General features: G+C 43.1%; 3 protein-coding genes across 9 annotated transcripts in view; all 3 read left to right on the top strand.

Annotated features, from left to right (window-relative positions):
• Positions 1-19,216, top strand: part of plppr3b (phospholipid phosphatase related 3b) — a 19,777-nt gene extending 561 nt beyond the window's left edge. The window contains exons 1-8 of the mRNA XM_029706599.1: positions 1-224; positions 4,894-5,000; positions 5,483-5,668; positions 6,050-6,179; positions 6,454-6,649; positions 7,481-7,538; positions 14,032-14,205; positions 16,686-19,216. The exon at positions 1-224 is cut by the window's left edge and continues 561 nt beyond it. Coding sequence (XP_029562459.1) covers positions 4,917-5,000; positions 5,483-5,668; positions 6,050-6,179; positions 6,454-6,649; positions 7,481-7,538; positions 14,032-14,205; positions 16,686-18,107 — 2,250 coding nt within the window. The 5' untranslated portion in view covers positions 1-224; positions 4,894-4,916 and the 3' untranslated portion in view covers positions 18,108-19,216. The remainder of the gene's footprint in view (positions 225-4,893; positions 5,001-5,482; positions 5,669-6,049; positions 6,180-6,453; positions 6,650-7,480; positions 7,539-14,031; positions 14,206-16,685) is intronic.
• A 29,980-nt stretch (positions 19,217-49,196) lies between these two features.
• Positions 49,197-114,190, top strand: palm1a (paralemmin 1a). 5 transcript variants are annotated; one of them, XM_029706593.1, is made up of 10 exons: positions 49,197-49,653; positions 79,820-79,865; positions 82,806-82,886; positions 93,892-94,013; positions 97,973-98,081; positions 100,275-100,296; positions 100,430-100,525; positions 102,791-102,868; positions 105,321-105,452; positions 108,767-114,190. In XM_029706593.1, exons 1-10 carry the CDS (start codon positions 49,649-49,651, stop codon positions 109,369-109,371), a joined length of 1,296 nt encoding a protein of 431 aa, XP_029562453.1. In that variant the 5' UTR covers positions 49,197-49,648; the 3' UTR covers positions 109,372-114,190. The 5 variants fall into 5 exon arrangements, with proteins under 5 accessions (XP_029562453.1, XP_029562454.1, XP_029562455.1 ...); XM_029706594.1 differs by lacking the exon at positions 102,791-102,868; XM_029706595.1 differs by lacking the exon at positions 105,321-105,452 and having other exon boundaries at positions 49,198-49,653.
• Positions 114,191-114,926: 736 nt separating this feature from the next.
• On the top strand, positions 114,927-129,260 carry misp (mitotic spindle positioning). 3 transcript variants are annotated; one of them, XM_029706591.1, is made up of 6 exons: positions 114,927-114,971; positions 115,299-115,508; positions 120,678-123,114; positions 127,741-127,994; positions 128,228-128,266; positions 128,373-129,260. In XM_029706591.1, exons 2-6 carry the CDS (start codon positions 115,449-115,451, stop codon positions 128,460-128,462), a joined length of 2,880 nt encoding a protein of 959 aa, XP_029562451.1. In that variant the 5' UTR covers positions 114,927-114,971; positions 115,299-115,448; the 3' UTR covers positions 128,463-129,260. The 3 variants fall into 3 exon arrangements, with proteins under 3 accessions (XP_029562451.1, XP_029562450.1, XP_029562452.1); XM_029706590.1 differs by having other exon boundaries at positions 114,929-114,971; positions 127,738-127,994; XM_029706592.1 differs by lacking the exons at positions 114,927-114,971; positions 115,299-115,508 and adding an exon at positions 116,766-116,924 and having other exon boundaries at positions 127,738-127,994.
• The last annotated feature ends 14,919 nt before the right edge of the window (positions 129,261-144,179 follow it).

Raw genomic sequence — 144,179 nt, 5'->3', positions numbered from 1 at the left:
CTTCGGGATCGCTCCGTGTGAAACGTGAGCAGAAAAAAGAAAGTGAAATGGACTGAGTTGCTGTGAGAAACGTTGACAGTATTTCCTCTTGCGGCGCGTAAAGGGGGGACAGCAGCAGTAGTAGCCTAGTCTTACCGTCACATCTATTCCTCGTGCTGTATCTAATCAGTTAACTTTAGCTGATTTTCAATTTATTATTTGTATTTAGGCTACGTAGAGCCTAGGTGAGTTTTGGTCTTTATTATTATCTTACATGGATTGTATGCTTTAAATGTCTGGTTTTTTTTTTACTTGATGTCTGATATGCATAGCCTAGGCTAATTGATCGAATTAATTATAGCACTTTCACTGTGTGCATGTAAAGCAACCATCATAAATGATCATGTTATTTTCAGCCATGTGCTGTTAATAGTCATATAGGTAGCCTGTCCTAGTGATTGGTATAAAATGTGATTCCCATATGGATTTGAGGTATAGGCTATTGCCTCACTCACCAGACAGCACGTTTTGTCGTTGTGACATGTAACCGCCGTTCATTTTTGGTGCCCTGACGCTTAGCATACATTAAAAGATAAAAATCAATGCAGCAGTTTTATCTCTGGATTTTTCTCAATTGATAAGCACCGCACGTTGTATGGCAGCTGTACACCTAGGAGCTAATGCTTGGAATGTGTTTTATTGTTGCACCAACTATGCTCATGTCTGCCTGTGTGTGTGTGTGTGTTTGTGTCTGTCTGTCTGTCTGTCTGTATCTACCTACTTACATTACATACCTACCATAGTTGTATAGCTAAGTTAATTACGTTGTATTACTGTAGTAGCATTATTCGTTTGTTTTGGAATATTGAACTTGCTTAATCCTCTTTATCAGTCTGATCCTGCCTTAGTTATACACTGTCACTCTTATCCCTGCAATCAATAATAAGTTGTTAGGAGGTCCTAGGGATGTCACGAAATGGTCACCTAAAGTCGTCAGGTCTTGTGTCATGGTCCCCTGTTTTTTTTTGTCTAGTTCCCAGTTTGTCCCGGGACGTTTTTTTAGGACATTCTTGTGACATTGTGTTATGGTCCCCTGGAGGTTTAATCTAGTTCCTGGTTTGTCCCGAGGATGTTCTTGGGACGTTGTGTCATAGTCTTCTGGAGGTTTTGTCTTGTTCCCGGGGTGTCCTGAGGACATTGTGTCTTGGTCCTCTGGAGGTTTTTGTTTAGTTACAGGGTTTGTCCTGGGGATGTCACCTGATGGTCTCATAAACAGCAGCATTGTGTATTTTTATTCATACAGTAATTACGATTTAACATGTCCTCAGCTGGGATTTGAACTCAAAATCTCTTGGTTCGTAGCATTATGGATCTTCCTGCTACTCCACCATGTCTGTATCAGTGACTGATTTAGACAAAACCTCCAGGGGACCATGACACAACGTCCCAAGAACATCCTGAAAACGTCTTCAGGGAAATCCCCGGGACAAACTGGAAACTAGAAAAAAATCCCCCTTGGGACCATCACGCAACGTCCTAAAGACTAGTAAAATGAACGTCCTAAAAAGGTCCTGACATGAAGGTCCTGACATGGTCCTCAGTGACGTCCTGGGAGCTTACAGGGAACTAGACAAAGGTCCCCCAGAGGACATTCCCTTGGGACCATCACGTGATGTCCTAAGGAATAGTAAAATGAACATCCTAAGAACATCCTAAAACGATCCTGACATGGTCCTCAGTGATGTCCTAGGAACTTAAAGTGAACTAGACAAAGGTCCCCCGGAGAACGTTCCCTTGGGATCGTCATGCGATGTTCTTAGAATGTTCTCAGAACGTCAGAGGGATAACGTTGCACCGAAACCCTTAAGGGACCAGATGGAAACGTGGTTGAATGTCCTCCGAATGTCCCTCGTTTGTTGGGATTAAAATTGGTGAGTTACAGGGTACCTCAACCAACTGTTATGTTGTAGGTGGTGGAACTGTCTCCAAAACCTATTTTTTAGCAATACTTAAACAGCGAACATCATTCACATTTTTTCCTGCTTGCTTAATAATGATGTTGGAACCCCTGATTTCGGCCTCCTCCAAAAGGAGTCCCCAACTTTGTATAGAATAGTGTTGTTTTGCTCTGGAGCAAGTACAGCATTGCCCACAACACTCCACACAAACAATGTGAAGGAATTGTGTTAAAAAGCAATATATATATATATATATATATCTTTTTTTTTGTCTTAGACTGAGGGACCATTTTGACTCCCACTTGAGAGCAACAATAGCCCCAGTGAGGACAGCTGTGATCTGCCATTTTCTAATCCGTCTTGTTTAATTGAAAGACTCCCCATTCAAACCCTCTCGCTGGCTGTCAAGCAGGTTTTCTGACCACAGGCATACACAGACCTCAGTTTGTTTGAGGCACTGTCTACACCCCCTTTCTCTCCTCTCCACACTCCCCACCCCTTCAACACACACACACCCCTCTCTCTCTATCTCCCTCTCCCTCTCTCTCTCTCTCTCTCTCTCTCTCTCTCCCTCTTTCCCTCTCTCCCTCTCTCCCTCCTCTCTCTCTCTCTCTCTCCCTCTCTCCCTCTCTCCCTCCCTCTCTCTCACTCTCTCCCTCTTTCTCTCTCCCTCTCTCTCCCTCTCTCCCTCTCTCCCTCCCTCTTTTAAGGAAAATCTGGCTCCTCTAGATAAACATGTCTTTTCCCCAATGAAAGACGAGCACTCTGTTGGCATTTTACCTCCCTCACTCTAGGGTTGTCTTGTCAAGTATCTTGGCACTTGTATTTTCCCTACACAAACAGCAAGCATCTATATACTCAGGGAAGCACTTTCTTTTTGAGGGATTACATAACACATTTATACACCGTACATAACAGCTGCATTAATGCTACACTATGTCAATTGCAAGTTGGTATCACCGCATACCCTATTTCAACCTGTAGATGTTGATATAAGCTGACATAAGCAGTTGTAAATGTTTGTACAGTGCATGGTGTTATAAATCAGTCATTAATGTCTTATATATATCGAGAGAGAGCCTTAATTATTTTGTCTTTTGTTTTCCTCCATATTGTACATATTCTGATTCCTAAATATCAAAATCAGTCAGACCTCAACAGGGGTCTAATGTCAAGATGAGATGCAGCTATATATATCATATGTATCAATCTACACAACAGATGGTGTGGCACACGTACTCATCCCCACATTGCACTGCTGTTGAGGTATGAAAACCTCCAACACATTTCGATATTGGTGCCAATTATCACTTAACTGGAATGTATGGCACATTTTTTGGGAACATTCTCTTGGCAAAACAAAATAAGAAAATGAGAACCTATCACAATTTTGTTATTCTTCAGTACCTACATTAAGACGGCTAGCAGTACCTTTCCAAAAACAGACAACAGTCAGCACTAGTTAGTTACTTTGGCATCATCCTCTCTGTACGTATGGGTTTTCAGCACTAGTTAGTTACTTTGGCATCATCCTCTCTGTAGGTATGGGTTTTCAGCACTAGTTAGTTACTTTGGCATCAACCTCTCTGTAGGTATGGGTTTTCAGCACTAGTTAGTTACTTTGGCATCATCCTCTCTGTAGGTATGGGTTTTCAGCACTAGTTAGTTACTTTGGCATCATCCTCTCTGTAGGTATGGGTTTTCAGCACTAGTTAGTTACTTTGGCATCATCCTCTCTGTAGGTATGGGTTTTCAGCACTAGTTAGTTACTTTGGCATCATCCTCTCTGTAGGTATGGGTTTTCAGCACTAGTTAGTTACTTTGGCATCATCCTCTCTGTAGGTATGGGTTTTCAGCACTAGTTAGTTACTTTGGCATCATCCTCTCTGTAGGTATGGGTTTTCAGCACTAGTTAGTTACTTTGGCATCATCCTCTCTGTACGTATGGGTTTTCAGCACTAGTTAGTTACTTTGGCATCATCCTCTCTGTACGTATGGGTTTTCAGCACTAGTTAGTTACTTTGGCATCATCCTCTCTGTACGTATGGGTTTTCAGCACTAGTTAGTTACTTTGGCATCATCCTCTCTGTACGTATGGGTTTTCAGCACTAGTTAGTTACTTTGGCATCATCCTCTCTGTACGTATGGGTTTTCAGCACTAGTTGGGCTCCCGAGTGGCGCAGCGGTCTAAGGCATTGCATCTCAGTGCAAGAGGTGTCACTATAGTACCTGGGTCGAATCCAGGCTGTATCACACACAATTGGCCCAGCGTCATCCGGGTTTGGCCAGAGTAGGCCATCATTGTAAATAAGAATTTGTTCATAACTGACTTGCCTAGTTAAATAAAGGTTAAAAAAACATAATAAAAAAAGAACAATTCTGTGCCAGAATAGGCCTATCAACTATAATAATGAAGGATCCGCTTTCAATGTGTGTCCACTCACTGGCAAACTAGGCTTATACAAGTTGGCCTACCGTGCCTGTGAACCATATGCTCAAGCAATGGAATCAGGGAAATAGATTAGTGTCTAGGTTAGGGGGTGCAGTTCGGGTCCTCGAAGGCTGCTGGTTGTCCTGCTGGTTTTTGGCTTTTAACCTGTGACTGATTTCTACCTGGAACAAGGTGTGTGTGCTCTCTCCAGGAAACCAGTAACATTCATTTATCAATTAAACGCAGAGGAGAAACGAAAACCAGCAATACTGCGGAACATGAGGGCCTGAGTTGTGCTCCCCAGGAGTTTTAAAATCTCATTCATTATCATGGACAGCGATGTGTTTTACCATTGAATTTGACTACATGGCATTCAGAGCTCTTATCAATTTTAATGGGATAAATAAATTCATTATATAAATTGAATCCATTTTAATTGAATCTATTAAAATAACTAAGAAATGGCCCTGAGCTCATTCAGTACTATATCTTTTTTTGTTAACCTTCAACTATGTGTTCTTTCAGGTTTGTCCACATCAGACGTCACAATGATGACTCCAAGAGACCCAAAGCCCAAGAAGAAACCGCCGAAAGATAGCTTGACTCTGTTGCCATGCTTCTATTTTGTAGAGGTGGGTAGAAATGTCAGCGTTATGATATCAAAGAAAAGGGGAAATTCGACATGTTATAATGCTAATCTGTGGTTGTATCTGATTGATTGACTGAACGAATGAACGAACAGACAAATGAATGAACCAACTAACAAACACATATTGATGAACTCCATCAGAATGTATTTGTCTGGCGCTCTGCATTTCTCTCTCTCTGTGTCTTCTGGTTTGTCATTATCATGGGTGGATACATTTGGGTCAATACGCTGAAGCTGAGGATGACCTGCTTTCCTATCTTTTCCGGCCACATGTCATTATTTTAAACGATCTGAACCTCATCTATTCAAGTATCTAGATTGTCTATTTAAGGGACCTCTTCTGGTTCAATACGCAAAACTTCTATATAGTTATCTTTAAGGTTAGAGTTAGTGGTAGTAAGTATAGTGACAGGTCAGACAGCAACCTTTCACCTACACTTGCACTTCCTGTTTCTTGTTTCCCAGCTGCCCATTGTGGCTTCTTCTATGGTGTCGCTCTACTTCCTGGAGCTGACGGACCTGCTTCAGCCTGCCCAGGTAGGCTTCCGTTGCCATGACCGCATGCTGAGCATGCCCTACGTTGACGGTGGAGATGAGCTCATCCCTCTACTCATGCTGCTCAGCCTGGCCTTCGCTGGTCCGGCCGCTTCGGTGAGTACACCCCTCTGAACACAATTGCGCTCGTGCAGGCACCCACCCACACACACAAACACACACGATGCTGCTCTGCCTGCAAAAGTACCCATCTAAACACTCCCACACATGGCCTATGTGAAACACTATGTATAATTAAGCCATTACACACTCAAACTATATGAACTCATGGTAAAAACATTCAGACAAAGTATAGTTGTCAAATATATAGGCTTACATTCAAATCGGACCATATAACATGGGACCAAGTTCACACATACAACAATCTAATACTCAAATAGCCCAGTCTCTGAGATGGTGTTCAACACAATGAGCAAGTCCAAATGTATTGATTAGTGCTGCCGTATCTCTGATTGTGTGATCTTGTCGTCTGGTCAGATCATGATGGGGGAGGGCCTGGTCTACTTCATGCAGTCACGCCTTAAGATCCGCCCCGGGGTGGAGGGCAGCATCAACGCCGGCGGGTGCAACTTCAACTCCTTCCTTCGGCGAACGGTGCGCTTCGTAGGTATGGTTCCACACTGTGGAGGAATGTCGCTTGTTCAGGGATATGTCCAGTGTGACAATGACTCCCTCCCTCTCGCTCTTTCTTTCTTGTTTTCACTACTCTCTTTTTCAACTCATGTCACTCCTCCGCTCCCTCCTCCGTCTCTCAATCTCCCCGTATTTCTCTTCACATCACCACCCACCTCTCTCTCTGTATTTCTGCTCTCCCTCTTCCTCCCTCTCTTTTCCTCTCTTTTCACTCCCCTTTTTCTCTCTCTCGCCCTCCGTCTCTCCAGGTGTCCATGTGTTTGGGTTGTGTGCCACAGCTCTAATGACTGATGTGATTCAGTTGGCCACAGGTTATCACACTCCCTTCTTCCTGACTGTGTGCAAGCCCAACTACACACAGCCAGGGGTGGCCTGTGATAAAAACCCCTACATCACCAAGGACATCTGCTCCGGTCACGACCAGCACGCCATCGTCTCTGCCAGGTTAGCTACATGACATAACATAACCACCTGACCCAGGAAGGATTACGGTTCTGTTACAGTATCCATACTAGAATACCAGTTTGAATTAAGCAATTGTTTTTGGAATGCATTGTTAGTAGTATGCTAGTCTGGATAATGGAACATAGCTTTTGTGTGTTCTCGTCTCTGTGTGTCACTCATGCCGGATGTCCCAATCAAAAAGACAGAGTGGTTCAAAGGCTCTCACTGAGGCAATATAAACAGTGTAAAGGGAAAAAAAATATTTAGGAAAAATGAAGGATAGATATGAATTTAATGGGTTTTCAAGGAAATGATGTATTAAGTATTGGAATGCAGCCTTGGACAGAATATTGTATATCCTCAGAGGATGATTCTCAATACTCATGAAAAGCCTACTTTTCTTGTTTTCTTCCTCTCTGGACCACTGATCTGAACCGACTGGCTAGGTGAAACCCAAGACAGGTTTTCTGTTCCTCCGTTTTGCTTTCAGATAATCCATCTCATCCAGTCTTAGATATACTAAGTGATCAGGAATTGGTGTTAGTAAGGAAGCCATTTTGGGGTATTTCAACACAGATTCACAGATCAGTCATAGACAGATAAACAAGGATGTATCGATACTGTACTTAGACAGATACAGCACACCTTGACAGCATCACCACAACAACAATAACCCGCATTGTAGCAATGTGTAGGTGTGATCTTTATTCCACACTAGCACTGTTCTCTCCCCTTTCACATTGTGATCAAAGCTGTGGGACATATGGTGTCTGTCTGTCTGCTGCTCTTGCATTTCATCTCGCCACAAACATATTTTCTCTTTCTCGTCAGGAAAACCTTTCCCTCTCAGCACGCAACCCTGTCTGCCTTTGCTGCTGTGTACATATCAGTAAGTACACCTCCTGCAACAAATGCACCGTATGAAGTGTCACTGGATAGGTTTCCATCCATTGGCAACAGATTTTCAAGCAAATATTCAAAATCTGCACAAAAACGATGCATTTTCCCACCAGAGATGTGTTTCCATCAAATTGACTTGTTGCGGATAAAAGGCTGTCCGTGATGACGTAGTGCACATAAATATTGATTTTGCAGTTAAATGCCCATGTATCGAATAAAAGAATACAACTTAAGTGGGTTTCCAGCGCATTTTCAAATTTACTGATGGTTTTGTCACAAAAATGTTTTGCGCTATATAGCGAGTGTGCCCACTCTGGTCTCAGCACGTGTATATTTATTGGAAAGGAGCATCAAGCGCATCACCTTGCACTTTCACCATCCTGTGAAGTTCACCATCATTTTTTAAATCTGTAGCCTAATAAACTGCATTCTTTCCCAAGTTGTAATGGGAGGACCACAGAACATATCATCGCGTGACTCCAAGTTTACTTTGATATGATAGTTATTACGTACACTCAGTAGCAAGTTTATTAGGCACACCCAACTATTAATTTTTTTTTAAATTCACCTTTAATTAACCAGGTAAGCTAGTTGAGAACAAGTTCTCAGTTACAACTGCGACCTGGCCAAGATAAAGCAAAGCAGTGCGACAGAAACAACAACACAGAGTTACACATGGAATAAACAAGAGTACAGTCAATAACACAATAGAGAAAAAAAGGCCAAAATACAGTGTGTGCAAATGGCATGGAGGTAAGGCCATAGTAGCAAAGTAATTACAATTTCGCAGATTAACACTGGAGTGATAGATGAGCAGATGATGGTGTGTAAGTAGTGATACTGGTGTGCAAAAGAGCAGCAAAGTAAATAAAAACAATATGGGGATGAGGTAAGTTGATTGGGCGGGCTATTTACAGATGGACTATGTACAGCTGCAGCGATCGGTTAGCTGCTCAGATAGCTTATGTTTAAAGTTAGTGAGGGAAATGTAAGTCTCCAGCTTCAGCGATTTTTGCAATTCGTTCCAGTCACTGGCAGCAGAGAACTGGAAGGAAAGGCGGCCAAAGTAGGTGTTGGCTTTGGGGATGACCAGTGAGATATAGCTGCTGGAGTGCATGCTACTGGTGGGTGTTGTTATCGTGACCAGTGAGCTGAGAAAAGGCGGAGCTTTACCTAGCATAGACTTATAGATGACCTGGAGCCAGTGGGTCTGGCGACGAATATGTAGCGAGGGCCAGCCGACTAGAGCATACAGGTTGCAGTGGTGGGTGGTATAAGGCACTTTGGTAACAAAACGGATGGCACTGTGATAGACTACATCCAATTTGCTGAGTAGAGTATTGGAAGCTATTTTGTAGATGACATCGCCGAAGTCAAGGATCGGTAGGATAGTCAGTTTTACTAGGGTAAGTTTGGCGGCTTGAGTGAAGGAGGCTTTGTTGCGGAATAGAAAGCCAATTCTAGATTTGATTTTGGATTGGAGATGTTTGATATGAGTCTGGAAGGAGAGTTTACAGTCTAGCCAGACACCTAGGTATTTGTAGTTGTCCACGTATTCTAGATCAGAACCGTCCAGAGTAGTGATGCTAGTCGGGCAGGCGGGTGCGGGCAGCGAACGGTTGAAAAGCATGCATTCGATTTTGCTAGCGTTTAAGAGCAGTTGGAGGCCACAGAAGGAGTGTTGTATGGCATTGAAGCTCGTTTGGAGGTTAGTTAGCACAGTGTCCAAAGAAGGGCCAGATGTATACAGAATGGTGTCGTCTGCGTAGAGGTGGATCAGGGAATAATTTTAGAAAGCGAAGGTCCAGATTGTCTAGCCCAGCTGATTTGTACGGGTCCAGGTTTTGCAGCTCTTTCAGAACATCTGGGATATGGATTTGGGTGAATGAGAAGCTGGGAAGGCTCGGGCAAGTAGCTGCGAGGGGTGCGGAGCTGTTGGTTGGGGTAGCCAGGAGGAAAGCATGGCCAGCCGTAGAGAAGTGCTTATTGAAATGTTCGATTATCATGGATTTATCGGTGGTGACCGTGTCGCCTAGGGCAGTGGGCAGCTGGGAGGAGGTGCTCTTGTTCTCCATGGACTTTACAGTGTCCCAAAACCTTTTTGGACTTAGAGCTACAGGATGCAAATTTCTGATTGAAAAAGCTAGCCTTTGCTTTCCTGACTGACTGTGTGTATTGGTTCTTGACTTCCCTGAACAGTTGCATATCGCGGGGACTATTCGATGCTATTGCAGTCCGCCACAGGATGTTTTTGTGCTGGTCAAGGGCAGTCAGGTCTGGAGTGAACCAAGGGCTATATCTGTTCTTAGTTCAATTTTTTTTGAAAGGGACATGCTTATTTAAGATGGTGAGGAAATTACTTTTAAAGAACGACCAGGCATCCTCGAATGACGGGATGAGGTCAATATCTTTCCAGGATACCTGGGCCAGGTCGATTAGAAAGGCCTGCTTGCAGAAGTGTTTTAGGGAGCGTTTGACAGTGATGAGGGGTGGTCATTTGACCACGGACCCATAGCGGATGCAGGCAATGAGGCAGTGATCGCTGAGATCCTGATTGAAAACAGCAGAGGTGTATTTGGAGGGCAAGTTGGTCAGGATAATATCTATGAGGGTGCCCATGTTTACGGATTCAGGGTTGTACCTGGTGGTTTCCTTGATAATTTATGTGAGATTTAGGGCATCTAGCTTAGATTGTAGGACTGCTGGGGTGTTAAGCATATCCCAGTTTAGGTCACCTAACAGAACAAACTCTGAAGATAGATGGGGGGCAATCAATTCACATATGGTGTCCTGAGGGGGGTCTATAGCAGGCGGCAACAGTGAGAGACTTATTTCTGGAGAGATTCATTTTTAAAATTAGAAGCTCAAACTGTTTGGGCATAGACCTGGAAAATATGACAGAACTTTGCAAGCTATCTCTGCAGTAGATTGCAACTCCTCCCCCTTTGGCAGTTCTATCTTGATGGAAAATGTTGTAGTTGGGTATGGAAATCTCAGAATTTTTGGTGGCCTTCCTAAGCCAGGATTCAGACACGGCAAGTACATCAGGGTTGGCGGAGTGTGCTAAAGCAGTGAGTAAAACAAACTTAGGGAGGAGGCTTCTGATGTTAACATGCATGAAACCAAGGCTTTTTCGATTACAGAAGTGAACAAATGAGAGTGCCTGGGGACACGCAGGGCCTGGGTTAGTCTCCACATCACCTGAGGAACAGAGGAGGAGTAGGATGAGGGTACGGCTGAAGGCTAGCAAAACTGGTTGTCTAGTGCGTTGGGGACAGAGAATAAAAGGAGCAGATTTCTGGGCGTGGTAGAATAGATTCAGGGCATAATGTTCAGACAGGGGTATGGTGGGGTGTGGGTACAGTGGAGGTAACCCAGGCACTGAGTGATGATAAGATGATCTCTGGACACGCTGGTTATACTGGGTGAGGTCACCGCATGTGTGGGAGGTGGGACAAAGGAGGTATCTAAGGCATATACAGTGGGACTAGGGGCTCCGCAGTAAACTAAAACATTGATAATTATCCTAAACAACATTATACAAGGCATATTGACATTTGAGAGAGACATAAAGCGAGGCATAAAGCAATCACAGGTGTTGATTGGGAGAGCTAGCTAAGTCAACAATGGATAAGACAACAACAGCTAATCAGCTAAGACAACAACAACCGGTAAAATGGCGATGAATGGGCAGAGAGGGTCGGTTAACTACACACAGGGCCTGAGTTCGGGGCTAGGGCCGACAGATAAACAAAGGTAAACATAGTGGAGTACCGTGATAAATGAACAGTCCAGCAGGCATCAGCTATGTAGCCAAGTGATCATAGGGTCCAGTGTACAGAAATAGATGAAACAGGGAAGCCGCTAGGTAGTCGTTACTACGCTAGCACGCGGGAGACACGGCGTTTAAAGTTAGCAGTCCAGGGTAAGTAGAAGCGTCTGCTCTGTCGTCCGGCAAAGGCCGGTAGAAGGCACAGCTGATGGAATTACGTCTGCGGACCAGTCGTGGTGGTACGGCGGTGCGCCGTGTCGACGAAGGGACTGGCCAGATGGCGAAAGAGGTATTGTAGTTGTGGTAATTTAGTTTGCTAGCCGGGAGATGCGCCTGGCTCAGGGCTAGCTTCGGGGCTGGGTCACTCAGTGGCAGCTAGCTAGCTGTGATGGTCCAGGGTTTACGGCAGCAATCTGGCGTTGTAGTGGAGAAAAACAGTCCGAGGCTGGCAGGTATTATCCAGGCTAAAAAAACACCTGGTGCCTGAGCAGAGGGTAAAGGCTGCTAGCAGTGGCTAACGATGACTAAATAGCTAGTAACTTAGCTAATTAGCTGGCTACCTTCTGATGAAAGTTTTGGCAATAGGGTCTAAAAAAAATTGTGGATCCGTGTCACATTGTGTGAGGCGGGTTACCGGAAGGTATATTTAATTTAAAAATGGAAAAGAGATTGAAAATAAATTGGAATACATACAAAAAAGACGAAAAATACAAAAAGTAAACGAGAGGACAACAAACCACGTCTGCACTGCTACGCCATCTTGGATATACAGAAGGTCAGACCCCCCTTTGCCTCCAGAACAGCCTGAATTCTTCAGGACATGGGAACATTGCTCAATTGGTCTCAAGGAACCTAACATGTGCCAGGAAAAATATTCCTCACATCATTACACAACCCGGCACTAGCCTGTACTATTGACAGGATTTGCTTACGCTAAATCCTGACTCTGCCATCAGCATGACGCAACAGGAACTGGGATTCGTCAGACCACTCCTCAGTTGTCCAGTGTTGATGATCACGTGCTCACTGGGCCCGCTTCTTCTTGTTTTTAAGTGATAGCAGTGGAACCCGGTGTGGTCGTCTGCTGCAATAGCCGATCCATGACAAGGACTGAAAAAATGTGCGTTCTGAGATGCAGTTTATTACCTTTTTTCAGCGAGCTGTTTTTGCCCACAGGACTGCCGCTGACTGGATGTTTATTGTTTGTCGCACCATTCTCTGTCAACCCTAGACTCTGTCGTGTGTGAAAAGCCCAGGATTCCAGCCTTTTCTGAGATACTGGAACCGGCGCCCATGGCACGGACGATCATATCACGCTCAAAGACACTTAGGTCACTTGTTTTGCCCATTTAACATTCAATCGAATAGCAACTGAATGCCTCAATGCCTGTATACCTGCTTTATATAGCAGGCCACGGTCACGAGACTCACTGTCTGTAGGGGTATACCTAATAAACTCTCCAACTGAGTATACAAAGCATTATGAACACCTGCTCTTTCCATGACATAGACTGACCGGGTGAATCCAGGTGAAAGCTATTTTCAATCAGTGTAGATAAAGGGGATTTTTAAGCCTTGAGACAATTGAGACATGGATTGTGTAGGTGTGCCATTCAAAGGGGGAATGGACAAGACAAAAGATTGAAGTGCCTTTGAACGAGGTATGGTAGTAGGTGCCAGGCGCGCAGTGCAACGCTGCTGGGTTTTTCACATCCAGCCAACTTGACACAACTTTGGGAAGCATTGGAGTCATCATGGGCCAGCATCCCTGTGGAAGGCTTCCAACGCCATAATACATTTTACAAGATCCCTCCTTACAAGATCCCTCCTTGTCTAGCGTATTTGTTTTTTGTAGACATTTTGGAAAGTTTGGCCAACAAATTTGCTGTTTCCATCAGGCCTGTCGTGACATTTTTTATCCGACATGTACTAAACCTTGTTAGGGACCATATTACATGTTACAGTGGACACACCAATTAAAGAGGCAGCATTGACATTCATGTAAACAAAAGCATCCAGAGAGTTCCTAGCACTGTTAGAGTGTATTGCTAGGGCCAGGTGAAATTTTATGTGGCAGTGTTTCTCATAGGCCCCTAAGACTCAAATGAAAAAGTGCCTGTCGCTTTAAGTCAATTTATAAACAAAAACTGCGACTAAACATGATTGGCTAGTTTTATTGATTAAACATGCCGAGAATGCTAAGGAAGGATCCCTCCCCAGATTTCGTTGTGTTGTTCAGTGGCTGGTCAAGTACAATAGCAGATTGGTTAGCCACAAATTAGGGAATTGTGTGCTAATATTGTTTGAGAATAAAGTGGAATTGTAACCAAAGTATTCACACCAGATTCTCAATGTACAAATCCCTTGCGCAAGTCTGTCCCGACTATTTATTTTAAGGAAGAGCTTAACGTATTGTGCCATGCTGGCTTTTCCCCCATATAATATATATATATATATTTGATAGCTTAAATTGAAATGTTTGCCTCAAACCGCTTAAAATATTATCATCAAGCTTAAAATATGTGGATTGAATTAAGGGAAAACATGTACAAGGCATTTTTGGTTTATAAATAGCTCATGAACTTAATGGTTTAGGACCCGTTTCTGAGCAGAAATAAAATGTATCATATACATAGAAGAATGGAATGTATTTGAGTTTTTCTGTTATAATATCTCACCATGTATTTTCTCAATTTCTCTCTACTTGCAGATGTACTTCAACTCAACCATCTCAGACAGCACCAAGCTGCTGAAGCCAGTGTTGGTGTTTGCGTTTGCCATCGTGGCGGCTCTAACCGGCCTCACCCAGATCACCCAGTACCGCAGCCACCCCATCGACGTCTACGTGGGCTTCCTCATAGGGGCCGGCATCGCTGCTTACCTGGTAAGACCTAACTTCCATTGACATCTATCTTGACTTGTGACATTTATTTGACAGTGATGATGCATTTGAATCTTCATTTCTTTTTTTATCTGCAGGATTGACAGGTGGTTAAAACATTTAGGAACATGACATTTAAGGATTCTATCAAAGCTGATATAAAAAGGGCTATTCGTGCGCACATACATTTCTGAAAGGTACAGTACCATTCAAAAGTTGGGACACACCTACTCATTCAAGGGTTTTTCTTTATTTTTTACTATTTTCTACATTGTACAATAATAGTGAAGACATCAAAACTATGAAATAACACATATGGAATCATGTAGTAACCAAAAAATTGTTAATCAAATTGATATTTTTGATTCTTCAAATAGCCATCCTTTGCCTTGATGACAGCTTTGCACACTCTTGGCATTCTCTCAACCAGCTTCACCTGGAATGCTTTTCCAACAATCTGAAGGAGTTTCCACATATGCTGAGCACTTGTTGGCTGCTTTTCCTCCACTCTGTGGTCCAACTCATCCCAAACCATCTCAATTGGGTTGAGGTCGGGTGATTGTGGATGTCAGGTCATCTGATGCAGCTCTCCATCACTCTCCTGTTTGGTAAAATAGCCCTTACACAGCCTGGACATGTGTTGGGTCATTGTCCTTTTGAAAAACAAATGATAGTCCCACTAAGCGCAAACCAGACGGGATGGCGTATCACTGCAGAATACTGTGGTAGCCATGCTGGTTAAGCGCGCCTTGAATTCTAAATAAATCACAGACAGTGTCACCAGCAAAGCACCATCACACCTCCTTCTCCATGCTTCACGGTGGGAACCACACATGCGGAGATCATCCGTTCACCTACTCTGTATCTCACAAAAACACAGCGGTTGGAACCAAAAAATCTAAAATGTTGATTCATCAGACCAAAGGACAGATTTCCACTTGTCTAATGTTCATTGCTCGTGTTTCTTGGCCCAAGCAAGCCTCTTCTTCTTATTGGTGTCCTTTAGCAGTGTTTTCTTTGCAGCAATTCGACAATGAAGGCAATCTGAGGTGCAGTTAATTGTTCATTTCTGAGGTTGGGAACTCTAATGAACTTTGGTAACTCTAAGGAGGAAGACCTCACTCTGGGTCTTCCTTTCCTGTGGCGGTCCTCATAAGAGCCAGTTTCATCATAGCGCTTGATGGTTTTTGCAACTGCACTTGAAGAAACTTTAACATTTCTTGACATTTTCCGCATTGACTGACCTTCATGTCTTAAAGTAATGATGGACTGTTGTTTCTCTTTGCTTATTTGAGCTGTTCTTGCCATAATATGGATTTGGTCTTATACCAATAGGGATATCTTCTGTATACCACCCCTACCTTGACACAACAAAACTGATTGGCTCAAATGGAAAGAAATTCCACAAATTAACTTTTAACAAGGCACACCTGTTAATTGAAATGCATTACTCATGACTACCTCATGAAGCTGGTTGAGAGAATGCCAAGAGTGTGCAAAGCAGTCATCAAGGCAAAGGGTGGTTACTTTGAAGAATAACAAATATAAAATATATGTTGATTTGTTTAACATGTTTTTGGCTACTACATGATTCCATATATGTTATTTCATAGTTTGTATGTCTTCGCTATTAATCTACAATGTAGAAAATAGTAAAAAATAAAGAAAAACCTTGGAATGAGCAGGTGTGTCCAAACTTTTGACTGGTACTGAATATGTGAGGGGAGTCTACCGACTACTTCCTGTCAAAACCATTCTGCAATTTGATTTGAGGCGAGCACTGGAGAGGAACGTGTTATTCACCAGACAGTGATGTAGAATTTCAGCTGATCAAACTGCACTGCATACCATCTCTCCCTCCCCCACTTAAACGGCTTACCTGCAGTTTAGTGCTAGGCTCTTTGATATCTCCAGATTGCTGCTCTTATTGAAGTTTTTCACACTCCTCCCTCTCTCATTTGCGTTCCGCTTTCACACGACTATCTGTCCTCAGGGAGGGATGGAGTTCACTTTTATGCCCATCATTCCATTCCTGCTCTCTCTCTCTCTCTCTCTCTCTCCATTTTAGACACTCTCTTTCCATCCTTCGTCTGACTGGGGATTATTTGAACAGATACTGGAATTGTCTTTCTATGACGTTCTGTCTGTCTATGGCGGGGCCTACTTTACATACCCATTTGTCTTATCATGCTCGCTCATTCGTATGTCATTTTTTCTCATAGCTCTTTTCTGTCTCATATCTCTTCCCTTCTCTCATTTCCTCTTGGTCCCTATGTTCTCTCACTCTTATCGGAGATAGCGAGCGGTGGTTAGCGCTAGCTCGTCAGTTCTGTTTAAGTCGGCTTCCTCTGGAGTGTAAAGCGCAGGGCAATAAACCAGGCAGACGAATGATAGTGAACGATAATGACTTTCCACAGGACTATTATTCCGAGTAGCTGTGGAGGGATTTCAGGCGACCAAGGCCTTCTCTTCTTCTCTTCCAGGCTTTCCACGCCGTTGGCAACTTCAGGTCCTCCGACGACATCATCTTCAAGCCAGCTCCGCCCCCCCAGAAGGAGGACGCCCTGCGAGCGCTGACCCAGCGGGGCCACGACTCGGTCTACAACAAAGGTGTCGCCTCAGCATCGGAGAGCGCCGACGAGATCGCCGCACCGCCCTCCCTGGACCGGCTGGAGGGCATGGTGCGGCCGCTGCAGCGCGAGAAGGCCTCCATCGGGAGCTTGAAAAGGGCCAGCGTGGACGTGGAGCTCCTGGCGCCCCGCAGCCCCATGGGCCAACAGACCATGGTGACCTTCAGCAACACGCTGCCCAGATCTAGCATGAACGCTAATGGGGGCCTGGGCACTAACGGGGGCCCAGAGGAGCCCATGATGCCTACTCAACCCGTACAAAGGAGGCTCAAGGCTGTGCAAGTGCCCATGGACCCCATGCGCTCACAGCAGTTGGTGACGGAGTGGAAGCAGAAGTCCATGGAGATGCGGGGTCTGAGCCTTAGGGATGAAGCCGAGCGGGATGCCAGTGAGGAGGGCTCTGAAGGGGGGGAGGAAGGGTCCGAGGACGGGGGGCCACAGGCCTCGCTTTATCCATCTATGGTGCAGTCCAACAGGGGAGCTTCCGCCGGTCCAATCCCCATCAGTGTGGGGCCTCCAGGGAGTGCCAGGGTGGTGGCAACTCCTAGACCCCCCCACATCCCCGAGGCGGGTCCCCCGCCAGTGTCGCCCAAAAGCGCACTAACCCGTGCCAAGTGGCTGTCCATCACAGAGAAGAGCGGTGGCGGCGGGTCGATTCGCGGGGCACCCAACCAGCCGCGCATCATGCAGGTGATTGCCATGTCCAAGCAGCAGGGCCTCCTCCCTTCCTCCTCCTCAGGGGGCACGCCCAAGTCCTCCGAGACCACCTCCACCTCCTCCTGCACCTCCTCTACGGCCAGCGCCGATTCGCCCCACTACCGCCCGCCCTCAGAGGCCCAGCGTGATTCGGCCATCATCACCGTAGACGCCCACGCACCCCACCACCCGGTGGTGCACGGTGGCCTGCCCCCCTGCTCGGGCAACGGGAACCCCTGGGAGTGGAGGGGCGCGTCCAACGGCAGCGACCCTCGAGACTCCTACGAGCTCAACGACCTGAACCGCGGCGACAGTGTTGGTGCTCGCGGCAGCACTGGCAGCTTCCGGCCGCACCAGACCATCTCGCCGTGCTCCTCCACCGGCGACGGAGACCCAGAGATGCTTCCCCCTCTGCCCCTCCCCCACGCGGAGGTCCCCCACGACGGGAGAAGCCGGGAGTCCACTTTACGACGCAAGACTGCGCTAGTCCTCCTGGAGAGGGACATTCAATTTCAAAACAAGAGTGAGCAGGAGAACTACTATAAAAAAATACAAGGTGGCCGGAGGTATAAGGATTAGTCACTAACTAACTGATAAGCCTTACAGTCGAACCACAAAACAGCACAAAACCTGGACTGACAAGCTGGGCTCTGCTGTTATGCATCTCTCGGACTTTGTGTGTTATCAAAGGAGCTGTGCAAAATGGTTGTAAGCTACTATGATGTATGCTAGACGGAGGGAAACATCTTGACTTGATGTGGGACCCTGAGGTATTTTCAGGAGCACATAGACGTTTTTTCAAAGGTTCAAATCAGAAGCACACCACCACGCAACACAAACCAAAAAAAGGACAACGTATTAAAGCTCCGTCTGCTGAGCCGAACCAGGCAGTTTTGTTACATTTCTTTATTGACTCCATCTTCCTTCCAATGTTTCTCCTGTTATGACCACTCGATGGGCTGATTGTCTAGTGTTGGAATGGCATCTACTGTATGTTGTATTCTCTCCGGTGTTAGTGCTTGATTGCTAATGTGTAGATTGTGAGCATGTATGTCTGGGTGTTTTTGTGTGTTTGGGTCAGTGGGTCAGGTGCTTGTGTGTATGGGTGTGTGGGTATGTGTTGAAGAAGCAGTGTGCTTTTTAAAAAAAACTTTATTCTGCGGCAGAACGTTCGGAGGCCCGTGATGGTGCCCATTCTCAAACAAAATTCAGACCTTTGATCTTAACTTCAAAATGAAGAAAAACAACAAAATGTAACATGAACTTCCTTATTTGAATGGAGAATACCAAGAGGACTGAATGGCTGTAAATCGTGCAAAGGAGTGTTTTTCAATTTCAACATTTCCATATGGATGTTACTTTTGAGACAGCGACGGGAGTACCTTTTAACTTAAAGCATTAACCGTGTGTATTTTTGGCTGGACATGGTATAAGAGAAACCACAATAACAAAAGTGACATCAGTCATTTGATCAAAGCAATAGAGGCAGTATGTGTAAAATAGAATGGGTTATTTTAATGGTTTCTTTTTGCTGATCGTTGAAAGCCTCAAAGTTAACATGTATACAAATCAGCATACTCCTGTGGATGGACTACTGCATGTATGTGGCTGTCAGGTTGGAAATACTACTTTGTCAGTAAACAAGAACAAAAAAAGAAAGAAATTAAAAGTTGTCATTAGTAACTGAACTGTGAGGTACTAGTGTGGCAAATGTTGTATATCTGAGACTTTATTGTCCACCAAAGCCCTTCAACTTACAATCAGAAGATGCATCGATTCCTCACAACAACTTTAGAATATGCTGTATTCTGGCTTCTTTCAAAGCGCGTTCTAGTGCTGCGCACGAAATTCCAGCCATGTGCCTTTTTAAAGGGAATTTACCCACTGTTAAAGAGATTGCATTCATGATAAATGCTGCAGATGTCAGCTCAAACCTAAATTACCTTTAAAAGGACCTTCCGACACCGCCTGAACAAGTGCAATATTGTCAATGCATTTCGGGTTGAATCCTGGCCTTAGTGTGTCGACTGTATCATTTAATTCAGTAAATTATGACCCAAACGAACCCATTACTTTTTTGTTTGTTATTATTTTTTACCCCTTTTTCTGCCCAATTTCGTGGTATCCAATTGGTAGTTACAGTCTTGTTTCGTCGCTGCAACTCCCGTACGGACTCGGGAGAGGCGAAGGTCAAGAGCCGTGCGTACACCGAAACACAACCCAACCAAGCCGCACTGCTTCTTGGCACAATGCCCACTTGACCCGGAAGCCAGCCGCACCATTGTGTCAGAGGAAACACTGTACACCATGCGACAGTGTCAACGTGCACTGCGCCTGGCCCGCCACAGGAGTCGCTAGTGCGCGATGAGACAAGGATATCCCTGCCGGCCAAACCCTCCCCTAACCTGGACGACGTTGGGCCAATTGTGCGCCGCCCCATGGTTCTCCCGGTCGCGGCCGGCTGCAACAGAGTCTGGACTCAAACCCAGAATCTCTAGTGGCACCAGAGATACCCCGAGTCCCTGGTTTGAGTAGCACCCTGCGTTGTCCCCTAACAATACAATATCTTAGACTAGAATGATTAGGTCACACAATCTGTCTTCCTAGAGTTGGCCTACCGTAACACTGTACTCATGAATCATGCATGAATCTTCTTCCAAAAGGAGATGAGTCAGAAAGAGTATTGGCTGTGTGGGGTATTAAGCTCTTTAAAGGCCGTCTATTTTCCTCATTCTAAAACTCTCAGCCACCATGATACACATCCATCCTCATTACACTATAGGCTACCATAAGTAGTTAATTAAAGACCAAACAGACCACTATTTTGTCTAGAAAGTAGACACATTGGTTTGTCTGGGAACAGCACAATGTGTTCTCCCCCATTTGTTTAATTAAAGTAGTTTATCCTAAACACACTCAAATGCACAACGGACTACACAACCGTTGGAGAGGGGCTCATTTGCTGGATTACCGTGCGAGTTGGGGTTCACTAGCTAGGCGATCAGGCTGGTGTCAGGGAGATGGAGAGAGAGAAGGGAGCCCCAGGCACCAAACAGATTGCTGTGGATGGTGTCCACGGCCACTAGGGGTCTAAATGAGCACCAAAACGCCTGCGGGCATACAATGACTATGATTTATTACTGAGGAATATGCTCGACAGACACACAGGCATGTATGCTCAAACACACACACACACACACACACACACACACACGTGTTCACATGGATGTCTCCACTCACAAAGGCACACATGCATAGCTACATACAGTAGTACAGGAATTCACTTCATTAACCAAATGGAATCATTGCAAAACACAGCATTGCATCTTCTCTGTTTAATAAATTAAGCTAAACTATGTTTTGCAGCCATTTTAATGAGTCAATTCTCAGGGCAAATCGTGTCGTCTCCAAATCATTACTTTCCCTAATCCTTCTCTTTTAGTCTGTTAACTTCTTCTCTCATGCGGATTTCAAACGATGCTCTTAAATTGAGGTGCCGGAATAGAGATCCGCATGCCCCATGAGGTGACTGGTTAAACGCGCCAATTAAAGGGAGATTAAAAGGAGCCAGAGATATGAAAAGATGTTGCCAAACATGAACTGCAGAATCCTAGATAGTCTCAAGGGTGAAGTTTTCAACCCCCCCAGAAATGGTCTGCTATCCACCATCCGAAGCCCTGCCTATTTAACACATGCTCCACCAAAACAGGTTATCTCAACCTGCAGAGAGGCCCTTTAATTGATCGTGTTTAAGGGAGTTAACTGTTTTCTTGCTTATTGTGAATTGTCTTTTTTTTGTCATGGAAAGATGAATAATGCAAGGTTAGAAGTGGGCAGAATAGTTGCCATATCGGATGGTTAAACAGCGTCCATCCCCCGATGGTATCCTTGACGATGCACACGGAACCTTGTGTCCCACACCTGGGGCCTCATTATGCAGTTACCAGGGCAACGTGTAGGAGAAACACACTCCCCCCCTCCCTTCTTCCTCCTACTCTCCTTCTCTTTATCTCTCTATCCTTCTCCCTCTATCTTTCATCGCACGCACACACACACACACACACACAGGAGACTGGAGACAGGCCTACTACCAGTCAATTTCAGATCAGCATAATTCTGCATTAATGTACACCTGGGGTCAGCATCCACTTGGTGACGACCGTTTGATTTGATTTTGCTGCCAGACAGATAGGAACGTGCTGTAGATTTGCAGTGCAAAGTAGATTTTTTCTGTACACTGCATTGTAACCCGAATTCAGGCTTGCATTTTTAAGCTTTTTCTTTTGGATAGATAAATTCCAGCTTTGAGCGTCAATAAAAATTCATATCCTCAGTGCTTGAATTTTTCAGATCGTCTGATACAAAAACACTTATCTCTAACGATTTCATCCAGCAATATCTGATCAAACAGAGGCTTCCTATGCCGTCTGATTAAAAGCCAGATCAGATAGACACGCACTATTAAAATATGTAATTGCAAAGGCATTGTGATTACACGATTGTGGAAGAGACCTGGTACAGTGTCATTTAATTTAATAATTATTAACATGAAGGAAGTAGCAGGCGATGATGATTTATTCAATGTAAGAGTCAACAGCCGAAGCCTGAGGATGATGAAAAATGTGAGTAATATCAGCCATCTGTTAAGGGGAGGTGTTTTTGTTCTCAGTATCTCTTTAACGACCAGACTCAGACACAGAAAGCGACTTGCGTTCAGCCTCTACATACAGTGCCTAATGGTCACTTTTCCTCGGCTGGTTTGCATTGAACTTTTGGTAGTTTCAACACCCCACCTACACACCCCCACACGCGCCGCAAGGGGCAGAGACGGCGGTCAGCACCCTGTGATATACATTTGTTTCTTTATTTCCTGGAGGCGAGCACGACCCAGGCTGTTGCTATGGCGACAGGGGCTCTGCAATGTGCGCTTGGAGTGTGAATCAATTTATCATTTTAATGAGGTGTGTGTGTATACTGTGTGAGTGTTTGTGTGTGAGTGGGGGGGGGGCGGCAGAGGACGGGTCAAAAGGTGCACATGAGACAGGCATTCAATTCATTTGATTTTTCTGGCATTTCATGAAAGAATCCATTTGGATGAATCTCTTACTATTTCCTTGTCTGTGCTTCTGAATACGCTGACAGGCCTTCATCAAAATCTTATTTCAAGCATAACATTACACTCTTTGACAGTTTGCACATCAATAAGGTGAGTATTGATGTGATCTGAGCTGAGAGCCAAATATCTGTGATCCAGTACCTTTGGCAGTAATATGTTTGGTAAATGTGTTAAACAAACAGTGCAGGACAGGACTAGAGGCAGGACAGGACTATGGAGCGATTTCAGTGCCAAGAGTTCCATCATTTTTCATTTGTGTTAGGACATAATGTTTTTGAATATGTAATGCACAAATTGAATAATTTAATTAATAAATTGAACTTGTATTTCATGATTTTAGACTAAATTCAGTGACTATTGCATTAAATTTTAAAATTAAATTAAATTCAATATTCAAATTCAATATTTATGTATTCAGTTTCAATATGGTAGATATTGCATTCATTGTCTGTGCATCAAGTTTACAAAATATAATTTCAAGCTTTCAGTTGCATATATTCAACTTCTCAGATGCATTCAGATTCAGTTTTCAAATGAAGTTCTCTAAATTCAGATTCAATGATAAGACGGCGCCGGAGAAGAAGGCTGATGTTTTACGTATTCCTAACCAATTCAGTTTTTTTGTTTGCTTCTTTGCGTTGTTTGTAACTTATTTTTTAACTTATTTTGTACGTAATGTTGCTGCTACCGTCTCTTATGATTGAAAATAACTTCTGGACATCAGAACAGCGATTACTCACCCCGAACTGGCAGAATCCTTTTTTTCCTTTAATGAGTCCGACGAGCCCGACCTGAATGACATACTGCTTTTCCGGGAACAGGCCCAGATCCCCGTCATTTACGTGAAGAGAAGGCGGAGAAAAAGGGGCCGGAGGTCGAGCTGCCTTCTGAGAATTCTTAGGCAATCGAATTAACCCCCATTGCTTTCCGTTCTGCTAGCAAATGTGCAATCTTTGGAAAATAAAATCGATGACTTACACGGAAGATTAAACTACCAATGGGACATTAAAAACTGTAATATCTTATGCTTCACGGAGTCGTGGCTGAACGACGACACTATCAACATACAGCTGGCTGGTTATACGCTGTATCGGCAGGACAGAACAGCGGTGTCTGGTAAGATAAGGAGTGGCGGACTATGTATTTTTGTAAATAACAGCTGGTGCACGATATCTAAGGAAGTCTCGAGGTTTTACTCGCCTGAGGTGGAGTATCTCATGATAAGCTGTAGACAAAACTATGTACCTAGAGAGTTTTCATCTGTATTTTCGTAACTGTCTACATACCACCACAGACCAATGCTGGCACTAACAGCACTACCAGCATGTTAAATGTGCAACCAGAGGGAAAAAACTCTGTAATATCAACATGTTTTAAGCAGACCACAATAGTCCCTGTGCCCAAGAACACTAAGGTAACCTGCCTAAATGACTACCGACCCGTAGCACTCACGTCTGTAGCCATGAAGTGGTTTGAAAGGCTGGTCACGGCTCACATCAACACCATTATCCCAGAAACCCTAGACCCAATCCAATTTGCATACCGCCCTAACAGATCCACAGATGATGGAATCTCTATTGCACTCCACACTGCCCTTTCCCACCTGGACAAAAGGAACACCTATGTGAGAATGCTATTCATTGACTACAGCTCAGCGTTCAACACCATAGTGCCCTCAAAGCTAATCAATAAGCTAAGGACCTTGATCAAGACAAAGGAGATGATTGCGGACTACAGGAAAAGGAGGACCGAGCACTCCCCCATTCTCATCGACAGGGCTGCAGTGGAGAAGGTTAAGAGCTTCAAGTTTCTTGGTGTCCACATCACCAACAAACTAACATGGTCCAAGCACATCAAGACAGTTGTGAAGAGAGCATGACAAAACCTATTCCCTATCAGGAGACTGAAAAGATTTGGCTTTGGTCCTCAGGTCCTCAAAAGGTTCTACAGCTGTACCATCGAGAGCATCCTGACTGGTAGCATCACTGCAATGTATGGCAACTGCTTGGCCTCCGACCGCAAGGCACTACAGAGGGTATGGCCCAGTACATCACTGGGGTCAAGCTTCCTGCCATCCAGGATCTCTATACCAGGCGTGTCAGAGAAAGGCCCTAAAAATTGTCAAGGACTCCAGCCACCCTAGTCATAGACTGTTCTCTCTGCTACCGCACGGTAAGCAGTACTGGAGCGCCAAGTCTAGGTCCAAGAGGCTTCTAAACAACTTCTACCCCCAAGCCATAAGGCTCCTGAACACCTAATCAAATGGCTACCCAGATTATTTGCATTGCCCTCCCCTCTTTTACGCCGCTGCTACTCTCTGTTGTTATCATCTATGCATAGTCACTTTAATAACTCTACCTACATGTACATATTAGTCAATTACCTTGACTAACCGGTGCCCCCACACATTGACTCTGTACCGGTATCCCCCTGTATATAGTCTCGCTATTGTTATTTTACTGCTGCTATTTAATTACTTGTTACTTTTATTTCTTATTCGTATTTTTTTTTTAACTGCATTGTTTGTTCGGGGCTCGTAAGTATTCGGCGCATGTGACTAATACAATTTGATTTGATTTGAAACCAGAGACAACATCCTGGTAACTTTGCCAGCCAGGAAACGTAGAAGAGAACTGATAGAATCAAACAATTACTGTGGTAAACAGAAGGGTCCATGCTATCCGCGATTCTTGGGATGACCCTACCCCGTTGAAATTGTAAATGGTTTGTGTTAGACGTGTTAGTTTCAAGTTTCCGGCAAGGGTAGTCATTATAAGGTTAACGTGACTGACTGGGTTGAGCTAAAGCCTAGGCATTGGTCCTTTGACTTGGATGGGTCTCTTCAAGAAGGAGCTCAAAGGGGGGTGAAATATAACACAGGTGGCTCGGTGACCATGCTCATGTGATGAGTGACTTGTCTGAGACCTGAAAAGTTGCATTGTCTGGCGCTCAGGAGACCTGGGTTAGAACCCCATCACTCAAACTAATGTCCCATGTGCCTATGGTTCTATTTAGTCATTTTTCCGTTTACCTCGTGCTTTATTTTTAATAGATTTACTTTGAAGTGCTTTAATTTGTATTTCTTCCTAGTGTGTGCTGTGTTTTGGTTTACTTCTCATTTACTTATTTGAGTGACTTCCTTTCCTTTCAATTCGTTAACCCCTTTTGAATGCTTGTCTCATTGTGTTAATGAATGTGTTCATTAGGGACCTGAGCCACACTCACCACACCTGAGGTTAATGAGTTGTCCCTGCACAAAGGAAGCTGAGGAGTATTTCTGTTTGTAAAAAAGCTATTTTGTGGGGAAAACTTGTTCTGATTGGCTGGACCTGGCTCCCCAGTGGGTGGACTTAGATCCCAAGTGGGTGGGCCTCCTAGGCTGCGCCCCTGCCCAGTCATATGAAATCCATAGATTTAGGGCCTAATTAATTTATTTTCTTCTATGAACTGTAATTGTTGCGTTTATATTTTTGTTTCAGGATAGTTTATAGCCGAAAAGGTTAGAACACTGTAAGTCGCTCTGGATAAGAGCGTCTGCTAAATGACTAAAATGTAAATGTAGAGCCAAATTCATAGGAAGAAAATAAATTCAACATGCCACATTGGCTTCAGAAAGCACCAGAAACTTCTATTTACCACGGTGCGTGTTTAATTCTATCTGTTCTCATCTACTTTTCCTGGCTGGCAAAGTACCAGCATGTTTTCTCTGGTTTTGAATTTGGAAACTGAATCTGAATGCATCTGAGAAGTTGAGTATATGAAACCTTGATCAACTTGAAATTATAGTTTGTAAACTTGATACGCAAACAATGAATGCAATATCTACCATTTTGAAACCAAAAATATAAATATCCCATTTTAATATTCAATTGAATTTTTTAACTGAATGCAATATTCACTCATTTCAGTTTAAAATCATGAAATACATGTTCAATTTATGGATTCAATTTGCGCATTACAAATTCAATATTACGGAATTCAAATGCAATTTCTGTTGGCAATGAAATCGCTTCATACTGGAGGCTGGGTAGGTCTAGACTCTAGAGGCAAAGTTTTGAAAAACTGGAATGTAAATTCTTTACCAATGAAACTCTGTTTTGATCTTTTCAATATCCCCCTGATCACAAGGCAATTAACTGCTGTGTGCATGAGAGGAGGTACAGTATACCCAATGGAAAGAATTTTCTCCTTCCAGATTACTGTTCCTTCCCTTTGCTATTCAATGTGAAGAATGTGTGAATTAATGGAATGTGAATATCTAATTTAAAAACACTGTGAGCAAACTATTCATCATTGAACAGATATACCACAGACTATACCACAGAGGAAATTATAATATGGCATTGTTTTTTAAATTGTGTGGTAGTTTTTCTGTTTTGGTCTATTTATTTCCGTCATTACCTCCCATTGTTTGCTTGTGTGGGAATATCTCAATACCCACAGGAGTATGGCTATTCAGCTGTAGCGTAAGATATTGGTAACTGATAAAATAAACACTTGAGGAAATGAGGGATACAACGTATATTGAAAGCTGCTGCTTCCACACAGGTATGGTTCCTGAGTTAATTAAGCAATTACCACCCCATCAGGCTCAGGATCACGTATAAAAATGCCCAATTGCCCATTATTTTTGCTACCATGGTTTCGAAGAAGAGATCTCAGTGAATTTGATAGAGAGGTCTCAAAGGAGCATAGGGGAGTTAAAGGGTGTGTGTTTATGTGTGTGTCTCAGTCACCAGATCTCAACCCAACTGAACACTTATGGGAGATTCTGGAGGGGCGCCTGAGACAGTGTTTTCCACCAGCATCAACAAAACACCAAATTATGGAATTTCTCATGGAAGAATGAAGTCCCATCCCTCCAATAGAGTTCCAGACACTTGTAGAATCTATGCCAAGGTGCATTGAAGCTGTTCTGGCAGCTCGTGGTGGCCCAACACCCTACTAAGACACTGTATGTTGGTGTTTCCATTATTTTGGCAATTACCTGTATGTAGATGCTATAAAAAGATTTGTACATACAGTATCTAAATGTTTTTAAAACGGGGAAACCTGTCACGACTTTTAATCAAACAGTAAAACATTAACGCTGTATTTTTTTCTCCCTGGCTGGCCTTTTCTCTGTCTCCAACCCGCATCCATGATGGATGACTTTGACATGCAATTATCACTATCCTCACTGGTTCGTGACCCACCTATCAACGGAGAAAACGATTACATATTTTCAACTTAAAATCCTTCCATTCATTTTGCTTTACCAGGGCTTAGAGTGAGTACATTTTTTGCATTGATCCTCTGTCTTCTTTTTTGGTTTCAACTGTCCATTTTCCCTCTTTACCTCCTACTCAGATATCATCACTTTAGCCTGAAAGAGCTTTGGTGTGCCTGTCTACTTGTTGGCATGAGTTATTCTACAAGATCACGACTCCTCTGCAGCTCTCTGACTCAGTGGTGAAGGTAGTTGAAGTGTGGATGTCAGCTTCAATCATACGCAGCAAAAGACCTTTCGGAGACAGAGGGCAGTACTGTCAGGTGCCACACTTTAGCCCACTCACCCCAACTACTTTCCCCTTGTACAGTGAGGGAAAAAATGTATTTGATCCCCTGCTGATTTTGTACATTTTCCCACTGACATAATAAATGATCAGTCTATAATTTTAATGGTAGGTTTATTTGAACAGTTAGAGACAGAATAACAACAAAGAAATCCAGAAAAACGCATGTCAAAAATGTTATAAAATGATTAGCATTTTAATGAGGGAAATAAGTATTTGACCCCTCTGCAAAACATGACTTAGTACTTGGTGGCAAAACCCTTGTTGGCAATCACAGAGGTCAGACGTTTCTTGTAGTTGGTCACCAGGTTTGCACACATCCCAGGAGGGATTTTGTCCCACTCCTCTTTGCAGATCTTCTCCAAGTCATTAAGGTTTTGAGGCTGACGTTTGCCAACTCGAACCTTCAGCTCCACAGATTTTCTATGGGATTAAGGTCTGGAGACTGGCTAGGCCACTCCAGGACCTTAATGTGCTTCTTCTTGAGCCACTCCTTTGTTGCCTTGGCCGTGTGTTTTGGGTTATTGTCATGCTGGAATACCCATCCACGACCCATTTTCAATGCCCTGGCTGAGGGAAGGAGGTTCTCACCCAAGATTTAACGGTACATGGCCCCGTCCATCGTCCCTTTGATGCGGTGAAGTCCTGTCCCCTTAGCAGAGAAACACCCCCAAAGCATAACGTTTCCACCTCCATGTTTGACGGTGGGAATGGTGTTCTTGGGGTCATAGGCAGCATTCCACCTCCAAACACGGCGAGTTGATTGGATGCCAAAGAGCTCCATTTTGGTCTCATCTGACCACAACACTTTCACCCAGTTGTCCTCTGAATCATTCAGATGTTCATTGGCAAACTTCAGACGGGCATGTATATGTGCTTTCTTGAGCAGGGGGACCTTGCGGGCGCTGCAGGATTTCAGTCCTTCACGGCGTAGTGTGTTACCAATTGTTTTCTTGGTGACAATGGTCCCAGCTGCCTTGAGATCATTGACAAGATCCTCCCGAGTAGTTCTGGGCTGATTCCTCACCGTTCTTATGATCATTGCAACTCCACGAGGTGAGATCTTGCATGGAGCCCCAGGCCGAGGGAGATTGACAGTTCTTTTGTGTTTCTTCCATTTGCGAATAATCGCACCAACTGTTGTCACCTTCTCACCAAGCTGCTTGGCGATGGTCTTGTAGCCCATTCCAGCCTTGTGTAGGTCTACAATCTTGTCCCTGACATCCTTGGAGAGCTCTTTGGTCTTGGCCATGGTGGAGAGTTTGGAATCTGATTGATTCATTGCTTCTGTGGACAGGTGTCTTTTATACAGGTAACAAACTGAGATTAGGAGCACTCCCTTTAAGAGTGTGCTCCTAATCTCAGCTCGTTACCTGTATAAAAGACACCTGGGAGCCAGAAATCTTTCTGATTGAGTGGGGGTCAAATACTTATTTCCCTCATTAAAATGCAAATCAATTTATAACATTTTTGACATGCGTTTTTCTGGCTTTTTTGTTGTTATTCTGTCTCTCACTGTTCAAATAAACCTACCATTAAAATTATAGACTGATCATTTCTTTGTCAGTGGGCAAACGTACAAAATCAGCAGAGGATCAAATACTTTTTTTCCCTCACTGTAAATGCTGTTCATGATCTGTGTCTCCCAAATGTTTCTTGTGTTTGCTGAGTGTGAACCTCCTAAAAGCATTTTCCAGTAGCCCTCTATCCCGATTGATTAAAACTATGGCCCTGTCCAGAAACAACCTCTAACCCACCTAAGCCTAGACACTTGGGTAGATTAGAAAGAATTATGGCAGTATCTCCACTTACACTCTAGTACACTTGGTTGAATTTTTGCCAACTTGTTAATATCCTCCCTTCCAGATCCAACTGCCCTAGGAGGTAGCGGTTAGGGCTTGTTTCTGGACAGGGCTTATGTTTCCTGTCACAACCCTTCATTCAGTCCTGATTAGAAATGGCAAACACATATCCAGTTCAATCAGTATCTTAGCAGTCTTCTGTCACTCTGTCCCTAAACTGTGTCTGTCAGTATGGTGCTATGGTAGTGCTGCTATGCACTGCACAGATAGCTAGAGCAATGACACGTTTTCCCTCAGAACGGCACCCCGTGGAAACTGTTAACGCAATGTTTGTATGCCTACTGACAAGGCTATAACCACTGCACTTCAGCTGACATTCCCTCCGGAATGGCTGTCAAATAGACAGCCATAACTAGGTTGGGACAATATCAGCAATTAGCTGGTGGTGACACTATCAGCAATTAGCACCCTTCACAGTTGTTTGTGTGCCCTAAATGAACCTTGTGATTGTGACGCGGGGTGCCGCAAATCGCAGCGAGAGCAAATTGCTTCTCGAGGGCACGATACGATCATTAGGTTACCTCGTTTTCTGCACCTTCTCTCTTTTTTTCTCCTACTCAGTGGCAGTTCATTCACCACGATTAAAATTTCAGGAGCTTTAATTGGGTGTGTTTGATCCGCAGGTGCGAAAGCCTCACTGGCTGTGTCAAGCCTTTTCTCCGACCCACCGCAAGCGGATATGTTCAAAGCTCCTCGTATTGAGGATGACCAACATGTCACTCCAAACACCAACACTTCGTCAAAGGGATTATGAAACACCAATTCAAAGTACAGTTGTTGCCATGTCTTGCCATTTCAAAACAGGCAACTAAGCTAAGCCAACAACTGAACTGGTAGAAGATTTAGCTAGTTATACAAGTTTCACCTTGGCCTATACCAGGTTATTACACAAATCTTATAGTACCAAGTTGGTGGCTGAATGTACCCTTTTCAACTAGATTTTTGACTCTAAACACTGACTCCATCTTATAAACCAGGTCAACCATTTCCAAACCCCACACATATCATATTCTCAATGTTCTCCCCTACTGTAACGCCGCTCAGTTTCCTGGTCATTTGTGCTGCAATAGGCTTTTCTCCCTCTGGTCCTTTCCTTTCATTTCCCCCACCAATCCCCATCTCTGTCTCTGCACCAGACGAGATAACAGCACTCACTCTGAGTGTGCCCGTGCGTGCGTTTGTGCGAGAGAGCGAGCGAGAGGGAAAGAGGGGGCTCTTGGGAGTGCTTGCATGTCTGCCTGTGTCTGTGTGTCAGTGCAGCCTACATGCAGCAGCTGTGTGCTCGCATGTCAGTGGTCTATATGTGTTTCTGCTCCCTATGGTGTACTACAGAGGGATGACCATTCATGACCATTCCTCTGATCTTGTGCCACTCTGGGCAGAATTAAATACAAAATGGCACCTAAGGGTACTTATTTTCATTAATTGCAAAGAAAACAAAATCTGTATATAATGTGAATAGTGGAATGCAATATGAATGCGTGAGAATTTACTTGAATCTTAAAAGCCACTTACAAACCTTGCTAATATTAACTACAACAAGTGCTGTACGTAACCTTATTGTAAGGATTCAATGGCTGCTGGGTATTATCGTAAGGATTCAATGGCTGCTGGGTATTATCGTAAGGATTCAATGGCTGCTGGGTATTATTGTAAGGATTCAATGGCTGTGGGTATTATTGTAAGGATTCAATGGCTGCTGGGTGTAATCGTAAAGATTCAATGGCTGCTGGGTATTATCGTAAAGATTCAATGGCTGCTGGGTATTATCGTAAGGATTCAATGGCTGTGGGTATTATCGTAAGGATTCAATGGCTGTGGGTATTATCGTAAGGATTCAATGGCTGCTGGGTATTATTGTAAGGATTCAATGGCTGCTGGGTATTATTGTAAGGATTCAATGGCTGTGGGTATTATTGTAAGGATTCAATGGCTGCTGGGTATTATTGTAAGGATTCAATGGCTGCTGGGTATTATTGTAAGGATTCAATGGCTGTGGGTATTATCGTAAGGATTCAATGGCTGCTGGGTATTATCGTAAGGATTCAATGGCTGTGGGTATTATTGTAAGGATTCAATGGTTGTGGGTATTATTGTAAGGATTCAATGGTTGTGGGTATTATCGTAAGGATTCAATGGCTGCTGGGTATTATCGTAAGGATTCAATGGCTGCTGGGTATTATTGTAAGGATTCAATGGTTGTGGGTATTATTGTAAGGATTCAATGGCTGCTGGGTGTAATCGTAAGGATTCAATGGCTGCTGGGTATTATTGTAAGGATTCAATGGCTGCTGGGTATTATTGTAAGGATTCAATGGCTGCTGGGTATTATTGTAAGCATTCAATGGCTGCTGGGTATTATCGTAAGGATTCAATGGCTGCTGGGTATTATTGTAAGGATTCAATGGCTGCTGGGTATTATTGTAAGGATTCAATGGCTGCTGGGTATTATTGTAAGGATTCAAAGGCTGCTGGGTATTATTGTAAGGATTCAATGGCTGCTGGGTATTATTGTAAGGATTCAATGGCTGCTGGGTATTATGGTAAGGATTCAATGGCTGCTGGGTATTATCGTAAGGATTCAATGGCTGCTGGGTATTATCGTAAGGATTCAATGGCTGTGGGTATTATCGTAAGGATTCAATGGCTGCTGGGTATTATTGTAAGGATTCAATGGCTGCTGGGTATTATCGTAAGGATTCAATGGCTGCTGGGTATTATCGTAAGGATTCAATGGCTGCTGGGTATTATCGTAAGGATTCAATGGCTGCTGGGTATTATCGTAAGGATTCAATGGCTGCTGGGTATTATCGTAAGGATTCAATGGCTGTGGGTATTATCGTAAGGATTCAATGGCTGTGGGTGACAGGGAAAAGAAATTGGGAGGAAACATTTATCTTGCCCTGCTTACAAAAATGCCCACTCAGCAAAATGGCCAGGGCTCTAAATTTGCAGCAGCATGGCTTAATCTGTCTTGCAGTACACCCTTTGATAGATCATTATAATCTTCACCATCGGCAACACAGACAAAAAGAGAATTCATATTGTGTGGCTTAAAGGGATAGTTCACCCAAATGACTTAATGAGTTGCTGGCTGTGTGCTAAGTAAACAACTATGAACCATAGACACAGCTCCTGTGTCAAATTCTATGTGTGTAAAACATTGGCTTGTCATACGACCATTTCGCTAACACTTTACTTGACACCCCAGCATCATTACACATAATGACAGGGACATAACCATGTCATAACAGCTGACATAGCTTGTCATAATCCGTCATAATATGTTCATAACACTGACACATATATTTATACCGGTTGTTGTGACATATACTGTGTTATGTTATGGCTGGTTATGACACCTACATAAAAGTGTCAAAACTCACAGAAATTCAGATAAAAAAAAGATGTAGAACTTAAGAATCTAACTTTCAAATAAAAATAAACTTCTCGGCAGGGAAAAAAAAACATTTCATAAATGTGGGTTTTGACACTCATGTAGGTGTCATAACCAGGAATAAAATAGTGCAATATATGTTACAACAGGTCTAAATATATGTGTCATGACACTGTTATGACCGTAATATGACAGGTTATGACAAGTTATGTCAGCTGTTATGACAATGTGTTATGACGCTGGGTATCAAGTAAATTGTTACCATCATTTCTGTTAATTTCTGTATCTTAAATCTTGTTATGTTTTTCCTACCATCGTTAATATTGTGTTATTCAAGATTCCCTTTGAAGTTTCCCTGCCTTTTACTTGTTCTGCCAAAGCTTTCTCCTTCTCTACAGGTTTTTTTCTTCCTGGGATAGTCTTTGCTTGGTTGGTTTCCAATCTCGCTCTCTCTCCCTCTCTCTTCCTCTCTCTTCCTCTCTCTTCCTCTCCCTGCCTCTCACTGGACCTGCTAGGAGTCGTCTTTCATTACTGCTACTCTGCAGTATCGTCTATTTACAGTTGACGTCAATTACTTCCCACACTTTGCCTCTCGGGTCTCCAATGTCTATTTGACGATTCTTCCCTGATGAATTCTCCCCCTCTCCCTTAAACCTCTTCCTCCCACTTACTCTCTTCCTACTCTTTCAGTCAGATAAGAGGACACACACTGTCTGTCTAAAACCTCATGTGGTAGAAGCCAGTTTGACACTGCAGACTTTCCCCCTCCCTCTCTCTTGTTTATTTACTTTTATGTAGGCCACTTAGTCCCAACATATAAAGGAAAAATCCTATACAATAGAATTACATTTACATTTTATTTTATTCTTTGTGTTTGGAATCCTGTATGCCCTACCTTTCCTGTTGAGAATTGCCTCATATTGCATCTTGCAGTGTGCTTGTGGTGCCTCTTCACGCTCAATGTGAACCCATTAAATAGCAACTACCGATAGTCATTGATTGCACTGGGCAACAATGAAATCCCTCATTGATTCCTATGCGCAACAATGAAATCCCTCCCTTGCAAAGAGAATTGAAGTGTCAAAATTGAGCAGGAGAGAGGGCCGAACCCTTCGTGCATCCCCTGGGCCGTGGAGCAACCCCCCCTCCAACACACACACACCCTCCTCCTTTTGGCCTTTTGGCATCTTCTCAGTTTAGCACAAAACCACATGCACACACACACACACACATGCACAAACAAATACACACATGCTTATACGCATGGACGCAGGCAGGCGCACACACATACTCTATCACACACACACACACACACACCGCTTCTTCTCCATTCCCTTGGAGCTGAGGGGCTTCCAGGGGCTTGTGCGAAAACCGTCCCATTGATCAGAGCAAATGGAGACTTGTCGAGTTACCACGGTAACTACCATGCCTACTCAGGGGGTGTGCGCAAGCTGTTGGAGAATCTGTGAGTCAGGAAGACGGGCGGGGGCCAATGAAGAGAGAGAGCGAGAGAGAGAGAAAGAGACCCCTCTTGATGGCGGAGAGAAAATCCAATAATATGTTTTAGAGTTGATTTCCTGCAATTGTACACATTTTGCCATGGGGCATAGAGAAAATGTTGCTGTTTCTAAACAAGCTTGCTGAAATTCTACACATTTTGCCATGGGGTGGAGAAAAATATTTTGCAATTGAATGACTAATTTCATGCAATTCTACTCATTTTGCCATGGGGCGGAGAGAGAAATGTGCAATTTTACAGGTAATTTCCTCCAATTCTACATGTTCTGCCATAGGGTAGAGAGAATTTTTTTGGGTTTTGAAGCTAGTTTCCTGCAATTTTAACATCAGAAAACCATTCAGTATCTGGTGTGACAACCATTTGTCTCATGCAGCTCAACACATCTCCTTCGCATAGAGTTGATCATGCTGTTGATTGTGGCCTGTGGAATGTTGTCCCACTTCTCTTCAATTACTGTGTGAAGTTGCTGGATATTGGCGGGAACTGGAACACGCTGTCATACACATCGATCCAGAGCATCCCAAACATCCTCAATTGGTGACATGTCTGGTGAGTATGCAGGCCATGGAGGAACTGGGACACTTTCAGCTTCCAAGAATTGTGTACAGATCCTTGCAACATGCGGCAGTGCATTATCATGTTGAAACATGAGGTGATGGCGGCAGATGAATGGCACGACAATGGACCTGAGGATCTCGTCACAGAATCTCTGTGCATTCAAATTGCCATCGATTAAATGCTATTGTGTTTGTTGTCCATAGCTTATGACTGTCCATACTATAACCCCACTGCCACCACAGGGCACTCTGTTCACAATGTTGACATCAGCAAACCGCTCACCCACACAACACCATAAACGTGGTCTGCGGTTGTCAGGCCGGATGGACGTACAGTACAGCCAAATTCTCTAAAACAACGTTGGAGGCGGCATACAGTATGGCAGAGAAATTGACATTCAATTATCTGGCAACAGCTCTGGTGGGCATTCCTGCAGTCAGCATGCCAATTGCACACTCCCTCAAAACCTGAGACGTTTGTGGCATTGTGTTGTGTGAGAACTGCAAATTTTACAGTGGCCTTTTATTGTCAACAGCACAAGGTGCACCTGTGTAATGATCATGCTGTTTAATCAGCTTCTTGATATGACACACCTGTCAGGTGGATAGATTATCTTGGCAAAGGAGAAATGCTCACTAACAGGGATATAAGCAAATTTGTGCACAGAAATAAGTGTTTTGTGCGTATTTTTCAGCTCGTGAAAAATTGCACGAACATTTTACATGTTGCGTTTTATTTTAGTTCAGTATATTATGACCCCCTTCCTGAAAGCCAAGACTCTCTGGAATATGGATGTTGCATTTATATTTTTGTTCAGTGTAAACATTTTCAGATGACATGGGTGTCTCCGGCCTGCGGACCGTCGCTGGAGATTCCGGACTGCGGACCGTCACTGGAGACTCCGGACTGCGGACTGTCGCTGGAGACTCCGGACTGCGGACCGTCGCTGGAGACTCCGGACTGGGGGACCGTCGCTGGAGACTCCGGACGGGGGGACCGTCGCTGGAGACTCCGGACTGGGGGACCGTCGCTGGAGACCCCGGACTGGGGGACCGTCGCTGGAGACTCCGGACTGGGGGACCGTCGCTGGAGGCTCCGGACTGGGGGACCGTCGCTGGATGCTCCGGACTGGGGGACGTCGCTGGAGGCTCCGGACTGGGGGACGTATCAGGAGGCTCTGGACTGGGGGACGTATCAGGAGGCTCCGGACTGTGGGACGTATCAGGAGGCTCCGGACTGTGGGACGTATCAGGAGGCTCCGGACTGTGGGACGTATCAGGAGGCTCCGGACTGTGGGACGTATCAGGAGGCTCCGGACTGTGGGCCGTCTCAGGAGGCTCCGGACTGTGGGCCGTCTCAGGAGGCTCCGGACTGTGGGCCGTCTCAGGAGGCTCCGGACTGTGGGCCCTCTCAGGAGGCTCCGGACTGTGGGCCGTCTCAGCAGGTTCCGGACTGTGGGCCGTCTCAGCAGGTTCCGGACTGTGGGCCGTCTCAGGAGGTTCCGGACTGTAAAACGTCGCCGGAAGCTCCGGACTGGGAACTGTCGCCGGAAGCTCCGGACTGGGAACTGTCGCCGGAAGCTCCGGACTGGGAACTGTCGCCGGAAGCTCCGGACTGGGAACTGTCGCCGGAAGCTCTGGACTGGGAAGGCGCACTGGAGGCCTGATGCGTGGGGCTGGCACAGGTGGCGCCAGACTGGTAACACGCACCTCAGGGCAAGTGCGGAGAGCAGGAACAGGACACACTGGACTGGGCAGGGGCACTAGAGGCCTGATGCGTGGGGCTGGCACAGGTGGCGCCAGACTGGTGACCCGCACCTCAGAGCAAGTGCGAGGAGCAGGCACAGGGTGTACCAGGCTGGATAGACTCACTGGAGGCCGGGTGCGTGGGGCAGGTACAGGATATACTGGGCCGTGGAGGCGCACCGGAGGTCTCGAGCGTAGAGCTGGCACAACCTGTCCTGGCTGGATGCTTACTTTCGCCCGGCAAATGCGGGGCGCTGGCACAGGACGCACTCGGCTGTGAATGCGCATTGGCGACACAGTGCGCGGAGCCGACGCAGGATATCCTGGACCGAGGAGGCGTACTGGAGACCAGGAGCTCTGAGCTGGCACCACCCTTCCTGGCTGAATGCTCACTCTAGCCCGGCAAATGCGGGGCACTGGCAACGAGCGCACCAGGCTGTGAATGCGCACTGGAGATACAGTGCGCATCACCGCATAACACACATGCTCCCCACGATAAGCACGGGGAGTTGGCTCAGGTCTCCACCCTGACTCTGCCAATCTACCCGTGTGCCCCCCCCAAAAAACATTTTGGGGGGGGCTGCCTCTCGTACTTGCCTTGATGGTATAACACCTCGTAATATTGCCATTCTGCTCTCGCTGCCTCCAACTCCTCCTTCGGGCGGCGATACTCCCCGGGCCTTGTCCAGGGTCCTGCTCCATCCAGGATTTCCTCCCATGTCCAACTCATCTTCCTGTAAACGCACGCTGCTTGGTCTTTTGGTGGTGGGAGATTCTGTCACGATTGATGTATGAAGGAGCGGATCAAAGCGCAGCGTGTGTATCGTTCCACATTTTATTAAAACTGTGAAACTATGCAAGACATACAAAATAAACGACTAAACCAAAATAACAAACCGTGACAAAGAGGTGAAACATACACTACCTCAAAACAATCTCCCACAAAACCTAGTGGGAAAAACAACAACTAAATATGATCCCCAATTAGAGACAATGATGACCAGCTGCCTCTAATTGGAGATCATCCAAAAACAACAACAACATAGAAATACAAAAACTAGGACCCCACATAGAAATACATAAACTAGACAAAACCCTCTGTCACGCCCTGACCTACTCTACCATAGAAAACTAAAAGCTTTCTATGGTCAGGACGTGACAATGGGTTAATTGAGTGACCGTCAGTGACTGACATAAGAGAAAAACTGCTGATGCACAACCAGATTTTCGAAATTGCACCTTGTGTATTCTACTATTTAACTCTCAACAGGAAGTTGGGAAGAAAAACTGTCCCTAAGCGGTATCCTATGTTGCTTATGTCTAGGGCCAGCTCTGTGTCTGATCCTCTGTATGTGCTGGCCCCAGTGACCAGCCAGACAGTCACCACAGCATGTAAAGCCGCTTTTTGTCCCATCCTTTGATGGGATCATTGGTGTTGCGGTGTTTGGTGGATGCAGCATGTAGCAGGCAGTAGCTTACCACTGCAGTAGACCAGTGGTTCTCAATCCTGGTCCTGGAGACCCAAAGGGGTGCACATTTTTTGGTTTTGCCCTAGCACTACACACCTGATTCAAATCATCAACTCATCATCAGGATTTGATGATTTGAATCAGGAGTGTAGTGCTAATGCAAAACCAAAAATGTGCACCCCCCCCCAGGACCAGGATTGAGAACCACTGCAATAGACTATTAAAGACAGGGCTATCCTCACAGCACAGAGCTGCATTACAACAACAGATGAGGCTGCTGGACGAATGGATACCATACCAGTGTTCATTGGTGTATATATTTGGGAGACTAAACAAAACGAGCACTGCTGATTTATTAGTAACATGGCTATTAGTGCTTTACAACAGTGCTGGCTGAAAAGGATCAGCGAACTCACAGATTCTATAGATAGGGTATGCATTGTCTTTGAAGGATTTTGTCACTAACTATCTGACATACTCCTTTAATTTGAAGTATAAGGATCATATCTACCTCTAAAGCGAGAGCATGCTCCTGCTTGTGGTTCATGCTTGGGTAATAATCATTTTAAGACAGTGTCTGTGTGCAGGTCTGTATTACAGTAAGATGTTTCCACATAGCATGAGTTGAGCTCTTACGCCACCTGGAGGCACAGTAAGTCAATATACTAACTGAATATCAAAATATCATTAGGCCAAACCTACTCCTGAAAAGGCGTTTGTTCCAGCCCTGCACTAACACACCTAATTCAGCTAATCAAGGTACTTAGGAGCAGCTAATTTATAGAACTGGGTGTGTTAGAGTTGGGATGGTACAAAAATGTGCACACCCTATACTGTATGCTGAGTGTACAAAACATTAAGAACACCTGCTCTATCCATTACATAGACTGACCAAGTGAATCCAGGTAAAAGCTATGATCCTTTATTGATGTCACTTGTTAAATCCACTTCAGTCAGTGTAGATGAAGGGGAGGAGACAAGTTAAAGAAGGATTTGTAAGCCTTGAGACAATTGATACATGGATTGTGTGTGTGCCATGCAGAGGGTGAATGGGCAAGACAAAAGATTTAAGTGCCTTTGAACGAGGTATGGTAGTAGGTGCCAGGCGCACCGGTTTGTGTCAAGAACTGCAACGCTGCTGGGTTTTTCTTGCTCAACAGTTTCCCGTGTGTATCAAGTATGGTCCACCACCCAAAGGACATCCAGACCAATTGACACAACTGTTGGAAGCATTGGAGTCAACATGGGCGCCAGCATCCCTGTGGAACGCTTTCGACATCTTGTAGAGTCCATGCCCTTATGAATTGAGGCTGTTCCGAGGGGAAAAGGGTGTGCAGCTCAATATTAGGAAGGTGTTCCTAATGTTTTTTCTCCTCAGTGTATATAACTCTACAGGAGCCAGAAATGTAGATGGTGCTACAAGTCTACAGTAGGTGGCAGATTCCTCCACTAAATGGAATGTCTTGGTTGATTGATGGTCAATGCAGTACAGTCAGTACAGTATTGCAGTAGAGAAGAGAGGATAATGTCTAATCCTGTGAGAGCCTATAAGAACCAGTGTAACCTCAATGTGTGACATGATGCACATCGTGTCTGAACATGGAATTTGGGAAATTGAATGAAGCTGAGTGAAATCAGAGTTTGTGTTTATTTTCCTTAGGCCAATGAAATGTCGTGGATGATGCAGTCATAATTTAACTGGAGTAAATATATTTCATTGATTTCATTGTTTCAAGAGTTATCTTTGTTTGTTTATGATTATGCATCTATATGTAAAAAAGACAACCATTTCTCATTAGCTGACTTTTCAGATAATTTACTAGTAAATATTTAATTACTAATAGGCCTACATTTAACATCACGTTTCAACATTAATAAACCATATTACACCAGATAATAAGAATTTGTGATTCTTAATTCCACCCCTCCAAATATCTCTTTAATGATAATTTGAGAGAAACCTCTATTAAAGGAATAGTTTAATAGTTTTTGAGTAAACTATCTACTAACAGTGGGCCAATGAACAAAATACTAAAATACAGTTTGAGTGAACTATCCCTTTAATAGTGGGTGCTATTGTAAATAATGACCTAAAACAACACTGACCTCCTTAACGGCTTCAAACCAATTCCACCCCACATCGATTTAGCCTAGCAATCATTCCACATGTGTGACCATTGGCAGGGTACGAAAAAAGTGACCTATTTCTGCTACTGAACACACATAGTATGCTGGAGTCCAGTTATCGATTCTTCAATCACTGAAATCAGTGTCACAAAATGTTGCACCATAAACAATAGCAATGGTTGGCCAAAAGTGGGCACTGTCATAAGACAGCAATGGTCATATTTAGAGACTTTAGTTTCAATGATAGACATGGACTCTAGCTAATTTAATTGCAATGAAAGTAATTGAAAGCGGTTACACTGACTTAGACCCTTGTACCTGGCAGATCACCATTGGTCTGTGGAAGTTGATGGAACAATGTTTGGAAACCTCTTGTCTGGAGCTAATAATGTCTATGTCCAAAGTCCTTCAGAAAGTTTGCAATATATCTGTTTTACCACAGCAACATTTTGACTGTATTCATGGTGGTTTCCCATGATTATTAGAGAACAAAAATTTGAATGTCCTCATTGTGGCAACTCATTTGCAGTTATGGATACGATCATCTTTTAGCAGTGCATGTAGACCAAGGTGTCACGGTTGTCGTAGGAATGAGCAGACCAAAGTGCAGTGTGTGTCGTTCCACATTTTATTTTCACTGTGAAACTATGCGATACATACCAAAATAAATTGAATGAACAAAACAACAAACCGTGACGCAGAGTTACAAAATACACCTACTCAAAATCAATCTCCCACAAACCCAGGTGGACAAAAACCCTACTTAAGTATGATCTCCAATTAGAGACAACGAGGACCAGCTGCCTCTAATTAGAGATCATCCCAAACAAAACCCCAACATAGAAATACAAAACTAGAACCTGAAAACATAGAAATATAAAACATAGAAAAGCCCCCCTGTCACGCCCTGACCTACTCTACCAAAAGAAAATAACATCTTTCTATGGTCAGGACGTGACACAAGGCCACATTTTAATGTACAGTACAAGACAAAAGTTTGGACACACTTACTCATTCCAGGGTTTTATTTATTTTTACTATTTTCTACATTGTAGAATAATAGTAGACATCAAAACTATGAAATAACACATGGAATCAGGCAGTAACCAAAAAAGTGTTCAACAAATCAAAATATACACTGCTCAAAAAAATAAAGGGAACACTAAAATAACACATCCTAGATCTGAATGAATTAAATAATCTTATTAAATACTTTTTTCTTTACATAGTTGAATGTGCTGACAACAAAATCACACAAAAAGAATCAATGGAAATCCAATTTATCAACCCATGGAGGTCTGGATTTGGAGTCACACTCAAAATTAAAGTGGAAAACCACACTACAGGCTGATCCAACTTTGATGTAATGTCCTTAAAACAAGTCAAAATGAGGCTCAGTAGTGTGTGTGGCCACCATGTGCCTGTATGACCTCCCTACAACGCCTGGGCATGCTCCTGATGAGGTGGCGGATGGTCTCCTGAGGGATCTCCTCCCAGACCTGGACTAAAGCATCCGCCAACTCCTGGACAGTCGGTGGTGCAACGTGGCGTTGGTGGATGGAGCGAGACATGATGTCCCAGATGTGCTCAATTGGATTCAGGTCTGGGGAACAGGCGGGCCAGTCATTTTTTACATTTACATTTTAGTCATTTAGCAGACACCCTTATCCAGAGCAACTTACAGTAGTGAATGCATACATTTCATACATTATTTTTCTGTGCTGGCCCCCCGTGGGAATCGAACCCACAACCCTGGTGTTGCAAACACCATGCTCTACCAACTGAGCTACAGGGAAGGCTGTCCATGGCATCAATGCATCAATGCCTTCCTCTTGCAGGAACTGCTGACACACTCCAGCCACATGAGGCCAACCGCACCAGCATATGGTCTCACAAGGGGTCTGAGGATCTCATCTCGGTACCTAATGGCAGTCAGGCTACCTCTGGTGAGCACATGGAGGGCTGTGCGGCCCCCCAAAGAAATGCCACCCCACACCATGACTGACCCACCGCCAAACCGGTCATGCTGGAGGATGTTGCAGACAGCAGAACGTTCACGGCATCTCCAGACTGTCACGTCTGTCACATGTGCTCAGTGTGAACCTGCTTTCATCTGTGAAGAGCACAGGGCGCAAGTGGCGAATTTGCCTATCTTGGTGTTCTCTGGCAAATGCCAAACGTCCTGCACGGTGTTGGGCTGTAAGCACAACCCCCACCTGTGGACGTCGGACCCTCATACCACCCTCATGGAGTCTGTTTCTGACCGTTTCAGCAGACACATGCACATTTGTGGCCTGCTGGAGGTCATTTTGCAGGGCTCTGGCAGTGCTCCTCCTGCTCCTCCTTGCACAAAGTCGGAGGTAGCGGTCCTGCTGCTGGGTTGTTGCCCTCCTACGGCCTACTCCATGTCTCCTGATGTACTGGCCTGTCTCCTGGTAGCGCCTCCATGCTCTGGACACTACGCTGACAGACACAGCAAACCTTCTTGCCACAGCTCGCATTGATGTGCCATCCTGGATGAGCTGCACTACCTGAGCCACTTGTGTGGGTTGTAGACTCTGTCTCATGCTACCACTAGAGTGTAAGCACCGCCAGCATTCAAAAGTGACCAAAACATCAGCCAGGAAGCATAGGAACTGAGAAGTGGTCTGCGGTTACCACCTGCAGAAACACTCCTTTATTGGGGGTGTCTTGCTAATTGCCTATAATTTTCACCTGTTGTCTATTCCATTTGCACAACAGCATGTGAAATTTATTGTCAATCAGTGTTGCTTCCTAAGTGGACAGTTTGATTTCACAGAAGTGTGATTGACTTGGAGTTACATTGTGTTGTTTAAGTGTTCCCTTTATTTTTTTGAGCAGTATATGTTATATTTGAGATTCTTCAAAGGAGCCACCCTTTGCACACTCTTGGCATTCTCTCAACCAGCTTCCGTCACCTGGAATGCATTTCAATTAACAGGTGTGCCTTGTTAAAAGTTAATTTGTGGAATTTCTTTCCTTCTTAATGTGTTTGAGCTAATCAGTTGTGTTGTGACAAGGTAGGGGTGGTATACAGAAGATAGCCCTATTTGCTAAAAGACCAAGTCCATATTGTGGCAAGAACAGATCAAATAAGCAAAGAGAAATGACAGTCCATCATTACTTTAAGACATGAAGGTCAGTCAATCAGGAACATTTCAGGAACTTTGAAAGTTTCTTCAAGTGCAGTCACAAAAACGATGAAGCACTATGATGAAACTGGCTCTCATGAGGACCACCATAGGAAAGGAAGACCCAGAGTTACCTCTGCTGCAGAGGATAAGTTCATTAGAGTTACCAGCCTCAGAAATTGCAGCCCAAATAAATGCTTCACAGAGTTCAAGTAACAGACATATCTCAACATCAACTGTTCAGAGGAGACTATGTGTATCAGGCCTTCATGGTTGAATTGATGCAAAGAAACCACTACTTAAGGACGCCAATAAGAAGAAGAGACTTGCTTGTACCAAGAAAAAATATCAATAGACATTAGACCAGTGGAAATCTGTCCTTTGGTCTGATGAGTCCAAATTTTAGATTTTTGGTTCCAACCACTGTGTCTTTGTGAGACGCAGAGTAGGAGATCGGATGATATCCGCATATGTGGTTCCCACCATGAAGCATGGAGGAGGAGGTGTGATGGTGTGGGGGTGCTTTGCTGGTGATTGCTGGTCTGTGATTTATTTAGAATTCAAGGCACAGTTAACCAGTATGGCTACCACAGCATTCTGCAGCGATACGCCATCCCTTCTGGTTTGCACTTAGTGGGACTATCATTTGTTTTTCAACAGAACAATGACCCAAAACACACCTCCAGGCTGTGTAAGGGCTATTTGACCAAGGAGAGTGATGGAGTGCTGCATCAGATGACCTGGCCTCCACAATCACCCGACCTCAACCCAATTGAGATGATTTGGGATGAGTTGGATCGCAGAGTGGAGGAAAAGCAGCCAACAAGTGCTCAGCATATGTGGGAACTCCTTCAAGACTGTTGGAAAAACATTCCTCATGAAGCTGGTTGAGAAAATACCAAGAGTTTGCAAAGCTGTCTTTTTTGTTTTTTATTTTTTAATTTAACCTATATTTAACCAGGCAAGTCAGTTAAGAAATCATTCTTATTTATCATGAAGGCAAAAGGGTGGCTACTTTGAAGAATCTCAAATATAACATATACAGTGGTAAGAAAAAGTATGTGAACCCTTCAGAATTATCTGGATTTCTGCATAAATTGGTCATACAATTAGATCTTATCTTCATCTAAGTCACAACAACAGACAAACACAGTGTGCTTAAACTAATAACACACAAATGATTGTATTTTTCTTGTCTATATTGAATACATCATTTAAACATTCACAGTGTAGGTTGGAAAAAGTATGTGAACCCCTAGGCTAATGACTTCTCCAAAAGCTAATTGGAGTCAGGAGTCAGCTAACCTGGAGTACAATCTTTGAGACGAGATTGGAGATGTTGGTTAGAGCTGCCCTGCACTATAAAAAACACTCACAAAATTTGAGTTTGCTATTCACAAGAAGCATTGCCTGATGTGAACCGTGCCTCGAACAAAAAAGAGATCTCAAGATCAAGAATTGTTGACTTGCATAAAGCTGGAAAGGGATACAAAAGTATCTCTAAAAGCCTTGATGTTCATCAGTCCACGATAAGACAAATTATCTGTAAATTGAGTTCAGCACTGTTGCTACTCTCCCTAGGAGTGGCTGTCCTGCAAAGATGACTGCAAGAGCACAGCGCAGAATGCTCAATGAGGTTAAGAAGAATCCTAGTGTCAGCTAAAGACTTACAGACATCTCTGGAACACGCTAAAATCTCTGTTGACGACTCTAAAGCACCAAACAAGAATGATGTTTACCTTTATTTAACCAGGTAAGCCAGTTGAGAACAAGTTCTCATTTACAACTGCGACCTGGCCAAGAATAAAGCAAAGCAGAGCGACACATACAACAACACAGAGTTACACATGGAATAAACAAACGTACAGTCAATAACACAATAGAAAAGTCTATATGCAGTGTGTGCAAATGAAGTAAGATTAGGGAGGTAAGGCAATAAATAGGCCATAGTGGTGAAATAATTACAATTTCACAATTAAACACTGGAGTGATAGATGTGCAGAAGATGAATGTGCAAGTAGAGATAATGGGGTGCAAAGGAGCAAAAAAAATTAAAATATAAATAAAATAAATACAATATGGGATGAGGTAGTTGGATGGGCTATTTACAGATGGGCTATGTACAGGTGCAATGATCTGTAAGCTGCTCTGATAGCTGATGCTTAAAGTTAGTGAGGGAGATATGAGTCTCCAGCTTCAGTGATTTTTGCAATTTGTTCCAGTCATTGGCAGCAGAAAACTGGAAGGAAAGGCGGCCAAAGGAGGAATTGGCTTTGGGGGTGACCAGTGAAATATACCTGCTGGAGCGTGTGCTATGGGTGGGTGCTGCTATGGTGACCAGTGCGCTGAGATAAGGCGGGGCTTTACCTAGCAAGGACTTATAGATGAACTGGAGCCAGTGGGTTTGGCGACGAATATGAAGCGAGGGCCAGCCAACGAGAGCATACAGGTCGCAGTGGTGGCTAGTATATGGGGCTTTGGTGACTAAACGGATGGCACTGTGATAGACTGCATCCAATTTGCTGAGTAGAGTGTTGGAGGCTATTTTGTAAATGACATCGCCGAAGTCAAGGATCGGTAGGATAGTCAGTTTTACAAGGGTATGTTTGGCAGCATTAGTGAAGGATGCATTGTTGCGAAATAGGAAGCCAATTCTAGATTTAATTTTGGATTGGAGTTGCTTAATATGAGTCTGAAAGGAGAGTTTACAGTCTAACCAGACACCTAGGTATTTGTAGTTGTCCACATATTCTAAGTCAGAACCATCCAGAGTAGTGATGCTAGGCGGGCGGGCAGGTGCGGGCAGCGATCGGTTAAAGAGCATGCATTTAGTTTTACTTGCATTTATGAGCAGTTGGAGGCCACAGAAGGAGAGTTTTATGGCATTGAAGCTCGTCTGGAGGTTAGTTAACACAGTGTCCAAAGAAGGGCCAGATGTATACAGAATGGTGTCGTCTGCGTAGAGGTGGATCAGGGAATCAACCGCAGCAAGAGCGACATCGTTGATATATACAGAGAAAAGAGTCGGCCCGAGAATTGAACTCTATGGCAGCCCCATAGAGACTGCCAGAGGTCCGGACAACAGGCCCTCTCCGATTTGACACACTGAACTTGATCTGAGAAGTAGTTGGTGAACCAGGCGAGGCAGTCCTTTGAGAAACCAAAGCTGTTGAGTCTGCCTATAAGAATGTGGTGATTAACAGGGTCAAAAGCCTTGGCCAGGTCTATGAATACGGCTGCACAGTATTGTATTTTGTCGATGGTGATTATGATATCGTTTAGGACCTTGAGCGTGGCTGAGGTGCCCCCATGACCAGCTCGGAAACCAGATTGCATAGCGGAGACGGTATGTTGGGATTCGAAATGGTCGGTGATCTGTTTGTTAACTTGGCTTTCAAAGACCTTAGAAAGGCAGGGTAGGATAGATATAGGTCTGTAACAGTTTGGGTCTAGAGTGTCTCCCCCTTTGAAGAAGGGTATGACCGCGGCAGCTTTCCAATCTTTGGGGATCTCATACAATACAAAAGAGAGGTTGAACAGGCTAGTAATAGGGGTTGCAACAATTGCGGCAGATCATTTTAGAAAGAGAGGGTCCAGATTGTCTAGCCCAGCTGATTTGTAGGGGTCCAGATTTTGCAGCTCTTTCAGAACATCAGCTATCTGGATTTGGGTGAAGAAGAAATGGGGGAGGCTTGTGCAAGTTGCTGTGGGGGGTGCAGAGCTCTTGACCGGGGTAGGGGTAGCCAGGTGGAAAGCAAGGTCATCCGTAGAGAAATGCTTATTGAAATTCTCGCTTATCGTGGATTTATCGGTGGTGACAGTGTTTCCTAGCCTCAGTGCAGTGGACAGCTGGGAGGAGGTGCTCTTATTCTCAATGGACTATCATCGACGCTATCATCGACGGAAAAATGAATTTCCAAGTTTATCCAGACATTTTGCAGGAGAAAATAAGGCTATCTGACCGCCAATTGAAGCTCAACAGAAGTTGGGTGATGCAATAGGACAACATCCCAAAACACAGAAGTAAACAAACAACAGAATGGCTTCAACAGAAGAAAATACACCTTCTGGAGTGGCCCAGTCAGAGTCCTGACATCAACCCGATTGAGATGCTGTGGCATGACCTCAAGAAAGTGGTTCACACCAGACATCCCAATAATATTGCTGAACTGAAACAGTTTTGTAAAGAGGAATGGTACAACATTTCTCCTGACCGTTGTGCAGGTCTGATCCGCAACTACAGAAAACATTTGGTTGAGGTTATTGCTGCCAAAGGAGGGTCACCCAGTTATTAAATCCAAGGGTTCACATACTTTTCCACCCTTCTCTGTGAATGTTTACACAGTGTGTTCAATAAAGACATGAAAACGTATAATTGTTTGTGTGTTATTAGTTTAAGCAGACTGTGTTTGTCTATTGCTGTGACTTAGATGAAGATCAAATCACATTTTATGACCAATTTATGCAGAAGTCCAGGTCATTCCAAAGCGTTCACATACCTTTTCATGCCACTGTATATTTTGATTTGTTTAACACTTTTTGGTTACTACATGATTCCATATGTGTTATTTCATAGTTTTGATGTCTTCACTATTATTCTGCAATGTAGAAAATATATATATTTTTTAAACAAAAAACTTTTGAATGAGTAGACGTGTCCAAACGTTTGACTAGTACTGCAGTTGTGGCTTAAGGCAGCACACACAACTCTCTACAATGCACTATCGACTCAAATCAAATGTTATTTTGAGTGCATTTTACACTAAGGGAGAAAAGCTCTTAATAGCCCACTCAATGATGGTACAATTCCTTAGTTTGCTGTTAGGGCCTACGTTAAACGCTTTAGGCTAACAGGTAAGCAGCCTAGGATACACATCATACAGTAGGTTGCATACGGTATGTTTAACAGTTGTCATGTAGCCAACATTAGGCAATGGAAAAGGTACCTGCTAGCCTGGTTGCCATCTCAGTTCAACTATTTCATTCAAGGAGTGGAATACCTAAAACGACTGATACTCAGACTTAGGTATCTGCAGTGAGCATGAACATATTGCTTATAGAAGTTGAGACCCTATTAGTCTCATTTAATAACATGAGTCCTAAATAATACATTCCTTGACGTGTCCTGTCCAGTGTGAGAATTCTAGCAGAGCTATATCGATTCTATGCCTACACTATTTTCTTATTCTCTATCCATGTGGGGGCGTAACGCCTCACCTAACTCGCGCGCGCTGCGAACAGATGATACAGCATTGCGCGGTATGAGCTCAAAAATTGAACAAAAGAAATCATCCTAAAACGGAATGGTGGGAGCACGGATGTGGAAAGTATAGAAGTTATTTTGAACCCATTAGCAAAGGCAAATCATTATTTGGGCCCTGATTTAAAGGGTAGTCTTTTGGCAAATTTGCTGTAAGCGCGTTGCTCCCCACCAAAGCCAGCTACAGGGGAGGGACTGCCGATTTCTCGACTTTGCAGCTCTGAATGAAGGGGAGGGGGTCCGTAGACCGAAATTGATGGTAGTGGGCTACTGAGGAAGACTACTCCTCTTGATATTAAAGGCAAAATACACATTTCAGTCGAACACAGCAGAGTTGGTGAAACGGGACGGTGGTGAAACATGGAGTAAGTAGACTTTTGACTTAACTGCATGTAGCCTATTATTATTGTATAGACTAGGGTTATTCTATGCACTGACAATGAATGTTCTGGCTCAATTTGAACGATTTCGCCCCGGTTGCCACACCTGCAAAAGGGAAAGAATATGTAGGCGAGCTAATTGCACTGTAGGTCTTTTTGCGGGGTGAACTGAGGGATTTATTTGTTGGAAACCGTGAAGAAAGAATGTTATTAGGCGAAATTAATAATATTTTGATTAGTCAACATTAAAACATCGCCAATATGCAGACAAGAGATAATGCCATGTTATTGACATCAACTCGAATTTATTTGTCCGCTCTTCAGTGCTCAGTGTTGGGCAAGACATCAAGGCTTTTTAAAAATGTGCGCCTATGCTGTTAAATACTGGACTTATATCTAGACAGGGCAAAGCCGCATGGTCAATCGTCAGTCTATGTAAGGAATATCCTCTAACAACAGCTGGGGATTTATGTGAAATAAAACATGTGTCCAGAATAACTACTCCCGACTATATTTACACGTGTAATTAGCCTACCGTGGATTTGAATGGTCAACCATGACGACTATTTGTAAATGACCTATCGATTTAGGCTCAGTTTGTCTTTTTGGGGGGGATCAATATGGGGAACGTGTGATGCATGCTGCGCATGTTCCTGAATAGCGCGCCGCATATGGGGGATCCTGAATGTCATAGTCCAGTGGTGTGCATGTCGTGCTATTTGGAAATAGGAGGGAGCGCGAGACAACGGTACCAGCCAGCCGTGCCTGCTCTTAATTGTGTGAGTGGTGGGTGCGCATGCATGTGTAGGAGCCGGGTTTTCATTTTCTCCCGTGTTGACAGAAATGGGCTGTCCCAACATGGCTGAGGGAGCTGATGCGGTTGCTTTACTGTAGCCCACATAGACACAGAAAGGTGTTATAGGAAACGTGTCATTACTTTGTCATTGTGGCTGACTACGGGAGTGAACGTTATTTATAATAAGGGCTACATGGAGAAAATCGGACCTCTCTGAAATGAAAATGGATGGCCCTCCCTTCAGCAAAATGTATATAATCTAAACCGTCCCTGAACGCTTGAAAAAAAAAAACAAGTGACCCCTTCTATACAAAGTAAGTGGATAGTAGAGAATTTGTCTACCGTTTACCCTAAATTCTTGGACAGACCAGAGCCTTAGAAATGCAGCTTTAGAAACTGGCAGTGCAGGAAATTTGCTAGCACACAAGACTGCGGGACAGAAGGTTGTGGGTTCGCAGACCACCGTGGACAAGAATAAGGATGGAAAGGTCTCCTTTATAGTAAAAGCATTGCATGAATCTATGATTTTATTTGCAGGTCCGGGAGAAAATAGCCTTTAATAAACATTTCATGCAATGCTACGTCGTTTTACGTATTATCTGAATCTTTTTTAATAGGCTAAGAATGGACAGAAAGATTGGCCTGTGTTCATCTTATCATATTTCGCCAATGCCAAGTCAGTGTGTCTTGTTTGCAACGACGCTGACCCTGTTTGCAAATAATTACATCTGAGAAGTCATTAGGAATCTGAGCATGATACTTCAAAAAAAATTGGCCTACCTGGATATAGCAGCCTATAGCCTGATTTCGTCTGTCAAACAAGTAGGCCTACTGCTTATTTCTTAAATAGGAAGAAATAAGCTCCAACATAAAGCCCTCTCTTTGTTTGTCTAATTCAAATGAAGATGTGTTTATCAGAGTTGATGACCTCACAATAAACCAGATTCAAGAAACTTGAAGCAGCAGCTGTGGCACAATCAATTGGAAATGGACAGCTCACGGTGCTGAAAGGAGGCAAATTCATTCCAGTAGGCATAATTCATTTCAACCGTCATGGGCAAGACACATGTTGTTTTTAATCAAAATAAATTATAGTAGTAGCAAGCTATCAAAGTTGACCTCAGGTCCTCCTTCTCATCTCTGCGCTCTCCTCAAACTGAACATAGCATACATGTAGGTTATAGGCTAGCCCACGTGCAAGTGCATTTTTTGGACTAGGCCTAATAAACTATTATTTTCGGAAGAAGCCTTTGACTCTCTTCTTGAACTGACACCGTAGCCCTACACAGCACAGACATTGGTTAGGCAGTTTGTGATCAACAAGAGCAGAGCAGGCCGGGGCTCAGGGTTGGAATATCCATTGCGGTGTGTAATGCAGCCTAGTTGTATTTACACCATACCAGCAGCTATCTTAGAAATATAACTTTGCACTTTTGTGTCTCTGAGCATGCACTTCATAGCCGATAGGCTATGGATCATTTGATTTAGACCGCACTAAATAGCCTATAGGCGCACTTGATATTGCGTGCCCAGCGGAGAATCAGAGATGAGGGGCGGCATCTGGTACACATTGATATATATGCTAATAAGCAACTACTTCTAAAACACTGAGAAATATTGAAATTTCATCAATTACAAATTACATGACCCTCCCCTGGACTAGATTTAAAAAAAAAAAAAAATACTAAACCCTCTCCTTGACTGAAATTGAAAAAGCACGAACTCCCACACTTTCCTCCATGTAACCATTCTGTACATTTCCATCTATCCCTAAGTATCCATGACTGATTTACAGTGAGATTAACAAAATATAAAAAGTATACATGAAAATACAATGGGCAATAGGGGACCATGACCATCTTACATTGTTGCAGGCCTAAGAGCCCTCTAATATTACAATGTTACAATGATTCTTCTTCTTTTTCATAGCCCACATTGCTTCCATCTGACTACCCATCACCTTCATTTCACCTGACATACTTCAACATCCTCAAGAATGCTATTGTTTATACATACCAATTTTGAACACTAAATATGTCACGTTTAACACAGTATACCTATTTTATTGATTAATATTAAGATTTGTGTTTATTGTTCCACATTTTGAAGGTGCCAGTAGTAAAGTAGAGCACAAGTGAATGAGCTGAAGTTGAAATTACGCAGTAGGCTCCTATGAGAGAGGATGTGAGTAAAGCTGCGTTATAAGAGAATATAGTGCAACATACACGTACCATACAGAGTGCATGTTTGATATCCATCATGGAGCCATGGACTTGTACTCCGCTTAAATCCAATTTGAGTTGATTTTGTCTAGGGATGGGAATTTCACTATTCGAATAGTATCTTACATTTTTGTTTGGATGTCTAGATATTCGAAATACATGTTTTTTTTAAGCACTGCTGAGCGAGGGAGAGAGGCTGGCACTCTATTGCTGCAGCTGCAGAGGAGGCGGTGAGTATTGTGGGTGAAAAGAGCCGAATGAGCTACTGTCGCCTACCACTGAATGTCTGACTGACTTGTCGTGATACCACCGCCTGGCTAACGTCTGCGTGACCCCTGTGTCTTATGCTGTTGCCTACCGTTGGACTTCGGAAGCCTCGTTCACACCTGATGTCGACCAGATGCATATGTGTTTTGTTTTTCCTGGATGTCTAGCCCGCATTTTTCGTACTTGATGCACATGTGCTTCGCTTTTCGACCTGCTAAAAGCTAGCTAGTTGGAGTATGTGTGTGTACTTCCGTTTGTACCACCGCACGGTAAAGCAACGCACAGTTAAAAAGATTGAATGCATGCAGGAACATAGAACACAGCGCAGCAGCCTAGTGTAGCATCCCCAACGTAGCATTGCGGACTGCTGCATTGGCAATGAATGACTTCTGCCAGAACGCAAAGAGTTTGATGCATCTGGTTGACATGAGGTGTCACATTACTCATAAGCACTCAGTTACGTTACGCAGGATGTCATCTATTTCAATAGGGATGTCCACACCGCAGTGGAATCGCAATGCCCCCTTGTGGTTGAAGACTTCATTGCCAGACGAATACTTAACATTTTCCAAACATTGCGTCGTCTTCAGTCCAGCCAGAGTCCAGGAAGTTACCAAACCACAGAAGAAGAGAAACATTTGGTTTTTGGCGATGGCTTTATGGGATAGCTAGCATCTTGCAAACAATTACCGATTCCTATAAGTGAGTACTATTTTAATAGTAATGTTAAATAATACACATTGGCTTTTAAGCCAATTAGATTATATAACTGTTGCCTCCGATTTAAGTTTATTGTGATGGTAAGGACTTTTGTTTTTGATGATAATTATTAGGTGGAGGTCGCTAGCTACTAGTGGTATTTTCAAGCTAGCCTAGCTTTTAGCTAGCTAGCTAGCTGCTCTGCTGTGCAAGCTAGCTTGACTTGCTATAAAGTTGGAGAAACAAGTTGAGGAAGAAGTAACTTAACAAAACATGTTTTATTATCACCTGAAACAATATATTTATCCTGTCTTGAATGAAAAGGTAATATTTTACAATCTCCCAAAAATAAATGCGATCTCTGACGAGAGACAGCCACAGATAGAACAAACACTACACCCACAGATAGAACAATGAGACAGATATTTCACCGGTTGTATAAATGTGAAGCGTCCGGTTGGCATTTCCACTCACTACTAAATATGGTGATGAAAGGAATCCCAGTGGCCAGCAGTGGTGGAAGATGGGGCGAGATTGATTTTGGCCGACATTCTGCACATTTTTTCCTCGATTAAACATTTGATCTCAATGCAGTTTTCTGTTTCCAAAACTAGAATCTGTAACAAACAGAGTAGACTATGTTTTGCAGACTTTACCCTTTGCCCCCCCCCCCCAAAAAAAATTGCATTGTTTAGAAGGAGTGCAAGGGTGAATTTAGTTATTGCCCATGCGCACTTCCCAGAGTAGGTATTCCCTTATGGAAATATTCAAATAAATGCTAGAATGTGCCAATAGGATCTCGCTAGCTCGTGCTTGGCTCTGCCCACCTTGCTTGTTCTGCCCATGACAGGCTCTTGTCTATCTTAGGTTAAAAAAAGTATTGAGTTATATTGTTCATCGACAGGCTATTATAATTCCGTAAGCCTCTCAACTGCAGGAGGGTCTACTCAGAATTTCTATTCTACTTTAAAAAAATAATTTTAGGTTCAAACGAAGCTGTCTGTCATGGGCGTCGTAAGGATAGGACCAAGGCGCAGTGGGTATAGTGCTCATCTTCTTAATTTATTTAAAGATAACACTTAAACAAAATAAACAAAACGACGAAACAGTTCCGTAAGGCAACACAGGCTATACAGAAAATAACCACCCACAAAACATTAGTTTAAACAAACCCAACTAAATATGGCCTCCAATTAGAGACAACGACATCCAGCTGCCTCTAATTGGAGATCATTGCCACAAACCCAACATAGAAATAGAAAACTAGATATACACATAGAAATAGAAAATATATAACATAAACCAAAAACACCGAAACACACAAAACAAACACCCCTGGCCACGCCCTGACCAAACTACAATGACAAATAACCCCTTTTACTGGTCAGGATGTGACACTGTCTTCCTTTTACATGGTAGGCCTACTGCTGGCAACTGCCTATTCCGTTTTTTGGGGGGGGGGGGACATGTTGTATTTGATGTAAACACCATGGCAACTATGCACTCCAGTAGTAATCATGCATCAATCCACTGTAGCCCTATCTATAATGTATCTAGCCTATATATAGTTGTCATCTTTTTTCCTCCTCAAATCAACGTCTTCATTATTATATTACTGAAATTCCAACTTTTGACCAAGTGGTTATAGCCTTGATCAAGTAGTTATGACCTTGATCAAGTGGTTATAGCCGGACTATTAGGCATACTAGAATGTTGTTTATTTAATGATAAGCATCACTGGCATGTACAGTTTCTCTGGACCCCCACAAGGTTGGAGTTTTGATTAAAGAGATTTAAGTCCAGACAGGTTAGGCCTGTTTTAGGAAACTTTCTGAATGGACATAGAGAGAATTAGCAAACTCGCACACGCACACCCACCCACCTAAAAGAACCATCAATCAAAGCCGTCTGCAGCCATCTCTCTCAGACATAAGCAAAACACATTTCTCCTTCCCCCCCAAAACATCAAGTCTTAACTTCAAATCCTTTCTGGCGGATATCAAAAATGAGTCTACATTATAGGATAATGCTAAATCAATGTAGCCTATCATATCAATTAAGGGGAAGACATAGAGACAGCTGTGATTTAGGCTATATGAAGATGAAATTGACAACCATTAGAAAATAGAAACACATCCATAGCCTATCAGCCGTTGATGAATTTTAGTGATGCAATGGATGGTTATGTTGACGCTAGGCCTACATTTTAATTTGAGTGCTTTATCTAAATCTGTGAAACCACTTATTGATAAGGATAGCCTAAACTGCAGTTGATATTTCACTGTTCCCTTCTTGGAATTCACGCAAATCTGCTGGCAACTCGCCTATCTCTTCCTCCTCTCTCTAGCTCTTAAATAGCCAATGAACAGCGATATACACTGAACTAAAATATAAACGCAACATGTAAAGTGTTGGTGCCATGTTTCATGAGCTGAAATAAAAAATCCCTGAAATTTGCCATACGCGCAAAAAGCTTATTTCTTTCAAATTGTGTGCACAAATTTGTTTACGTTCCTGTTGGTGAACATTTCTCCTTTGACAAGATAATCCATCCACATGACAGGTCTGACATATCAAGAAGCTGATTAAACAGCATGATCATTACACAAGTGCATCTTGTGCTGGGGACAATAAAAGGCCACTAAAATGCCTCAGATGTCTCAAGTTTTGATGGAGTGTGCAATTGGCATGCCAGAGCTGTTGCCAAATAATTTAATGTTCAGTACTCTACCATATGCCTCCTCCAACATAATTTTTGAGAATTTGGTAGTGTGTCCAATCGACTTAACAACCGCAGACCACGTGTAACCACGCCAACCCAGGACCTCCACATCCGTCTTCTTCACCTGCGGGATCGTCTGAGACCAGCCACCTGGACAGCTTATGTAATTGTGGGTTTGCACAACGGAATATATTTTTTTTCTTTGTTTTTTTTACTTCTTACCACTTTTTCTCCCCAATTGGTAGTTACAGTCTTGTCCTATCGCTGCAACTCCTGTACGGCCTCGAGAGAGGTGAAGGTCGAGAGTCATGCGTCCTCCGAAACACAAGCCTGCAAAGCTGCACTGCTTCTTGACACACTGCTCGCTTAACCCGTAAGCCCACCGCACCAATGTGTCGGAGAAAACACCGTACAACTGACGACTGAATTCAGCATGCGCCCAGCCCACCACAGGAGTCGCTAGAGCGCGATGGAACAAGGACATCCTGGCCGGCCAAACCCTCCCCTAACCTGGACGATGCTGGGCCAATTGTGCGCCCCCTCATGGGTCTCCCAGTCGCGGCCGGCTGCGGCACAGCCCGGGATCGAACCCGGTCTGTAGTGATACCTCAAGCACTGCGATGCAGTGCCTTAGAATGCGGCGCCACTCGGGAGGCCACAACAGAAGAATTTCTGCACAAACTCTCAGGGAAGCTCATCTGCGTGCTCGTCGTCTTCACCAAGGTCTTGACTTCAGTGGGCAAATGCTCACCTTTGATGGCCACTGGCACGCTGGAGAAGTGTGCTCTTCATGGATGAATCCTGGTTTCAACTGTCCCGGGCAGATGGCAGACGTTGGTGTGGTGTGGGGCGAGCAGTTTGCTGATGTCAACGTTGGGAACAGAGTGCCCATGGTTATTTAACACTTTTTAGTTACTACATGATTCTATATGTGTTATTTCATAGTTTTGATGTCTTCACTATTATTCTACAATGTAGAAAATAGTACAAATAAAGAAAAACCCTTGAATGAGTAGGTGTGTCCAAACTTTTGACTGGCACTGTAACTTATCAGGCTATGTAACGGGGAATGAATACATTAACAACGGAGGGTAGCTGAAAAAACTATTCACACAATGAAACATCAAATGCGCACAAATACTGTCAGGAGAAAGACAGAACTTATACGCCCCTATAGGCCTACGCGTCTTTGCCAAACACTCATTCCCTCTTTCTTGTCTAGACATTTTTTCATTATACTCAATAGCCTTTATACTCGATAGCCTACACATAATCTTTACAAGGAATAGGCCTACTCTCAAAAACGTGGTGAGGTGCTAAATAGTAGTCATTTATTGAAAACCAATGAATATTTGAAAATAATGCATTTTCTCGCAGGGGCCATGCGGAGCATATCTAAAACAATTATTATTTTTACAGATGCCTGTTTTTTCATAAAAAGAAGAATATAGTAAATATCATTAATCACAATGGTTAGCCTATGCAAATGAATAGGAAAACATTCAGACCTTATTCATAGGACTACATTTAGCCTATTTGGAGGTGCGGGGAGAGGTTTAAGGATCCTAGAAGTCAGGCCATTGTTTGTCAAATCCAGATTAAATATAGTTGAAGTCCGAAGTTTACATACACTTAGGTTGGAGTCATTAAAACTCGTTTTTCAACCACTCCATAAATTTCTTGTTAGTTTTGGCAAGTCGGTTAGGACATCTACTTTGTGCATGACACAAGTAATTTTTCCAACAATTGTTTACAGACAGATTATTTCACTTATAATTCACTTTATCATAATTCCAATGGGTCAGAAGTTTACATACACTAAATTCACTGTGCCTTTAAACAGCTTGGAAAATTCCAGAAAAGTATGTCATAGCTTTAGAAGCTTCTGATAGGCTAATTGACATCATTTGAGTCATTTGGAGGTGTACCTTTGGATGTATTTCAAGGCCTACCTTCAAACTCAGTGCCTCTTTGCTTGGCATCATGGAAAAATCAAAAGAAGACCTCAGAAAAAAATTATAGACCTCCACAAATCTTGGGAGGAATTTCCAAATGTCTGAAGGTACCACATTCATCTGTACAAACAATATGCAAGTAGTATTCAAGTATAAACACCATGGGACGCAGCCTTCATACCGCTCAGGAAGGAGACGCCTTCTGTCTCCTAGAGATGAACATACTTTGGTGTGAAAAGTGCAAATCAATCCCAGAACAACAGCAAAGGACCTTGTGAAGATGCTGGAGGAAACAGGTACAAAAGTATCTATATCCACAGTAAAACAAGTCCTATATTAACATAACCTGAAAGACTGCAGCAAGGAAGAAGCCACTGCTCCAAAACCGCCATAAAAAAGCCAGACTACGGTTTGCAACTGCACATGGGGAGAAAGATCGTACTTTTTGGAGAAATGTCCTCTGGTCTGATGAAACAAAAATAGAATCTTTTGGCCATAATGACCATCGTTATGTTTGGAGGAAAAAGGGGGAGGCTTGCAAGCTGAAGAACACCATCCCAACCGTGAAGCATGGGGGTGGCAGCATCATGTTGTGGGGGTGCTTTGCTGCAGGAGGGACTGGTGCACTTCACAAAAGAGATGGTATCATGAAGGAGGAAAATTATGTGGATATATTGAAGCAACATCTCAAGACATCAGTCAGGAAGTTAAAGCTTGATCACAAATGGGTCTTCCAAATGGACAATGACCCCAAGCATACTTACAAAGTTGTGGCAAAATGGCTTAAGGATAACAAAGTCAAGGTATTTGGAGTGGCCATCACAAAGACCTGACCTCAATCCTATCGAAAATTTGTGGGCAGAACTGAAAAACTGTTTGCAAGCAAGGAGGCCTACAAACCTGACTCAGTTACACCAGCTCTGTCTAGAGGAATGGGCCAAAATTCACCCAACTTATTGTGGTAATCTTGTGGAAGGCTACCCGAAACGTTTGACCCAAGTTAAACAATTTAAAGGCAATTCTACCAAATACTAATTGAGTGTATGTAAACTTCTGACCCACTGGGAATGTGATGAAAGAAATAAAGGCTGAAATAAATCATTCTCTCTACTATTATTCTGACATTTCACATTCTTAAAATAAAGTGGTGATCCTAACTGACCTAAGACAGGGAATTTCTACTAGCATTAAATGTCAGGAATTGTGAAACTGAGTTTAAATGTAAAGGTGTACGTGAAGGTGTATGTAAACTTCCGACTTCAACTGTATAGGCGATAGTGGGCTAAATCAAGGATAAATATAGCTGAAATTTTCAGGCTTTCTCATGATCTGTGATTAAAATGGTCAGGGAGGTTTTTGGTGTTCCGTTCAGGTTATAGGTTATGTGTAAGAACGCAACTGCACTGAAACGAATAACCTGATTCAATGAGATTCCCCTCTCCTGAATTCTTTTGGGGTTTATCTTTTAAGCTGTTTGGTCTATGGATAGAACCATACCGCTTCTATTTTTTTCGTTGTTTGCTGTAAGCATAGCCTACCACCAATATTCTAAATTCCAGAGCATTTAAAACAACCACAGTTTCTTTGTGGGATAATGATGCTTGCTTTATATTTAACATTACATGTTTTGATAGGCCTATAGGCCCACCATGAACCCATGTTGAGGCTGAGCATGACCTTCGATAGGCTAGTAGACTATACAGATAGCATCGTGGAGTTAATTGTTGTTATAACCTAGTTCACTTTTTATATAATCTGGACTGTTGTTTTTTCTCACAATTTATAAACCAACGAGTTTGGCTATATCCTCACATACCCCGTCAATTCAAGCCCTACTTTTAACCATAACACGTAAAGCCCTCCACAGAAATTGATAGCATACAGCCTAAGGAATGCATGGTGACAGTGATTGCATCTGTTAAACAGGTAAACCTACCTCCTATTTCTGAATAGGGCTCAGACGAAGCCATCCTGTCCATATTTATTTGAGAAATAGGCCTATATCACCTATAGGCAATCTACACAGAAATGGTGGCTGGCTGCAAATCAACTAGCCTAATATTTTTTTGTATAGAGGTGATAGGCCTATTTTAGCTACAAATTAAATTGATTAGATTACACTGCCAATTAAACATTATTTTAAAAGCATGTACATGTAGACATCATGAAGACTAAGGCGTTCATGGTGAGATTTTTAATAAAAACGTACATGTAAACTGACACGTGCCATGTAAGTGTAGTGTACACGATGAGAACACCGTCTACATGACGTGAGCGTGTCACGTGACATGAACGTGTAGGCAGGTTGACGCCTATAATTAGTTTTGTCTCATTTACTGTCCATGTTAATTCATGGCGGTGTTTTATGGCGCTAGGAAGACGTTAGGTGGGTGACATGCTGAGAGGCATCAGTAGTTTCACTGGGCATAATTCTGGAATGAATCACTCGCGTTGGTGTGTTTGAGATGGGAGCAAGCAGACGGAGGGAGAGAGAGCGCCATGGCAACTCGGCTACAGCCAAGGCTAGCTAACGTGTAGCAGCCACAATGTTATTTATCATCCCATATAACAGTGCCTGTCTTGACTGGAGTAACCTAGAGAAGCTAGTACTATAGTTAGCTAGGCTAATTGAGGCCACATGCTGTGCATTCTCCCCAACCCCATTCAGTTAAAACAACAACCTAACTGTTGGTTGCTCGTTGTAGCCTACTCCTTCTCCTCATTTTATTCCATCTTGCATTGCATTAGTGAACTCTCACTCCACTTGTTACACATTGAGCCTCTTTGCCGCTCTGATTGGCCAACATAAACAACACTTGGAGGCTACCTCCTTTTTATGGGGAGCGCACTGTGCACGTCATAAAAACTACATTGAAGGTTTGTGGTATGTCATGGTATATCCTTGTATGTATTAATGTCACATGGATATTTTAATTACATTTAGAAAAAGCCTTTTCAGTGTTAAAATAGGTCTTTAAAATTACATTTTGTCTTGCAAAAATGACTACTCACACAAGTATTAGAATACTCACATCGTTGGGATATTTGAATACTTCAATATTCGAAAAACGTGCACATCCCTAATTTTGTCTTTTAATTCTTTGTTTGCAATTATTCAACATCTGGTCGAATATTTTCTTTACCAGACCATTGGTAAATGTACAAAACTAACCAACACAAATCCTTCTTAATTTCCCTTCTAAGTCGTAAGCAGACAGATACACAGTGTTCTTCCCACTACTAATGGCCAACCATGTGCCATTCAATATGGGCCGGACCTTCCAAGTATTGCGATTCCATGGAGCAACTCTTGGGAGAGCAAATAGGCTGAGATAGTGCTCTTATTTTATTCAGCCTCTCTCTGCCCCAGCCTGTGTCTCAGCCTCTACCTCTCTCACATTCCAGTCATGAGGACTGATCCACTCCCAGCCATCTCTCCACTCCTCCTTGTCCATCCTCCCTATCCTCTCTTCTCTGCATGGGTCCTCCTTTTCTTCTTCTCAACATCCATTTGACGTATTCCAATCGTATAAACATATGATTAGATACACTGTATATAGTATAACACTTACAGTATTATACAATATTCCGACACTCTTAAAAGAAGGACAATAGAAGTTGTCTCATCCCAGTCAGCCCACGAGGTTAATCATCAAGCCAGTCATGCCAGCCAGTGGTGTCCCAGTCCCCCTCTGTCATTTTTCAGTCACAGTGACACACATTCAAACGAAGCCTTGGGGGCAGACCTCGTGCAGCAGAGGGGAGTGTGGCAGTGTGGTGTGGGTCATGTCGTCGAGGGTTAGCGCACAGACACATTTGAGGCTAATGAGCAGGCTAGCTTACCCAGTCCAGGGCAGCTAGCCTAGCAGAGAATGGGTAATGGGCCAGTGGGGGGCCTCTATAGGAGGTCCTAGACTAGAGTTGTCTGGTCTGGTTCCCGCCCTCCCTGTCATGTGCTGATGCGTGCCATATGTGTCACTGGTGATGGCCATGACACTTCAGGGCTGTTTGAACTCACTTCAGAGAGTGGTGTTTAGCCATAGATACATAGTTGCATATCTGGTACATAGATAGATAATAGATACATAGCTGCATATCTGGTACATAGATAGATAATAGATACATAGCTGCATATCTGGTACATAGATAGATATTAGATACATAGCTGCATATCTGGTACATAGATAGATATTAGATACATAGCTGCATATCTGGTACATAGATAGATAATAGATACATAGCTGCATATCTGGTACATAGATAGATAATAGATACATAGCTGCATATCTGGTACATAGATAGATAATAGATACATAGCTGCATATCTGGTACATAGATAGATAATAGATACATAGCTGCATATCTGGTACATAGATAGATAATAGATTAATAGCTGTAATACATGTGTAGTAGCCATACAAAGCTACTAAACAGGCCTCACTAGCCTTTTCATTATGTTTTTTAACAAATAGTGGTAAACATGTTTCAACATACTGTGCAAGGGGCCCTTTGTACTTTTGCTTCCACTGGTTTTCACTGGTAACAACTCCAAGGGTTCGGTTGATTTTGTGTTGCTGTTTGTGTTTTCCCAGCACAGCAACTAGTCCCCCCCCCCCCCCCCAGATAATTTTTTTCCGCAGGGGAGGTCTCCATAGAAACCATGCATTCTTTCAGTTGGCTGGACAGTTTTGTTTAGAGTCCTTTGAATTACAGCTTTACAGAAACACACAACAAAGAGATGTTGATCTCAGCTAGTGCTTTATGTGGCCGACACCTCTGGAGGAAGGTATGGCCTCTGAAAACAGAGATAGACTGTGTCAACGAACAAGGCTTTGATACATTTATATCTACGTTCAATGATTTAACTAAAGTGCAGCTATTGGTTGTTTCTTGTTTGTCTCCACCATAAATGTCATTATCCAACTTTTGAAGGGATGGTTCAGCTTTTATCGTGATTGGAAAAAACCTGAGCCATCTTTACTTGAACATTATACAATATGATGCTAAAGAGATTTACTTACACATTTGGTGCAGAAGCAACAATAATACCCAAGTTCAAAAATGTGTCTGACTGGAATGTCACTTATGTCAGTTTGACTTGGAGATCTTTGAGACTCCATTTCTGTCATGAGACTTCAGATAGAAGTAAGTGTTGTATAAATTATTTGAGAACAGTATCTCTCTCATTGAACACTTGCACGGGCGATTTGTGAGTGAGGGTGAGTTGAGTGTTTTTTTGTCTGGTCGCTAAAAACAGTTAGACTATTGTGACAGTCTGACATGATCATTGGCCTGTTTTGAGGAAGCATCTTTGTCACTCCTGCTTTCTGCTAATTCATGTCACTTTGAGTGTACGGCGCTTTGTGAAGGGGATGATTGCCTTAGGGCCCCTGTGGTCTCCCAATCAGGCGTTCGCTGTTAACCAAACACAATTTATCTTATTAAATCTGTTATACTCCCATTCTTACTCCCACTTCTAGTCAGGGCTGCTTTGCGCCAGGGTAACATGATGGCATGGCAGGAGCCACAGACTCTCATTGGTACTCCTGCAGGCAAGGTCACATTGCTTCTTTGCGGCTCACCCCCCCCCCCCCCCCCCCCCCCCCCCCCCCTTCTAAATCATGACTAAGGGAGATAGTGGGCCGTGCCCCATGAAAGGCCTCAGTGCTAGACTTAAATGCCAAAGCCCATGAGATTAGGGGTAGATATATAGTTTCTCATTGTTTGCTCGTCGCACGGTCAACTGAGCAGACTGAATACGGACGTGTAATGGCCTTTGTCATGTCGTTTTAAGCGTCATTTCATTCAACCCTTACGAAATGTTGGGACAGCCTCCTCGGTACGTTTAGTGTAAGATGATAACAATGATACAAATAGAATGGTGGAAGTGATTAAAGGTCTATTCCTTTTCAGCCCTTGTTGCTCCGTGAAAGATCATGGGGACTGTATTCAGTCATCTTGCATTCCTGCTAAATAAGACATTCTCTGAGGGACAAAAAGCAGTGAAAGGTGTGATATGAGCTGTTTCTCTGGGGCTCAAAGACTGAGCAATATTCATGAAAAGAGATGTTTGTCTTAAGACATTGGACATTACTTCCATGGCCATGGAAATGTACAAAGCAGCCTAGTTAGGCAAAGTGTAATGATGAACAATAGCCTTGGTTAGTTTAATCCAAGTCTTGAGGAAATACATGATTGCATTTTTTGTACACATTTTAAATTTAGATTTCGGTCAATTTTGTATGTCTACTGTATTAGTGTCTTACTGTGAAGTCATTGTCTATTAATACTTTATAGCCTACTGAATATGTTTACATATAGACACATTTTGTGTCAATTCCCAAATTATGATTATGATTACAACAATATGCATAATTAATCTGAGGATGTCTATGTGCTATTTATGTGACGATATGATAATGGTTGATATGCATGTGTTTAGTATGTAGTGTGGATTTGTGCCCTTATTGTTGCTATATCTGTCAAATGTTCATCTATTTTATCATACGGTATACGTTAGAGTATTATATTTTTGTTATATTCATTCATTCACATGACATTTAAATGTATTGTCACACTCAGAAGGCTGTTTCCTGTGTGTTTCTCACTAATGTATGTGGCTGCAAATGGACTTTTAGTGCCTACTCTAATGGCTCACAGTGTCTCACCCCATCCTGTTGTCCAAACAGGATGAGACCAAGGAAACCCACACGTAAGTACAGATTCATCGATCGCCAAACTTTGAGATTAAACAACAAGCAGAAGAGAAACTCTTCCTAAACACACAATTGTAACTATTTCTAGACAAAAGCATTCAAGAGCATTTTGGAATGGTAAGAATTTGATTTAGAAATACACAATAGTAAAACATCAAATATTGTGACAACCGGGTCTGATTTGGGAGTGTAGGAATTTCAACGCATCCCTTTTTTGTTTACAAAAGGCACCCTGTAATCTGCTCAGAGCCAGGCTGCAGATTCATCCATCAGCAAAAGTTTTGAGATGTTTTATTTGTATTTTCCCCTCCTTGGTCTTTATGCTAAAAGGTTAAGATAATCATCTCTGAGCCCTGAACTTGTCAGCAGTGACATTTCCTCATGGTTTTATTGCACTGGGATTATTTATCTGTGTGGACCTTATCAGGGCACGCCCCATTAGCCTGGTGAGGGTTTGAGTCAGAGTTGGAGCCTCCATTGTCCAGGGAGACGGTGGTCGGGCTAGGGGAGGAAGGCAGGCCAGCAGGGTTGCAAAATTCTGGATACTTTCCCAAAGTTTCCTGTTTTTTTTCAGAAATCCAAGCTGAATGATTTCCAGTTGAAGCATTATTTTCCTGTTCATTCACTCCTGATTTTCAGAATCCTCAAACTGGGATTTTATGAAAAACCTTGGAAGTTTCAAGAATTATGCAAGACTAGCCTACACTCTTAGAAAAAAGGATTCCAATAGTTTTTTTTGTCTGTCCACGTAGAACCCTTTTGGGTTCCATATAGAACCCTCTGTGGAAAGGGTCCTACATGGAACCCAAAAGGGTTCTATGGGGACAGCCGAAGAACCCTTTTAGGTTCTAGACAGCACCTTTTTTCTAAGTGTAGGTACAGAGTGCACAGACAATAGCAGCCACAACACCGTGACACACCTTCCCCATGAGTCTAGTAAATGGTGTTACATCACCGTCTGTCTCGGTTTCTCTTCTTTCATCGTTGTTGTTGTTAGGTTTTGAAATCAGCAAGGGCACCATAATGGCTTACCATATTTCCAGTAGCTGAACTATGATTGTGTAGGACCAGATAAGCTGTAATAAGTCAAAAGGACACTAAAATGTGCTATATTACCAACCCAAATAAAGAGTAGATTTATGAGTATTCAGTGCAAGTACTCCACCCTATTCTCAGCAGGGCAGGAAATGTCTTGAGACTAGTGGTGGTCTGACTCCATGCCCCTCCCTTCTTTGGCTGCTTGTAGAGGGTGTTGGAGGAAGTGCCCCAGTGTTGTGTTTGGGGATAGAAAAAACCGCAAGCTCTTCTTTTTTATTGGTTTGTTGTCGGTCTGCATGATGTGACCCCACCCAGTCTGTCACTGTGTCTGTGTCCCACACTCCATGTGATGAGGGACAGGATGCCCGTTGGCCTCGATTGCATTACACTGCAGACTAGCACTCTGGACGAATCAGGCTCTTTAGAGCTGCCCTTTGCCGACACTGCAGAATCATTCCTGTCATTGCGAGGGACAGTGGTGTCGAACATGAAGCCTCAGAGCTGTTCTTTGTCATCTACATGTTTTGTTTTGCTTTTTGGACTTGACATCATCGGTAAGACATACTCAGCCCTGCTTTGACAACAGAACGTCTGACCAATGAAGTGTACACTCAGAAAAAATGTGCTAAGTACAACCATATAGGCTTCTTCGGTTTGTTCTACCTAGATCCCTCACTGAAGGGTTCTGCCTAAAACCCTCTGAAGGGTTCTACCAAGAACCCTTTTGTCCTCTAAAGCAGTGCTTCTCAACTGGTTTTGGCTCGGGACCCAAATTGAACCAGGTTGTCTCAGTCGCGACCGAATATACCACAAAAAATAATCTGCGAAATACAATCTTGAAAACTATTGTTAATGCTGTATTCATATTAAATGTAACAATTATATGACAAGGGAACAACACAACTTTCATTGTGAATAAGAACATTTTGCCCATTTTCTTGACGAAGAATATTAATACCTCACTGTTTTGAGAGGACAAAATCAACCAAAATAGCCCTGCTAATAGCTCTATATTTTTTTCTGAGATGAAATTATACAAATATTTATGTACATTATCATTTCTACACATTTTCTACCTGGTTTAAGTCGTTTAAGTTCAGACTGGAGTATTTCTTTGTAATTATTTTACTCAGACACCCGCGACCCAACAGTTCGCTGCTCTAAAGGTTCTTCCTAGAACCCTCTATGAATTGCTCTACCGAGAACACTTTTATATTTTTTAAGGGATTTCTTAGAACCTTCTATGAATGGTTCTCCTGGCATCCGCCAAACCCAGATTCGTCCATCAGACTGCCAGATGGTGAAGCGTGATTCATCAGTCCAGAGAACTCGTTTCCAGTGCTCCAGAGTCCAATGGTGGCGAGCTTTACGCCACTCCAGCCTACGCTTGGCATTGCACATGGTGATCTTAGGCTTATGTGCAGCTGCTCGGCCATGGAAACCCATTTCATGAAGCTCCCGAATAATAGTTATTATGCTGAGGTTGCTTCCAGAGGCAGTTTGTAACTCGGTAGTGAGTGTTGCAACCGAGGACAGATGATTTTTACACGGTACGCGCTTCAGCACTCAGTGGTCCCGTTCTGTGAGCTTGTTTGGCCTACCACATTGCGGCTGAGCCATTGTTGCTCCTAAACGTTTCCACTTCACAATAACAGCACTTACAGTTGACCGGGGCAGCTCTAGCAGGGCATATATTTGTCGAACTGACTTGTTGGAAAGGTTGTCTCCTATGATGGTGCCACATTGAAAGTCTCTGAGCTCTTCAGTAAGGTCATTCGACTTCCACTGTTTCTCTATGGCGATTCCATGGCTGTGTAGTTGATTTTATACACCTGTCAGCAACGGGTCTGGGGTGTCCACATACTTTTGTATATATAGTGTATATCCTCAGGCCTTTCTTTGAGGGCCTAGTTATAACATAACACATTGGTGATACGAAACTCTTGGTTTACAGGCCACATCAGGCCTGCAAGTCACATTATGCTCACTGATGTGTAATTCCTATTGGAATCCAGCCAGAGTGAGGATATCTAACAATTGGAACTTTTAATCACCAGAAAACTGCCATCAAAATGCATGCCAGGGTAGTGATGAATGAGGATAATCTAAATTGGAACAACCATCTCAGTAATGGGTGCAATAAATCTAACAGATTGGATTAGTTTTGAAAAAGGTTTGCTATTTATCTTTGAGTAGCATAAGATTAATCAACCAATCGATGTACATGCAAAAACACAGATATTGAAAAATATTTTTATCAGGATAGTGATGGGTGTGCTCAGGGGTGTGCCGATCTGGCTGTACTCGTATTACTAATCGTATCCGTAAATTGACAGTTGATAGTTGGATTGGATTGGATGATACTCGTGATCGGAAAACCCAAAAAGGTTTTAATATGCCTTCATAGATGTTGGAAAAATACATTTACGTTTAAGTCATTTAGCAGACGCTCTTATCCAGAGCGACTTACAGTAGTGAATGCATACATTTCATTCATTTTTTTTTTCTGTGCTGGCCCCCCGTGGAAATCGAACCCACAACCCTGGCGTTGCAAACACCATGCTCTACCAACTGAGCTACAGGGAAGGCTAAAATACCTATCTCCCTGCGTGTTTTTAGACAAAAAAGCTGCAGATTAGGATCAGTGCGAGGAGGGGTTTGTGTCTGCGTGTGCTCAACTTCTAGCGGGCAGAGACGAGTTTGCTGTCACTCAGTCAGAATGCGCATCGGAGTTTCATGTTTTTTTCCCCTACCCACGCTCTGCATGTTAGATATCATGCACATTGATAGCTTGCTACAGTACTAGCAAATGTCCTCGCCATTTGATTTTGTCATTTACATTTTAGTCATTTAGCAGACACTCTTATCCAGAGCGACTTACAGTTAGTGCATTCATCTTAAGATAGCTAGGTGGGACAACCACATATCACAGTCATAATAATGACATTTTTCAACAATAAGGGGAGGTGGGAGCTGAGATGTCTTATTTTTGAGGTAGGGTTTCTGACGTTTTCATGGTGCCAGGACAGAGAATCATTTTGACTGTGCTAAGCAGGAGCTAATCTCCCATAGGGGTGGGACGGCCAAGAGACCAGAAGTGGCAGAACGGAGTGCTCAGGTTGGGTTGTAGGGTTTGAGCATAGCCTGAAGGTAGGGAGTGGCAATTCAGTTCCTCTTGCTGTTTCATAGGCAAGCACTATGGTCTTGTAGTGTAAAACATTTTTTGGGGTTGCCAGCGGGCATCTTTATATCAAGTGCAAGGTGCTATGTGGTCTTAGTAGCAGGCTAACAAGCGACAGCGGCAATCTAAATGATTCGACCGAACCATGCGAGGAGAAGTGATCAGGTGAAATTATGAAGCTAAGCGAGTAAAATAAAGTGGTGATCCTAACTGACATAAGACAGGGAATTTTTACTAGGATTAAATGTCAGGAATTGTGAAAAACTGAGTTTAAATGTATTTGGCTAAGGTGTATGTAAACTTCTGACTTCAACTGTACATGTAGCTACAGTTTAAAACATTCTCACACATATCTTTTTAAACTTATCTGATTACTCATACTCCTGATGTTAAAGTTTGAACAATGAGGTAAACACTAATGCTTAGTCACAAGAAACAGTACAATAAAAAGCTTATTCAGATTCAGAAGAGTTACAAAGAATCCTTCTTGCCTTCCAAAGAATCCTTCTTACCTTCCAAAGAATCATCAAATAACCCTTTCTTCCGAAAAAGGTTATTTGGACATTTAAGGTTCTAGGTAGAACCATTTGTCTTATAAAGAACCCTTGTTCTTAGATGAAAATGGTTCTTGGTAGAACCCTATCCCTCCGCAAAGAAGCCTTTTGGAACCCTTTTTTCTAGGAGTGTATGGCCTAGAAGTGAAGAGCATGAAATTACCTACAGGTGTAGGATCTTATGCAGGAAATGTAAAACATGTAGTGTATTTGAGGTTTAAAAAGGCTTGATTTTCCCTTACGTTTTATTTTCTTTCAATCCTTACAAAAATGTCCATTAATAATTATAATCCACATAATAATAAAAATGACCTGTTGCTGCAGGATTGTTTTCCTGCTGTAGCAAACAGCCTCAAATTAAGATCCTACATCTGTAACAGTGGTAACAGGAGGAGAGTAAAATAAGCTGGCCCATCTAGACATTCTCTCCGCCTGAGAGGAAGAACATCTGCTGCAGTTCATTTGTGTGTCTGATGTCATTTCTTTGGGAATACAGAATAGATGTCTCAGATTCCATATTCTCAATGAGCTGGTTTTTTTTTATAAGTAAAGATATATTGTGTCAGAGGAATGGTGATCAGTGTGAAATGGGCTCAATCCAAAAGCGACAAAGGAAATGTCAAGAGGAAAAGTAATTATAGTTATTCCATCTCTGAATTCAGATAAAAGTGGAAAATAGTAGCAGGCTTCATGGCTCGATCACTGTGTATTATTACGTTGCTAGTGAGCCTGGGTTCCTCTGCACTGATTCTACATTTACTCTGACAGTTACTTCATCTTTCTGTCATATTTTGCTAAATATCTTGTCGAGGAAACGGTTTGGTTTATGCGTTGGTTTCCGTATTGTTATTATGACGCACTCAGAATAAGCACCAAGCTCACTCCAAATCCCCTGACTACATCAGCAATGCGGAACACATCTCTCAGTATTTGAAGTGACTCGGCACCTGCGCTCACTAATTTCCCCATTTCCTTTGAAATTTTTACCTGCCTAATCTAATCAAGCTGACCTGACATATTTCAAATACTTTTTTTTTATTTCCCGACACTCAGAACTGTGTCATTGTCCTTGCCCTCACCAAGACTAGACTCGAGTATATCCTACTTAGTACGGCATCACTGATTCCGAGAGAAATTGGAATCCTTGAAAAGCCTGCAGTTTTCCCAAGGAGTAGAATTCCGCGATGTGCAATGCATCCTGGATTGCCAAACTTCCAGGGGCCAGAGAGGAGATGGCATGGAGGATGATAGCATTGGCCTAAGCATAAACAATAATGATACAACAACACACAGGCAACACTACCACACCTCCAACTGAAGTAAAACCAAGATCTAATACCACATAGAATTTCACAATATGTGTAATCAGAGTAGTTTGAAAATACCCATGGAATATACACTGAGTGAACAAAACATTAGGAACACCTGCTCTTTCTATGACAGTCTGACCAGGTGAATCCAGGTGAAAGCTATGATCCCTTATTGACGTTACCTGTTAAATCCACTTCAGTCAGTCAGTGTAGATGAAGTGGAGGAGACAGATTTAAAGAAGGATTTTTAATCCCTGAGACAAATGAGACATGGATTGTGTATGTGTGCCATTCAGAGGGTGAATGGGCAAGACAAAATATTTAAGTGCCTTTGAACGGGGTATGGTAGTAGGTGCAAGGCGCACCGGTTTGAGTGTGTCAAGAACTGCAACGCTGCTGGGTTTTTCACCCTCAACAGTTTCTTGTATATATCGATGGTCCACCACCCAAAGGTCATGCAGACAACTTGACACAGATGTGGGAAGCATGGGAGTCAACATGGGCCAGCATCCTTGTGAAACGCTTTTGACACCTTGTAGAGTCCATGCCCCGACGAAGTACTACTGCTAGGTTTTACACAGTCAAATGTAACAAATATATATTTTTTTTATAAAGCACTGTACAAATGATACATTTGTGACATCAATATTAAAAAATACAAAAATGAATCAACACAGTAATATGAGATCTGTGTGTAAAACATGTACATTACTCACACACACACACACACACACACACACACACACACACACACACACACACACACACACACACACACACACACACACACACACACACACACACAGACACACACACCACCTATCTTATACCAGAGCTGTGTGTTGGGCTAGACCCATTTGATCACCCAGCTCACTGTTCAAACCCTCAGAGTCCTCTCTGACCACCAGGTCACAGCACACCTCCGATTCACTTCCAATGAAATGTTCAACTAAAAAATGATAAACCTTTAAATGAAATAAAAATGTGAAATAAAAAGGGCATGATGTACCAGTTTATGGTCAGTATTCATGAGTTAAGGGGGCCAGTAGTCTGCAATACCCCCAGGCATTAGAGCCAAATGTGTTGATGCTGGATGTCTTAACATTCCACAGAGATTTACCACATGCATTTTGTCTGGCCCCATATTGATACATTTATCATCCTATCGCTAATGACAAAAAGTTTCAAGGGCTAATATTGTGCAACGTAACAATTTACGCATTTATGAAATATTTATAAGGGGACATTTTTCATGAAAACGAAGCAGTTTCTGTGGAAGGGGAACAATCTCTTCTTTGAGGCCTGACCAAACCCCCCTGCCGTTGTTTGTGCTTCATTAAAATGCACACGTGACAGTGAGAGAATTAGCTTGTGAATGCTCCAAGACATATGATCTTCATTTTGGAGAATTCCGAACATTCAAAGTATGCACTGACTCAGTACTGCAGCTGAAAAAACAAAACAAAATCCTGGCTAGATTGTTAATTTGCAGAATAGACTCACCTCTGCTCTTTGACCCACCAGTAACCCTCTGAATGTTTCTGCACAGATTGATTAGTTCATCTCCTGATTATGCCACTCAAACAGCCTCCATCAAACCTCTGAGCATAGCCTGTACAGATTGGTGGATAGCTTATACTTATTGGTAGATAGCCTTTACTTATTGGTAGATAGCCTTTACTTATTGGTAGATAGCCTTTACTTATTGGTAGATAGCCTTTACTTATTGGTAGATAGCCTTTACTTATTGGTAGATAGCCTTTACTTATTGGTAGATAGCCTTTACTTATTGGTAAATAGCCTTTACTTATTGGTAAATAGCCTTTACTTATTGGTAGATAGCCTTTACTTATTGGTAAATAGCCTTTACTTATTGGTAGATAGCCTTTACTTATTGGTAGATAGCCTTTACTTATTGGTAGATAGCCTTTACTTATTGGTAAATAGCCTTTACTTATTGGTAAATAGCCTTTACTTATTGGTAGATAGCCTTTACTTATTGGAGAATAGCCTTTACTTATTGGTGGATATCAAATCAAATTTCATTAGTCACATGCGCCGAATACCTTATAGTGAAATGCTTACTTACGAGCCCCTAACCAACAGTGCAGTTTCCAAAAAATACGGAGAAGAATAAGAGATAAAATTAACAAGTAAAAATAACAATATACAGGGGGGTGCCGGTACAGAGTCAATGTACACGGGCACCAGTTGTTTGAGGTAGTATATACATGTAGGTAGAGTTAAGGGGGGGGGGGCAATGCAAATAGTCTGGGGGTAGCCATTTGACTAGATGGTCAGGAGTCTTATGGCTTGGGGGTAGAAGCTGTTTAGAAGCCTCTTGGACCAGGACTTGGCACTCCGGTACTGCTTGCCGTGCGGTAGCAGAGAGAACAGTCTATGACTAGGATGGCTGGAGTCTTTGACAATTTTAGGGCCTTCCTCTGACACCGCCTGGTATAGAGGTCCTGGATGGCAGCTTGGCCCCAGTGATGTACTGGGCCGTTCGCACTACCATCTGTAGTGCCTTGCGGTCAGAGTCCGAGCAGTTGCCATATCAGACAGTGATGCAACCAGTCAGGATGCTCTCGATGGTGCAGCTGTAGAACCTTTTGAGGATCTGAGGACCCATGCCAAATATTTTCAGTCTCCTGAGGGGGAACAGGTTTTGTCGTGCCCACTTCACGACTGTCTTGGTGTGCTTGGACCATGTTAGTTTGTTGGTGATGTGGACACCAAGGAACTTGAAACTCTCAACCCGCTCCACTGCAGCCCCATCGATGAGAATGGGGGCGTGCTCGGTCCTCTTTTTCCTGTAGTCCACAATCATCTCCTTTGTCTTGATCACGTTGAGGGAGAGGTTGTTGTCCTGGCACCACATGACCAGGTCTCTGACCTCCTCCCTATAGGCTGTCTCATTGTTGTCGGTGTCATCGGCAAATTTAATGATGGTGTTGGAGTGGTACCTGGCCGTGCAGTCATGAGTGAACAGGGAGTACAGGAGGGGACTGAGCACGCACCCCTGAGGGGCCCCTGTGTTGCGGATCAGCGTGGCGGATGTGTTGTTACCTACCCTTACCACCTGGTGGAGGCTAGTCAGGAAGTCCAGGATCCAGTTGCAGAGGGAGGTGTTTAGTCCGGGGGTCCTTAGCTTATTGATGAGCCTTGAGGGCACTATGATGTTGAACGCTGAGCTGTAGTCAATGAATAGCATTCTCACATAGGTGTTCCTTTTGTCCAGGTGGGAAACGGTAATGTGGAGTGCAATAGAGACTGCATCATCTGTGGATCTGTTGGGGCAGTGTGCAAATTGGAGTGGATCTAGGGTTTCTGAGATGATGGTGTTGATGTGAGTCATGACCAGCCTTTCAAAGCACTTCATGGCTACAGACATGAGTGCTACGGGTCGATAGTCATTTAGGCAGGTTACCTTAGTGTTATTGGGCACAGGCACTATGGTGGTCTGCTTAAAACATGTTGGTATTACAGACTCGGACAGGGAGACGTTGAAAATGTTAGTGAAGACACTTGCTACTTGGTCAGCGCATGCTCGCAGTACATGTCCTGGTAATCCATCTGGCCCTGCAGCCTTGTGAATGTTGACCTGTCTAAAGGTCTTTCTCACATTGGCTGTGGAGAGCGTGATCACACAGTCTTCCGGGTACAGCTGGTGCTCTCATGCGTGTTTCAGTGTTATTTGGCTCAAAGCGAGCATAGAAGTAGTTTAGCTCGTCTGGTAGGCTCGTGTCACTGGGCAGCTCTCGGCTGTGCTTCCCTTTGTGGTCTGTAATGGTTTGCAAGCCCTGCCACATCCGACGAGCGTCGGAGCCGGTGTAGTACGACTCGATCTTAGTCCTGTATTGATGCTTTGCCTGTTTGATGGTTCGTCAGAGGGCATAGTGGGATTTCTTATAAGCCTCTGGGTTAGAGTCCCGCTCCTTGAAAGCGGATGCTGCCTGTAATCCATGGCTTCTGGTTGGGGTATGTACGTACGGCCGCTGTGGGGATGACATCATCAATGCACTTATTGATGAAGCCAATGACAGATGTGGTGTACTCCTCAGTGCCATTGGAGGAATCCTGGAACATATTCCAGTTTGTGCTAGCAAAGCAGTCCTGTAGCTTAGCATCTGCTTCATCTGACCACTTTTTTATTGATCTAGTAACTGGTGTTTCCTACTTTAATTTTTGCTTGTAAGCAGGAATCAGGAGGATGGAATTATGGTCAGATTTGCCAAATGGAGGGCGGGGGAGAGCTTTGTATGAGTCTCTGTGTATAGGTGGAGTATAGGTGGTCCAGAGTTATTTTCCCTCTGGTTGCACATTTAACATGCTGATAGAAATTTGGTAAAACTGATTTAAGTTTCGCTGTATTAAAGTCCCCGGCTACTAGGAGCGCGCCTCTGGGTGAGCGTTTTCTTGTTTGCTTATTGCAGAATACAGCTCATTCAATGCTAACTTAGTGCCAGCCTCTGACTGTGGTGTTATGTAAACAGCTACAAAGAATACAGATGAAAACTCTCTCGGTAGGTAGTGTGGTCTACAGCTTATCATGAGAAACTTTACCTCAGGTGAGCAATAGCTTGAGACTTCCTTAGATATCGTGCACCAGCTGTTGTTTACAAAAAATACAAAAATGTCCTTTCCTGTCCTGCTGTTCTATCCTGCCGGTACATCGTATAACCAGCCAGTTTTATGTTGATGTTGTCGTCGTTCAGCCATAAGCATAAGATGTTACAGTTTTTAATGTCCCATTGGTAGTTTAATCTTTTCATAACTCGTCGATTTTATTGTCCAAAGATTGCGCATTGAGGGAAGTGGGGGTTTATTAGATCGCCTTCGAATTCTCAGCACACAGCCCGCTCTCCGGCCTCTCTTTCTCCGCCTCATCTTCACGCCTGTTCCCTAGGGAGCCGTATATCCTCTGCCTCGGGCTCGTCAGAGTCATGAAAGAAGAAAAATAATTCTGCTAGTCCCTGGTAAGTAATTGCAGTCCTGATGTCTATAAGTTATTTTCAGTCATAAGAAACGGTAGCGGCAACATCATGTACAAAATTAGTAAAAAATAAGTTACGAACAAAAAAACAATCGGTTGGGGGCACATAAAACGTCTGCCTTCTGCTCCGGCGCCATTTAGATAGCATTTACTTATTGGTGGATAGCCTTTACTTATACAGATTTTGATTTGGCCTAGCTGGGGCTGAGGCATAAAGCATGTGTCGCTGTGTATGCTAGCATCGTTTATGCAGTGTCCTAGAGGGTGCTATAGGTAGCATTCAGATAAGTCAGCAGCGATGGTGGCCAGCACATGGCTTTGTCCTGTCCTGTCCCTCTCTCTCCGACCTGTCAGCCCAAAGCTGCTGACTGGGCACACAGCAGCAAGCAGGCATTTCCCCCAGACAATAGCCCATACATGATGCAGCTCTGCTGAATTCTGCATACTCGGACCCAGCAGTCACAGCCACACATAGCATTAGCCTGGCGTAGCATTTAAGAGGAGCCACGCTAATAGCATTCTGCCCCCGAGACATAGTACCTACGCGAATGAAAATGTCTGGTAGACATGGTCCTAGGCTGAGTTCTGCTGTTTCACCTTGAGGCCCTAGTTGTGAATTATAACCACCCGCTCTCCATTTTCTCTGCTTACCCCCTCAGCTTCTCACACCATTCTCCACTGTAAGCCAAGCAGCCAAATATATTTCACTTAGGAGCCCCGAAAAAACGCATGATATTTTTACAGGTGGTGTGTGTTATATGGGGGGGGGGGGGTCCTAGGGGATGGGAAACACATGTTGGGGTGGCAGGGGTTGTCGGGGCCGGCGGGGTAGGGCTGTAGCGCAGGCCAGGCATTCCTGCGTTCCCTCATGGCATGCCGTGTGTCTCATCTTTCAAACGGGGCTATCAGAGGGGGGCCGTTCCCGACCAGCACACTCCCAGTTTGGGATGGAATGGTGCTAGGGGTGCTGGTAGTGGTGGTGGTGTCTGGGTGGGATGCATACCTCTCCTCTCCCTCTCTTCTCCTATCAGCGCATGCTCTGATACAGAGCTCTGAGGCTTCTCAGACGGGCTGTCTGTCTTGTGACCTTCCAGGAGGCGTGCGGTCAGTCATTACGCCGTGTGAGGCATTGTAAGTGCACATGAAGAGTCACTGTCCCTGTTGTAGAGAGAGAGAGAGAGACACTGTGCAGCTTGAGGTTTCCCCTACCGCGACTTCATAACAAATGATGTCTTGATGTCATATTTTGGTATTGGAAGTCTAGCAGTTTTTCGGGGGGATTTTGCAACCTGCCTGTGGAGAAAGTGAGGGGAAACATTGGCAGCCTTGCATCCTGTGTTCTCGCTGGATGCTCTCTCTCTCTCGACACTGTTCCCCTGCAGTCTCCTCCAGGAAAGAATTCCTACATTTTCACCCTCCCCCTCAAAAAAAAAACTATCGTGAAAAAATATGATATTGAGCCAGCTTGAGCCTCAGCTTGTCTCTCACTCTATTTCACGCTCAACTTGTCTTACTGTTACTTATCTAATTATGTCATTACGGTGTCGGACATCTTGGCTAGCACACGAAACCCAGAGTGACAATGCATTGCTACGGTTGTCGATCGTTCCTTTAGATGAGGGCTCTTGAGTAGTGCACTCACTCAACTTGGTCCTTGCCTATTCTACTAAGCTAACACTAAGCTACTGGCCATTGCTGCTTGAGGCTAGATTGTCCTTTTGTTATACTTTCTCTGGGGTTGAAAGGTCAAGGAGAGGCTGTCCTCCTGGCAGGAGAAGGACAGTTGATTCAAATAGATCCAATTGATTCAAATAGAAAAATGTCAAAGGGTCTAGGAGTTGACAGTTTGGCAACATAAGGACTGCTGAAAGGCAGAAAAACAATTCTCAGAGATGAGAATTGGAGAGTAGAGATAAGGGCTGCTGCACAGTAGGCATGGCAGATCAATCCTCTGGAACCTGGAGGAGCCAAATGAATCCAGGGCCGAACTCAAACTGGCCAGAGAGAGGACCAATCCTGACTAGCTGTGATGAAATGGCCCTAGTGTGATATAAACACTGTATGGTTTGGCAATCTTTAACAATTGTTCTGATGTAAGGGTAGACTTGGCCACAATTCATTTGAGTTTAGTTACAAATATAATGCGTATAATGATTCAAATGTGTCTAATAACACAAACTGCAAACTGGACAACAGTTGTAGCCTACTTACACTGTAATTACACTATACCTATCTACATATGAAGCTACAGTACCAGGTAAATACTGTACGTAGGTTTTTTGGGCACTTCATCTAAAGTGGGACCATATGACATTCACCGTGTGCTAATGTGTTTTATTGTGTTTGACTGTGTGAATATGTGGCCTCACATTTTTGTGGCCTGAATATCTGGAATCAATTAGCCAGGCATGCGCTTGAGAAACATTGTCAACAATAGGCCTACAGCATATTATCGCCCGACATCAATATTTTCTTTGTTCAATGACCCTTGATCCAATTTCTTTCTTCCTGTTTCGTAAGATGAATGGAATTACCTCGTGTGGTGATTGGTGACTGTTCATGTGCATCCTTATTTCCCGACAAAGATATCAAAATGTGAAAGTGTGAGGTGGACGTTCTACAGAATTATCCATGGTATCTATTTTATAAGTCAATACTTTCTTTAAGGTGTTGGTCATATATTTTCTGAAGTCAAAGAACTTGTGTGGGTTGTGGTAAGTCGTACTGTTGCCAATGAATCAGCGATTTGTGTGGTCGTAATTTTTGGGGGGCTTCATTCCACCTATTGAGTCCTATGCACGAGGTGTTACTTACAGTATTTGTTTTTTATTCGGGGGGGTCAGTGATGTGAACTAATTGAACGGACCTAATTCAGCTATAGTCCAGCAATTAACCATACACATACAGTATTGCATATATAGTATGACTAGGAGTTTATCCAGGAAAGAATGTGTGTCGGAAAGCTGATCTGCACATGCTCTGAATTCCTCAGGTATGAAAGCATAGACGCATACATATGTTTCCTCTCTAGTAAAACGCTTGACAGGCAGGAATTAGATATTACGACTGTCAATGAGACTGGAGGATGAAATCCAGATTTCTCTCTCTCTCTTTCTCTCTCTCTCTCTCTCTGTGTGTGTGTGTGTGTGTGTGTGTGCGTGTTTCAAGTTTCACATTTTATTTGTCACATGCAGTGAAAAAAATAATATATCCCAAATACCTCCTCCCTATCCTTTCTGCAGTGTGTGTATCATCACGTCCTTCTTCTTTCGATGTATTAGGTCTTACTGCCCGGTAATCATTTCAATGAATGCTTTTGCAACATTGGCTTACCTCTTGTGTGTTTGAATTCGACGGCGAGAGAAGGAGAGGGTGGGCGATGTTTGTTCATGCCTGTTTGTGAAATGAAGTTAATCGTTTGTAATTAAGGTAACCAGCGGTGGAAGGAATGCAACCTGGCCTTTCCCATCTCATTATGTTTTAAATGCAAAGAGACCCATGGTATCCAAGACCACAAACCTGGAAGGCCTGGCTATTTCTTAGAATGATGTCTTCACGGCCAATAGTCTTGTGGGTTTCTTGTTAAGCAAGTTAACTAGCTCTCTCTCTCCGCCCCTCCCTCCCTCCCTTTCTTCCCCGCTCCCTACCTCTCTTACCCCCCCCCCCCCCTCTCTCTTTCTCTCTCTCTCTGGCAGGATGTCTGAGGGGCTGTCACAGCAGGAGAGACTCCAGGCTATAGCGGTAAGTGATGAGATCCTCCTGCCATATGTGGCTCACAACCGTTACACTCTCATGGCCAAAACACTTACTATACAGTATAATGTACACAGCGCACGCCGACATTACCGCGCAGCGAAACGATTGCAATTAATATGTTTATATACGGTAGTAGATGGACTGGTTTTGGTTTGATGGATTTGACGGGAGATTTCCTGCTCCACTTTCATTTCCGTCTCGAAGCGTTCCACGAGCGTATCCTCTTTAGTGGCTTTAATCATTAATGCCAACCGACTGGGAAGGAGAAATAAAACCTTTTGATCCCTAAGCCCATGGCTTTCAGCGTCTTCCTCCGAAGACACCCCCAACTCCCTCTCTCCCCTCTCTCTACTCTCTCTCTCTCCCCTCTCTCGACTCTCTCTTTCTCCCCTCTCTCTACTCTCTCTCTCCCCTCTCTCGACTCTCTCTCTCTCCCCTCTCTTGACTATCTCTCTCTCCTCTCTCTCAACTCTCTCTCTCTCCCCTCTTCTACTCTCTCTCTCCCCTCTCTCTACTCTCTCTCTCTCGACTCTCTCTCTCTCCCCTCTCTCGACTCTCTCTCTCTCTCCCCTCTCTCTACTCTCTCTCTCCTTCCTCTCTTTCTATATCTTTATTGCATACACACACACACACACACACACACACACACACACACACACACACACACACACACACACACACACACACACACACACACACACACACACACACACACACACACACACACAACCCTATCACATATACACTCAAACTTCCCTCCATTTTGTTTTTAGTTTTAGTAAGCCACTGAGAGGGGTAATGCAGCCTCTAATGCACCAATCGATCTGCACACACACACACACACACACACACACACACACATACATCAATCGATCTTTAAAGATTTTGCCTCATTTCTTTTCTCTGCCGTACCTCTCTATTTCTTCATCTCCCTCTCAATTTGTCTCTCCTCTCTTTCAATTTCATTCTGTCCCTTTTCAAGAATGCTACATGAGCAAAACTTACAGAAAGACTTAGCCAAGGCCAGTGCTGCAGACTGCACAGTTTAAATGGGCACTGTAAATATCACAAGTGTCAATGCTAATAACACTCACTTCCAATACATTTCCCACCACTCCCTTCCATAATAATATTCAAGTCTAAGGCAACTTAATACAGTTATTCTTCCCACGTGGGAATCAAACTCACAGCTGTTGTGTTGTAAGCTTTGTGCTTTAACCAACTGCGCCACTGGGCCAGCCATCTTCCTTGTGCCCTTGGTTTCCCCTTCTATTGTTGGGACAGGTCATACCATTCTCTCCTCTTCACCACGGTCCACTGCTTTCAGATGAAGCTTGTGCTGATGTGGCAGATATACTCTCTCTCCCATGTACCATGTTGGAGCCAGGCGACAGTGTGTGTGTGTGTGTGTGTGTGTGTGTGTGTGTGTGTGTGTGTGTGTGTGTGTGTGTGTGTGTGTGTGTGTGTGTGTGTGTGTGTGTGTGTGTGTGTGTGTGTGTGTGTGTGTGTGTGTGTGTGTGTGTGTGTGTGTGATCTGCAGGTCTTCTCATAGGGCCACAGATAGTGAAGTGAACTTTTTTCTTTGATAAACAGAGGGACGTGGCATGCCCTCAGCCGGCTAGGGTGATTGCTTTTTACAGCATAGAAAGAGAACAATCCCAAATCAACCCCTAGCCCCTACCACTATGCCCCGACAAAGGCCTGGGTTTAGGGGCGAGTGGATTCTCTCGGATTGGACTCTAGTTGGCAGGGTTGTGTATTGTATTTCTGTGGAGCTGGCGTCTCTGAGAGGCAGGGCAGAGAGGAAGTCATGCCCAGTATGGCCAGACCTTTTAAACATAATACCCTGTCACAATGAGAAATGCACGGCCCATTGTTTCTGTGTACGCGTGCGTCCGTGTGTGTCTGTGTGTGTGTTTGCATGCGTGTGTTCATGTGCGTGTGTGCGCGCATCCATTTTTGGGAGGTTGAATATGAAGTACAAGTCGTGTTAGGGCACAAGAGAGGACAGTTAAAGTCACGCCATGTGTTCCTATCACCTCGAATCAACCATTTCTATAAAACCTCTATTCTCAACATAGAGCACATGTTGATTTAGATTAGATGGCTTATTAGCACAATACGAAGTTCAGCCTAGAATGTCCTTTCGTACAACTCATATCCAGCCTGAAGGAGGGGCTCATCACTGTCAGTGATGTGGACGCCGAGGGAACTTGAAGCTTTTCACTTTCTCCGCTGCGGTCCCGTCGATGTGGATAGGGGCGTGCTCCCTCTGCTGTTTCCTAAAGTCCACGATCAGCTCCTTTGTTTTGTTGACGTTGAGGGAGAGGTTATTTTCCTGACACCACTCCGCCAGGGCCCTCACCCTCCTCCCTGTAGGCTGTCTCGTCATTGTTGGTAATCAGGCCTACTACTGTTGTGTCGTCTGCAAACTTGAGGATTGAGTTGGAGGCGTGCGTGGTCACGCAGTCATGGGTGAACAGGGAGTACAGGATGGGGCTGAGCATGCACCCTTGTGGGGCCCCTGTGTTGAGGATCAGCGAAGTGGAGGTGTTGTTTCCTACCTTCACCACCAGGGGACGGCCCTTCAGGAAGTCCAGGACCCAGTTGCACAGGGCGGGGTTCAGACCCAGGGCCCAAAGCTTAATAGTCAATAACATAGCACATGCCAAAGTCTGTAATTGTTGCAGTTAAGAGCTCTTTAGGAGGAGAGTGTATATGGTTTCCTCTGTACTTAGTAGGGGGAAATGGCCTGGTAAAGCTTATCTCTGTATATTTGGCCCATGCAGGAATCAAACTCACCATCGTGTTGTTGCTAGCACCATCCTACAACTTACTTCATAATCCATCCATCCGTACTATTTACTGTTTATATTGAATGTCTTCTCCCCACATACTGACTGTGTTTTTCCTATGCTTCAACAGGAGAAGAGGAAGAGGCAGGCAGAGATTGAGAATAAGAAGAGGCAGCTGGAAGATGACAGGAGACAGCTCTCTCACCTCAAGGTAAGAAGGGGGACAAGATGGGACACTGGGGGAACACCGAGGGGTGGATGGGACACTGAGGGGTGGATGAGACACTGAGGGGTGGATGAGACACTGGGGGAACATTGAGGGGTGGATGGGACACTAGGGGAACACCGAGGGGTGGATGGGACACTGGGGGAACACCGAGGGGTGGATGGGACACTGAGGGGTGGATGGGACACTGGGGAAACATTGAGGGGTGGATGGGACACTAGGGGAACACCGAGGGGTGGATGGGACACTGGGGGAACACCGAGGGGTGGATGGGACACTGGGGGAACACTGAGGGGTGGATGGGACACTGGGGGAACACTGAGGGGTGGATGGGGCACTGGGGGAACACCGAGGGGTGGATGGGACACTGGGGGAACACCGAGGGGTGGATGGGACACTGGGGGAACACCGAGGGGTGGATGGGACACTGGGGGAACACCGAGGGTGGATGGGACACTGGGGGAACACCGAGGGGTGGATGGGACACTGGGGGAACACCGAGGGGTGGATGGGACACTGGGGGAACACTGAGGGGTGGATGGGACACTGGGGGAACACAGAGGGTTGGATGGGACACTGGGGGAACACTGAGGGGTGGATGGGACACTGGGGGAACACAGAGGGTTGGATGGGACACTGGGGGAACACTGAGGGGTGGATGGGACACTGGGGGAACACTGAGGGGTGGATGGGACACTGGGGGAACACCGAGGGTGGATGGGACACTGGGGGAACACCGAGGGGTGGATGGGACACTGGGGGAACACAGAGGGGTGGATGGGACACTGGGGGAACACCGAGGGGTGGATGGGACACTGGGGGAACACCGAGGGTGGATGGGACACTGGGGGAACACCGAGGGGTGGATGGGACACTGGGGGAACACCGAGGGGTGGATGGGACACTGGGGGAACACTGAGGGGTGGATGGGACACTGGGGGAACACAGAGGGTTGGATGGGACACTGGGGGAACACTGAGGGGTGGATGGGACACTGGGGGAACACAGAGGGTTGGATGGGACACTGGGGGAACACTGAGGGGTGGATGGGACACTGGGGGAACACTGAGGGGTGGATGGGACACTGAGGGGTGGATGGGACACTGGGGGACCACTGAGGGGTGGATGGGACACTGAGCATCCAGCTCTTGGGTATAGTTATTTTGGTTTCACAGTACAACAGGATTGGGTGAGTGAGTGTTGGAAAGTACAAATATTTTTCACTTTGAAGAGTGCAGTAGTGCCAACGTTGTCACGGCAACCCCTCAGAGAATTTGGAAAATGTCTTAGCCGTCCGAATCGCTATCTCTTATACCACTTTCATCTCAGACATTTTGTATGTAGTTGGTGTTTTTAATTGAGCTCAAGATCCACCTAGCTACCAGATAATGTTCTGAGAACCATATGTTTCTTAAAGGTTGGCGAGAGTGTGGTTGTCCTTTGGTTGTTTTGCATACAACCTTCCCACAACTATCTGGGAATGTTGCAGGATAGTTTTGGAATATTCTGAGCACATTTAAGGAACTTGACAAAAAAAAGTTATTTTCTTGGTATTTCATTACTTTAACGGAACGTTTCCTAAAAGTTCAAACATGGTTACATTTAATTAGATTTTTGGTAATGTTCTATGAACGTTCTTCAGCTGGTTTGACATTGGGAATGTTCTCAAATAGTTCAGAGAATGTTAAGAAACAACGTTCTTCTGTGCAAATTTCAGTATTTCAGCATAACGTTTCCTACAAAGAAAACATTAGTAACGTTCAAAGAAAGTTCTAAGAATGTTATTTAAAAACAAATGCATTCCATTCTCATTGTCAACAAAACTCTCTCTATCCTCTATCTCAGTGGTCACCAACCTTTTCTGAGTCAAGATTACTTTCTGAGTCAAAATGCAAGCCGAGATCTACCACAACTTAAAAAACATAAGCCTATGCAACATTAACCAATTAAAAACTGTTATGTAGCGATGAGGCTTGTGCAGTAGGCTATAGGCCCAATACATTATCACTGCATATTGGCTATGCTTGAATTGCCCTGCCAGTGTTGTTGTTCTCAGACCATTTAGAAATTATATATATAAAAAAATAGGTATATGATTACGCTGGTAATAGATCATTTGTTGTATTAATTGTGAGGCATTGCTGAGTGAGCATTTTTTTGGGGGGGGGGGGGGGGGGCTGGTGGCCTGCATCTGATGGTCAGTCTGAGGGGAGGGAGCAGCGGTGAGGCTGCCTCTCACCCGACTCACCATCCCCCCGCTCTCCCTCCCTCCCTCCCTCCGCTGAGAAAAGGGGACACAGTCTTCCAGCTGATGGCGAAACTGAAGTCGCACTGCATTATTTCTGCCCCATGCACCAATTCATCCTGCTACTCCTATGACCAGCGAAAGTGAAATATTCCACGATATTGAAAAAGACACAAGCCACTAATATAACAACGCAAACTTATCAGCACACTTTGCTATACTCATTCATCGCAGCTGCAGTGCTGGTTGTAGTGTGAGTGGATGTAGGGAGAACACGCATTTTATGGCTTATAAAAGTGTTGACAGTGCTGAATAACAACTTAAACATGAACTTACTTATAAAAACAGCAGCTCTTTGTTGTATTCGTTGACAGTCTTTCTCAAGTCATGGTTTTACACGTTTTGAAATCTCACAGCACCAACTTTGCTGTGCGTTCGAGGATTCTTTTTACAGTCTATGGCTCGGGGAAACTGCGTAGACACGGTGATCTGAGCTATCTGATTCGCCAGCGGTAGGAATATACTGTAGGTGCACTTGATTTGCACTCTGGGCCTGCCGGGTAGGCAGAGTTCTACCTTCAGACACATTAAGTGGTTCAACATTGGAACACTTTGCTAGGGCTGCTGAGTCAAGCGCACCTACAACCAACAATGCGAAACAAATAAAATAAATTGGGGTCTGTTTGAATAGTCTAAAATTAACAGCTTTGTATGAGTTAAAAAAAAACATAGCATGCTAGCCCCATCCTGGTGGCCCAGTGGACTACTTCTTCCATGGATAGAGAACAGAAGACCACTGACGCTGTGCCACAATAAAAAATACATGTGTTTGCATGGTTAATGTCTTAAGTAAATTAATTTCCATGTGTCCAATCTGTGCTTGGTGTTAACAGTTAAACTAAGCTAGCAGTGTTATTAAAACATTCAGTAAAAGTTTTAAGGAAGTGTAAGGGATGCGTAACCGGTGGCAGGGAAGTCAGCCGCAGGAGAGCAGAACTAGGCCAAAGCAGTTTAATTCCAAAACCAGCGGCATCAAGAAAATAACAACTCGGGTACAAAACCCGATGCGCACCAGTCGACATGTGCACAAGCACTTACAAACAAACAATACCACACAAAGACATGGGGGGAACAGAGGGTTAAATACACAACACGTAATGAGGGAATGAAAACCAGGTGTGTGGGAAAACAAGACAAAACAAATGGAAAATGAAAAATGGATCGGCGATGGCTAGAAGACAGGTGACATCGACCGCCGAACACCGCCCGAACAAGGAGAGGAACCGACTTCGGCAGAAGTCGTGACAGGAAGTTATAAAAAAAACTCCAAATAACCTTTACATTTCATTCAAAACATTTACAGCATTTAGAGAACGTTTTCAGAACGTTATTTTGCCATTTTAATTACCTTCAAATAACATAAAATGTCAGTTCTCATAACGTTAATAAAACCTCCCAGGAAAACTTTCAGGAAACCATAGTAAAACATTCTCAGAACCTCCCTGCAACCTAAAAAGTTCCTAGAACAGGCAAAATGTTCACTTCCGTTCCCAGAACGTTTACAAAACATTCCGTTTTACCGGACAGGAAAATGATGGTTTCGTTCCCAGATCCAATGAGAAACCAAAATTGTACCTTCCCACAATTTCCAAGGAGTGGTATGGTGGCTTGAGTATGATGGTTTCCTACACCCTTTCCTTTTAATATAATGTTTATTTATGAGTGCTGCATTGACAAATCAGTTTTTAGGGGGGTAGTTAACCATGCCAGTAAAGCTTGGCAGTGGTTGTGCAAGGAACTGGGCACCAACTCCTAAGGTCTAGAGGAGTAGAGGGGCCTCTCTATGGAATGAGCACAGCAGGGATCTAGAAGGACTTGGCTGGGGCTGGTAGAATTGATCTCCTGCGCTGGACATCAGTAAAGGATGTGTGTGTGTGTGTGTGTGTGTGTGTTAGTGTGTGTGTGTGTTAGTGTGTGCATGCCTGTGTGTGTGTGTGTGTATGTGTGTGTGTGTGTGTGTGTGTGTGTGTGTGTGTGTGTGTGTGTGTGTGTGTGTGTGTGTGTGTGTGTGTGTGTGTGTGTGTGTGTGTGTGTGTTCAAGGGTCCTGAAAGCACATTGCTGGACAGAGGAGGCCCTATGCTCAGACAGCAAAAGAAGAAGAATCCCTCTGAAAAAAAAAACTAAAAAGTTTGGCTTTGAAAGACATCCTGTTTTGGGGCAAGAAAACACACTTCCCCTGCTAAGTATGCAGTGCATTGTCTTGCCCTGATTTACTTTCAGCTAGCTGCATTCTTGTATTGTGGAACGTGAATTTGGCGTTGTTGTTTTTGGTTGCATGGCTTTTTGCTTTTATTCAGTTACTAATACTTGTGGCGTCTAAAACAAGCTTTAATCGATTTTCAATTACCCTTCACTTCAATTATGACTCACTTTTTGAAAACAACAAGAGTAAAATGGCACTAGTAAATATAATAAAATGTTTATAAGTGCAATCTCCATATTGGATTCTGTTACTCTTCTATTTCCTCTGTTGGTCCATGGATGGATTGAGGATCAATAGATAGTGATCAGGTCTCCACATAGGTTGTGCCCCAAATGGCAACCTATTCCCTACATATAGTGCACTAATTTTGACCATGGCACATACAGTAGCGCTCTGGTGAAAAGTAGTGCACTTTATAGGGAATAGGGTGCCTTTTGGGACATATCCATAGTTATCGGTGAGGCAGCTAATACAGCTAGCCCAATGCAAGCAGAGAGAGAGCCGGGCCAGCCAGAGCGAGATAAGATCCAAAAACTGGACTCATTAGCAGTTTCCATGGAGCTCAACTGTCCAGGCAGCAGACACACTGGACAGAGAGAGAGAAAGAGGGAGAAAGAGGGAGAGAGAGCGGGAGGTAGAGAGAGAGAGAGAAAGAGATGGGGTAGGTGATAGAAAGAGAGAGAAAGACAAACAGAGATGAGAGAGAGAGAGAAACAAATGTAGAAATAGAAACAGAGGGGGGAGAGAGAGAGGGAGAGGCAGGAAGCTGAGTGGTGGGTGAATACAGACCAGTTGCATTCAGCTTTTTCACCTCACTGTCACTCAGCAGACATTGATGTTTTATTTCTGATTGGTGCAGGAATGTAGATATTATAGGCTATTGGTCCTTGGGGTGGACAACAGGGCTGCGATAGTCCCATAAGAGAAACCTTTGAAGAACCCTTGTTGGTTGGTTCCGTGTAGAACCCTTTTTGGTTCCATGTAGAAGCCTTTTGGGTTACATGTACAACCCTTTACACAGAGGGTTCTACATGGAACCCAAAATGGTTCTACCTGGAACCAAAAAAGGGTTTTTACCCGGAACCAAAAAGGGTTCTCCTATGGGGACAGCCAAAGAACCATTTTGGGACCCTTTTTTTAAGAGTGTATGATGGTCACAGGAGATAGTAGAACAGTAAAGGATCTCAGTTTGGGACTCGGTAACGCAATATGCAGCTTGTCTGTTATTGTTAGAATTAGTCTGCAAATGTAGTTTCAGTACAACTCCTGCTTTATTATATTTCCCAGTAGAGTCAGTTTAGAAATGTGAAAAGGATATTGAGTAGCTATTATTATATAACATTGCTTGTCTGATCATGTTTAATTTGCAGTTAAACATAATAGTGTGAAGCTAACTGCTGTGGCTAGTTCTGTGCCCCTGATCTTTTACAAATGAGTGAAATGCCCAGTTGGTGTGAGAGTGTGTGTACCGTATGTGTGTGTGTGTGCCTGTCAGTATGCATGTTGTGTGTGCACATCTGTGTGTGTGTGTGTGTGTGTGTGTGTGTGTGTGTGTGTGTGTGTGTGTGTGTGTGTGTGTGTGTGTGTGTGTGTGTGTGTGTGTGTGTGTGTGTGTGTGTGTGTGTGTGTGTTTACGCGTATGCACATATACGTGTGTGTTTATTTATGGGGCATTGTGCTCCCCCAGAACAATGGATCAAACACAGGGTACATGTGTGGGAGCTGCTGTGGCTTTGTCCCCTTGCTTCCGACAGGGTGACGGTGTGTGTATGCATGCGTGCGTGTTTGTGGAAGGGCGTGAACAGGTGATGATGTCACCCAATCATAGAGCCCACCAGGGGAGAGGCAGGGAGAGCATACGCAGGGGAGCTGGATAAGAGAGAGAGAGAGAGAGTGAAAGGGAGAGGAGAAAGGAGGGAAGGCGAGAGGGGGAGAGCGGTAGAGTAGAGAGGATTGTGAAACAGATCGCCTTGTAGTCATGTAGTAACCAAAAGTGTTAAACAAATCAAAATGTATTTTAGATTTTAGATTCTTCAAAGTAGCCACCTTTTGCCTTGATGACAGCTTTGCAATTATCTCAACCAGCTTCACCTGGTATGCTTTTCCAACATTCTTGAAGGAGTTTGCACATTTGCTGAGCACTTGTTGTCTGCTTTTCCTTCACTCTGCGGGCCAGGTCATCTGATGCAGCACTCCATCACTCTCCTTCTTTGTCAAATAGCCCTTACACAGCCTGGAGGTGTGTTGGGTCATTGTCCTGGTGAAAAACAAATGATAGTCCCACTAAGCGCAAACCAGATGGGATGGCGTATTGCTACAGAATGCTGTGGCAGCCATGCTGGTTAAGTGTGCCTGGAATTCTAAATAAATCACTGACAGTGTCACTAGCAAAGCACCCTCACACCATCACGCCTCCTCCTCCATGCTTCCCGGAGGGAACCACACATGCGGAGATCGTCCGTTCACCTACTCTGCATCTCACAAAGACAAGGCAGTTGGAACCGAAAATCTCAAATTTGGACTCATCAGACCAAAGGACAGATTTCCACCGGCTTAATGTCCATTGCTCGTGTTTCTTGACCCAAGCAAGTCTCTTCTTCTTATTGTTGTCCTTTAGTAGTGGTTTCTTTGAAGCAATTCGACCATGAAGGCCTGATTCACACAGTCTCCTCTGAACAGTTGATGTTGAGATGTGTCTGTTACTTGAACTCTGTGAAGCATTTATTTGGGCTGCAATCTGAGGTGTAGTTAACTCTAATTGACTTATCCTCTGCAGCAGAGGTATCTCTGGGTCTTCCTTTACTATGGCGGTCCTCATGAGAGCTAGTTTCATCATAGCGCTTGATGGTTTTTGCGACTGCACTTAAAGAAACTTTCAAAGTTCTTGAAATGTTTCGTATTGACTGACCTTCATGTCTTAAAGTAATGATGGACTGTCATTTCTCTTTGCTTATTTGAGCTGTTCTTCCCATAATATGGACTTGGTCTTTTACCAAATAGGGCTATCTTCTGTGTAACACCCCTACCTTGTCACAACACAACTGATTGGCTCAAACGCATTAAGAAGGAAAGAAATTCCACAAATTAACTTTTAAGAAGGCACACCTGTTAATTGAAATGCATTCCAGGTGACTTCCTCATGAAGCTGGTTGAGCGAATGCCAAGAGTGTGCAAAGCTGTCATCAAGGCAAAGGGTGGCTACTTTGAAGAATCTCAAATATAAAATATATTTTGATTTGTTTAACACTTCTTTGGCTACTACATGATTCCATATGTGTTATTTCATAGTTTTGATGTCTTCACTATTATTCTACAATGTAGAAAATAGTAAAAATTAATTTAAAAACCCTGGAATGAGTAGGTGTCCAAACTTTTGACTGGAACTGTAAATACATCATGTTTTTTCTCAGAGAAAGGGAGGGAGGGAGGGAGGGAGGGAGGGAGGGAGGGAGGGAGGGAGGGAGGGAGAAACCAGCTTATTGATAAGAGTAAGATGGTCAGGTCATGAGATAGTTGGGTTAGATGGATTTTTACTGCCTGGGGTTGAATTCATGAATAGTGATATTATACTATGCTGGATACACTGGCGTGCATGAGACTCTTTCACTGCTGCAAAAATAACCTTTACCCACATTTTCTTGCTTTTGAAAGAGATTGGGTTCCTATAAACCAGTCCCCTAAATTAACCCATCTGCCAAGGGGAAATTATGCAAATCCATCATGCTGCATTGAGCTGATTTCAGCCCATTCCTAAGTGGATGCTATTCATGGCAATGAATTTGCATTCACGTTACATTTGAACTAAGTTAGAAATTAACATACAGAGTATTAATGCATGATATGAATCCCGTCTACAGTTTGAATAAGTGTGTGTGTGTGTGTGTGTGTGTGTGTGTGTGTGTGTGTGTGTGTGTGTGTGTGTGTGTGTGTGTGTGGACGTGTTTAACTATACTTGTGAGGACATTTTGTTAGTCCCCACAAGGTCAAATGCTTTTTCTAGGGGGTTCAGGGTTAAGTTATAATTAGTGTTAGGGTTAGGAGCTATGGTTAGGTTTTGAGGTTAAGGTTAGGATTAGGGTTAAGGTTAGGGTACAGGTTAGGATTAGAGGTTAGGGAAAATAGGATTTTGAATGGGACTGAATTGTTTCATCACACCTTTGTGTGGCATATCAAGAAGCTGATTAAACAGCATGATCATTACACAGGTGCACCTTGTGCTGGGTGCTATAAAAGGCCACTTTAAAATGTGCAGTTTTGTCACGCAACACAATGCCACAGATGTCTCAAGTTTTGCTGAATGTTGACCAGAGCTGTTGCCAGAAAATTGAATATTTCTACCATAAGCTGCCTCCAACATAATTTCAGTGAATTTGGCAGTACGTCCAACCGACCTCACAACCAAAGACCATGTGTAACCACGCCAACCCAGGACCTCCACATCCGGGGGGATAGGGTGCTTTCTGTCTGTATTTCTATCTGTAATAAAGTATTTTTGTGGGGGAAACTCATTCTGATTGGCTGGGCCTGGCCCCCCAGTTAGTGGACCTAGCTGCCATGTGGGTGGACCTATGCCCTCCCAGGCCCACCCATGGCTACACCCCTGCCCAGTGTCATGTGAAATCCATAGATTAGGGCTTAATTTATTTATTTCAATTGACTGATTATGACTCTCATACATTTCACGTTTTTAGTTTTTGTTGTCCTAGGCTACCTGGCTAAAATGCTTGCTCGCTAGCCTAACTTCCTTTCATGGGCAACGATGAGCCAGCTAGTTAACATTAGCCTACTACATCTAGCTACATATTGAACTTCTATCCTCTCAGGCCAGGGGCACAATGTATGAATTTATGGTTGGATCAGAATTGCCGTTATAATCATTGGCCAGCACACAACTCCAAATCCCTATCTCTATCCATGGCTAATTTAGGAAAGGGCCAATTTTAGCTAGCTAGCTAGCCACCAGAGGACGACACAACAAAATGTGCTGCGTCAACCTGTTTCTTCTTACCTTCTTGGTATGTTGGGCAGTTTGAATATGCAGACCTTCGTCCATTACATGATCAATGTGGCTTTTTCCCAGAAGCTTAAATCTGATGTGGGCAATGAAAGGGGTTCTTCAACAATAAATCCACTACATTGTTGTTAACTTTAGCTATTCTGGTGTAGAAAACTGCACTCTGGTAGCTAGCTAGCTACTTGCTACTGAAGTTAGCATGGCAAATGTAAATAAAACACAATGTAGTTATAAAACCAAGAAAACAATATATAATCTACGTCCTCTGTCTCCTGCAGTTTGAAGAAACAAATTTAAATGGAATATTGTCACAAAAAATGCCCAACTATCACTATTGACTATCTCAACCTCAATCTATCCAACAATGTCACCAACTCATCAATCTTCTAAATCACACATGCGTAGTATTAGGTTAATTCTCTGATCCTTTGATTGGATGGACAACATGTTAGTTCATACTGCAAAAGCTTTCGTTGGTTGGAGGACATCCTCCGGAAGATGTCATAATTACCATGTCGGTCTATGGAAGGGGTGAGGATCACTCGCCTCCAAGGTTTGTATTGAAGTCAGTGTAGCCTGAGGAGGACAGAAAATACCTGTCCTCTGGCTACACTATGACGCTACCCTAGAGGGCACTGTTGAGATTACTGTAGACCTTCACTGCAAAACAGTACAGTGTTTTTATCAGGTATTTGGTGACGTGAATATATTTAGTATAGTTTTATCTAAAAATTATAACCTTTTTGTTTCATTATTTTACATCTGCGTTACAAAGTGGGATTGAAATGAATATAATTGTGATTTTCTTTACTCTGTAATGTCAAAATGGGAAAAAATTAAATAACAAAAATTGTGAAAAAAAAACAACTAACATACTTTGATTAGATAAGTGATCACCCACCTGAGTCAATACATGTTAGAAACACATTTGTGAGTGATTACTGCTGTGGGTCTTCTTGGGTAAGTCTAAGAGCTTTGCACACCTGGATTGTACAATATTTGCCCATTATTCTTTTCAAAATTCTTCAAGCTCTGTCTTTGTCAAGCACACCCATACCATGATGCAGCTTGACTGAGTGGCCATATAAAAGTTGTACGTATGGGGGACAGAGGAAGGGGTAGTTATTCAAGAATCATGTCAACCCCTATTATTTCACACAAAGTCCATGTAACTTATTATGTGATATGTCAAGCCAATTGTTACCCCTGAACTAATTTAGGCTTGACTAAACAAAAGGTGTGAATACTTTTGCAGCAACTATTTGAGTTATTTAATTTTGATAAATGTGTTAACATTTGTAGAATTTTCTTTTCACTTTGACATTATGTAGTATTTAGTGTAGATCAATAAAAAAATCACAACTAAATCCATTTCAATCCCACTTTGTCAAGCAACAAAATGTGATGAAATCAAAGGGGGGTGAATAATCAGTGATTGATGTTCCTGTGCTCTTCTGTCCTGTCCAGCAAAAGTCCCTGAGGGAAAGATGGCTGCTGGATGGAGCTGCTGGCTCGGAGCAGGACGAGGCCAAGAAACAGCTTGCGGAGGACGAGGCCAAGCTCAAGGGGATGGAGGAGAACATCATTAGGTACGCCTACAACCCTGGAACACTGGTGTACCTACCAGTTGCTCTCGGTGATGTTTAAGATGAGGGAGGATGATTCTTTTTTTTATGAGCACGGCCTTGTTTCTATTACAGCATATTGGATGACTGTCATTCATATTCCTATTCCATCCACCCAGCACAATGTAACATTGATAGGTTTAGGCTACTACATGATACTCGAATGTTCCCTGTACCCATCATGAGGTTGCTACAACCTACATTGTAGAATAATAGTGAAGACATCAAACTATGAAATAACACATAAGGAATCATGTAGTAACCAAAAAAGGGTTTTATATTTGAGATTCTTCAAATAGCCACCCTTTGCCTTGATGACAGCTATGCATACTCTTGGCATTCCCTCAACCAGCTTCATGAGGAAGTCACCTGGAATGCATTTCAATGAACAGGTGTTAAAAGTTAATTTGGAATTTCTTTCTTTCTTAATGTGTTTGAGCCAATCAGTTGTGTTGTGACAAGGTAGGGGTGGTATACAGAAGATAGCCCTATTTGGTAAAATACCAAGTCCATATTATGGCAAGAACAGCTCAAGCAAAGAAAAACGACATTCCATCATTACTTTATGACATGAAGGTCAGTCAGTACAATATTTCAAGAACTTTGAAAGTTTCTTCAAGTGCAGTCGCAAAAACCATCAAGCGCTATGATGAAACTGGCTCTCATGAGGACCGCCACAGGAAAGGAAGACCCAGAGTTACCTCTGCTGCAGAGGATAAGTTCATTAGAGTTACCAGCCTCAGAAATTGCAGCCCAAATAAATGCTTTACAGAGTTCAGATAACAGACACATCTCAACATCAACTGTTCAGAGGAGACTGCATGAATCAGGCCTTCATGGTTGAATTGATGCAAAGAAACCACTACTAAAGGACACCAATAAGAAGAGGAGACTTGCTTGGGCAAAGAAACACGAACAATGGACATTAGACCGGTGGAAATCTGTCCACATTTTTTGTTCCAACTGCTGTGTCTTTGTGAGATGCACTGTGGGTGAACGGATGATCTCCGCATGTGTATTTCCCACCGTAAACCATGGAGGAGGAGGTGTTATGGTGTGGGGGTGCTTTGCTGGTTACACTGTCTGTGATTTATTTAGAATTCAAGGCACCAGCATGACTACCACAGCATTCTGCAGCGATATGCCATCCCATCTAGTTTGGGCTTAGTGGGACTATCATTTATTTTTCAACAGGACAATGACCCAACATACCTCCAGGCTGTATAAGGGCTATTTTACCAAGATGGAGAGTGATGGAGTGATGCATCAGATGACCTGGCCTCCACAATCCCCGGTCCTCAACCAAATTGAGATGGTTTGGGATGAGTCGGACCGAAGAGTGAAGGAAAAGCTGCCAACAAGTGGTTAGCATATGTGGGAACTCCTTCAAGACAGTTTGAAAAGCATTCCAGGTGAAGCTGGTTGAGAGAATGCCAAGAGTGTACAAACCTGTCATCAAGGCAAAGGTTGGCTACTTGAAGAATCTCAAATATAACATTATTTTGATTTGTTTAACACTTTTTTGGTTACGACATGATTCCATATGTGTTATTTCATAGTTTTGATGTCTTCACTATTATTCTACAATGTAGAAAATCGTACAAATAAAGAAAAACCCTTGAATGAGTAGGTGTTCTAAAACTTTTGACCGGTAGTGTAAGTGCACAGGTCGAGAAATGTTGAGTAATCAAGGGGACAGACAGTGACACATTCGATACCGCCATGCACACTCTCGTCTGCATCTAGCTGATCTAGGCTGTAATCATTAGTTCAACAATTGCAAATGAGAGTCTCTATTGGACAAATTCAGGTATGTTTATCACCATTTCATTCCGTAGTCATAGTCAACATAGCTAATAGAACTAACATGTTATTAAACCCGCTACAAACATGCAGTACAGTTTACAGTCAGAAAGCAGTTTAGCAGTTACACCAGTGGGCCCCGGTGGCAATAAATTAATAAAATCATGACTTGGAAGGGAATCCAGAGTTGGATAGCCATAGCCAGCTATCTAACATAGCATCCCTCTCTGTTTGAGCCAGGTTTTTAAGTAGGCTAACTAGCTAGCTGCATTCTGTAGCTAAGAGAAAGTGAAAGTTTAAAAAAATACTAACAAATATAACTATCTCTCTCTGTTCAACTATTGTCTTTCTCTGTCTTTGAGTCAACTACTCACAACACGTTATACACTGCAGTGCTAGCTAGCTGTAGCTTATGCTTTCAGTAGTAGATTAATTCTCTAATCCTTTGATTGGGTGAACAACATGTCAGTACATGCTGCAAGAGCTCTGATAGGTTGGAGGACATCCTCCGTAAGTTGTCATAATTACTGAGTAAGTCTATGGAAGGAGGTGAGAACCATGAGCCTCCTAGGTTTTGTATTGAAGTCAGTGTACCCAGAGGAGGACGGAAGCTAGCTGTCCTCCGGCTCCACCATGGTGCTACCCTACAGAGTGCTGCTGAGGCTACTGTAGACCATTGCAAAACAGTGGTTTTAATCAATTATATGGTGACGTAAATTAATATATTTAGTATAGTTTTATCAAAAAATAATACTTTTTAAAATGTTTCACTATATAAAAAAAAATACATTTACTGAGTAGGAGGGTCCTCCCCTTCCTCCTCTGAGGAGCCTCCACTGGTACCTACTACTTATACATGTTTCTGGATTCATTATATGTCATTATAGGCAAAATCTGCTCTTAACTTATAAAAACAGATAAAATCTTGATATCCTATTCTCTCGATATAATTTTGGCATGCCAGCTCACTGGCAATGTGGCCCAGCATATTTGCTATCAGTGAGATCGTTTGCAATGCTTCTTAGAAAATGTTTAATAAGTTTAACTCTTAGCTCGAAAGGAGTACAGATGTAGGATCTTAATTTGATCACTATGTTGTTGATGACAATTTTCCTGCACAGCAGGAAATGCAAACTTGTAGTGTATTCGAAGTTTAAATGTATCAACCCCATACAAAAAAATGCCCATTAATTATAATCCACATAATATTCACATTTCCTGTTGCTGCAGGATTATTTTCCTGCTTTTCCTGTTTATTTTTCCTATTTCACACGTGTGTAGTAATACTGGAAATGTGTTTTTTGCATATCCGCTCTCCCTGAGACACCCTCAGAGAGCGGGGTCACAGCGAGGGTCTGTCATTCAACAGCAACCCTGGAGCACATCGACAGAGTTTTCACCCTGTCGGCTCGGGTACAGAAAGGAGACCCAAGAACAGACCAACCCTCCACCACCACCCCTCCCTCCTCGCTCCAACCATTTTCTTTCTCACTCATAGCAAAACAGTGTCATCAATCTTCTTCCCCTGGCAATCCAATTCGCTAATTAAATTCCTCCTGGCTGCTGTAGTGCTGGCTGGCTGTTGGGGCTCAGACTGGGGCGACATTGGCACTAAACTGGCACAGCACTCAATGAGCAACGCAAGCGAACAATTGCCGGAGCTAGGGAAAAGGCGGAACTGGAGAAAGCTAAGGAGAATCTTTTGTCCATTTCCCAAATAGGCGCTTAATTCTGTTAGATAGGCCATAGTGAGGAAGGACAGTGAGGTTGTTTTGGCATTGAACAATACCAGGACACTTAAAGAAATAGTTCACGGTTTAAGGGGGGTGCTAATGTTTTTCATTGATTTTGAATAACTCCTTATGCACTCAGCTCATTTATTTTAGACAAAAAATGCCAGTGCATCTGTAAAATCTGTAAAATCCCCTTCCCAATGGATGAGCACTGTTGCCAAAAATAACTAACATTTAAATTAGACAAGACAGAAATCCAAAACTGCTTTGGAACACTACGGCCCGTGAATGCGTGATGTGCATGACTTGCCAAGCGTTCTCACACTGTTTGTGTGTCATTGACCATGTCTGTGTGTGTGACTGATAACATCTCTCTCTGTTCTGTAGAATGGAGCAGGAACTGGAGGAGCTGGAGACGGGCGTGTCGGCGACCTCTACCAAAGAGAACCTGACAGACGCAACAACGAAGGAGGAAGCCAAGACAGCAGACAACAAAGTGAGTCTCCCTCGCCTCCTACCCCTCCGAGGGCAGCTGGACACAGCAGGTCCACCGGACACACACACACACACACACACACACACACACACACACACACACACACATACACACACACCCACACACACACACACACACACACACACACTGTTAGAGACAGGAGTGGGGAGTGTGTGTGTGTGTGTGTGTGTGTGTGTGTGTGTGTGTGTGTGTGTGTGTGTGTGTGTGTGTGTGTGTGTGTTGGAGGGGAACGTTTGAAGTAGGGGAGTAGGAGATGGAGGAATCAGAAGGGAGGGGAGAGGTTTAGCAGGCTGAAGCAAGCCTTGGGGCACATCGGAAAGCGAAAAAGCCCTGTGTACAAATAACTGCCCTTGTGATAAACTGACAGTGGCGTGTCCACTTGAGCAAATGACATCTCAATATTGTGCCATCAGTGATATCATTAGTGACGGTCCGGATGGGCCCGGAGAGTCAGACACTGGGTCTGACAAGCAGTGTATGGGGAACAGTTGTTGACAGGAGGGAGGCTCTTGTCCAAAGGGGAAGTTCATATTGACAGCACACACTGGGTAGCTTTTAACATAGGGGTTTCATAGCAACGGCTAGAAAAGATGCTCTGTCTCTTCGTTTTTCCCTCTTGAACTCGTTGGCCCTTTTTGCTCTTTCCTCCACAAGTTAATATCCACTTCCTCAACCTATCCAGCCTGGCACCGCTTTATTCAAAGGGAAAGTGCTTATTTAATGTGGCGTCTGTTTCTACCTCAAATCATTTTTCTTGCTTTCTTGTCGTCCATGTTTTTTTGTGGCATAAAAATAAATATTGTATGTTCCTTCCCTTAAACTAGGTTTTCAACGAAATACGTTAAATACTGTATGTGACATAATGTTCATTCATTATGTAGCCATGCTTTTGAATAAGAGTGTCTCTTCAAGAAACAAATCTATTACCTCATAGCTGTGGGTTGTCAGTAGAACCGTTTCACTCAATCTGTTATAGTATTTTTAGAAATGGATGCTGTTCGACTGTGCGGCCACATTGATACAATAATCCCGATGGTTCATATTGCAGAAATAGACCCACCCCTCTATACGTGTGTGGTGGTAATGTATTTGATGGGTTTGACACTGAATTTTCTGAGTTTAATGCTGTATGATACATGGGTTAAAACAGTGGTGTAAAGTACTTAAGTAAAAATACTTTAAAGTACTACTTAAGTAGTTTTGGGGGGTATCTGTACTTAACTATTTATGTTTTTGACTACTTTTACTTTTACTTCACTAAATTCCTTAAGAAAATATTGTACTTTTTACTCCACACCCAAAACACCCAAAAGTACATTTTGAATGCTTAGCGGGACAAGAAAATAGTCAAATTCACACACTTATCAACCGAATATCCCTGGTCATCCCTACTGCCTCTGATCTGGAGAACTCACTAAACAGAGAACATCCCTGGTAATCCCTACGGCCTCTTATCTGGAGGACTCACTAAACAGAGAACATCCCTGGTCATCCCTACTGCCTCTGATCTGGCGGACTCACTAAACAGAGAACATCCCTGGTCATCCCTACTGCCTCTGATCTGGCGGACTCACTAAACAGAGAACATCCCTGGTCATCCCTACTGCCTCTGATCTGGCGGACTCACTAAACAGAGAACATCCCTGGTCATCCCTACTGCCTCTGATCTGGCGGACTCACTAAACAGAGAACATCCCTGGTCATCCCTACTGCCTCTGATCTGGCGGACTCACTAAACAGAGAACATCCCTGGTCATCCCTACTGCCTCTGATCTGGCGGACTCACTAAACAGAGAACATCCCTGGTCATCCCTACTGCCTCTGATCTGGCGGACTCATTAAACATACATGCTTTGTTTGTAAATGATGTCTGAGTGTTGTAGTGTCCCTTGCTATCCATAAATTTAAAAATACAAGAAAATTGTGCCATCTGGTTTGGTTAATATAATTAAATTGTATTATACTTTTGATACTTAAGTACATTTTAAACCAAATACTTTTAGACTTTTACTTTTAGACTTCTACTTTTACAAGTACAATTTTACTCGGTGACTTTAACCTTTTCTTGAGTCATTTTCTATTAAGATATCTTTACTTTTACTCAAGTATGACAGTTAGGTACTTTTTCCACCACTGGGTTAAAATACTGTTTTCTCTCTCCCTCTCTCACAGGCTCCGGCAGGCACTGTGCAAGGTAATACATCTTCAGTCAGATATTCTTCCTCCTCCCTCTCTTCTTTCTCCTCTTTTACATGTGTTCTGTGTTTGTCGCTCTTTCTCTCTCCCTCCCTCTCTCTTTCTCACCCCACTTCCTTGACCGCTTATAGAGGTCAAGGAAGTTACAGAGGTCAAGGAAGTGGTCAAAGTGCACACCAGCCCTCATCTGGAAATGTCTGGAGGTGCCTCAGATAGGATGAGAGCAGGTGAGTCTCAGTACCCTGTAGCTCACATACTGAGACATACTGTAGACAGACGTCTTAGACAAATGTTTTGCCTCCATTTTTTTCACTCTTTAGAGTCTGTCATGGTAATCGTATTAAAGTGATGTTATTCCTCTCATTGTAAAACAAACGTAGATATTCAATGTACCCACCCCTGTTTCATTCAGGAATATAGTAATTGATTGATAGGCAATTGATACATTATTAATTGATTATAATGAATCATGTAAGTTGCGTATGTACAATCAGACATGCAATAGAGTCTCCCAAGTGGCGCAGCAGTCTAAGGCGTCACTACAGACCCGGGTTCGATCCCAGGCTGTGTCACATGAGGCAGCGCACAATTGTCCGGTTTAGGGGAGGGTTTGGCCAGCTGGGTATTCCTTGTCCCATCGGCGCTCTAGCGACTTCTTGTGGCGGGCTAGGCGCCTGCAAGCAGACTTCGGTCGCCAGCTGGACGGTGTTTCCTCCGACACATTGGTGCGGCAGGCTTCCGGGTTAAGTGAGCAGTGTGTCAAGAAGCAGTGCGGCTTGGCAGGGTTGTGTTTCAGAGGACGCATGGCTCTCGGCCTTCGCTTCTCCCGAGTCCGTAGGGGAGTTGCAGCGATGGGACAAGACTGTAACTACCAATTGGATATCACGAAAAAGGGGTTAAAGTATGAACTCAGCAAAAAAAGAAACATCCCTTTTTCAGGACCCTGTCTATCAAAGATAATTCGTAAAAATCCAAATAACTTCACAGATCTTCATTGTAAAGGGTTTAAATACTGTTTCCCATGCTTGTTCAAAGAACCATAAACAATTAATGAACATGCACCTGTGGAACCGTCGTTAAGACACTAACAGCTTACAGACGGTAGGCAATTAAGGTCACAGTTATGAAAACTTAGGACACTAAAGAGTCATTTCTACTGACTCTGAAAAACACCAAAAGAAAGATGCCCAGGGTCCCTGCTCATCTAGGTGAATGTGCTGTAAGGAGGCATGAGGACTGCAGATGTGGCCAGGGCAATAAATTGCAATGTCCGTACTGTGAGACGCCTAAGACAGCGCTACAGGGAGACAGGACGGACAGCTGATCATCCTCGCAGTCTGCACAGGATCGGTACATCCGAACATCACACCTGCAGGACAGGTACAGGATGGCAACAACAACTGCCCGAGTTACACCAGGAACGCACAATCCCTCCATCAGTGCTCAGACTGTCTGCAATAGGCTGAGAGAGGCTGGACTGAGAGCTTGTAGGCTTGTTGTAAGGCAGGTCCTCACCAGACATCACTGGCAACAACGTTGCCTATGGGCACAAACCCACCGTCGCTGGACCAGACAAGACTGGCAAAAAGTGCTCTTCACTGACAAGTCGTGGTTTTGTCTCACCAGGGGTGATGGTCGGGTTCGCGTTTATCGTCGAAGGAATGAGCGTTACACTGAGGCCCGTACTCTGGAGCGGGATCAATTTGGAGGTGGAGGGTCCGTCATGGTCTGGAGCGGTGTGTCACAGCATCATCGGACTGAGCTTGTTGTCATTGCAGGTAATCTCAACGCTGTGTTACAGGGAAGACATCCTCCTCCCTCATGTGGTACCCTTCCTGCAGGCTCATCCTGACATGACCCTCCAGCATGACAATGCCACCAGCCATACTGCTCGTTCTGTGCATGATTTCCTGCAAGACAGAAATGACAGTGTTCTGCCATGGCCAGCGAAGAGCCCAGATCTCAATCCCATTGAGCACGCCTGGGACCTGTTGGATCGGAGGGTGAGGACTAGGGCCATTCCCCCCAGAAATGTCCGGGAACTTGCCGGTGCCTTGGTGGAAGAGTGGGGTAACATCTCACAGCAAGAACTAGCAAATCTGGTGCAGTCCACGAGGAGGAGATGCACTGCAGTACTTAATGCAGCTGGTGGCCACACCAGATACTGACTATGACTTTTGATTTTGACTCCCCCCCCCTCCCTTTGTTCAGGGACACATTATTCAATTTCTGTTAGTCACATGTCTGTGGAACTCAGTTCATGTCTCAGTTGTTGAATCTTGTTATGTTCATACAAATATTTACACATGTTAAGTTTGCTGAAAAAAGACATGCAATAGAGTCCAAGTTTGTCCAAAATGGAAGAAGTCTCAATAAGATTCTATTGGAGTCTTCTATCGCTATCTGTCTTTGCCGAAACCTGGCCACCTCCTCTGTGTTTGTCTCTTTCTCTCTCTCTGTCATTCTTACCCCACTTCCTTGACTGCTTGTAGAGGTCAAGGAAGTGCTCAAAGTGCCCAACAGCCCTCGCCTGGACATGTCCGGAGGTGCCTCAGATATGATGAGAGCAGGTGAGTCTCGGGAACCCTGTAGCTCACAGACTGAGACACACTAGAAAGACAAATTCTACTCTTTGCCTCTTTTTTTGTTCTTTTTTCACTCATAAACTCTGTCTCTGCTTGCCTCTTTACATAGACGGCTGAGTACTATATCTGATGTTAGTTTATTTGATATCGTTTACTTACTTTTATCATTTTTCAAATATATAACACTTGGTTATTCATTACTCAGTCAATAACACATATTCAATAGGTATTAATAGGTATTACAGTGTAAGAAAATCTAATATTAACCCCTAACCAAAATCGTCATTTTTGCTGTATCCTGTTCACCCACTCAGGCATCAGCTACTGGCATTAGCATCCTGGGTAACTGGATTAGACATATAATAAATGTAAAATCTATAAATTCAATATGTAACTCCTCAGTGGAACTCATTATGTAAACACAACCAGTTCCATTGGCCCGGCAGTAGCTCCTCAAGCGTGTTGTCAGCCGTGTCACAATGTCTAATCTAACACATTATCGAATCTTCATTTGAATGGAGCTTTGAATGACAGCTAAAGGATACCTAAATAGTTGGCCATTTACCCCACTGTCATATACAACACCTCAGTGTAGCTCCACGTATTGTAAACACGAGCAGTTAGAAACATCTGGGGACGACTTCATCTCCTCAGCAAGGGGTCTTTTCAGCAGTATCAAGGGGTCTCCACCTTACTCCTCCTCACACGTGGGCCTCTGTCCCTTTTAATCAAACATGTGCTTTCATCAGCCTCACAGCTCTGGAAGGAGAGCGAGGGACTCCACTGAAGGGCTATTCTCCACAGTGATTGAGAGGGCGAGTGGCTAATTAGTTTTACCTCTTGAGCTCCGGTCCTCATACATCTCATCTAGAGGACCCTTGCTGAGCACAGCGAATACTTAATGTTTGGTTTCATCAAGACCCAAAAATTCTCATTGCCAACGCTTTCCTGGATATGATCGTTTTGGGTAACATTTTGGTGTAATATCACCATCGGATAGGAACTTAGCAACTGGAAACTAAGAAAGTAACACAGTATGGTTACTATACCCTGTGCATAAACAAGTTATCGATGTACAGTAGATATCTAGAAGCTAGATAAGTTGATAGGACACAATACAATAGAGGGAGGGGACTGTTATGGGGGATGAGGGACTGTTATGGGGGATGAATAAAAGGGGACTTTTATGTGGGGTATACATCTACCAGTTCCATGCTGTGTAATAGGATGTAGTACAGTTCCTGTTTTACTGGTGTGAGTGTACTTTGACGCACTATATGAATGTGTGGGTGGGAAGGTAAAACAATGTTGAGTCATGTGGGAGGAACCATTTTAATGACGGACCACTCGGGTATTTCACCGTTGCTAAGTACTATGCTTTCGTGACACCTTTAGGAGGACACAAAAGCAATGTAAATGCCATTGAACATGTCGTGCGCTCTGAAGTGTTGTGGTATATTTCAGGTCCTCTATTTGTTGTCACTAACATCGTGTTTCTGTACTGTATTTTTTCCCCTAACATTTGTCTTCTGTCCACAGCTATCAACTGTCTGTCTCTGTGTGTTTGCCTATCTGTATGGGAATGTGTTTGTATGAGTTGATGTGTGAGTCTGTCTGTCTGTCTGTCTGTCTGTCTGTCTGCCTGTCTGTCTGCATATTGGTCTGTTCTTGTGGACTTTCACTCTTGTGGATATTCACTGTGGTTTGTGGCTAAAGGTATTAAAACAAGAAGAGTGGTATGTTTGTATAGAGTTAGCCAGGATGATATACTGAGTATTCAGTTCTCACAGTACATCTGTTGTGTGGGGATACACTATATATAGTCTTCATCAGACGATGCGATGTTGCCAAGGCAACACAGCTCCGCTAAAAAGTACAATTTCTCAATCCGTCAACATGGCAGCGTTAGACTCGAATAGTGTAGGCCTGCCGATGACAAATGTTCGAGTTCACCTTAGTTATAGTGTTTGTAGCCAAGTTATTTACCGTTCTCCAAAGACATGCTTCCTTAACAGCCACACAGTCATTTAAGTTGCCCAGATATGCTGTCAAAGGGATGTCATGAATCAAAGTTGACCGTCTTCTTCATAAGATTGAGTTTGCGTATCGTCGTGTGTGTTACTTGGGCTGTAACTAAGTGCTATATTTGTTGGTGGAATATGGTTGTTTAGAGTGGTTGTCTGGTTTTGGCTGGTATTATTATACATGTGTATTGTGGAGAGACTACATGGTTATTTATAATTGTGAAATATGGTTGAGTGGAACTGGTATGTCTCTAGTCTTGTTGAGCGAGAGATAATATGGCGTGTGAAAGGGCGTTGTGGTGAGAAAGTGAGAGAATTCATGTGTCCCATGGATGTGTGGTGAGAGAGAGAGAGAGATAGGACACCTCTGCAGGCCCCTAACATCTCCTCTTGTTGACACCCCATGCACCCAGCAATGTACTCAGTAGAGATCACCGTTGAGAGGGACAATGTCACGGGCGAGACAAAGGTGTTGTCCACCAACACCCTACTGCCCATTAACCTCTCTGGGCAAGGGGTCAAGGTGTATGAGGATTACCAGAAAGGTGATTTCCCAACATGATTTCAACAGCAAAACGAAACACTTGGCTAAAACATACGTTATGAGAAGTGTTAACAATTATGATGAGAGCTAAGATATGTGCCTTCAGAAACTATTCACACCCATTGACTTTTTCCACATTTTGTTGTGTTACAGCCTGAATTTAAAATTGATTCAATTGTCACTGGCCTACAAACAATACCCCATAAAGTCATGTTTTTTGAAATGTTTACAAATTAATCAAATTGAAAAACTGAAATGTCTTGAGTCAATAAGTATTCAATCCTTTTGTTATGGCACGCCTAAATATGTTCAGGAGTAAAAATGTGCTTAACAAATCACATAATAAGTTGCATGGACTCTGTGCAATAATAGTGTTTAACATGATTTCTGAATGACAACCTCATCTCTGTATCCCACACATACAATTATCTGTAAGGTCAGTAGAGCAGTGAATTTTGAGAATGGTGAAGTTATTAATTTTACTTTAGATGGTGTATCAATACACCCAGTCAATACAAGATACAGGCGTCCTTCCTAACTCAGTTGCCAGAGAGGAAGGAAACCTCTCATGGATTTCATCATGAGGTCAATAGTGACTTTAAAACACAATACAGAGTTTAATGGCTGTGATAGGAGAAATATGAGGATGGATCAACAACATTGTAGTTACTCCACAATACTAACCTAACTGACAGAGTGAAAAGAAGGAAGTCTGTACAGAATACATGCATCCTGTTTGCAACAAGGCACTAAAAAAGGATTACTGCAAAAAATGTGGCAAAGGATCGGACCCTTTTTTTCACCTAAAATGACATACCCAAATCTAACTGCCTGTAGCTCAGGACCTGAAGCAAGGGTATTCATATTCTTGATACCAATTTAAAGGAAACACTTTGAAGTTTGTGGAAATGTGAATTTAAAATGAAATTCTTATTTGAAATGCAAGAGCATAGCCATACATTGAGATAGGATCCTAGGTGTAATTTAGATGTTGTCCACAGGATGGCAGCAGTGTGTGTGGACAGTTTCAGACTGATCCAGTGAAGAACTACATCACTACACAATATTTTGTCTGCCAGGAGTTTGCCCAAATGTGCCGAATTGGTCAATTGATACATTTTCAAGTACATTTAATTTTTTTATTTAACCTTTATTTAACTAGGCAAGTCAGTTAAGAACAAATTCTTATTTACAATGACTCCCAGGAATGTTATACATGATGGATCATTAGCTTCCCTACAGAAAATACACTAACCTTCACACATCTAGATGGCCAGGGGGGTGGGTGTGGAGCCAAAGACAGCAGAGGGGTCAAACTGTAGAACCCAGTTCCTACATTTGAATATAAAAATTGATTTTATCAAACAAAACTATGCTACATTTTATCTCTGGGATCCCTCAGGATGACAAATCAGAGCAAGATTACTGAAAGTAAGTACATTGTTTACCTTCAGAGGTTAATGTATCAAACCAGTTGCCGTGATAAAAGTGTTGTTGTTGTTGTGCACTATCCTCAAACAATAGCATGGTATTTTTTTGCTGTAATAGCTACTGTAAATTGGACACTGCAGTTAAATTAACAAGAATTTAAGCTTTCTGCCCGTATAAGACATGTCTATGTTGTTTACAACGTCATTCTAATCACATTATCGCATATTGAGCAACAACTGTCCCGGTTTAGGGACACCGATCCCGTAGAGGTTAACTCTTTGTCCGGAATACAAAATGTTATGTTTGGGGCAAATCCAATACAACACATTACTGAGTACCACTCTCCATATTTTCAAGCATAGTGGTAGCTGCATCATGTTATAGGTATGCTTGTAATCGTTAAGGACTGTGGAGTTTTTCAGCATAAAAAGAAACAGAATGGAGCTAAGTACAGGCAAAATCCTAGAGAAAAACCTGGTTCAGTCTGCATTCCAACAGACACGGGAGATTCATTCTATTTCAAAATCTATGGCAAGACCTGAAAATGGTTGTCTAGCAATGATCAATAACCAATTTGACAGAGCTTGAAGAATTTTTTAAATAATAATGGATAAATGTTGCACAATCCAGGCTTGGAAAGCTCTTAGTGACTTACCCAGAAATACTCACAGCTGTAATTGCAGCCAAAGGTGCTTCTACAAAGTATTGGTGTAAATACTTATGTAAATGAGATATTTCTGGATTTCATTTTTTAAAATAAATTTGCAAACATTTCTAGAAACACTTAGTCATTATGGGGTGTGTGTGTGTAAATGGGTAAGAGAGAAACTGTAATCCATTTTGAATTCAGGCTGCATTTTGAATTCAGGCTGCAACACAACAAAGTGTGGAATAAGTTAAGGGGCATGAATACTTTCGGAAGGAATTGTATAATAGTAATATCAGAAGGGGAAAAAATAATGCTGTAATATATGATCTGAGATAAGACTACCTAAAATGATAGTTATTACAGACATTGCTCGTCTGATCATAGCCATTGAAAGACGTACATCGTGTGGTTCAGTAAACTTGATAATGCATTTTCACTGGCATATATAAGCTTATACTCTGTCTCATATAATGAGTGCCTTGAATCCACTTATTGACGCTAGATATTATTACCTTGATATTACCACTTCTCGTAAAGTAAAATGAATAGTTAAGCATAGCATGACATTGTGTTGCAGGGTAACCAATAAATACAACCCTACTTATAGACCTGGTTTTAAACCAATAATTCTACTTCAATAGTTCAATTTGTGAACGTGAACTTGGTCTATTACGTATTGGCGCAAAACACAGTCAGTACATTCGGGACTCATTTGAAATTGTCCTTTTGGTCTCCCTGTAGCACCTGTTTTGCTCCCTGACACAAACAACAAGGTCTGGGCTCATGATGCGGCCGCTGTGGCATTCGCTTTGTTTCCCCCTGCTCTCTTTCAGCTGCTCTCCTCTCCTTGCACTCCTTGTCTGCTTTTCTCGCTCCCCTGCTTCCTTCCCTGTGACTTGACTGTGACTGCCATCACTGGTCAGCTTCAGAGCACGTCATTGTTCTGAGTGGAGGTTTGTGGGAAAAGGGTGTCGCGTTAAATAGCCTCCCTCTCCTTGTTTCTCGAGTATCTAAAACGATTGTATAGGAGCCAGGTGGAAGCCATAGGTCCATGACATTGCTTTGGTCAGTCCAGTTGTATCAGATCATTCATGATTGCTTCAAGGAAGGATGCATTTTTTAAGAATTTGAACAGGGCCTAGTTCTCCATGCTCTCATGAGGAATGCTCTGGTTCTCTTCTGTCAATGACACATCTGTCTCTCTCGCTCTCTCTCTCTCTCTTTCTCTCTCGTAGTGGTACACGAGGTGAACGGGGAGAACGGGGTCCACCAACTCAGCGCCAATGAGGTGGACGAGCTCATCCACAAAGCCGACGAGTCCATGATGAGCGACGCCACCACCGCCGGCGCCACCTCCACTGCCCCCGTCGTCCCCACCGATGCTGAGTTAGCCGCGGAGCAGCAGACGACACCGCAGAAGGAGATCACTGGCATGAAGGCCAAGGCGGGCGGCGCCAGTCCCCAGTCTGGTGGAGGCGAGGTGGAGGCCAGTGCTGAGAACCCCGTCACCATGGTGTTCATGGGCTACCAAAGCGTGGAGGATGAGGCGGAAACCAACAAGGTGCTGGGCCTGGAGGGCACCGTCAAGGCCCAGCTGGTGGTCATCGAGGACGGCGAGGGCAAGAATGTGACGGTGGGGCCCAACCTCGCCACTGTGACCGTCACCGAGGGAGGCACCAAGGAAGAGCAGTCGCCCCCGCCCAACGGCAGCGCCGCCGACCCCGTTAAGACCCCCCAGGAGAAGGCCCCCGTGGGGGAGAAGGGGGGCGAGCCAGAGGGGGGCGCCACTGAGCTCAACAATAAGGAAAAGCAGCCCTGCAAGTGCTGCACCATCATGTGAGCCACTGTTGTGTGGGCGCATTCCCCCCGGGACTTGACTTTTCAAAGAGAAATGACAAACCAACAACAACCATAACGTGAAGAAAACCAACAAAAACTCACCCCTTTCCCGTTAGCCCCCCTCCCGACAAAAAAAGGCATAAATGTTCTGTATCTTTTGATAGCCGGCTGTTGTTTCCCAACTTCATTTTCATCTCTGTTTTATGTATTTCATTTTTCTCCTTTCATTCTTTTAACTTTTGTATTATTTTGGGCTGTGACTAAAACGGATGGTGCCAAAGGCGAGCCGTTCCCTGCGTTTTCACACTTTGAGGTTTCTGAGGGAGAGAGAGAGGAGGTAGAAAAGGAAAGATAGAGGGAGAGAAAGACAGAGGAACTGGTTCCTTCACACACCCAGCATTGTCCAACAAGCTTTTTTTTATGACATCTCTAATACACCGTCATGAGTTTTGTAATCTTAACTTTCTGTATGAAGGACAGATATATCTCTCTATATATCTATATATATAAATTCTTTATTTTAAAGATATATTTATTTGACTTTTTTGATTTTTTGAAAAAGCCCTGACAGAAGCATGTTATACATTGTGCTTTCTGTCCTCTGCTAGTGCATTTTAGATAAAAACATGGGGAAATATTTATGACTGATAAAGCTTGGATTTTGTTTTCCAGAAAGAAAAAAAAAAGAAAAGTGACTTTGGAATTTCTGAGACAGACACCAACCACACTGCTATTTGGAAGTGACATGCAATGAGACGTGATGTCGATGACGTCATTGTACTGTGTGCGTGTATGTATGTATATCCGTGCGTGTGTGTATGATCATGCATGGATGTGTGCTTGAATGTGTGTGTGTTGGATTACAATGGCCTCATTGGTCCTTATATCATCCTACACTATACTACCCACAATCCCCATCACCTCTTTTCTTTCTGGAAGAAAAAAACAATACTCGCTTATTTTTTTGTCAATTTCCTGCACCCAAATCAACAACACTAGTAATGAATTGAATAACATGCGTGAAGGTCTTTCATACCGAAGCTTGAGACTGATGAAATGAATACCCCTGTGTAAGCCTTGCCGTTTGTGTGGTTCACCCCCACTTAACTACATTACCCAGAATACAACTACCCTTTTAAAATAAATCATGTTGCTTACTGCTGCCTTTGTGATAACAGTATTAACCATTTTTCATTTAATTCAATGACATAATCCAAGCTCTGGCTCCTGATGTGATGACCTACCAACAACTGTGTTTTGATATGATGGTCGGCCTGGACAGGCCCTTCCAACATCCCAAAGATTTTCAGCTGGATATCAACTACTGTGGAATTGGTGCATAGAGCATAGTCTGTTGTTTTCAACCTTGGCACAGCAGCGCATATACTAAACTGTGTTGCAAATACTGTAAGAAGTTGCTCCATTCAGACTTTTAGGATGAGTGCCATTTGGAGAGGGTTGGAGGTCATATTGTATGTCGCCCTCAGAGTTGGTGTGGGAGGAGCTTCACTTTAAGAGTATTTGGTTTCCTGTTTTCCTGTTTGAACTCTACTGTTAGGCCCTGGTTTTGTCATTTAAGGGAAACAAAACCAAACAAAAGTTGAAGTAGGCCTACTTTTCAACCAGTGTATCTATCTATCTATCAACATGCTAGACCTGAGACAAAAAGCAGGGAATTTCAACGTTTTTACAGTCCAAGAATTTGACAGAATCCTTTTCCACTGCGAGTGACAAATTTCGCTCCAAATTCAATGTTGCAATAATTTTTTTATTTTCTTCACATATAATTTTTTTGCGGTGTAGGTAAAATTGAACAGCTGTGTTTTACTTTTGTGTGCGTTTTTGCTGCGTTATGAGTGCCTGTAGCTATAGAATATCTTACTTCTTACTTATTTTTGCCATCTTGGAGCCAAATTTCCAGCTGAGCTGAGGGTCATGTTATCATTGTCCAGTGTATTTTTCCAGTGGTGAGTTGAGTCAGTTGAGTTGAATTGGTCAAGCTAGGAGCCAGATCTCTTCAACCGACGCACTGACACGCTCATATGTAAACGTGGTCCATGTACTATTCGCATGCGGAATAAAACAAACATTTTGTTTTCAAAGATGGCTAAATAGTGGATGGTCTGCGTTATCTTGAAGTGAGTCAAAGATGTGAGCGCTCTCCAGCAAGAGGTTGACGGACCTTGCGTAATGTTTGCCTAATCCTCGTTTAATATTGTTCCATGTGCATTTGTACCTATCCATTGATATTTATAGAGCCCTATAGGTTATTTTAACGGTGTATGTCATTGGGCTCCCGAGTGGCGCAGTGGTCAAAGGCACTGCATCTCTGTGCAAGAGGGCATCACTACAGCCCCTGGTTCGAATCCAGGCTTTATCACATCCGGCCGTGATTGGGAGTCCCATAGGGCGGTGCACAATTGGCCCAGCGTCCCCGGGGTAGGCCGTCATTGTAAATGAGAATTTGTTCTTAACTGACTTTCCTAGTTAAAGAAAGGTTAAATAAATAAAAGTCTTTGTGAGGGTTCAAATCAAGAACGGGATAGACATAGATAAAAAAAAACAACTCTGATAACAAGGTCTGATAAGCCTTGTCAGAATAATGCTGGTGAATCCAGTGCATTGTAGAAAAAACCCCAATGGAACATCTGTTAATTTTATCATGTAAAATATATCATGAAATAATGTATTTTGCCAATCCCACCTCCTCCTGCGTGTTGAAATGGGCAGGGGCAATCGCTGATATGCCGACACGTTCTCCAATATGCTGCTCAGCATCCAGCAAGGAGGAAGGAGCAGAAAAAGCCACGTGACATGGCCTGACTCTGTAGACTGCTCTTTGTCTCGGTGAGTGGCCGCTGGTCATGACGAGGGTACAGAAATGTGCGTTACTCTATAAGACTGTCAGTATGGGGCGTTGGTCTAGAAGGTGTCCCGACAAACACTGCCTTCGATCCGCTCAGGCATCACTGAAGACCAGTCCTGGTCAAGTCATATTCCCACACTGCTGGATCTAAACCTATGCAAGAACTCCCATGCTAACGAATCACCATCTAGGCATAGCATATAGGACTAGCTACTGCAGCAGATAAGAGGCTTTTAGTTAATCAGTATATTACACAAAACAATTATCTCAAGGGCCAAGCATTGAACCATGGCCCATCCCTTCCTGTGTATGTGTTTATAAGATTATGCCTTTTTATTTCTGAAATACATTCTAGCTAACAGCTCATTACATATACAGTACATGTGGCTCAGTGACTGTTGGTTGGCATAGGTTAGGTTGGTCCATTTCAATATAAAAGGTGGGGGAAAAGGATTTCATATGTTGGCACTGCCAACTTGGTTGCACATGACATGTTGGGATGGCTAAATGTGGGTGGTGTGTTTCTGTGGTGCTAAATCATTGATACTGTCATATCTGACTGCTGAAGTTGAGATATTATGTTAGATATTATTTTCTGCAACTTGTGTTTTTAAGAAAATCACATATATTTCTATTTGCAGTAGGAAACAGTAGCAAGAGTCATTTGCTAGACACCTCAACAAGGAAGTGATTAATTGGTTACATTCCAAGATTATCTGAAGCAGAAACTGTGTTTTAAATGTTTTAAAATATTTTTCTTTTAAGAAAACATTTGCAACATTCATCTCAAAATGGAAAAACACGAACCGTACAAATGCACTTAGGTTGATCGAACTGAAACCCATGGCGTTCCTGGTCTAACTATTCACCCATACTATTAGAGTCAGAGAGAACATTGGTGACCTTAACGAAATCAAATTTGTTCATCCACTTTACAGTGAAATATGGTGACACTTAAAAGTTGAAGAAGACATGCAGGATACCTTCCTAATATTTCGATAGAGGAAATAATTACTTGGCACTTTCGGGAACAAGATGACACTGTTAATCGTATTTGCTCTATTGGCGCAGCCCATTTTGCTTCATCAACTTTGAGCTTCAAGGTAAACAAATGTCAATGTCGTTCAATGCCATTCTTATCAGGGGTAACGCATGGACACCTCCACTCTAAGTGCCCTCACTGAGCAGTAGCGGGAAGTTTTTCCTAACAACTGATCCAGGGTCAAATATTTTTCTATCCCTAATGTCTAAGGTTAGGATAGGGGTATAGGGTAATCCGATCCGAGATCTGTGGTGAAGGGTAACTTTTACCTCGAGCTCCTGTTGAATACCCAATACCCTTCCTTCTTTGGCCCCTTCCTCTTGGTGAGCTTGGTGCAGCGGCAGTGAGGCTTGTCGCCCCTGGCAACCCCAGGTCCTCCCACTCTGCACTGCCTGCACCGTGGTGCATTGCTTGCTGTTTGGGGTTTCAGGCTGGGTTTCTGTATAGCACTTTGTTGACATCGGCTGATGTAAAAAGGGCTTTATAAATACATTTGATTGATTGATGACTCTGCAGCAGCACCCCCTGTTGGTTTTTATTAATATTTACATTCCAGTTCTGACTTTCTCTCTCTCTACACACCCCCAATGCCTTGTAGTCTGGCCCCCGGCCAGGCATATTTTTTGTAAATGCATATATAAATATCTACATATAAATGTCTTTGTGCAAAACAAAATGTCTGTCGCTCTCTCGTCCTCTAGTGTAGACTCATAGATCCCCGTCCCTTCCCCAGTGACTCTGCGCTCATGGCAGTCAGTCAGTGGAGGGCCCAGGTAATAGAGTGAGTGCCCACAAACTGATGCTTTCGTATTGCTTTGTTAGTTGTGAAGGTCTGCTTTCTTACAAATTGGAAAGTGCTGTAGAGGAAAGTGTTTGAAAAGACAAATAAAAATGTGATGTGCTTCAAAGGTCTCTCCCAGTCTCTGTTTTGTTGTTGTGTTCCCTCCCTCCATCTTGAAAATAGTTTTCACCTCAGTCAGTACAAATTCGTGAAAGTGTGTGTGTGTGTGTGTGTGTGTGTGTGTGTCTTTAGCCTTGGTTCTTAGACTAAAGTTGAAATCCCCCTTGAGGTTTGCATCGATCTCGAAGGCCTGCATTGTGAAATCCTCACAGTCCTTTCCTATGAACAAAGGTCCTGCCCACTTATGCACCACAATGCAATGTTTTTACACTGCTAATCTAAGACCTGCTCCACCATTGTCATGGACACAGTCACCTGGCTACACAGTCACTGTTGGTAGAGGTGGGACTTTGTGTGCGCGTGTGTGCAGATGGCTCCTCTTTTGTCCGGCACTTTGTGATGGTCAGCAGCATTCCATTGCAATTCCCCTGCCCTCAGCAACAGACATGGGAGCAGTCACGCCACCCAACGCTTTGTGTTCTGGACCCCCCTTACCCTCTCACCCCCTTTTCACCCTCTCCCCCACCACAACCGGTCAATATCTCTGGACTAGCAGCTTTGATGGACAGGGTGTTGAGGGGGAGGATGGAGAGGGTGAGTGACAGATACCATTGGGGGGGTAACAGGGAGGGGTCTGGTCAGGGCCAAACCCCAGACCAAAACACCAGTGGAGTCCGGAGACCCAGCTGTTAGGCTTAACACGGTAGGGGATACGAGGGGGGTGCAGATCCAGACGGCAGAACACCTGCTGGAGAACCCAGACGTCTAGGAGGGCAAGTCTAGAACCGAGAGGTGAGTTAAGGAACGGGGCGAGGGTTGGGTCTTTGATTAAGCTACTGACCAAAAGAATCTAAGACAAATATTATGGTTCGGCACCAGAAATATTCCTTGTGTACTCAAATATGGACATTTGTGGAATGTGTACAGTCATTTTTAATTGCCAGATGAAATAAAACGTGAGGACTAATCAACCAAAAAAGCAACTGGAAGGTTCACCAAAATGTTAGTTTAATCAACGTTTTATTGATGTTATGTCTTATCCCAAAACTTTGAATTCAAATTCAATGTACTGTCTTTCCCATTGTTGACTCTTCTACCTCCCTCCCTCTCTCGTGTCAGAATGAGCACACCTGGCCTGAGTTGATCTTGATTGCCCCCCCTGCACCTGAATCCTGTCGCACAGAGAGCTGCCCGGACACATTCACCAACACGCTGAAACACACACAAGTGCTCTCTTACACACAGACAGACATACACTCACACTGCAGGATGTTCAAGTACACTCCTCCTTGGCAGGTGCTGTGTAACAGCATGGAGCATGAGACCAAGGTAAGACAACCGTTACCGCAAACACACAATGACAGGGGAAGTTACAACAATGTTAAAGGGATCCTGATTGCAGGCTAACAATTTGTTTTGCTTTGACATTCTCCATCCCCCCCTTACATTCTACACAGTTGGATCTGCATTGTTAATGTTTGTACCACAGCCATTGCAGCCTAGAGTCTTCCCATGGTTTCCATGATATTGGGGGGGAAAAAATAACTATGGCATTCATTGATTTAAATGTAATTTTGGACAAATACATCTCAATAGTACCCACTTTAATGTCTGTTTCATCTGTCATGCATTTGATTCCTAGATGTAAGACCATAGTGGTGTGAAGTAGATGTACAATCACAAACATTCCTTTGCCTTAATATGGATCTCAGTTTAGCTTACTATGTTTGTCATGACCCCTTCAAGTCTTTATTCAGAGTGACAAAGTTGATTGAAATACTCTGGTGTACTTGTACAAGGTAGTCACTAGAGCGCAGTAAAGCTATGTTCAGTGTGAACCTTCCCATTTCTCAAAGTGAATGCCTTCTTAAATGGAATGCCCTCTATCAGGGGTGTCATGCACCCCAAAAATCTGAGGGGGCACAGTATGTGAGGATGGCTGGGGGGTGAAAGACACCTGAAACAGCTTTTTCCTGCAATCTAGAGCCATAATCATTTTGCTTTATTTGATGTAAAAAATATGTATTTTTTTTTTCTGCATTTCTAAGTAATGAACATTTTGGCCATGATGACTCAAGCTCTTCCACTGGACTAGCTGTAGCAGTGACATCCTCTCAGGTGAACTTCAACCCCAAAGGAAGATTCTTCTTTTAACAGTTCACAGGCAACATACTGATGATGCCTCAGTACTTTTAAACTGTGTTCTTTTCTGTTTTTGTTTCCTTATGAGACCAATGATCGGTAAAGGGAATGGATATGTTCCCATAACAGTTTATCAAGTCATGTCAGTGGTCATGAAGGAAAGGAGAAGGAAGCTTCTGTACTGGGACACAAAATGATCACCAGGAAGTTAGCCAACTCATTCCTTTAGGTCAGGGTTCTCCGACTCCAGTCCTGGAGGGTTACTGGGTGAGCAGGCTTTTGTTTCAGCCCAGCACTCACTGACCGGTTACAAATAATCAACTAATTACAGACTTCACTTTGGACCACAGGTCATTTTTAATCTGGGTCATCTTGTGTGAGTTGCCTTGGCAATGTGAATGGGTTTCTCTTCTCTCCCTACCTTGTTATAGCGGTTTGTCAGTCTCGTGCACTTTTCCCTGTTCGGTAAGAGGGTGTGGCTTCAATAACTGACATGATATTGGCTGAACTTTGCCTGTGCTGTAGGGTGCTCAAAAGACAGAGAGAGAGAGTGGGAGACACAAGACAACAAACTTTTGTCTTGTTTGCGGTATACTAATTAAGGTAGGGTTAATTACTTCATTTTCCCAAATTAACTGTACTTTAGATCCAAATGCATTTCAATGGCATTATCGATACTTACATTATCTATGAATTGTAAGCACTTCAGTTAAGTGGCAGTTGGGTGAGCAGGTGCATTAGCTTAGAAGACACTGGTTGGATTTGCCATCTCGTCACACTGTCTACATTACTGAGTAATGACCTCTACTTCTTTTCAAAAGTTGATGTCAAATTAAACCCTTGTGCATTGACTGAGGGAAGTAAGCCTAATGTAAGTCTATTTCCCTATACACTTTTTTTGTGTTTATCAAGTAGTGGCTGTTCTCCATGTTTCTCCAAATGCTACAGCCTACCCTATTTGAGGACCTTGTATACCCTGGTCTCTGTAGCTACACATCCTGTACCCATGGGAACACCATCACATTGTTTATTTGCAAAATGTTCTCTTTTTTTCTTTTCTTTTTTGATTAGTAGAGCTTTAATGAGCAGTTGGCATGGTTGTCCTTTCAAGACACGAAAACTGGTTTGAAATCTGTATCGTCGACAGACAAGCTGTAGGGTATGACAACATGTATTTGGGCATTTATTTCAGACAGTCGATGAGTATATATATTAGCCTTGAATAAGCCACAATAGGCACTTTACTGACAGGAACTAGTGAGTGTTTCGTACACATACCAGTGTGAGGTAATAAATTAGTGGGGGCGAGGAGACTTGTGTATCTCCTGTCCCCCACCGATCACTCCTCTTCTCTCTCAGCCAATGAGCAAAGGGCAGAGGAGCCGATTCCAGAAAGTGGCGCTGAGAAGAGCTTATCAGGGGTACACAGTCCACTGTCACACAAGTGGTCACATGCGCGCATACACACACCGCAGGCTGCCTTAGAACTCTTGGGATAGTGCGTAACTTTTTAACCCAAAATGTATGTATATTTGTTGAAGAGCTTATTCTGACGTCAGCCAAAAGTCTTGGCATCTCAGGGAAGGTTAGGACTGGGTTTACTCCGGCCCATTTGTCTAGTGTTGTGCATCTGTCATGATTAGTTTTAATAATTCTGTGTCAGCAGGGTTACAATGACAATTGTGAAATGCAGGATTGTTTTGTCGATGTCAATTTAAATCACAATGTTGAATGGAGTGGAAGCTTCCAGGGGCTGTAGGTTTTACTCATTAGCCAACATGCTCGCATAGCAGTGAGGATGTTATGCTATAGAGATTCTAAGTGATACTGCTAGTTGCCATGAAATATTTTCCTTTTAATCCTTTGTGTGGCATATTAAAATGATTGACAAGTCAACCCGCCATTGCACCCAGCCTCCAGTGTAGTTAGTTCTACATCAGTTGAGTGGAGAGGAACTTATCTGTTTTCATTGGCCAAGACTATCTAATATCCTACTCTAGTATCAGTACTCCCACCTCCATGAGAAAGGAGTGAACACATTCCTCTCTCTCCCTCATTATGGTTCTTCATACATCTTCTGATAACTAGGCACTTTGAAAAGGAATTGTAGCTGCACACTCCTGGACAGGGTTCGCTAACCCTGTTCCTGGAGAGCTACCCCTCCTGTAGATTTTCCCTCCAACCCCAGTTGTAACAAACCTGATTTTTTTTTTAATTTTGTCAACCAGCTAATTATTAGAATCCGATGCTCTAAACCTACAGGATGGTAGTTCTCCAGCAGCAGGGTTGGAGAGCCCTGCTCTAGGTACATGTCTGCATGGTTAAGATTAAGGTTGATTTAATCCATTGCTTGAATAAATTGATAACGGTTGATAATCAATAACTACACTGAACAGAAATATAAACGCAACATGTAAAGTGTTGGTACCATGTTTCATGAGCTGAAATAAAAGATACCAGAAATGTTCCATACACACAAAAAGCTAATTTCTCTCAAATTTGGTGCACACATTTGTTTACATCCCTGTTAGTGAGCATTTCCCCTTTGCCAAGATAATCCATCCACCTGAGAAGTTTGGCAGATCAAATGGCATGATCATTACACCGGTGCATGTTGTGCTGGGGACAATAAAAGGCCACTCAAATGTGCAGTTTTGTCACACAATGCTAAAATATTTTAAAGGAGTGTGCAATTGGCATGCTGACTGCAGGAATGTCCACCAGAGCTGTTGCCAGATAATTTAATGTTACTTTCTATACCATAAGCTGCCTCCTTACGTTGTTTTAGAGAATTTGGCATTATGTCCAACACGTGTACGACAGCGTGTTCCAGTTCCTGCCAATATCCACCAACTTCGCACAGGAGAGGAGTGGGACAAGATAGTCTTCCCTGTGGCTCAGTTGGTAGAGCATGGTGTTTGCAACGCCAGCAATGGTGTGTGCAACGCCAGGGTTGTGGGTTCGATTCCCACGGGGGGCCAGTACAAAAAAAATGCATGAAAGGAAATTAAATGTATGAAATGTATGCATTCACTACTGTAAGTCGCTCTGGATAAGAGTGTCTGCTAAATGACTAAAATGTAATTCCAGCGGCCACAATCAACAACCTGATCAGCTCTATGCGAAGGACATGTGTCGCGCCGCATGAGGCAAATAGTGGTCACCAGATACTGACTGGTTTTCTAATCCACGCTGCTACTTATATATATATATATATATATATTTTTTTTAAAGGCATCTGTGACCAGACCAACAGATGCATATCTGTATTCCCAGTCATGAAATCCTTAGATTAGGGCCTAAGGAATTTATTTCAATTGACTGATTTCCTTTATATTAACTAACTCATTTTACTGATGGCAATTTGAATGCACAGCAATACTGTGACGGAATCCTGAGGCCCATTGTGAGACTTAGATTTTATTTTTAAAGGTCTGTGACCAACAGATACATACTGTTTCTGTATTCTCATGTGAAATCATTGATTAGGGCCTAATGAATATTCTTCAATTGACTGATATCCTCATATGAACTGTAACTCAGTAAAATCGTTCATTGTTTCACGTTGCATTTATATTTTTGTTCAGTATATAAAAGCTTGACTGTGAGTTGTGCCGATAAATACCAATCCATGTACAATATTATGAATCGGAATGTCTTGGCTAAGACGGGAACAGTATTTATGGATCTTCAAACAGTATCACAGCAATGGATCTGGTAATCCTCCATACAGGAACTTCAAAGTTTGCAATAAATAGAGGTCTGACTGAGATGATTGAACCTTGTGTGTAATTCCCTTGCATGCCAGCTTAACATTCCTTAGTTGCCTTCTAGACGACGCAGACATCTTCATCTTTTTAGACCTCACACATTGGTTTGCTCTACATTTTCTCAGTTTGAGTTCTCGTGTCTTTCCTGATGAGCTAGGTTTACTGCAAACACGGTCTCTCATTCTCATGCGGAAGTAGGCATTACATTTAAGCTATAAATGTTATTGGCAACTTTTATATTGGTATTCCAAAGCATATCTCAGCATCCTGTCTTGCACAACTTTTTTTTTATTTCCCTTGTTAAAAGAGATTCCTGTAAACCATAAACCCATGAAGTGTTATGCAACTAATTTCATTTTGGTGGCACAAGCCGTATTCTGTAATATCTGTGATATGCAAAGATGTAGCTACTCAGTGTCTTCAATGAAATATTGAATTGTAATTTCTTAGAAGTATTTGGACAGTGGAGGGCTTGTTTGATTGGTTATAATGATCCAGTTGCCACTTGACCATTTAATCTTTCTTAATTATTATATTGCTTAAGTGTTGGCCTATATTTTTTACATCTTTTTTTTAATGGTTGCAGAGACTCTCAGTTGCTGCACCTGATGATTCCCAGGATGTGTTGACCCAGGAGGAGGGAGACCAGATTGGAACACTATCTCACCAGCTACCTGCTGCAGAAATCTCACCGTCTACACAGGAAGACACCACATTCCAAGGAACCATGGAAAGCACACCCAGAAAGTGGGTGCTTCAGCCCATGTCACCCAAACTGGAGCTGGCAGTAGACCTTCGCACTATGCTCAGCCCCACCACTGATGAGCCCTTAAGCCTGGACCGGGGCTGGATCTACAACCGGAATGACAACTCTTCGGCTTTCAGTTTTGACAGCATCTCCGTGACCCGCACCCAGTCCACAGTTATCGTATCCACCCAGCAGAAGGTGTCCCGGGATGTGGTGGTGCAGGCCAGGCAGGTGGCTGTGTCAGAGGAAGATTGCGGCAACACCAGCGAAGACTGGCAACCCAGTAGCCCTAGCAGTGCAGGGAGCACGGGCTCCCAACGTGGCTTTTACTCCTTTGTGGATGATCCGGTGAGCCCCGAGGCGGAGATGAACGAAGCCTGGATGGTGTCCCCAGAGAGACAAGCCAAGTTGGCGACCCTGAAAGAGGAAAGCAGCTTCAAACTGCAGACATACGCCAGTGGGAAGAAGCCAGGTAGTCTGTTCGAGGAGGACGAGGACTCCCGCTACCAGGTGAACACCAACGGTGCCCAATTGAAGACGGAGGAGGAGGAGAAGCAGCTTAGGCAGGAGATCATCCACAGTCAAGCCCCCAAAAAGATTCCCACATTCAGGGAGCAGTGGAGTGCACTCGAAACCCTGGATCTCAGCAAATCACCCAACAAGTTGCTCGACGGGTTCAGCTTGTGCTATGGGCCAAGCAGCATCAACTCTGAGTCCACACCAGCAGCTGAGCCATGCACTATCGACAACGAACAGATCAACTTCAGTGCAGCACGGGAGCAGTTCCTAAAGATGGAACAGTCCAGGCTCAACCCATTCCTACAGAGTCCCAGCTCTCTAAAACCACAAAGAAGACTGTGGCGGTCAGAAGACAGCTTGCTATCACCAAGGAGCGAGAAAAAAGACTACCACTCTGCGAAATGGTTTAACCAAAGTCTGACCCCAGTGAAACGTCAGGACAAATGGGAAAATGTCGCTGGCAGAAAGGTGTACCGCACAGAGGAGAGGGTAACCAAGAGGCAGAGTAGCCTGTTTGACGACCTTGACTCTGGACTGGAGGATCTATCGGGTGACACAAGTGTTGGCTACACAAGTGACGGAAGCACGTCCAATGACAACCCTCAGCCAGAAAGCAAGGGCACCCAATCGGTAAGTGGTTACAGAGAGACGCCCATAGAGAGGGAGATTCGTATCGCTCAGGAGAGAGAAGAGAGTCTTCGGCGATTGCGGGGCATCAAGCACACCGACGTCCAAGAGATGGTGGAGGTCAAGTCTCTGCTCTCCCAGCCTACACCACCACTGTTGCCTGTTAAGGCAAATAAGAAGAACCGGGTGAGCTTCTTCATCCAGCGCGAGATCAAAAAGGACAGCCAGAGGGAAGAAGACTTGTTGCACCAGGGGAGAGTCCCAGGTCTGTATGACTGGGGAACTCCTCAGGAACTGGAGGATCGGAGAAAGATCTTTGAGCTTAGAGACCAATCTGGAGCCGAGGTCGAGACGATGAAAAGGGCTTGGTCATCACCCAGGGTCATTGTGAGGAGTAGCAGCTCAGATACGGAAGGCTACCCTTCCCCTTGCTGCCCTCACCGGCACTCAGAAGAGACCGAGTTGTACATCGGCAGCATGAGCGCCACTCCAAGCGTCAATACCACCAGCAAAGGCTGGAGTTCAGAGTCCCAAGACCTCAATAGAGTACTGCCAAGCAGGTTCCCAGAGGAGAGCATCATGTTGAAAGGCAATGAGACCAGTAAGGCAGAAAGCGCTCAAGTCACAGTGGTGGTGAAGACAAGTACTAGTGAAATAGTAAATTACCCATCGTGGTTAGTGGAAAGAAAGAAGCCAGTTCCAGTCAGAGGCTCCTCGACTAAAGAAGCCTCCTCTTCGTCATCCTCACCTACACCCACTACTTTTGCAGTGCAGGTGTCTGAACTGAGTGATGAGCCTATTCCAACCTGGAGGGCGCACCTGGATTCTGGCGGCCTGCGACCTCGAAGACCAAACGCTCCAGATATTATCCAGAAGGAGATTGAGCAGGATCTGAAACGTGAGCAGGAGCTCCGGGAACTGCGGGAATCCAGTGGCCTGTCTGCCTCTATGGAAGGAAACCTGGACTGTATAGAACGAAACACTGAAGACGCATTTCAATCGCAAAGCCTGCGAAGAGTCATTGTGGAACAGGAAGAGTCTGTCTTCTCTGAGAGCCCTTCACTTCCAGTAGAGCAGACGAGCTTGGCCAGATGGTCCTACTCATCTATCACTCCAGTATCAATGCTAGGTAGGATGGTTCAGTCCATTTATCCATAGACAAATCTATACAATTACAAGACTACATAACAGGAATTATTCATGGTGGCAATATCTTATACTTGTTTTTGGCTTGATTTAAGCAAATGTCTACATGCACCAATTGTCAAATGTCCTCACAATTCTAGCTTTAAGTAGAATTGTTTGTCTTGTTTACTGCTGGCTTTCTTAGACTGGAAGACATGACAAACTTAATTAGAACCTGAACTTTGGTCATATATGGGCAGAGGAACCAATGCTGTGTTACCAGCCATGATTAATCATTGACACAAAGGCTGTTACTTTGCATCAAAAAGGCTAAAATAAGTCAGGAAAAACAGAACAGTGAATAATTGAATAATTTCTTCCTTCTTTATTGTGGCTTTTCCTGATGCACTGAAATTGTGGTTCAAGGCCCAGCGCGGTTAAAAACGTGCTTGACCTGTGTTTAATACATATTTCCACATTGAGGTTAGAATAATATTGTAAAAATTATGATAATGCCCTTTTAGTGTAAGATGTTTGAAAAGACCACCTGAAATTCCTGCCTGTTTTAGTGGGATGGAGTTTTGACCTGCCTGGTGACATCACTAGGTGGAAAATTAGTTAATAGACCAATAAGAAAGAGTTCCAAACCTCTCTGCCAGTAAGAGCTAGTTTCAGCTTTCCCATCCCCACTCAGACCACTCCCAGACAGTCCTAGCAAAATTGCCTGAGATTGTTCTTAGCTAAGAAGCCATTTCTGTTTCTTTTTGACAATTTTAATTGAAAATAATCACAGTAAGGTACCAAATGATTTGATATTGAGATAAAAAATGGCTGCACTGGACCTTAAGATTATTCTACATCGTCACATTGAAGGGCCAATGCAGCTGTTTTTATCTCAATATCAAACAGTACCTTACTGTAATAGTTTTCCATTAAAATGGTCAAAAACAGCATTTTAGCTAAATTTTCTCAAGCTAAAATTTAGCTAGGACTGCATGCAACACTCACGACCGAGTTCCAAACTGCCTCTGGAAGCAACGTCATCACAATAACAGTTCGTCGAGAGCTTCATGAAATGGTTTTACATGGCCAAGCAGCCGCACGCAAATCTAAGATCACCATGCACAATGCCAAGCCTCGGCTGGAGTGGTGTAAAGCTCGCTGCCATTGAGCAGTGGAAATGTGTTCTCTGAAGTGATGAATCACGCTTCACCATCTGGCAGTCCGACAGACTAATCTGGGTATGATGGATAAGAGAGCACTACCTGCCTGAATGTATAGTGCCAACTGTAAAGTTTGGTGGAAGAGGAATAATGGTCTGGGGCTGTTTTTCATGGTTCGGGCTAGGCCCTTTAGTTCCAGTGATGACAAATCTTAACGCTACAGCATATAATGACATTCTAGACCAGGGATGGGAAACTCCTGTCCCCGAGGGCCTGATTGGTGTCACACTTCTCCATCCCTAGCAAAAACAGCTGATTAATCAAATTGCATTCTAAACGGAAGATCATGATTAGGTGATTATTTGAGTCGGGTGTGTTAGCTGGGGCAAAACTGTGGCACCAATCAGGCCCTCGAGGACTGGAATTGCCCACGCCTGTTCTAGACGATTCTGTGCTTGCAACTGTTTGGGGAAGGCCCTTTACTGTTTCAGAATGACAGTGACCCCTTGCGCAAAGCGAGGTCCGTACAGAAATTGTTTCTCAAGATCGTTGTGGAAGAACTTGACTGGCCTGCACAGAACCCTGACCTTAACCCCATCAAACAGCTTTGGGATGAATTGGAACGGTGACTGAAAGCCAGGCCTAATCACCCAACATCAGTGCCGACCTCGCTAATGCTCTTGTGGCTGAATGGAAGCAAGCCCCCGCAGCAATGCTCCAAATTGTAGTGGAAAGCCTTCTCAGAAGAGTAGAGGCCAACTACATATTATTGCCCATGATTTTGGAATGAGATGTTCGACAAGCAGGGGTCCACATACTTTTTGTCGTGTAGTTTCATCAGCTGTTGTACAATATCATACAAAACACAGGAAAAACAGTTTTGACTGCACTGGGCCTTTTTTAAAACTAGTGTTACGGCAAGATGTCTACCAGTGTCCATTTTCATAGAGTCGAGTGTGTACAATGGTATGACTACAATTCGGCTGTCATTATGTACAGTGCCTTCAGAAAGTGTTCATACCTCTTGACTTATTCCACATTTTGTTGTTACAGCCTGAATTCCAAGTAGATTAAATGTATTTGCTCACATGTCAAAATGAAAACATGTTTTTAGATATTTTTGCAAATGTATAAAAAATGAAATACAGAAGTATCTCATTTACATAAGTATTCACCCCCTTAGTCAATACTTTGTAGAGGCAATTTTGCACCGATTTACAGCTGCGAGTATTTCTGGGTAAGTCTCTAAGAGCTTCCACACCTGGATTGTGCAACATTTGCCCATATTATTTTCAAAATTCTTCAAGCTCTGTCAAATTGGTTGCTAGACAACCAATTTCAGGTCTTGCCATAGATTTTCAAGTAGATATAAGTCAAAACTGTAACTCGGCCACTCAGGAAAATTCACTGTCTTCTTGGTAAGCAACTCCAGTCTAGTGGAATGCAGACTGAACCAGGTTTTCCTTTCGGATTTTGCCTGTGCTTAGTTCCATTCAGTTTTTGTTTTTTTTTATCCTGAAAAAATCCTCAGTCCTTAACAATTACAAGCATACCCATAACATGATGCAGCCACCACTATGCATGAAAATATGGGGAGTGGTGCTCAGTAATGTATTGGATTTGCCCCAAACATACATTAACACTTTGTATTCAGGATAAAAAGTTAATTGCTTTCTGACTTGTTGCAAACAGGATGCATGTTTTGGAATATTTGTATTCTGTACAGGCTTCCTTGATCCATCATCTGTTTTCTCCTATCACAGCCATTAGTCTGTTTTAAAGTCCCCATTAGCCTCTTGGTGAAATCCCTGCTTCTTTTTTTACCATCTACCAATAGGTGCCCTTTTTGCGAGTCATTAAAACCCCTCCCTGGTCTTTGTAGTTGAATCTGTTTGAAATTCACTGCTCGACTGAGGGACATTACAGATAATTGTCTGTGTGGGTTACAGAGATGAGGTAGTCATAAAAACAATTATGTAACACAGTGAGTCCATGCAACTTGCTAATCACATTTTTACTCCTGAACTTGCCATAACAAAGGGATTGAATACTTATTGACACAAGACATTTCAGCTTTTCATTTTTTTTACATAATTCCACTTCCTGTTGAGTTGTATGAATATTTTTAACCCCTTATTTCCTAAATGTTTTAAACAATTGCATATAGCTTAGTAGAACCCCCTCCGCCGGCTTAGACGGGGCTTAGACTTATGGGTTAAATATGGTTACGCATGTGTATTGCTCTAATAAACTTCCGTATACTATGAACACCGCCTTAATCATTCTCCTAGTCAAAAAATAAATAGGTTTAAAAATAATTAGCAAAGCCAACAGATTAGAAACTAGTCTTTCCAAAATAATACATTCTGATCAAACGGGTTTTATGATAGTCTGACACTCCAGTCAACAGGCGCCTCTGACATCATGCATCTCGCTTCCCGAACAGAGTCAATATGACCTTCCTGAACTTGGCACTCGAGGAATTTGGTTTTAGTACATCTATATGCAAATGGTTTAAACTTTTTTTCTCTAGCTCACCACAAGCCTTGATAATTCAGTTCAGTTGTAGGCATCCGATTCGCAAAATAAGTCTTTACACTGATATTCTGATGTTCGTACAAGAATCCAATCGATCATTAGAACATGTGCACTCGACAATCAACATATTCAGCAGTGTATCAGGATATAAGATTAACTGTGACAAATCCGAGATCCTCATAAATGTATTTAACTGGAACTCTGGCCAAAACTCTCCCCTTCAGATGGTCAGTCAATTTGAGATGACCGTGTCTTAAAGTAATGATGGACTGTCTTTTCTCTTTGCTTATTTGAGCTGTTCTTGCCATAAAATGGACTTGGTCTTTTACCAAATAGGGGTTTCTTCTGTATACCACCCCTACCTTGTCACAACACAAATGATTGGCTCAAACGCATTAAGAAGGAAAGAAATTCCACAAATGTAACTTAATATGGCACACCTGTTAATTGAAATGCATTCCAGGTGACTACCTCATGAAGCTGGTTGAGAGAATGCCAAGAGTGGGCAAAGCTGTCAAGGCAAAGGGTGGCTACTTTGAAGAATATCATAAATATTTCGATTCAAATAAAATTCGTTATTACATGATTCCATATCTGTGTTATTTCATAGTTATGTCTTCACTATTCTTCAATGTAGAAAATAGTAAAAATAAAGAAAAACCCTTACATGAGTAGGTGTGTACAAACTTTTGACTGGTAGTGTGTGAGATGAATTTGCACCGTATTAAAAATAACAATTCCACTTCGACATTACGGGGTTGTGTGTGTAGGCCAGTAAAACAAAGTGGAAAAAGTCAAGGGGTATACTTTCTGAAGGCACTGTAGTTTTCATGTTGCATTCAACTTACATTTCGAATGTACTCTTAACACAATTACAAGCATGCATGTGCTAACTCAATGTTTCTCTTTCTTCCCCCCCGATAAAGCGGACAGCGCATCTCGCTTTTCCACCTCCGTTCGACCCACTCCCCGTCTTCCCTCCTTTTCCATAGTCACTGCCCAGCCATGGGGCTCCCCACGGCCCACCTCCCCTGTGGTGAGCAGGGTTACCCACCTGTTGCCTGCTAGCCCGTGGGTAGAGATGGGTGGCTCCCCTGGGACCCCCATGCAAAAGGGCCTGACCGAAACCCTACTAGAGGACTTTGAAGAGAGGAGAATCAAACTGAAGCTGGAAGAGAATGCTGTGAGGAAAGACTCTAGTTATTGATGCTGTCTACATACATTGAAAATCCATTATAGACATAAGACATTTAGGCACAGTTTGGAAAGAAATACAGCAATGCAACATGCCTACAAAAGAGTACTGATAGTGTTGGCGAAACCATGTACATCTTGTGAGACTTCTCAATTCATAGGTTTTATATTCTACAATGATGGTGTGCTAGTTGTTAAATTTGACTTTTCTGTTACCTCTAGTATGCAGGAATTCAGCCTACTGATGATGTGAACAATGAAGTAAGTGGTTGCTCTTCTCTCTGCTGATATCCATTGAATAATTTGTCTCAGAGAAGGCCTTTATCACAGGTCCAATATGATGTTGATGCTATTTCTTCCATTGCAGGTCTTGGAGGCGACCCGCGTCACCAGGCACAAAAACAAGCGGGCACTGCGCTGGGAGGCTGGCGACTACACCAAGGAGGACAGCCAATGAGTCCACCAGCCTTCTCCGCTGGAGGGTGAGAGAGGGTGGAAAGCCGAAGAAGAGATGAACAACAGGCATTTTAGGGAAGTTGTCCCATCTCAGCACATATGAATATACTCCGTCTACACACTAACTGGCTGAACTAATGATTGGTCCACTTTGTGATAACCCCCCGTCCATCATCTGCCACCTGAGCATTGCCCCGACTAGAGCAGGTACCCTTCCACGATTTATAAGAGAAAGATGAACTGAAAAATATATTTAATAAAGACAAGACAGGTTTTAGCTGAGGCAGAAAATGGAGAGGACTGGAAATGGTATTTAAGAGGAGTTCTACGCCTGCTTAGAATGCATTGCCTTGTTTTGGGATGAACACGGTGTATGAGTTATTTTTAAGTCTGGCAGTCACTGCTAGGTAGCTTTGATCAGGCCCATCTGCCCTCAAAAGGCTGCATAGAAAATGAGTGAGGGAGCTATTATTGTCTTGTCAGTTGTGCTTTGCAAAGCAAAAACAAGCAAGAAACCATCAGATATCCATTATGTATTTAATAAGGTAAACATTTCCAAACCAATATCCAGTCCAATGAAGCACTTGCAGTACAGTCTTCAAGAAATGTTGACTTTTGTTTAATTAATATGAAATAATATCTAATAAAGAGTTAGCTACAGCTGATACAGTATGTTTGTTCTTAATTTGACTTGAATGTGCTGTGAGAGCAGCAGACTTGCAGACAACATGAACCTGCCAGGTTCTTATGTAATTACTGCCTTTCTTAGGTAATGTGTTATAAAAATACTTAAGTTGTTTTTTTGGGGTAATTGTACTTTACTATTTATACTTTTGGCAACTTTTACTACATTCCTGAAGAAAATGTACTTTTTACTCCATTTTCCCTGAAACACAAAAGTACTTACATTTTTCTTAGCAGGACAGGAAAATGGTCTTATTCATACTTGGCAAGAGAACATCCCCTGGTCATCCCTACTGCCTCTGATCTGGCGGGCTCACCAAACACATGCTTCGTTTGTAAATGATGTCTGAGTGTTGGAGCGTGCTCTAACTATCCGTAAATAAAAAAGAAAATGGTGCCGTCTGGTTTGCTTAATAAGGAATTTGAAATGATTTATACTTTTGATACTTGAGTAAAAATATTTGGTTTTAAATATACTTAAGTAGGATTTCAATGGATGACTTTTACTTGTCATTTTCTATTAAGGTATCCTTACCTTTACTCAAGTATGACAATTGGGTACTTTTTCCACCACTGGTTATATGACTGTAGCCTAGCAGTTAAGAGCCTTGGGCCAGTAACCGAAAGGTCGCTGGTTTGAATCTTCAAGCAGACTAGGTGAAAGAATCTGGCGACGTGCCCTTGAGCAACCCTAATTGCTCCTGTAAGTTCCTCTGGATAAGAGGGTCTGTTAAATTACTAAATTGTAAATGCAATGACAAGTTTAATCACACTCTAAACCGGACTGTTTTCAACATGACAATATCTGGTTTTGATGGAAAGACTATGGTATGACATACTGCTGAGAATAGCCCAGGGAATGTAGATGCGATAAGAGATTCAACTCTGCTACATTTGGTGGGATACGCTGCTTAAACGAGCGACAACATCAAATCGGATGCATTGTAGATGAATAAGAGAATGTCAAACTGATTCAAATGGAGCAAGACATTGCCATCTCCTGGGCAGACACTTGAACTGATTGTAGGAGATTTGAGTGTTTAACTGTAACGTTGAAACTAAAAAAAGTAGGACCATAAGTATGTGGACACCCCTTCAAATTAGTGGCTATTTCAGCCACATCCATTGCTGACAGGTGTATACGATCAACTACACAGCCATGAAATCTCCATAGACAAACATTGGCAGTAGAATGGCCTGTACTGATGAGCTTAGTGACTTTCAACGTGGCACCGTCATTGATGTCACCTCTCCGACAAGTCAGTTAGTAAAATTTCTGACCTGCTAGAGCTGCCCCGGTCAACTGTAAGTGCGGTTATTGTGATGTGGAAACGTCTAGGAGCAACAACGGCTCAGCTGTGAAGTGGTAGGCCACACAAGCTCACAGAATGGGATCGCCGAGTGCATAGAGTAAAAATTGTCTGTCCTTGGTTGCAGCACTCACTACCGAGTTACAAACTGCCTCTGGAAGCAATGTCAGCACAATAACTGTTCTGGTAACAATGTCAGCACAAGAACTGTTAGTCGGAGCTTCATGAAATAGGTTTCCATGGCCAAGCAGCCGCACACAAGCCTAAGATCATCGTGCGCAATGCCAAGCATCTGCTGGAGTGGTGTAAAGCTCGCCGCAATTGGACTATGGAGCAGTGGAAACGTTTTCTGGAGTGACGAATAAATCATACTTCACCATCTGGCATTCTAACGGACAAATCTAGGTTTGGTGGATGCCAGGAGAACACTACCTGCCGGAATGCATAGTTGCCAAATGTAAAGTTTGGTGGAGGAGGAATAATGGTCTGGGGCTGTTTTTCATGGTTCGGGCTAGGCCCCTTAGTTCCAGTGAAGGGAAATATTAACGTTACGTCATACAATGACATTCTAGACATTTATTTGCTTCCATCTATGTGGCAACAGTTTGGGGAAGGCCCTTTCCTGTTTCAGCATGACAATTTTTATTTTTTTATTTAACTAGTCAAGTTGTGATACAGCCTGGATTCGAACCAGGATGTCTGTAGTGACACCTCTAGCACTGAGATGCAGTGCCTTAGACAGCTGCGCTTCTCGGGGGTCCAATGACCCCATGCACAAAGCAAGATCCATACAGAAATGTTTTTTTGAGATCAGTGTGGAAGAACTTGACTGGCTTGCACAGAGCCCTGAACTCAACCCGATTGAACACCTTTGGGATGAATTGGAACGCCTACTGCAAGCCAGGCCTAATCGCCCAACATCAGTGCCCGACCTCACTAATGCTCTTGTGGCTGAAAGGAGGCAAGTCCCTGCAGTAATTTTCCAACATCTAGTGGAAAGCCTTCCCAGAAGAGTGGAGGCTTTTATAGCAGCAAAGGGGGGACCAACTCCATATTAATACCCATGAGTTTGGAATGAGATGTTCGATGAGCAGGTGTTCACATACTTTGGCCATGTAGTGTATTTAAAGGGCAACTGCACCTGCTGATTTGGAATTGTTTTTTGGCTTGCTCCTCAAATGCTGGTGGCCATGAGAGAGGCCAAATGTGATTTGGCTTGGGGGTGTGGTTTGATGTGGGTGTTTCTTGGGTGTGTCATTGCTGACGTTGTCAATAAAGCAGTGAATTGAGAGCTTCAACGTTGTGCGGCCCTTCTTGCTCTTTTCTAGTATTCCCAGCACCTATGTTTTTAAGGATGTGCGTATGACCACATGTTTCTGATGTCCTGTATGCATCATGAGTTTCCTGATCCTGGTGCCGAATACACAGGGTTTCTTCCTCTCCATATTGACTGATACCGTTCAATTCAATAATAAAAGATAACTTTTACTTGAATTATCTAGTGAAAATGTTATTCCGAGTGCCATGTCTCTCTCCATTTAGAGACCTCAGTATCAAGCCCATCTGCAGTGGTGTAAAGTACTTTTACCTATCTGTACTTTACTATTTATATTTGACTACTTTTACTCCACTACATTCCTAAACAAAATATTTACCTTTTGCACCCATACATTTTGAATGCTCAGGCAGGACAGTAATATGGTCTGATTCACAAACCTATCAATATAACGCGTTGTCATCCCTGCTGCCTCTGATCTGGCAGACTCACTAAACACAAATACTGTGTTTGTAAATTATGTCAGAGTGTTGGAGTGTGCCCCTGTCAGTCCATCATTTAAAAAACAAGAAAATCATGCCTTATGGTTTGCTTATTATAAGGAATTTAAAGTATAGCATGTACTTTTACTTTGTACTTTTATCCAAGTATGACAATTTAGTACTTTTTCCACCACTCTACTTAAGTACATTTAAAACTAGATACTTTTAACTTTTACTGAAGTAGTATTTTACTGGGTGACTTTTCTATTAAGTTATCTTTACTTATACTCAAGTATGAATATTGAGTACTTTTTCCACCACTGCCTGTCTGTCAGTCTGCAAGTCTTCAAGTGCTGGCTCCATAGATACATCTGTGAACACATACACAGTCACTGTTCTATTACCAATGGCAGTTAGTATAGGCAATATCTGACATACATACAGTGCCTTCAGAAAGTACTCATACCCCTTGACTTATTCGACATTTTGTTGTGTTGCAGTCTGAATTCAAAATGTATTCAATATTTTTTTCTCACCCGTCTACACACAATAACCCACAATGACAAAGTGAAAACATGTTTTTAGAAATGTTAGTTTTTCAAAATAAAATACAGAAATCCATAATTTACATAATCCTTTCACTCTGTCAACTAAATTAGGTCTGTATTGTGCAGTAACTACAATGTTGTTGATCATCAGTTTATCTATCACATCCATTAGAGATTAACTGTTTTAGTCACCATTGGCCTCATGGTCAAATCTCTGAGCGGTTTCCTTTCTCTCCGGTAACTAAGTTAGGAAAGACGCCTGTATATTTGTAGTTACTGGGTGTATTGATGCACCATCCAAAAAGTGTAATTAACTTCACCATGCGCAAAGGGATATTCAATGTCTGTTTTTTTTTACCCATCTACCGGGCCCTTCTTCCAAGGCATTGGAAAACCTCCCTGGTCTTTGTGGTTGAATCTGTGTTTGAAATTCCCTGCTCGACTGAGGGACCTTAAAGATAATTCTATGTTTGGAGTACAGAAATGAGGTAGTGTTTAACATGATTTTTGAATGACTCTTATTGCACACGAGTGAGTCCATGCAATTTATGTGACTTGTTAACTACATTTTTACTCCTGAACCTATTTAGGCTTGCAATAACAAATGGGTTGAACGCATATTGACCCAAGGCATTTCAGCTTTTCATTTAAAGTGATTTGTAAAACAATCTAAAAACATTATTCCACTTTGACATTATGGGGTATTGTGTGTAGGCAGGCAATTTGCCAAAAAAATCTCAATCGAATCACTTTTAAATTAATGCTGTAACACAAAATGTGGAAAGAAATCAAGGTGTGTGAATACTTTCTGAAGGCACAGTATGTTGAAGTTTGAACAGGTCAGACTAAACCTACCCAATTCTGGTCTCCCCATTGCCAACCATTGGTGAGCAGGCAAAAGGTGAGCCTGGAAGTAAGGTCTTTGCCAGCGCCCTATTGATGGGCATGGCATGTCAGCTGTTGGTCACCTATCATGCACACAGTGAGGGCATTTCTGCATGATGCTGAGGATCCCCTTGCTGGTCTTCTCTATGTTGCAAGTTCAGCTGCAAACTGGACATCTCTTGAACAACTGTAGCAGGCAATCCTCCTAAAAAATGTGCTTCCTCATCTTATGAGGTGGTGTTGACAGAGGCCCCGTGACAGGGTGAAATGACAGCCAAGTGGTAAATTGCATTTTGTTATAAAGGACAAAGACTTTTGATAATGCACTTCACAACCAAAATGACTCTACTGCTTGGTTGGGTAATTAATCTACTAGTTTATCAAACCGGGTATTTCTTCATACAACTTTTCACATAACTGTAGTTGAAGCAGTCTGTGTCATCGGGGCTGTAACTCGGGACAAGCTAATTCTAGGTAATCACTAGTTACCACACTCACAAAGTCAGATGGCCGCCTATTTCTACAATCTCGTCTTAAAATGTGATTCTAACCCTAACCACATCGGTCCTGGTTTTCCGTTTTAGTTTTTTTGCCCTAGCACTATACAGGTGATTAAAATAACGATGAGTTGGTTATTTTAATCAGTTGTGTAGCACTAGGGCAAAAACCAAAACTTGCACCGGGTGGGGGTTGAGTTTGGTAAACCCTGAGTTAGCTAGCCTGCCTTGCTAGATTATCAAATTATAACATTACATAACCAGCTACATGTATGAGCTGCTAACTAGCTAGCTAACTTTAACTGTATAGCTAAGTAAATCAAATATCATCAGCTAGCTAACTATCTTAATTTTTATCGTTGTAAATTAAAAACACAAGCTCCAAATGTATCTGTAGAAAACAGCCATTTAAGGGGGTGAAAGGACTGAAGCTCCAGATGTCAGTTCCAGACCCTAGTAAGGGAAACTATTAGGACAGAGAGACAATAGCAACATAATATTCAGTGCTGTCTAATTCTGTGATGTTTTATGCCTTCAGATACAGAGAGCTATGAAAGCCTGTCCGCAGATGAAGAGGTCCCAATGAATGTCCCAAGAGACTAAGGGTATATCGTTGTATAACACTGGTTATGTGTACCTATTAGCAAATGTATACTTGAGCAATAAGGCCAGATAGGGTGTGGTATATGGCCAATATAATCACAAACCCTCGAGGTGCCTTATTGCTATTATAAACTGGTTACCAACATAATTACAGCAGTAAAAATAAATGTTTTGTCATACCCTTGGTATATGGTCTGATATACCACCGCTTTCAGCCAATCAGGGCTCAAACTAACCAGTTTATAAAGTTAAACATTGCACAATGTATAACCCTATTACAACTGGAGCAGGCCAACCCTGCTCCTGGAGGTCTGCTGGCTTCTGTTCCAGTCCAGCACTAACACACCTGATTCAATTGATAGTGTTCTATTACTGGGCTGGAATAGAAGTCTGCTCACCCAGTAGATCAGGGGTCAGTGAAGCAAGGTTGGCCAATGCTGGTATGGACTTTTTTGCTTCACCTGAAATTATGCTTTACTAATACACCAGTCGCTTTGGTTAAAAGTGTCTGCTAAATGGCATATAATACAATGTCTTCAGAAAATATTCACACCCCTGGACTTTTTCCACATTTTGTTGTTACAAAGTGGGATTTTGATGGATTGAATTAATGTTTTGTTAATGATCTACACAAAATAATATGTAGTGTTAGAGTGGTAAATAAAACACTAATATATCTTGATTAGATACATATTCAACCACCTAAGTCAATACATGCTGGAATCACCTTTGGCAGCGATTGCAGCCGTGAGTCTTTCTGGGTAAGTCTAGGAGCTTTGCACACCTGGGGCCTCATTTATCAATCATGTGTATGCACAAATCTGTGCGTAAACCACGCGTGGGATCATTTCCACGCTAAGTGTGAGACTTGTTGGCTTGAGTGTTCAAAACTTTACTCACAGTATTGACCATGCGTACACACAGTGCAAAGCGGTGGAATAAGGGAACAGTTTGTCAAACGTAGAAGGGGGGGAAATATGCAGTATGTTAAATGTGAAATTTTGAAAGCAATTTAATAAATTTTTCGATTTCATTGCATGAATTCACAATGGAAATACAACATATCTTGACATGCTATATAATTTCAACACCACTGCATTTGTTATAATAATCCATATAAAGTAACGTATAGTAATTTGTTAAATTAGAGGTACATTTGAAAGTAAAACCATTGTTGAAATACAATAAAAGACAGGTGAGAGATGGCTGATCTTACTCTGTTGGAAGATTTGGCATATCACAGCCCTCTATGAGTCAATGTTTTGGATGCAATAATCAGCAAAATGAACAGTAACATACAATTTTCATACACCATTGCGCAACAGGTTGATGTCAAGAGGGGTTTGTTACTTTGCCATGATGCCTTCCAACCTGGTATCAGAGCATTTCATATTCTGTATGTAATTCTGAGACATGATATGTTACATTTGGTATGGTATATATTAATTTGTGGATGTCTATCACCCATTTCATATGTTATGAATTACATTTCGTATTATATGTTAAGAATTTGCAAAACCTAGAATATGTTACAAATTCTTGCTAGCTGGCTAACGTTAGCTAGGCTAGGGGTTATCTAAAAGGATTAAGGTTAGGGTTAATGGGAAGGGTTAGCTAACATGCTAAATTGAAAAGTTGCTAATTAGCTAAAATACTAAAGTTGTCTGTGATGAGATTGGAACTCGCAACCACCCACCCTACTTTCATTTTTGCTTTAAGTAACCATGTCTTATATAACCATACCACATGTAACATATCATACTAGATAAAGTGTCGGCTTAACGTACATAATACGACACGCTCAGACCAGGTTGGCGTTTAACACCTGGATTTGTTAGCAGTCAATATCTAGGGATATCATGTCACTTCTCTGCAATCCGGCGCAAGCAGGATCATACCGCCAACCTTTAGGCCTATGCAGCGGTGGTTGCAGGATCAGATGGAAAGCATGATCCATCTTTAGTCTTTTTCTTCCTCACAAATATCATCATCAATTCACAAGAATATGTTACATCTTCATCCCATGTATTGAAGGTAGTGCGATGTTACAACTCTTTAGACATAAGCAGTACTACCACTGAGGTTTATAACCCACCCAAACTATGCCCCCATCTGAAATGTGAACATTAATGAAATCACCAGGTAGCTTACTGTCATTTAGCAGATACTTTTACCCAGAGGCGAAGATGCGTCCGTAGCAGTTTGCTAAATGGTACTATATATATGAATATTATTAAAGTAGGTAGGCTACTATGTTTTTGCCAGGCAAAACCGGAGAAAATTAAACAAGCGCTACCTGGTCACTCATCTGGGTATGTGCGCCCACTTTTGAGTTCCAATGCTGATGACTGGACATTGGTCAACAGTCAAGACTTGCAACTTTATGGTTCTGAAGCACAGATAAAAACAAACATCTAGTGACCAGAACGATTAAGCAAAGGAATAAACATAAAAAAATTACAAAAAATGGTAGACTATATGAAGCCTATTAAAATATGTATGACTTGTTTCCCCCCCATTCAGTTTCATACTTGCAACCCCCCCCCCAAAAAAAAAACTCACTGCTAGCTCACTTGACCTGTGTTTGTTTGCTGGTCCAAATCAGAGGGCCGAGTGTTTCACTATAGCGTTTTATTTTTTGCAAGTGCGATACCGTCTCTGGCTTCATGTAGAGTGTTACGAATCCCTTTGGCCCTGCAGTCTAGGGGGGGGGATGGAAACGAGACCCGTAACATAACTCATGCAAATTATTATAGTGAAAAGGAACAGTGAGAACAAAAACTACAGACAACTTAAATCTACCGTCAAACTATAATGGTTTATTGTTTAAACACACGGTAATAGGGGGCAGGAAGAGGGGCTGCGCTGGACCCAAGGAAAGAAACAATAATTCAAAAACACCCCTAAGCTAGACTAGCTTGCTTCAATAACAGCTAGCTAACAAACCAAAAATACAGTGGGTGGTCCGCCCAGTTCTAACTAGTGTATTTAGACACAGTTTTCCTACATGTAATGTAGGCCCATGGTCGACTTGTCTTGTTACCCCCTTTTCCCACCATCAAACAAACAGTCAACACTTTAACAAAACAATACTCACAGGTACCGGACAAAGTGACATGTAGCTGCAAAAATGACAGCGAGATCTAGTTTACAAAGGGAGCGAGAGAATAACAGAGATTGAAACAGAGAGATGGAGCTCTAGAGAAAACAACTGACTTGGGTTTTAAACCAAGGGAAAGGAATGTGATAGGGTAATGGAAAAGGAGCAGGTGTCTTCTGATTAGCGACTGATTGGGGAATGATGATTGCCACCTGTGAGGGGAGGAGAGAAAAGAAATACACACACAGGATACACACTACGGATACCTGTATCCGTAACAGAGAGTAATCCACTGGAGACCCGAATGCACAAAATATTACAAAACCTGGCCAGATACTTTCAAGTCATCAGTCTCAAGTCAAAGTCCAGAGTCTTGAGGCACCCAAGTCAAGTCACTTTATTTTCTATCAAGTTATTAAATCTGTGACTCGAGTCCACACCTCTGGGATGCAGTTACCCCAGGGGGCTAGGTACCCCACGTTACCCTATAATGCCACGAGCCGATTTACGGTCATTCTGGTGTCTGCATTGGCCAAATAGCATTTACTGTGACGCAGGTCTTTGCAGAAGTCAGGGCATTCATACATCTTGCACTTCGCAGAGCTGTTGTGAAGGAAGTTGTCAAGAAAGTGAGTTTGTGTTTATACAGGACGTACTGCCCCCACCTAGCCCTTCGCATTGTTATCAAATTTGGGAGGCGCACAGCGATGCGGTAGAGCTTTATTTCACCTGCGCCAGTCTCCAGTGCCTCCACAATTTCGTCACAACCTCCATACGGCGCCTCCGGATCGCATTGCCAGAGCAAGCATAAATTGGCTTTTACACGGCTTGAAGCAGATCTGATTGAATAAAGCCCTTAACAGTATTATTATTAATCATGTGTCTTTCCCCTGCCAAGCAGTTCTTTAATTTGAAAATTTTTCTCTGGTAGCTAGCCTCCCTCAAGGTCTTCACCTCCACCTCTGGATGCAGATGCATTACTTTCTCTGAAATGAGTAAAGACCGTATATAGATCAGGGTTCATACACATTTTTGACAGAAGGAATTTCATGACTTCTCAATTTCTTTAAACTCAATTTCCTTGACCGATAATTGGTGTATATGTGAAAAACTATTAACACAGGGACGATGCGCTCCGATTTCATGCACCATCTCCAGCACAAGGCTACTGTAGCATCATGTTAGGCTACTGTTAGGCTACTGTAAAAAACACTGGTTGGATACTGGAGGGTGCAGGCTTTTGATCCAGCCCTTAAACACACCTGAGTCTGCTTATCAATGTCCTGTTGAGCAGCTGATTTTTTAGAACGTGTTAAGACAGGGGCTGGAACAAAAGCCTGCCCACCCAGTAGCTCTCCTGGAGGACGGTTGGTCACCCTTGGTATAAAACATTGCAACATTCACAACCAATACAACAATAGATAACTGAGTAGTAACAAGTAGGCTATGATTACTAAAGCATAATTTAACCTGTTATGGATAGGGGGCAGTATTTTCACGGCCGGATAAAAAACGTACCCGATTTAATCTGATTATTACTCCTGCCCAGAAACTAGAATATGCATATAATTACTAGCTTTCGATAGAAACTTTGGAGTGTTTTCTAAAACTGTTTGAATGGGGTCTGTGAGTATAACAGAACTCATTTGGCAGGCCAAAACCTGAGAAGATTCTGTACAGGAAGTACCCTGTCTGACCATTTCTTGGCCTTCTTGATCATCTCTATCCAAAACAGGGAATCTCTGCTGTTATGTGACACTTCCTATGGCTCCCATGGGCTCTCAGAAGGTGGCAAAAAGCTGAATGGTGGCTTTGCAGGCCCTGGCTGAAAAATATTAGCGCGTTTGGATAGTGGTCGGTCAGAGTACTATGAGACTGAGGCGCGTGCACGAGTCGACTCCATGTTTACTTTCTCTCTCTCTTTAAACGAAAACAACCACTCCCGGTTGGAATATTATCGCTTTTTTTTACGAGAAAAATGGCATAAAAATTGATTTTAAACAGCGGTTGACATGCTTCGAAGTACGGTAATGGAATATTTAGATTTTTTTTGTCACGAAACGCGTCAGGCGCGTCACCCTTGGATAGTGTCTTGAACGCACGAACAAAACGCCGCTATTTGGATATAACTATGGATTATTTTGAACCAAACCAACATTTGTTATTGAAGTAGAAGTCCTGGGAGTGCATTCTGACGAAGAACAGCAAAGGTAATCAAATTTTTCTTATAGTAAATCTGACTTTGGTGAGGGCTAAACTTGGTGGGTGTCTAAATAGCTAGCCCTGTGATGCCGGGCTATCTACTTAGAATATTGCAAAATGTGCTTTCACCGAAAAGCTAATTTTAAAATCGGACATAGCGAGTGCATAGAGGAGTTCTGTATCTATAATTCTTAAAATAATTGTTATGTTTTTTGTGAACATTTATCATGAGTAATTTAGTAAATTCACCGGAAGTGTTCGGTGGGAATGCTAGTTCTGAACGTCACATGCTAATGTAAAAAGCTGTTTTTTGATATAAATATGAACTTGATTTAACAAAACATGCATGTATTGTATAACAATGTCCTAGGCGTGTCATCTGATGAAGATCATCAAAGGTTAGTGCTGCATTTAGCTGTGGTTTTGTTTTTTGTGACATTATATGCTAGCTTGAAAAATGGGTGTCTGATTATTTCTGGCTGGGTACTCTGCTGACATAATCTAATGTTTTGCTTTCGCTGTAAAGCCTTTTTGAAATCGGACAGTGTGATTAGATAAAGGAGAGTCTTGTCTTTAAAATGGTGTAAAATAGTCATATGTTTGAAAAATTGAAGTTTTTGTATTTTTGAGGAATTTGTCATTCGTGCCACGCCTATCATTGGATATTGGAGCAGGTGTTCCGCTAGCGGAACATCTAGATGTAATTCAAGTGGGCCGTGTCGTTTTGCAGGAAGTAGCCTAGTCGTTTTTGAACTTTTGTAGGCTATTTCAATGGTATTCAAATGGGAAAAACAAAGTGCAATGTTATTGGTAATGGTGAGATGTTAGAATTGTTTTTGGGGGGGCATGATCTTTGTGCACCTGACTTTCTCACTCATCATTCAAAATTAATTCAGGATAATCCGTAATCATGGTAGCATCCACATGAAATGAAGTTTTCAGAAACATATTCTATTATTATTTACAATAAAAAGGGACTCCATATTGACACAAATTATTTACACCATTCTTTTCTATTGGGCACAACATAACCCAAATCAAAACAAAAACAAACTGCAAATGCATCCAACAACTTTGTAGAGTCACGTGTTTTGAATATGGGACCAAATACTCAACTTTTGACAAAATGTCCAAATAATTATGACACCTTCAAATGGGGGGGGGGCGGACGGACTAGATACATGCATTAATTTATAAAATGCTAAGAGACATGTATGAAAATACACTCAAACAACAGTTGACATTCGGTACTGTCACCGCATAAAACATTTGATCTCAAATCCAAAATGGAGTAGAGCCAAATTAAGAAATTTAGCTTCACTGTCCAAATAAATACGTACGGGTGTACATTGTGTTTGCCTTAATTGTATACAACATTTGATAAATATGTACACATAACCTGTGGCATACAAGTATATAGCCGTAGTCTCTTGGGACATTCATAGGGACCTCTTCATCTGTGGACAGGCTTTCACAGCTCTCCGTATCTGCGGACAGAAAACAACAAAGAAACAGGCTTCATTATACAAAAATTTGACTGCACTGAATACTATGCTGCTATTATCTCGCTATCCTAATAGTTGTCCTTACTAGGGTCTGGAGCTGGAGGCTATCTTCATAAATGTCCTCCCACAAAATAACCTACCCTATGCAGTCCTTTCACCCCTTCAATGTCTTAGATAAAATGCATTTGGATCTTGTTTTTAATTTACAACGCTAAACATCAAGATAGCTAGCTAATACGTTTGGCTATACAGTGAAGTTAGCTAGCTGCTCATACCCAGTGGTCTACCTGCAGTTACTGTAGCTAGGTAGTGAATACATAATGATTTTTTTTTTTACTAAATGTATTTACTTACATTGATACGTTTTCCAACTGCCTCAGTTTTCTTTTCTTTTTTTTAAAGAAAAACAACGATTTGTTCCCGTCTCTTGGCGTGTATTTCGGCCAATGGAAAATCTCATTATTGTGAATAAAAGAGCGCAAGGGTGAGAAAGAGAAGGCTTGACTCAATCAGGGGTGATAACTGACCAATGCAGGGTTGATGCTTGACTAGGGGAGGGTTGAGATTTGACTTGTGGAGGGGGAAAGTCTGAGGAGGAACGAGGAAGTTCCTAATATGTATAGCAACTGATGAAAAGATCCAAGCCCCTTTCACTTGGACGTTTACCTCCAATGTGTTTTGAGAAAGAGGTGAGAGGACACAAAGAATTGAGGAAGAATTACATTGTTAGACATTGCAGCAGACTTTAAAAGTGAGTCATCACCTTGCATCATAAATAACTACTCAATATCAGTCAGTCAATGACACACCACGGTTTTGATGCTGTCGAACACGGCCAATAATTGAGTTTCAATCGGATCTTGCATGGTCGACAATGCAGCTTTTAAAGGGGCAATCAGCAGTTGCTACATACATTTTTTGACTTGTAAATGAATATGTACCCATTGATTCTTGAAGAATATAACTCAAATGCCTCATTAGCTTAGTTAACCTGTCGTACCCCAGCAGAACCAAAAATATAGGGCTCTAATCAATCTGTATCGCTGAAGCATTACATTGTTAAATTTCAATCACGCTGTCAAGCTGAACTTCTGCGATAAGGATTGAATAGAGGGCATAAGCTTGTTTTAAATCAAAATCAAATTTTATTTGTCACATGCGTCGAATACAACAGGTATACCTTACCATGAAATGCTTACTTACAAGCCCTTTAACCAACAATGCAGTTCAAGAAATGATTTAGTAAATATTTTCTTAACTAAAGTAGAAAATGTGATAAAAAGTAACAATAAAATAACAATAACGAGGCTATAGACAGGGGGTACAGGTACCAAGTTAATGTGCGGGGGTACAGGTTTGTCGAGGTAATTTGTACATGTAGGTAGGGATAACGTGACTATACATAGATAATAAACAGAGAGTAGCCGCAGTGTAAAAAAAGAGGGGGGGGGGGGGGGGTCAATGTAAATAGTCCAGGTGGCCATTTGATAAATTGTTCAGCAATCTTATGGCTTGGGGGTAGAAGCTGTTGAGGAGCCTTTTGGTCCTAGACTTGGCACTCCGGTACCACTTGCCGTGCGGTAGCAGAGAGAACAGTCTATGATTTGGGTGACTGGAGTCTGACAATTTGTGGGGCCTTCCTCTGACACCGCCTAGTATATAGGTCCTGGATGGCAGGAAGCTTGTGGCCATACGCACTACTCTCTGTAGCGCCTTACGATAGGATGCCGAGCAGTTGCCATACCAGGCGGAGATGCAACTGGTCAGGATGCTCTCGATGGTGCGCTGTATAACCTTTTGAGGATCCAGGGACCCATGTCAAATCTTTTCAGTCGACTGTCTTTGGTGTGTTTGGACCATGATAGTTTGTTGGTGATGTGGACACCAAGGAACTTGAAACTCTCGACCCGCTCTACTACAGCCCCTTCGATGTTAATGGGGGCCTGTTTGGCCCTCCTCCTGTAGTCCACGATTAGCTCCTTTGTCTTGCTCACATTGAGGGAGAGGTTGTTGTCGACCTCCTCCCTATAGGCTGTCTCATCGTTGTCGGTGATCAGGCCTACCTCAATGTATAGCCTCAAAACATGGTTAAATCTATGATTTTGAAATCGTGGACAGTAAGTCCTCGCATCCATAGCTCGGTCTATGAAATTTGAGAGTGATGACATTCTCCAGCCCTATCCCTTCAGCTTTTTACCGAAACAGCGGCGGGTCGCCTGCTTTGCTATTGTTTCAACTGCTGACTGACCCTTTAAAAGGTAAATTCAGATTGAGGCGACAAATGCAGTGTTTACTGTGATCTCGCGAATGCAGGAACATTGACTTTAAAAGCCGCAAAGCCTATATCCCATGATCGGATTGAATCCTGGTGTGGTGATACTGATGGTTTGTTGGGACTGATGGTTTCTACAGTTATGGCTAGAAAGGAGTTCAGCTATGGACAGACGTGACTTTACGTAGCATGTTAGAACTAACGCAGCAGGTTAGGAGAACTAACGTAGCAGATTAGGAGAATTAGGTTAAGGTTAGGAAAAGGGTAAGGCTTAGCTAAAACGCTAGTTATCAACACTTGTTGTCCCAACACGACAACTAGATGGAGCTGTACTCCATCTAGCCACAACTGTAG

Source organism: Salmo trutta, chromosome 22 (assembly GCF_901001165.1).
Source record: "Salmo trutta chromosome 22, fSalTru1.1, whole genome shotgun sequence".
Classification (NCBI taxonomy): Eukaryota; Metazoa; Chordata; class Actinopteri; order Salmoniformes; family Salmonidae; genus Salmo; species Salmo trutta.
The sequence above is the reverse complement of the archived record's forward strand: the minus strand, read 5'-3'. Positions and strand labels throughout refer to the sequence as shown.

What these genes read in the sequence shown, in the direction of transcription:
- palm1a (XM_029706593.1), top strand. An exon ending in CCAAGACAGCAGACAACAAA is followed by an intron (nt 98,082 to 100,274) that starts GTGAGTCTCCCT and finishes CCTCTCTCACAG; the next exon opens with GCTCCGGCAGGCACTGTGCA. An exon ending in GTATGAGGATTACCAGAAAG is followed by an intron (nt 105,453 to 108,766) that starts GTGATTTCCCAA and finishes TCTCTCTCGTAG; the next exon opens with TGGTACACGAGGTGAACGGG.
- misp (XM_029706590.1), top strand. Translation starts at nt 115,449, where the DNA reads ATGTTCAAGTACACTCCTCCTTGGCAGGTGCTGTGTAACAGCATGGAG. An exon ending in GCATGGAGCATGAGACCAAG is followed by an intron (nt 115,509 to 120,677) that starts GTAAGACAACCG and finishes TAATGGTTGCAG; the next exon opens with AGACTCTCAGTTGCTGCACC. An exon ending in CACTCCAGTATCAATGCTAG is followed by an intron (nt 123,115 to 127,737) that starts GTAGGATGGTTC and finishes CCCCCGATAAAG; the next exon opens with CGGACAGCGCATCTCGCTTT.